The 142,077-nt window shown below is 48.8% G+C and overlaps 3 protein-coding genes across 5 annotated transcripts; 2 read left to right on the top strand and 1 right to left on the bottom strand.

Annotated features, from left to right (window-relative positions):
- Positions 1 to 12,998: 12,998 nt before the first annotated feature.
- Tmem185b (transmembrane protein 185B) lies at positions 12,999 to 15,778 on the bottom strand. Its single transcript, XM_046456867.2, has one exon. The coding sequence runs from the start codon at positions 15,328 to 15,330 to the stop codon at positions 14,278 to 14,280; it is 1,053 nt and encodes a 350-aa protein (XP_046312823.1). The 5' UTR covers positions 15,331 to 15,778; the 3' UTR covers positions 12,999 to 14,277.
- Positions 15,779 to 40,912: 25,134 nt separating this feature from the next.
- On the top strand, positions 40,913 to 83,067 carry Ralb (RAS like proto-oncogene B). 3 transcript variants are annotated; one of them, XM_046456863.2, is made up of 6 exons: positions 40,975 to 41,045; positions 48,790 to 48,844; positions 62,527 to 62,700; positions 74,181 to 74,389; positions 78,859 to 79,036; positions 81,510 to 83,067. In XM_046456863.2, exons 3-6 carry the CDS (start codon positions 62,587 to 62,589, stop codon positions 81,627 to 81,629), a joined length of 621 nt encoding a protein of 206 aa, XP_046312819.1. In that variant the 5' UTR covers positions 40,975 to 41,045; positions 48,790 to 48,844; positions 62,527 to 62,586; the 3' UTR covers positions 81,630 to 83,067. The 3 variants fall into 3 exon arrangements, with proteins under 3 accessions (XP_046312822.1, XP_046312819.1, XP_046312820.1); XM_046456864.2 differs by having other exon boundaries at positions 40,979 to 41,045; positions 48,795 to 48,844; XM_046456866.2 differs by lacking the exon at positions 48,790 to 48,844 and having other exon boundaries at positions 40,913 to 41,045.
- Positions 83,068 to 130,240: 47,173 nt separating this feature from the next.
- Positions 130,241 to 135,826, top strand: Inhbb (inhibin subunit beta B). Its single transcript, XM_046456857.1, has 2 exons — positions 130,241 to 130,688; positions 133,114 to 135,826. Exons 1-2 carry the CDS (start codon positions 130,241 to 130,243, stop codon positions 133,887 to 133,889), a joined length of 1,224 nt encoding a protein of 407 aa, XP_046312813.1. The 3' UTR covers positions 133,890 to 135,826.
- Positions 135,827 to 142,077: the final 6,251 nt, after the last annotated feature.

Genomic DNA, 142,077 nt, shown 5'->3' with positions numbered 1-142,077 from the left:
TCATCTTTTCCTAGAGGAAGAAAAGCTTACAGTCTTTCAACTCGGAGTATTATGACGTTAGTTGTTAGTTATGGGTTTTTCATTCATAACCTTTATTGTATTGAGACACTTTCCTTCTATTCCTAGCTTGTTGAGTCTTTTTATTATAAAAGGGTATTGAATTTTGTCAAGTGCTCTTTCTCATAAGTATTACATGCCAACTGATTATGCCACTGCAGCTCCTTGTCACACGCTTTTTCTGCATCGATTGAGGTGCTCATTTTTTCTTTCTCATTCATTCTGTTAATGTGATTTATTGCATTGATTTTGGCTTGTTGAACCATCCTTGCATTCTGGGAATAAATGCCACTTGCTCTGCCATGTGCAGTGGCCCATACCTATAACCCCAGCTATTCAGGTGGCCAAGGCAGAAGGATTGCAATTCAAGGCCAGCCTGGGCAACTCAGTGAGACCCTATCTCAAAACAAATTTAAGAAGGGCTAGAGATATAGCTCTGTGGAACAGTGCCCTGGGTGCCATAAAATGAAAATAAAAATAAACACTTGGTCATGGGGTATAAGCCCCTTAATATTATCCTTAATTCTGTTTACTAGGATTTTGCTGAGATTTTTATGTCAATATATCAAAGAGATTGGTCTGTAGTTTTTTTTTTTTTTTCTTTTCTTTCCTTGTAGTGTCTTTACTGGCTTTGGCACAGGCACTTGAGCTCTTGACATTAACTTCTCAAATACCAGAGCTTTCATCATTGCATTGTTCACTACACTTACATCACAAAGATGCCAACTGCTAAGCCAGCAGCCATGTACTGTATTTTGGCGGTGGGCCCAGCCCACAGGGGATTAAGAGACATGCTAAGAAGATACGGAGAGAACATGCAGTCACTGGCTTTGAGACACTTCAAACTAAAGATTTTCAAACTTTGGCCCAGAGAACCTGGGGCTCTGGGAGGTCAAAGCTGTTTGCATAATAATATTGAAATTTATTTCCCCTTCATTTTGTTTGACATTTGCACCATGATAGGAAAACAATGGTGGGGACTGGGGACAAAGCCCAGGGGTAGAATGTCTGCCTAGCATGTGCAAGGCCCTGGGTTACTCTCCAGCACCACAGAACAGCAACAGGAAATAACACTGGGTAAAACTGGACACTTGTGGCAAGTCACAGGCAGAGAGACCAAACTATATGAGAGTCCATTGATACTTGGGATTTGGAAAACCTAAAATGGAATCTAGAAGTGAAGGATGGAAACAGCTCTGGAAGACAGAACTCATGGAAACTGAGTCCACAAGGGGTCACACAATGTGTGATTATTTTCCCTGTGGTCACATTGCTTAAAAGGCCAGAGGGACTAGACACAAAGGCACACACCTGTAATCTCAGCAACTGGGGAGGCTAAGGTAGGAGGATCACAAATTCAAGGCCAGCTCCAGCAATTTAGAAAGACCCTGTCTCAAAAAATAAAAAGGGCTGAGTATATAGCTCAGTGCATGAGGCTCTGGGTTCAATCCCCAGTATGGCAAAAATAATCAGTTAATCAGTACTTTCTTAACTGACTGAAGGTAAAAACACAAAATTTAAAAATTTGTTGGCAGCAGCTAAAGTAGGACACAGAAAAAAAATGATAGCAGTAGATGCTTATATTAGAAAGGAGGGTCTTGTGTCAGTGACTTCAGTTTATACCTTACAAAAAAACAGAAAAAAGGAGAAAGTAATTGAATCTAAGATAAACAGCAGATAGGACACAATATAAAGAACAGAAATCAATGAAAAAGGAAAGAGACATTTTATTTAGGAAATAAAAGTAACCAAAGGATGTTCTTTGAGAAGACCAGAAATTAAACAAAACAAAACAAAACAAACAAACAAAAAAAAAAAACAAAACTCATTAGTTATATCAAAAGGAAAAATAGGGAGAAGTTACAAATTACTAATATCAGGAATAATATCTATCACTACAGAATCAACAGATCTCATAAGGTTAAATATCATGAGTAACTTTATGCCAATAAATTTGATAGCTTAAAATAAATGAAAAATTCCTTGTAAGACAGCTATCAAAATCTCATTCTTTTTAAATTTTATTTTGTGGTGCTTGGGATTGAACTCAGGACCTCCTGCATTCTTCTATTTATTTTTTAAGTATAGTGATTTTATATCCCTTGGAGATATACCCATATGTTTCTCCAATTTGGTGCTAAAAAAAATACTTAAGGCTGTGTAGTTTAAAAAGAAAAGAAATTTAGGTGTCTCACGGTTCCGGAGATCTAAGAGCATGATAGTGGCATTGGCTCTATGAGGACCTCATGGCAAAGGTATGTGTAGCAAGTGTGTGTGTGTGTGTGTGTGAGAGAGAGAGAGAGAGAGAGAGGTGTCACACCATGAGAGGAAAAGGAAGAGTGGGGAGGGGCCAGAGTCTTCTATGCCAACCCAGTCTCCCAGGAGCCAATGTACTCTTGTGGGTCCTAACCCATAGACCAGCATTAATGCCTTCATGAAGTTGGCCATACCAAAACTCAGTCTAGAAAAAATAGATAATTTGAGTAGTTACGTATTTATGGATCTCCTTTGTAATTGAATTGAAATTGGACTTGTAATTAAAAATCTTCCCTAAAAGAAAACTCTAGGCTCAGAGAGTCTCACTGGAGAATTTTAACTAGCATTTAAGGAAGATACAATGCCCATTTCCATAACTCTTCCTAAAAAAATGGAGGAAAGAATATGCCCAACTCATAAATGAAGCCCATGGTTCCCTGATACCTGATACTAGACAAAGATTTTATAAGAAAACAACAAACCAATGTTGTTCACAAGCACAGAGGCAAAAATTCTTAGCAAAATTGTAGCAAACCATACCTAATGATAGTTTAAAAAGACTAGTATATAATGACTAAGTATGCTTTATCTTGAATTATGTCCTTATTCAACATTCAAAAATAAATCAATGTGCCAGGCATGGTGGTACACAACTGAAATCCCAGCACGGGAGGCTGAGGCAGGAGGATTTCGAGTTCAAAGCCCCAGCCTCACGACACGGCAAGGCACTAAGCAACTCAGTGAGACCCTGTCTCTAAATAAAATACAAAATAGGGCTGGGGATGTGGCTCAGTGGTTGAGTGTCCCTGAGTTCAATTCCTGGTACAAAAAAAAAAAAAACAATGTAATTCACCATTGTCAATAAACAAAATAAGAAAAATTATCTGATCATGTCAGCAGCAGCAAGAAAAGCCTTAGTCAAAATTCAACATCAATTCATAAGAAATATTCTCAGCTCTTCTGGGTGTGAAAAAGACTGAATGCTTTCCCCATATGATCAGAAACATCTGTTCTTGCCACTTCTATTCAATATTGTAATAGGAGCATTGATATCGGAAACAACAAAGTAAAGCTGTATTTATTCACAGACAACATAATCACCAAAATAGAAAATTTTATGGACTCTTGGAATCTTAAAAAAAAAAAGGCTATCAGAACTAATACATACATCCAACAAGTTTTCAGTATATAAAATCAATACAAAAGTCAATTGTACTTCTGTATACTGCTTACCAAAAATGGAAACTAAGGGTTGGGGGTGTTGCTCAGTGGTAGAGCACTTGTCTAGTTATGCGTAAGGCTCTCAGTTCAGTCCGTAGCACCAAAAATAAAATAAATAAATAATCCAATTTACAATTTATTCAAAAAAGATCACATAAGTAGGGATAAGTCGGAGAAAAGATATATAAAACAAGGATGCTAAAAACAAACAAACAAACAAACAAACATGGATGCTGAACTATAAAGCATTGCTGAAAGAAAACAGAAAGGAGGAGCTCTTCTTGGCTTAGAAGACTCCATCTTGTTAGATGTCAGTTCTCTCCCAAAAGGATCTCTGAGTGCTACAAAATCCCAGGCAGGCTCTTTCGGAGAAATTCGGTTCTTTTGGAAATGCAAGGGACCTAGGACAGGCAAAACAACTTGGAGAAAGAACCAAGCTGGAGGACTCGCACTGCCTAACTTCAAACTTAGGATGCAGCTCTAGTAATCGCGACAGTGTGGTGCTGCTGTAAGGATTAGTACACAGAATAGCTGAACTAAGGGTGTGTCAATAGACTCACAGATGAGGGCAATTTATGAGTCCTCAGGACAGCCAACCAGGGTGACCAGAGCCCAAGCCATTATGTCAGCCTCCAGCAGCCCCATTCATGTCCCTTGGAGTTGGGAGTAATGCTATTGGGGTCTGTAGGTATCACCTGTGAGGGGGGCCTGGAGGCACCTTTTACCCCACTTGTACCCACATCCACCTCCACTGAGGTATGCCCTGGTTTGCTCTGAGTGTGTGTTCCCTAGCACCCTCTCGTGGACAGTGCAGTCCTGGGGACCTGACCTGTCTCAGCCATGGCAGAGCGATGACAGAGTTGCTGGGGTGCTTGGACCATGTCCCAGGTCCTCTCAGGGTGCTGGTCAAGGTGGTGGGATTTCTAATATACAAGGTGGTGGTTTTGAAATAAGTAAAGCCTGTTTTATTTTATTAAAAACAAAGAATGGCCACAGTATTTATTTGCTTCTAGAAGAAACACAATTTTTTTCCCTAAGCTTAGTCAGATTGAAAATTAATTTGGAATCAATATTAATGGAAGACAGACTTAAAAACAGTATGGGAAATATAGGAGTGCTGTCAGCAAAATGGCAGAGAAGGAGGTCCAGCCCCTAAGTCACGGCAGCAGGAGGAGGAGGGCTAGGGGCCCCAGGACTTCCTGCCAGGTGCCACTTCTCCTTTCCCTTCGAGATTTTGGCCACCACTTTCCCGTGGGCTGTCTGTACCTTTGACCTGAGTCTGACCCGAGTCCAACCTGGCCACACAGAAACACATCAGAGTTACTGCTAAGCCAGAAGAGGGTGCACTGGTCCCCTTGGGGTGGCACAGGAGATGGAAAGGGGCTTTAGGTTGGGTCCATGTGCTGAGGCCTAAGCAGTCAGAGCACTGATGATGACCTCTCTGTGCTTCTGGGGTGAGAGGACCACTGGCTTGGAAGTGGAGGTACCAGCACTGCAAGAGTGACAAACTTGTGTCTGCTCTGGAGAAGGTGGGGGAGCCCGCAGCTGGAGGGCAGCCAGAACCCACTGCTGGGGCGTAGAGGGGCCTCAGGCTGCCCTGGGCCTGGACAGCCCAGGAGGAATCAGCCATGGCCAACGGGTGGAGGAGGCCTTGAGGGGGAATGGCTTCCAAAAGCTCCCACTGTCCAGAGGTCTAGCCCAGGCCTTAGCCCCAGCTGCAGCACCTTCTGGCTGCCCAGGGTGACAGAGGCCCAGGCCATGCTGAGAAGGTACTGCCACTGGGGCCTGGGACTTCCAGTTCTGGTTGGATTCCAGGCTCCAGCTCTGCCCCCTCTGACCTCAGTGGTACACACTTGAGGTCCCTTATTGTGTCCTCCAAGTAGGTGGCACTGCTGGCCTGTGACCATCTGGGCCTTGGACCCTTTGCCCTCCCACAGCCAGAAGTAGAGCCCAGCTCCTCTGCCAAGGGCCTTCTGGGTGCTGGTTACCACCCTGGCTCCCCGACCTCCCTTCTCTCTGTTCCTGCTTCTCACTCCTTGTCCCCTTTGGACAGTCCAGGAGTGGCTCAGGACTGCATGGGTACAACATGCCAGGCCACCAGAGACCCAAGGTGGCGGCTCCTCTGTCTAGCAGATGTCCCCTCCTCCTCAGCCAGCTGTAAGCAGACGCTGTCCTGAGGGATCTTTGGTATGGAGGACCCTGGTCACTGTAGAGTGAGCAGGACAGCCCTGCCTCTCACCTTGCCCTGCTGTGCAGGGACACCAGTCCCAAAAGGGGTGCAGCCAGCTCCCATGGGTCAAGGGTCATGGGTCAAGCCTGCTCCAATTATTGAGAAAGTCCCCCAGACTCAGGAATTCTGCTGTTTGTCATTTAGGGTATCTCACCTGTGCTGAGGGGACTGAAGGTGGCAATAGCCCTGTGAACCTTAGTGTTGGGGCTAAATTTTGTCTCCCCAAAAGATATGTCCAAGTCCTAACCCCTGGAACCATGATTATTGGAAAAATGGGGTCTTTGCAGATGTAATCAAGTTAAGATGAGGTCCCACAGGATTAGGATAGAGAAAGGAGAGGGTTAGGCACAGATGTCATCCTGCAGGGATAAAGGGCACCTGACTATGGAGCCGTAAGAAGCTGAGAGGAGCACAAAGCATCCTTCCCTGGAAGGGAAGGACGCCTTGGTCTTGGACTCTCCAGCCTCTGTCCTGATCCTGTCCTAGTAGAATGAAGGAAGTCTCTGGGGAGTCTCTGCAGGATTTTCCTCTCAGATAAGATGACACAGGGTCTGGGGTGTAGCTTAGCAGTAGAGAGCTTGCCTACCATGCACAGGGCCCTGGGTTCTAGCCCCAGCACTGGAGAGAGAGAGGGAGGGAGGGAGGGGGAGATCTAACAGGAAGTACTTCCATCTCCACCTTTGTCTTGTGCCTCTGCCCCTTGTCTTGACAACCAATGTTTGGGGTGTGTCTATTAATGAGTCACTGAAGAAGCAAGGTGAGGGACCACACCCCAAACTTCCTTCTCCCTCTCAATAGTATATGTTAGTCACCTACTGAAGACAGGAACAGTGGGATTATAGACGTGAACAAGCAAGGCCAGGTGACACTTCAGTCTGGGGGATCCCATGAAGGTCGTGACCCAGGCTATGTCCAGCCACTCGGAGTTCCTGTGAGATGGATGTTCTGACCTAGAAGACAGGGAACTGCCAGAACAGTGACTGGCAGAGGGTGGCATGGCTGTAGGGGGATGCCCACAGTGCTGGCAGGGGCAGAGGATGTAGCAGAAGCCCCCTGGCATTCAGCCCTGCTCAGGAACACAGGCTGGCTTCTCTCTGTCCCAGGCAGTCACAGATTACAGTGTTGACCACTGTGGTGATTTGACAAAGTTGACCCTCCAAAGCGCAGAGGGGTCAGTGGCCTGCCCCTAGTCACATGATTCACTTGGCACATGGTCTCAGCCCTATGACCACAGCTCTTTTTCCCCAAACCCTTTGCTGCGAAGGCATGTTTTGTATTTTGGCTCCAGGATGGTGCAGATGCGTTCTGATCGCTGCACCTGTGTGATTTCAAAGTGCCAAAGTGAATAGGCGGGAACAAGCCAGTCTGCCCAAGGGAACTGTCCCACCCCTGGATTCTCTCTCAGCACTTCCTCCAGAGCCTAGATAAACCTGGCACCCAGGGAGTTCTCTTTTTAATGCCAGTAAGCTTGTGAGGATCTGGGGCTGCTCAGAGTCACAGTGGGCTCTGGGTGACCCCACACAGGACCTGATAGAGCAGAGGGGTAGACCCTCTTTCCGCTACTGAGTGCGAATCACTGCCAGGGCACTTGCTGTGTTAGGGGCAGGTGCCATCCTTCTGTCAGAGGAGAGGAAAACCAAGCCAGGAGCAGGAGAGAAGCCTGGACAGAGACCAAAGGGTCTGGAGCTGTCCTGGCTGAAGCCCCCTTTCCTTCCTCACCAGGAAGTGCTCTTGAATTGTCCTCTCACCTTAGCACCTAGGTCCCATCTCAGATCCAGCATGCTCTAAATCCCTCCTTCTTCCATCCACACCTCTCCCCAAGATCTCATCAGATCTGTCTGCCCCCAGCTTAGGCTCAACATCCCTAGAACAGGCTATCAGAATTCAAAAGTACTCCCCTTTCTGAATAGAAAAGTTAGGTGTGCTTGTTGTAGAAAAATGGCTAAAGACATAAAAGGAAGAAAGGTAAAGCGTTCGTACTGTGTGCTTTGTTTCCTGGAAATCTTCTCCTGCATATTTTAATATAGTGCTTTTATCTCACAACCCCTTCAACTGCCAATTTACGTCATACAATTATTGAATTTTCTTGGACTGTGTTTTTTCTTTTGTTTGTTTTATCCTTTAGTATAGGAATTGAACTCAGAGCCCTGCACATGCTAGGCAAGCACACTGCCATTGAGCTCCATCCTCAGCTCTTTTGAGTCAGAGTCTCACGACATTGCCCAAGCTGGCCTTGAACTTGGAATCCTCCTGCCTCAGCCATCTGAGTAGTTGGAACTAGAGGTCTGCACCACTACACCTGGTGGGTTTTATTGAACTCTGAAAGTTCAATAAAACTTTTTTCCCAAAGTTTGCATAATATTCCAGCATATATGTGTATAATGTTTTAAACTTAGTCTCCAATTCTTGAGCATTTAGTTTTTTCTTTCCAACTTTTTGAAATCGTGTTTGGAATGGTCTTTCAAAACATAGATCTACTAAAATCCTTTGGTTTCCATGGCCTTTTGAACATTAAAATTCTCCTGCTGAGGCCAGTCATGACCAGATGCCTGCTACCCCGTCTTCTCAACCCCTCTCCCCACATCCTGGATCCCTCTCCATGGTCCCCTGCTGGCAGCCCTGGGCTCAGGGAGCCATCCTCCACCTGTGTCAGGTTGGAAGTCATGGCAGGTGCCCTCCTGGTGGCTGCCCTGATCCCAGCCAGGGAGAATAAAGATAAATAAAGAGACCAGAGAAGTGACCGCTCCTCTCCTCTGGCCATCCTTGACCGTAGGCAACACCTGCAGCTGTGTCTGAACAAGGGACCCTGTTTGTGGGTCAGTCTCCTCTGGATTTCTTGTAATGTTCCTGTTTGTTTAAGTCACTATTAACGATCACCAAAGGCGTCCGACAGCTACTTCACCCCTCTCTCCCCACAGCCCCAGGCCTGCTTGTGCTGTGACACCCCATCTTTACACCAGGCTCACCCTGCCCACTCTCAGGTGCTCCCAGGACAGCTTTCACCTGCTTGGTAGGAGGTAGCCCTTTCTTCCAGCCCATGTCACTGTACTTGGAACACCAGAGAGTGAGTGAGTACAGGGCCTGGTCCCCGCCTTTGGGATTTTTATACTCAATATGTGCTGTGGACTGTGTTCCCCTGTACATCACATGTGGAGGCCGTAACCCACTATGTGACAATGTTAGGAGATGAGGCCTTCAGGAGGGAATCGGGGTTAGTGGAGGGATGAGTGTCCTCTGAGGAGATACCAGAGTGCCTTCTCTCCTTCTCCTGCCCTGGGGGGGACAGGTGAGATCTGACAGCAGAACATCCCCCACCCCATACTAGGACCAGGTCTTGGACTTCCAACCTCCAAAACTGAGAGGGAAGGCCTGCTCAGCACACAGCAGACTGTTGCTTGACAGGGTGGGGTGGGGTGGGCTCCTGCTGAGGAGTGGAGGGGAGGTGGTGGGCCCCCCTGGCTGGACACCACTGTGGCCTGAGGCAAACAGCTGGACCCTGCTGTGTTCTCCTTGGCTTCTGGTTATTGAGTGTGTGGGGTGGCCCTGGAAAGGTCCCTGGCTGGTGGGTAAGCCTGAATTTCCTATAGATTCCCTTCCCTTGATTAAAGCCTGGTAGTTTTCCCTTCCTGCAAGGGGTGTGGTGGGACTTCTGCCTTGAATGGCCAGCCATTTTTCACCTCTAGAGTTGCTCAGGCCAAGAGCAAGTCAGACGAGGAAAGAGGGCAGGTTCCTGTGACAGCTATGAAGGAACTCAAGGGGCCCCAGCCGGGGGCGGGCTGAGCCTTGACGGAATCTGTGGCCCCAGAGCCTGCACTAGAGTGTTGCTGGTGCTCCCTGTTGGAAGCATGTATGTAGTGCTGGCTTCGAGGCTCAGCCATCCACACTGAGGGGCACCTGGGCTCCAGAGTCAGAGGTGGGAGTGAAGGGGAGGTGCACAGAAAGGAGAATCAGAGGAGAGCGAGCTCTGAGCTGTGGTGGAGAAAGATTTCAAAACCCACTTCCTCTCTCCCTGCCCTCAGAGGAACTGCTTGACAAACAGGACATCCTGGAAGACAGGAGTGGCCGTGAGCTTTGGGTGATGCTACCACCCGTGGCTTTCCCCTTGGGGAAAAATGATGCCACCTTTCTGATGAACTACCGAATCAAGGGGAAATCACGTTGCTGCCAGTGCAGAGCCAGGCTTGTGGCCAGCACCAGGGGGATGATCCCCCTGGCTGCTTCCAGTACCTCCATATCTAGTAGTAAGATGAAGTCAAAAACGCCAGCAAGACCAGCAAAGGGATCAGGCTCCCTTGGGACAAAGTTGTAGAATTACCTGGCTGGGTTAAATAACCTACCAACCAGGGGCTGGTGGAGGACAAAGGGAACCTGGAGACCAGGAGAGAGAAGCCATCCTGTGATCTGTTGCAGAAATAAGGACAGAGGCCTATATTCTCCCTTTCCTGCGGTGTCACATGGAACTTTATATTTCACCTGATTTTTATTTTATTTTCCCTAAAAGGGGAGCAATTCTCAAGTCCTGACCACAGTTCCCCCTTACACTCTTAAAAATGATTGAGGACCCAAGGTTTTTGAGTTATATCAACATTTACCATGGTAGAAATTAAAGCCAATAACTTTAAAAGTGCTTATTCACTTTAAAACAATAAATACATTTACTTTTTTAAAAAATGAAAATGACCACTTTTCAAAACCAAATCAAACCAAACCAGTGAGTGGAGTGTGACATTATTTTTCCACATTTGCAAACCTTCAATGTTTGGCTTAACAGGAGACATTTATGTGCCCACATCTGCTTCTGCATTTGGTCTCTCGCAGTGCCACCTTGAAGCCTCCCCAAGATGTGTAGTTGGGCAAGGACTTCATAGACTCCCAGGGTCCTAGGGCCATATTTTGGAGGGCATCTTGTGCCATTGTTTTTAATCCATACATTCTAGAAAAAAAAGAAAAAGAAAACCAAGACAAAACTGGAGGAGGAAGAGACATCCCAAACATCCTAGCTCAGGAGTTGGAGGATGTAATCTGTAAGGTGGTTTTGGAATGCCTCTGTCCCTCGGGGAAGGGACCAGCCACTGTGTGAGGCTCAGTTGTAAGATGGGAGACTTTTTTTTTTGAGGTGAGCTTGGAAAGAAGGGTGCATGCCAGATAGCCAAGGAGGGGGAGCAGGGGCTTTTGTAACTGTGGTGTCTCAGTGTCTGCAACCCTACCTCCCCCTTCGTGGGCAAATCCTCTACTGCGTGAGTTTGGGTGAGTCCTGCCTCTTCCTCCAGAGCTACAGAAGCAAGAGCTCTTCTCACATCCTGGAGGCTACAGAATGAACATACATCTGAGGCTTACTCCACCATATTCCTGACGGTCCCTAAGGTATGACCTTGACTGCGTTTCCAGCTATACAACTTCCCAAGATCCCTGTGTGCTTGCTGAATTTGACCCCAGCCTTCCTGCCTATCTGTGAATACCTGTGTCCTCATGGATTCTTTTCTAAGTCAGAGCCCTGGAGAGGGCTGGGGGAAGGCCCGACTCCACTCCGCTCTCCTGTATCCCACCACCTGCTGCCTGGCTGCCCTCCCTGCACCTGGCCTTGACTTCCCATGGTACCCAGAATAACCCCGCAGAGAAGCACCTTCATAAAACTGTCCCGCAAGAGCTGCCAAGCCTCACCAATTCACTGAGGAGCCTGAATGCAGGGTCCTCCCCTCACACTTCAGGTCCTCAACAGATTCCTTGAAATGGCAACAACTTAAACATTACTTAAAAATTAAAGAAAATTTGTAAAACAGAAGGCAAGAAAATAATTCATGATCCACCATATGTTTTGTAATTCCTTTAGAATGACCTTGCAACCAAAGAGGTCACAGGTGTGGCTGTGTGTTTTGGCCACCAGAACGCAGACGTAACATAAGTCACATACGTGAGCAGGACATAATACGCTGCACTGTAGAGACGTAGAATAGACATGAACTATATTTGTGCTTGAAAGGTTTAGCTTAGCCTCCTTGTTTTTCTGCCATGAGAAAGAGGAACACAGCTCAGGGAATGTTGTACCTTCAGCCAGGCCCCAGGTCAGACTCTTGCCTGGAGTGTGGTTGCAGGCCACTGAGGGTCTGGGGTTGTTCAGCAGTAAAAGTTGTTTTGCAGAAGAAACTAGACTGACAGAATTGACATGCTAAGTTCCGTGGAGTCACTGTGCCCTGATCACATAATAAACCCTCAGGCACAGCTGAGGTTGCACTGACTTCAGATCAACAACAGTTCCACAACCTGTCACTTGGCTGTTTTTATCCAAGTATGGAGACAAGACAAGGGCCTGGCAGGGGACAGCTTAAGGTGGGAAGCTGTCACCACACTTCATGCACTGGCTCATCCACACCGCACACTGTGGGAGAGGAGATGATGACGGCTGGGTGGGAGTAGAGAGGGACCCACCAGGGTTAAGGGACTACGCCAGCTACCAACAAGCCCTTACCCGGAACCTGTAGCCAGGAGGGGCTGGTGATCCCCCTGTAGCCCCCAAACCCCACCCCACCCCCCAATTCCTCCAACACCTGCTCCTTCACTGCTCAATTTTAATGATCTTATCAGTTATCTTTGGGGGGCTAAGGGGAACCGAGAGGGGAGCACCTGGCTCCTAAAAACAAAGATGGGCCTCAAGTTCCAGGTAAAGGTCACTGTGAAGCTAGCGGCACCTTCCCACGGGTTTCCCACAGCTGCTCTCAGCTCTTCCCTCTAAGGCACATGGCTGTGATGAGCACCATCTACTCACTGCCATGGGAGGCGAGGCTCGCACTTTCCATATACACTCCCAGTGGGCAGGAGCCACATCCCCACTGCTCTCCATTGTATCCCCAACTGCCCAGCACAGTGACTGGATCAGTGTAGGTCCTCGTTCCCACATTCAGCTAGCAGGTGTAAACCACCGTGAGAGGGCTATGGGAAGGGGAAATGCTGTTGCAGCCAACATACCCCAGCTGTGGCGTCCTCAGGCCAGCAGGCACTCAGCTCTCTAGGACTGGCTTCTCTGTCACTAGCCATGTGGACTAAGAATATTACTTTAAGATGGGACAAAAATGGTGAATTTAGGTTTATCTTTTTCTTGAAATGGAACAGGTCTGCCTCATAGCTAGAGCAAAGGGTGTAGTTATGTACTCACAACATGGAGAATAGCTTAGAAAATTTTAAATAAGTTGCTAATAAAAGTGGGTTCCCTGTCGTCTTCTCCCAGTAATTTGAGCACTCCTTTTCAAAGTGTTTATTTGTTCTCAGTCAGAATATCACTTTTGAAGGGTCTGGCTCTACCCTTCTGATTCCCTGGTGTACCACCAGTATCTGAACAAACACTGTACTTTCCTAAAAATAAAACCTGAACTATTGTTTCTCTACGGCTGACAGACCAAAAAGTCTGGACCTTAAAATAAAAGTCATCTTTTGACTATTTTTGGTTAAGGCTACTATCTTCAGCTTTTCAATGACAAGTAATGCTTTACATCACAACAAACTAAAATTCTAACACCCTGAGAAATGGACAACCACTTGCTGACTTTGGTTGTTCCTCAAGAGTTGTTACTACTTGTGGAAAAATTTGAGGTGGTAAACATCAGTATCACTTTATGGCCTGGTACCACACTGTGTCCAAAGGGTGGTGGCTCCTCCCTCTACTAACAGGTACTAAGAGACCTTAAAATTGAATATTCAGGTCCACAGGATTTTCAACTCCTACATTTATACCTAGTACTTCGATATGATCCCACAAGAGGGTACATATGAACATCTTATGCAGTCTTTATGTACATCTGCAATAGACATTTATCTTCACATAGAAACTTAAAAAAATACTTTAACATAATACACTGTACTGCAGAGAACTAGAATATATTACACTGCTAAAATATTCATATAAATACTATATATGCAGATTCACTCCATTAGAAAAATTCGTCTATTACAATATTAAAGACCAGTATCAGCAAAGCCCAAAGAAAAACTATCTTAACAGTGGGGACACTAGAAATAACAACTATGAGGTTTATAAACCAGTGGTGGAAAGAGAATTCTATATATTTGCTATTCTGTCATAACAGGCACAATAATCTGAAATACAATTTTACAGACTAGCAATGTATAAAAATACTTTTGAAACAATACTGTTGACAGGTATACTAGCACTTAAAAACAACAACCACCATCAAACAGTTGTGTAGTTATTTCTTTTGAGGACCTACTAAAACAACTTACTGCCCTTGGCTAGCTCTTAAACACCGACCTGGAAAGCAAGTTCTATCACCCATGTGCACACCACACAGACACAACCACAGATTAAAACAATCTCCTCTATCTATGGTGCATACTGATGAGTCACTGATCCGCATCAATCTCACAAGGCATGAGCTGATGTGTTTGGAGCCTGTTTCCAGTTCCAGGTTTGGGATGGATGAACAAAGAGGCAAAAGCAAGGTGGAATTTGTGTGTGTGTATATGGTTTCTATTTCACGTAAGGGCCTTGGGTGGAAAAGCGCTTAGTCTGGCATATCAATATTTAACTTGGGGGGTGGAGGAACATATTTTCCAGGGCTCTGTGTTATAACCACCCTGGCCTTCTTTCCAAACATTGGAGCAATTTTTGGAGCTTCTGGACCGGATGTTTCCTCAGCATCTTCGCTATCTTCATGATGGAGATCATATGAAATGTTCCCATATTCTCTTAAAAATGGGAAAATTTCAAGCAGAAACTGACAGAAATCTCTGCGAATACCAAACCACCAATGATTGCCTCCTTTTCGCCTAAACGTTGTAGCCATCAAAGTTATTAACGAGAGCCAAAGGGGGACAAAGATGGAGATGTAAGAGAATGTATTGTGCCCATCCAATCTGTGAACCAGTAGGACCTCAAAAGTGAGCAGAGGCACGACAATCGTTATCCAGCTGATGGCCATGGTGACATGTGTTCTTCGCTGTTCGGCTACCACATCCAGGGATCGCAGGAACAGAAGGGACCAGACGATGTAATACAGGACGACCAGGCAAAGAAACGACATGAGGATCCACAGGGGGACGAACACCACCAGCCACGGCCAGTGGATAATCCTGTCCAGCCTCAAGGCAATAAAGATGAACTGCAGGATGTTGACTGAGCACAAGATCTCTAGCTCCAGCGACCTATCGTGTCGGAAGCCCCAGACGCAGGCGGCCACAGACACCGGGGAGACGAAGAAGAGTGGCATGAAGACCAGCAGCCAGAAGTGGGTCCCTCTCTCCACACGGTCACAGACTAGGACTTCGAACATGAGCAGCAGCAGGTGGATGCCTACTGCGATCAGCATGGCTTTGAACTCTACGCAGGCCTCCCCCTCGGTGCGGTAGCGAGGGTTGCGGGCCCAAACGCCAGCGCCCACCGAGGCGCCCGCGATGACCAGGAGCTTCCACAGCCATATGGGGGCGAAGACGGCCCAGTAGCTCCACTGGATGATGCCGTCCAGACGGAGGGGCAGCAGCACGGAGAAGAGCAGCAGGCAGGCGTAGATTAGGAACTTACTCGGGTTGAAGTCCTGGAACAGGCCCCTGGGGTTCATGGCGGAAGCCGCCGTCCACCTGCCCGAGCCTTCTGCTCACGCGGCTCGGCGCCCGCGTCCCTGCAGCTCCCAGGGCCCGCCGCCTCCTTGGCTTGGGCTGCCCCGGCTCTAGGTGGACATCGGCGGGGGCCAGCCAGGAGGAGGCTCTGAGCCGCGGCACCGAGACCGGAACACGTGCGCACGCGGTCACGTGACCTGGCCGGAAGCACGCTGGGGCACGGCGTGCGCGGGCCCGGGGCTGCGCGGCGTCTACGAGGGGGGCGCTGCCTCGGCCCCGCCGCCAGCTGGGTGGGGGCCCGCTCTGTTCGCTTTCATTCCGCACCCATCAGGGAAGGCACCTGCTGCGTGCAGCGCCCGGAGGGGCCGGGAGCGCTACCGAGTCCTCACCTGGCGCGTAGGCAGCGACCGGGCAGCGACCTCAGGCGGACGCTTCCTGGCGGCGGCCGGAACGAGGAGGCGGGATTGAGCTCATATCCTCCCAGCCGGCTCGGGGGCGGGGCGGGGGCGGAGCCCGGAGAGGGCAGGGGCGGGGCCTGGAGGCGCCGTCGTCTCCGTGCTCCTCTCTCGCCTGCAGCTCGCTGCCTCTCTCCGAGTACAAATCTGGGGTCTCTGCTTCCCGCGGCGAAGCTCCGGTGCCAGTGCGCGGAGTAGGGGACGGCATGGACACGAGCAAAGGCGGGGGCCGGCGAGTGTGAGCAAGGGAGTGGGTGCCGGTGACCGTATGACTGCCGAGGACGCATGTACACTTGTGAAGACCAGTGTGGGCCAGCGCGGGTCTGTGTGGACCTTAGCGCGAGACAGTGGATTTGACCCAGGACTCGGGAGGGAGGCCCAAGTGTGCAATCAGTTCATGGGGTAAGGTGGCTCCCAGGGTAGAGCTCCACCTGACTGGGCAACAAACATTCTCAAGCTCCATGTGAAGTGGCTGTGCCGAGTGTCTAGGCTGCGGCGATCTTTTACCCGTCCTTTACACCCCAGGAGTGGAGAGCGGGTGCAGGTGAGGGTGCTAGGATTCCACAGGACCCAAAGCAACGTCCTGAGGGAGCAGGTGAGGAAACTGGTCCTGGATAGGGATTCTTTTTGCTCTAAGTCACTGCAACAGATTAGCAGCAAAGTTGCAATTTAGATTCAAGGCTCCCAACTTCCAAGTCCCTAAACCTCATTTTGACTCCTGCCTGGGAATGATTCTTGAAGAATTGTGTTGGGGAAAGGGCACCAAACCAGAGGTCAAGAAATTTGGTTCTGGTCCAGGCCAGCTACTCACCAGTTGTAAAACCTATGCAGATTGACCCCTATTTTTCTGGGCTTAAGACTCCTTGTCTGTGAAGTTGGGGACTGATCAGTAAGGGCTACAAAGCTGCAATCGGTCTTTGATTTGGAGCACCTCTTTCTCTCTTGACCACTCATCACCCCCATCCCGGCCTCCAAGGATTTCTACCTCCTTTTGTCTTTGCCCCCCTGCTCAGCAGAACTCTGGTTGGCCTTCCTGCCTTTCAGCCCCCACTGGTCTCACCTGGTCTGGTTCCCAGAAGTGGGTGTGGGATGCCAATACAAAAGTCCTGGACTCTGAGGTGGGGGAAGTCATCAGAGGAATGCATGGGCCATCAGAGTCTCTGTGGAGTAGCAAGGAAGACCTTTCAGGGGGAAACAGGATACTTTCCTGCACCCTCACAGCCCCAGCTTCCAGCTCATCCACAGGGATGTGGGAATCAAGATCCAGACCCAGCAGATAGCTTTCTCTGGACATGGCAGGCATCTGTAGAATGCACATGAAGCACCAAGTGGAAAGACCAGTCCAAGTGCTCAAAGGTCTCCCACAATTCACCTGCTCCCACCTCCAGCAGGGGCAGTCAGGTGGCCCTGGAGGAATAACTCCTAGCTGAGTGAGCATCAGTTCTGAACACTGATTTCCAAAGAGCCTCTGGGAAGTCACTGTGGGGACATTCAGCTAAGTTGAGCCTGGCCTTTCTCCCTGAGCCCTCTCCTTAACCAGAGCCAGAGCCACTATAATCATTTTGCATAGTGGCTTTTTGGTACTCTTTCAAGAAAGATCTGTCAGCTGAAACAAATTTTTTAAAAATTGAAACCCCGACATCACTCCCAACTTCCTCTTCATCTGTAAGATGGGCTAATTAAAGCTTGTAGGGTTGTTTTGAGGATTAGATGAACCCACACATGAAACTTTGCATTTTGCATTTAGAGAAATGAGAGTGATGAATATTACCACATGGAGGAAAATAGAGCCTGTGGAGGGGAAGAACCTGCTGGCAGCACCCCCGTCCCCCCAGGAGGTGATGGCTGAGCCAGGTCCAGGTCCGATGGTGAGAACAGTTGGAAATCCTCCCCGATTTGTACAGTCAGGTGACCTCAGGGCCTCTGTGCCAACTTAATGACAAAGAGAGTTTGGAGTGTGTTTCCCCATCTTTTTTCTTTTTAACTTTATTGTTTATTTTTATGTGTGCTGAGGATCGAACCCAGGGCTTTGCACATGTGAGGCAAGCGCTCTACCACTGAGCCATAACCCCAGCCTGTTTCCCCATCTTTCATGTTCTTCATTTAGAACAAGTGCATGATTTCTTCCTTCCAAGACAGGAGTGTTGAGGTGTCCAGTCATAGTTCAGTGTGCCCCTGCTGCCTAGCTCCTGAGGGAAGTCAGAGCTGGCTTCCAGGTTTGTGACAAGGGATACTGTCTGTTGTCATCCTGTAGCTGGTGTTCCGGGACTGCAGGCTCTACTCTGTACCTCAGACTTGCCCCTGTGCTGTTTTTTTCCTGAGATAGCTGGTCTCTCAGTGACCTGCCTTGTCTTTATTTACCTTTAAAGCTAACATGGATTGTTTACCATATGCCAGGAGCTCAATGGCACAGCCACCCTCAAGGCTGGCACACACACCAAAGCTAAGTTTGTCCAGTTACAGAGAGGTTTCTGGATGTGATGCTTCAGGTTACCATTGCAGGCATGTCTTGCATGAGTTGAGATACATGGTGGTTAGGGAGTGCAGAGGGTGTGAAGGTCACTGTCCTGAGATGTGTTCCTCCTCCCCTAGCATCTCTCCCTTGCTTGGCATCCTCAGTCCCAGCCGCCCTGTGACCTCTGAGGTCCTCCTAATCTCACCCAGGTCCACTGCTGATCAATGCCCCTTTTCATGGTCTGTATCAGCTAAGCCAACCTGTCATTCCCTTGAATGTCCATGTGTGATCTCCCCATCCATTGGCCCCGTTGTTCTCTCTGGAAGGGCCTACCCCATGTAGCTACTCTTTCTTCCTGGACTGCCAAGATCCAAGACAGGCCTGCCAGTCCTTGGGAACTTTCTCTACCCCTTACAGACCAGTGACCCTGGTCTCCCACACTACCACCTCTCCTTGCAGCGGCCTCCTCCTGTCTCTCTGCCTCCCCATCACCAGCATGCACCCTCCCACACTCACTGCAGAGGAGGCTGTGGAGCCTTGGGAGATAAGGTCCAGTTACAGGCCTCATTTCACTGGGGTTGTGTTTGATTGACTCCATGAACTTTGAACTCTAGATCCCTGCTGGCACTTATGTCATATGGATGTTTGAGAAATGTTGGTTGAGTGAATGGCTGAGTGAGTTCAACCTGTCATGGCTCTCTTCTCACTACTATGTGCCTGGCCCTGTGCCCTTCCCTCCCTGTCCAGGGAGAGCTTTCTGTAGTAGCTCATGTATGAGTTATTATTACTGCTGAAACAAATTGCCACACCCTTAGTGGTTTAAAGCAACATCTGTTGATTTTCTCCCAGTCTCTGAAAGTCAGAAGTCTGGGGTCCAGCTGGTGCTCTGCAGGAGTCTCGGGAGGCTGAGACATAGGTGTTGGCGCCCTGGTGATGACTCTGGTTCCCAGTTGTGTGTTGGCAGAATTCAGTACCATGGAGTTGTAGGACAGAAGCCGTTTCCTTGTTGGCTATTGGCTGGGTTCATTCTCAGGCCCTCTGTTTCCTGGCTTGGCAAGTCTTCACGTGTGAACTCTATGGACTCCGCCTCTCTTCCCTTTTTAAGGGCTCATGGGATTTAATTGGGGCCATCCCGATATTCCTGGGTCATCTCTATTTTAAGGTTAGTCTGTTGGTAACCTTTATTCCTTCTGCAAAATCCTTAGACTTTTGCTCAGTACCTTGGCTCCTCCCTCTCTAAGCAAGGAGATGGCCTAACTCCAGAGCACCACTAGTCTGGGAGAACCCCAGTCTCCAGGCAGAGGGGGCCCTGACCTTGTGCCTCTACCTCCCCAGGTTGTTCTTGGTGACCACTGAGCATGTTCTTGGTCCTGGACCCTGGGCTTCAGTCAGATTCCTTCATGGCCTACAGTCTCAAGACACAGGATGCTCTTGCTGAATGTGCTCCAAGGGACTGGCTTGGAGCCAAGGGTAGCCCAGTATAGGAAGCCCAGGGAAGTTTCCCTTTCAGACCTATATGTGGATTTGCTCTCATTAGCTTTTTCACAAGGAAGTTACAGCCCATAGGACCCCCTTCCGTCAGCCGGGGCGCCCACCATTGCCCCCTCAGGCCCTGGTCCCTAAATAAAACATGCTCCAAACTCTCTTTGCAATAACCTCCCCCTGTCTTCCTCCCCATGGCTGGAACACACCCTCCCACGCTCACTCTGAAGGCCCCTGGCTGCCCTGTGAACCTTGTTCCCTGACCTTGGCAAGTAACTTAAGTCTCTGGTCCTCCTCTGTGAAATGGAGATAAGTCCCATAAATGTGAGGGTAAAATGAAACCATGTATCAGAATCTAGAATATGTTGATTTTCCTGTCCCAGTAGTAACTATTGTTAAACATCTCTTTGGGGCCCCCCCTTCCTGAAGAATGGGAACCCGTGATCCAAAAGCCGTTCACACTACAGTGTATTGTCATCCTGTTTGCCGGTGATTCTCAGGCCCCTGTGATTTTCTCAAGGACAGAGACCAGTCTCTCATCTGTATCAGCAGTTGCCAGCACAGGCCTGCAGGTGGTAATGTATCTGATAGAGAGCAGAGGGTGGGAAGGTTGGAACTGATGTGCTCTTTTCCCAGGGTTGAGCAGCAGAGCACTTGCCATCCTCCTGTCTAAAGCTGACAGGCCTGGGGTTTGCAGGGAAGTGTTTTGGGGCTTGCAGGAGGAACTCCCCGGGCACACAACTCCTCATGCTTGTAATGAGCTCATTTTACAGATGAGGAAACTGGGGCCCAAGACCATGACTACAGTTCTCTGCTAAACCCCCAGCTACAGACTTTCTGCAGAGCCCTGCTATTGGTCTCACTGACATCCAAGCCCTATCCTCAGTAATCTTCTCCACCCCCTTCAAGAGCCAGGCCCCAATGACCATCCCCCTCCCTACTTGTAGCACACAGTTTTAATTCTCCTATTTATCAAGTGGTCACTAATGCATGCTCACTTTAGAAATATCTGGAAAATGCTGAAAAAAGGAAGGGGGATGGGACTTTTATTCTTACTTTTATTACTTCAGAAACTCATCGTGAGCACTTTGCTGTTTTTCTTTTTCTTCTTCCAGTTAGTGTACCCTGCAAAGAGATGTCATTATCCACATGCCATCTCATTCTGCTGTTTCCTTAACATGAATCCTAAGACTCACTTGGTTTCTCATGTTAGCATCTCTGGATTCTGCACCAGCCAGTCGAGGGTCCTTCATAGGCACTGTCGATTGGCCTGTGTTGAAATTCAGTTCTTCCAGAGGGCAGTTGTGTTTTCCCTGACTGTCATCTAAGTGTGCTGCCAACTTGAGACGACTTTAAACTCAAATTCGTTACAGCGTTTGCATGAGATACTTTGGGATATCTTCATGCAGATTCAGAATCAAAACTTGTTCACATTGTCAGGGCCATGCTTGAGGCAGAGATTTCCTGGCTAACTTTCTGGCTAAGAAGTGTTTATAATTTTTCTTACACCCAAGAAATAGCTCTTTGGGGTCTTACCTTCACTGAGATGTCTCTCACTAGGTAACCCACCCTAGGTTTTGTTTTCCTTCATGATATGTGAAGCAGTGTCTTACCTGGCCTTCAGCTGTGTCCTAAGTGTGATAAAGTGCACAAAAAGAATATTTCTCGACTCCCATAAATGTCTTCGTAGTGGTCACATTAATATTCCATCATGGGGTTGTGGCTCAGTGGTAGAGCACTTGCCCCGCATGTGTGAGGCACTGGGATTCGTTCCTCAGCACCACATAAAAATAAAATAGAGGTATTGTGTCCATCTACAACTAAAAATAAAAAAAAATATATTTCATCACAGGTTGGTCTAGTCCTTTACCCTTGCTGTGGCCTTTTTTTTTAAACAGTTTCTTTTGCATTTAGCTTATTTCTATAGGGTAGATTAATCTATTCAGTAAAAGACATTTTTGCTCAGTCCTGTCCTCCCCAGGAATGGTCAAGAATTCTTGAGACGGCGTGATGTGGGTCAGTGATGTGTACTGCCTCATAAACAGACATTTGAAAAATGTTATTTCTAATTTCACTCTGAGTTACATATCATTTTTCACCTGTTGATGCAAAATAACAAAAACAAAAAAAACTATAAATAAATCCAAATCCTCTATACGCCACTCAGAGCCAGGCCCTGAAGTTGCCCAATGAACAATGTGGGGTTCTTGCCATTGAGAGACTGTCTAGCAGTGTGGAAGGGCAACAGCATAAACAGGTGACATTGGGGCCACAGGATCTTGACACTGCCCTGCATCAGAACTTTGGTGGCTTCTCATTTCTCAACAGAAAATCCAAATGCTTACTGTGCTCTTCAAGACTCTGGCTGACCATCTGGGTCCATCTCTGGCCTCATCTCCTAGGGCCCCAACTTCCTTCTTTTCCTCAGACCCTCAGACCAGACCCATTGCCGCCTTGGTTGTCAATTGGTATGTTTACATAGATGGTTTTTCTAGGGAGATTTATCTGAAATAAAAATCTGGGCCCACATACAAGCTCACAATGGTTTGGGTGTGGTTTATCCTCCAAAGTGCATGTGCTGGGGGCATGGTCCTCAGTGTCAGTATTAAGCCATGGGAGAAACCTTAAGAGGTAGGGTCTAGCGGGAGGTGGTTAGATCATTGCGGGCATCACCCATCCTCAGAAGGGACTAATGTTGCTCCCTCAGAGTGAGTTAGTTCCTTTGAGAATAGATAGTTATACAAGAGCAAGCCCAATCCCTGATCATCTCTGGCTTCCTGTCCCTTCATGAGATTGCTCTTGCATATGCTTTTGACATTTTGATGCTGACTGGGTGAGTCCCTCACCAGAGTGGAGCAGAACTTTGAGCTAAGTAAGCCTCTTTCCTTTATGAATTTCCCAGATTCAGGTATTTCGGTATAGCCATGGAAAACCATCTAATATAGCACTTTAAGCTGTTCACTCATCACTCATCACTCAGATGTTATAGCTAGATCATCTGCTGGGGCCTGGTATGGATCGGGCCCTGTGAATGAAGGTAGTGCCCTGTGATCCCTGTCCCAAAGACTGAGTATACTCCTATACAGTCACAGAGCACAAAAAATCATTGGAAATAAACTTTAGGGGGACAGTCAAGCCTGCTGGGTGATCAGGGGAGAAGGTAATGCCATTGGCTGGCACAGAACTCCAAACTAGACCCATGCCAAGAGGATCTTGGGTCAAAGAAGGGACCACCTGAATTCAAATCCTTGCTCTGCCGTTTAACCAGCTGGGTTCCCTTGACCAGATGACTTAGCTTCTCTGAGTGCAGGTTTTTTCATCTGTTAAGACAGGGATAATAATATTAGCTATATACATTCATACGTCTAGTACCTGCTTAAGGCATGTATGCATGCCCCTCCCTGGGAGCCTCCTGGCTATTCCTTAGATTGCATAACTTGGGTTGTCCTTGAGTTATACCGCACCCTAGGCAAACATTGATCACCCATTTCCCTTCTTCACCCTGGGTCTGGTTCAGCTTTATAAACCAAAGAGGCCCTGGGTGGAGCAGGGGTCCTTAGATGCAGGTCCATGATTCACTGGCTGAACACGGGAGATTCCTGGGCCTCAACCCAGACTTACCGAGTCAGACTCCTTACAGGTGGGGCCCTGCATCCAATTGTGGGTAAAGCTCCCTAGATGATCCCAGTGTGCAGCCAGGTTTTAGATCCCTTAGCCAGATGGCCACTGAAAAGCTCTTTTAGCCATTGCCATCTGTGTTGCTGTGCCCATCAAGTACCCATGCAGTGTGGGAGCTCTTCCTTCAGTGCCTGGGCCAGGGCCCATCTTTTGCTTTCGTCAGGGATGTTCTTCTGGTACTCACCCTCCAGATCAACTGTAGGACCACCCGCTGAGCCTGCTGAGTCTAGAAATAAATCTCTATCGATTGTCTGGGGCTGTGTTCTGAAGGTCTTCTGCGAGGAGGGCAAACAGCTACCTTGGGACACACCAGCAGAGTCACTGACAGGGTCTCACTGAGTTGCTTAGCACCTTGCTAAGTTGCTGGGGCTGGCTTTGACTAGTGATTCCTTCCTTCTCAAATGGCAGTTCCCACCAAAGATGGAAAATGGAACTCCTGGGAGCTCCCACTTAGAGTTTTCCCTTATATGGAACTCCTGGGAGCTCCCACTTAGAGTTTTCCCTTATAAGAACATAAAAATTATTTTCTGTTGCTGACATTCTTTCTAAATTGCTCAAAACAGCCATAAACCTCCCAGTTTTATTTAGGGATGCTCTGGGGTAATGGGGGGCTGTTCAGGTAAGAAATTCCTACTGCAAATGCAGCTTTACAAAATTTTCCCCACAAGACAAGTAATTTCTTGACATCCAAGTGTCTGCACAGAGCAGGAGGGTGACGAAAGAGGTTGCTTTGCAGTTTCTAAGTGGATCATTGATCAACTAAGTAAAAATGGAAAAGATTTACAATCATTAGCTCCAGGAGAGATAGATCAGCAAAAGGAACTTCAAAGATCAGGTGGGTGGGGTGTGGTTGGGGTGTGCAGGGTGTAGAGGTACAACAAACACCTATGATATTTTTTTCTTTTAGTTAACAAGATACCAGGGACATATTAAGAAGTGAAGAGAGGGCTCAATATTCCCCTTTTGGTCTAAAAGTGACTTTGGAATCATGAGGCAATATTGACACTGCTAAATAGTGTGACAATGATGGAGATAGTCAGAAGAGCTTGTTTGTTGTATTCCTGCATCTTCAAGGACTCAGACTTGCCCATGTCACAGGGGTGGAGACGAGGCTCAGAAAGACTCCAAGCACCTGGCTCAGGCATTGGGGCATCCACCGAGCATCTTGACAGCAGTGCAGGGGATGCGACAGAATGAATGTTCATGCTAACTTTCAACCTGGACGTAAAAAGAGAAAAGCCGTGATAGTTCCATCGAATAGCTGGTTAGAAGTTGTTTTTAAAGAATGATTTACTAAATATTATAGTTGATCCAGCTGCCATAACAAAATATCATGAATTGGGTAGCTTAATCAATGACATGTTTATTTCTCATGCTTCTAGAGGCTAGAAGTTCAAGATCAAGGTGGTAGCGAGTTTTTGGTGAGGGTTGCTTCTTGTGTGTTCTCAGAGGGCAGAAGGAAAAGTGAGCTTCTGGTGTCTCTGTTAAGAGGACACTAATCCCATTGGTGAGGGTAGAGCCCTCATGACTGCTCAGAGGCCCCACCCCCCAACACCATCACATTGGGGATGAGGATGTCAGCAGGTGGCTTTTGAGGAAGACACAAACATTTAGACCATAGCATCAATTTCTAATCATTAAAAAACATATTGAGGGGCTGGGGTTGTGGCTGAGTGGTACAGTGCTTGCCTAGCACGGGCGAGGCCCTGGGTTCGATCCCCAACATCACATAAAAATGAGTAAATAAAGATATTGTGTCTAACAACAACCAAAAAATAATATTAAAAAAACATATTGACCCTGGGTGAATGGACAGGTGGGGAAGGAGAGCCCCTCTGGGATGTAGTGATTGAGGCAGTACAGGGATTAGGATTTTGAGAGGATGCTGGGAGGGGACTTCTCCCCATGTCTGAAGCACAAGGTGGCTGTGTCACCTCACTTACTGAGCACAGCCCTCAGGAGTAGCAGGTTGGGTAAGGCAAGTGGCTTAGCCAGTGGGAGGGGATGGGCTGGTTTTAGCTGAACTCCTGTTTTAGTGGCTTGAGGTCTAGACACTAAAATGCGTGTTGCTGCCACTAAAGGCTCCTCCAAACAGGAAGCTTTGCATGCTTCCCATGAGTAGGCGCCATAATGGCCACTGTATGACCACCATCTTCCAACACAGAACCTGGTTGGAACCATAGGTCTCTTCTCCTGCTTGTCCTTCCATCCGAACATGGGGACTGACGGAGAAGATGTCATGAAGAGAACAGAGAGGCATACAGCAGACCTGGGTCAAAACCAGCTTGCTACGTGCACAACTGAAGCCTGACTTCTAAAGACCATAGCAGAGGTTGGCATCACAAAAAGTGAATACCTTGAGCAGGGCTGGCCCAGGACACACTCCTAGGCTCTCCTGCCAGCTTCCTGGTCCACAGTGGGCAGCCCTAGTTTTCTTGACCTGCCCTCTGTCCCCTGCAGGGCTGCTTTTTAGCTTAGTGCCCTTGAGGGTGGGTTCTCGCTTCCATTTGCAGGACAGAGTTGTGATTTAAAGCGTGGGCTTTATGCAGGCCAGCCCTGGTCTGAATCCGAGCTACAATACTGTTAGAAAATAATTTGGGTGATACTGCTGTTGACCAGCTGCAGGGGCCTGGGTAAGCACCTTGGTCATTGCGTCTGTTTGGGTCTGTGCCAAAAACTTACCCACGCTGTGCCACCAGGGCACGATGAGACCCAGGTGCCCATGTCCCCATCCTCTAAGACTGGATTCTAGTTTTTATTTTGTCCCAACTCCTCATTTGGTCACAACTGCATTCTTCTTTGAAGATAAAAATAAATAATGTCAATCACTTCCATGGTACAAACTGTGCCCCCTGCACTATGGCAGGCTGTAAGACTGTTGTTGTTTGTATGTTCACATATGAGGTCCCTGAGGCCCAGAGTACTGGTGGGCAGAGCTGCCAAGAGAGCCCTTGACCCAAGATACACCTCAGCCCGCCCAGATTTGAACTTCCTGTGCTTGGGCTCCTCCACTCAATGAGGACAAGTAGCATTTCTTGAGTGCCTTCTATGTTCCAAGTGTGACGTAGGGAGATAAATAAAACTAAGACCCCTGATCTAATCCTCCTCAAGGGAGACTAGCTGGAGAGAAGAGGAAGGAGAGGTAATGGGCAACTTTGACCCCCTCTGATGGGACAAGGGTCTGCTAGGGCCTGGCAGGGCTGAACTTGCATGGGCCCTCGCTGGGCAGGGCAGAGGCTGTATGGACCTGGCAGCCTGCAGTGGCTCCTCGGGGGAGATGACCTAGAATGCATCCGCTCATTAGCAGCAGCCCAGGAGACTGGCCACGTGCCCGTCCCCCGGGCCTCCCTGAGCGCAGAGGCTCGCCAGCCCCAGCATACCAGGCACGGTCCCCAGGGCTGCTTTCCCAGGCTCACTGCACAGGCAGGTGCGGCCCAGGTGTCTGGCGGCTTTGGCTCCAGGGTCATGGCCTCCTCATCTAAGCCCGTGTGGGATGCCCTGGAGCTTGGGCTCCAAAGTTTGGGTTGTAGAATCCAAAAACCAATTAGTGTGGGGCTTGGGGGAAAATCTGTCTGAGCAGTGATTTGGCCAAATCTTCAATCACCTGTAAGGCAGGAGATCCAGGCTGTGTGTGACGGCTCCACTTGGGACAGGCTGCCAAGCAGAGAAGGCCCTGCCATGCCTCTGCTCCCGCCCCAGCTGTCTTCCTGCCCCAGTGCCGTGCAGGTGTATCTTGGGTCAAGGGCTCTCTTGGTAGCTCTGCTGGGCACTTCTCCGAGTGCCCAGACCCCCTTTCCTTGAACACCAAGCAACAGCCTTTCTTGAACACGCAGTCGGCTCTGAGGGGGAGAGAGCTGAGATGTCACCAAGGGTCAGAGCCAGCCACCTGGCAAAGCCTTGGTGGGCTTTCTGCCTCCTTAATGGACATAGAGTCTGGGTTACCCAGACAGCCTGGGCACTGATCTGAACCCAGTGTCCCCTCTGATCACTCTGCAACAAGTGCCATGAGCATAAGTTGAGGGTGTCCCCAAATTGAAGCTCTCTGGGGCCTTCCTTGGTGACTTATCTTTCCTTGGTTGGTTTCGCACCCAGTACGAGGCAGGTGCCCTTCTTCATCAGGTGCCTTGGGCTCATTCTTCAGAGTTCTCTAACTTCAGCCAGGACATGTGCCCTTGGGCCGACTGGTGGGGCACAGGAGCTTCTGGCTGGGCCAGGCAGAGAGCTGAGCTTACTGGAGGCCGGAGCTGCATGCAGATATTGGGTATGTCTCAGGAAAAGACACTCATGGGACCCCTTTCGCATATTCTGGCACATGCACATGGGCACACCTGCATACACACACACACACACACACACACATATCCGGCTCACCAAGAAACACGAACCCCAGTTCTGGCGAGAGAGATCAGAGCAAGGTTTGGAGGAAGCTGAGTGAAGGCGTATTTAGCCCAGAAGGTTCCTGGGAAAAGATGTCTTTGTCCCATGCAGACAGCAGGGGACACCAGACCTGGAGCGTCAACCCCTGGAAGGCTTTCTACTAGGTGGGGGTCCACAAAGGTCTTGCTTCTGGAAACACGGCCCACCCTGCTCGGAAACTTCCTGTCCCCACTCAGGTCGGCTACTCTTCCAGCCATTCCCGGTGTCTGCTCCTGCTGGAGCTTTCTGAACGTGCCCCCCATTCTCTGTGAAATGGTTGGTCCTGTTCCGCCTAGCCAGCCCCTTCTGGGCTTCCCAGGCTCTGCACCTTTGTTATCTCAGTGGCCTCTGCCTTCGTGGCCTATTTCTGCCTTACCGTCTTCAGTGCTTAGTGAAATCCTCTTCATTTTTCTTTTTTTAAAAAAAAACTGGTTGAATCTTTATTTCCTGAAGGTATTTTAAAGATACAGCTTTATAATGGCCTGTAAACATCACATATATATGTAGCTTGATACATGTTTTTGCATTTGAAAATATTGTGTATTTTAAGTGTTTTCACACAAAATACCAAGTAGTAAAAATTTTACAATTACAGTAATGTCATCAAAAGTTTTAACCAAACAAAAGTGACTGGCACAAGTTGAGCAGTCTTCTGAGATGTTTGTAATAATATATAACCCGATGATTGTGTAAATTTCTGTATAAATAATTTTCATGTTTTTTTCTTCATTAAGACAAATTTTCTGAACATCCCTCTCTTTCAATTTCTATTCCTTGTTTAAAACCAAGTATTAACGGTCTTGCTTTCCATACCTTCTCTTTATCAAGTTTTGCAAAACAGATGTTATTTCTTGTTCTCCTGAGAATTCTTGGTTTTGATTAGAAGTCATGCCAATAAAGACTAGGTTTCCATAGATCTCCAACATCACATGTTCATATAAAATTTGCTGAGAAGGGTCCAGGCATTTCCATTCCTCTTCAGAGAAATCAGTGGCCACATCCCTTCATGTTAATGGTTCCGTTTCCTGGCTTTCAGGATGCTTAGTGGTCCCCCTATAGTTTTATTTCAGCTCCTATGTAGCACAGAAACCTCAAAGCATAGAAAGGGTCCTCTTCATTTTTCAAGCCGCTCTGAGCCCCACCTCTCCCAGGAAACCCCTGTCTGCATCACTCCACGAAAGGGCTCTTTGCTCTTCTTCGGAGGCCTCTGTTTCCTTACCTGTTAAACGGGACCATATCATGTCATGGATGTGTTGTCAACATTATCTGAGGTCATCTTCATGCACCTAACCAGCACTCCATAAATGTGTCATTCCTTTCCAGACCTAGGCCAGGTGCAGGGGTACAAAGCGGAGACACAGCGGGCAGGGGTGGAGGGAGCTGGAGTGGGGACTCCTTACCTCCCCGAGGCATGGGGGTGCTGTCTGAGGAGCAGAGAAGGCGGGGCTGAGCCTGGTCCTTATTAGGAGCTGGGAGAAGCCACCCAGGGAGCTGAAGGGGCCGCCCAGATCCTGGTTCCCTGCACTGCAGTTGTGAGAGGCCAACTTACTTGGTGGCTCCAAGGCCTGTGGGCTCCTCGTCCCAGGGAGGGCTGCATGCAGGGCCCTGACTCGGCTCAGTCACAGCCCTGGGCTCTTGGCCTTGCTTTCTGGAATGAAAAGCAGAAAATACAGATTTGCTCTTTGGGCTGTCATTGAACCAGGCCTAGGTAAGGAGGATGGTGGGCCCTCCTAGGACCTCCTGCTTTCATTTTCCTGTTCCTTACTTACACCATGGTTGGAATAATTGATCTCTGCCAGAGTGCCGAGGCCTCATTCTCCCATGGGGAGTTTGATCTTCTGTTCAGTTCCCCACCATGTGGTGCTGCGGATGGAGCCCAGGGCTTTGCAGCCACAGAGGTACATCCCAGTGTCCCCAACCTGTTCCTTCAGCCCCTCCTGTGCAGAGACTTTGAACAAGGAGGGGCAGGGGTGGGAGAGGCCACACGCTCTTAGGGTCTTCTGTTTTTGCACCCCTCAAGGGTCTTTTTGGCTCACTATTGTGCCCTATGCCCGGCAGCTGCTGAGTGGTGCAGAAAGAACTGCTCAGTGAGTTCTCACTGAAGGCCAGATGCCCTGCGCCTGCAAGTTCCAGGAGCACAGTGGGTGCACAATATATGCCCCTCCCCTGTCCATCCACCACTGTGCTCTCAATGCCCAGGAGTGACAGTAGCAGAGACAAATACCCCAGCCTTCATAAAAGTCTACCTGCCCAGGCTTCTGAGTTCATGGTAGGAGTCACGTCCTAATGGCCTGTGGCCCAAGAGTGGGGGGTGCATGCAGGAGGGCTGTTGACTCCATTTCATGGCTTTGAAATGTGCTGGCCTCTTTCTGGAAATGGCTCTTTTCTTATCACTGAACTTGGCAGCTGTTGGGGAATTTCTGAAGGGAGGGCGGAGGATCCTGGAAGGAAACCAAGGTGGGACTGTTGTTTCCCCAGAAGCCCCAACACAAAGAAAGGATGGAGTGGAGGTGGTGTGACGGGGGGGGGGGCGGGGTGGGGGGGTGTTTTTTCTGCTTAAGAACAAGCCAGCTCATGTCAGAAAAAGGAAGGCTGTTATCCTTTAATCTCATGGGTGGTTTCCTCCAAAGGAGGGTCTAGATGTGCGTGGGATTTTGGCAGTGGGGGTGTGTGGGGATGGAAGGAAGAGGGTCTCTGTATTCAATAGTGGGAAAGAGTGGGATCCCCTGGTGTGGCAAGGAGGACCAGATTGCCTTGTGAATTTGCAAGTGACCCTGTGACTCAGTGTTTTTATCCTGACTTGACAGATGAAACTCAGAGATGTGAAGGGACTTGCCTATGGTCACCCAGCATGTATCGGGGGCTCCAAAGTCACGTTGAAGCATCTCCCTCAATGGGAGAAAGAGCAGGCCTCCACAGGCCTGCTATCCTGAGTCTTGTTCTAAGTCGTTCCAGACTCTCCCTGCATCAGAGCTCCCTCTTCCTCTGACCTCCCTGGTAATCCCCAGCCACACCTTCTCCTGCTGCTGAGTCAGTGGGAGGCCAGGCTCCAGGCACTGTGCAGGAGTGGGTGGGAACTCTGGGACCCGGCAGAACCTGGTGGGATTTCAGGAGGCGACCTGTTCTGCCCTTGAGTGGGGCAGAGAGAGGTGGGCTCCTAGGGAAGAAGGAAGCCTCTCCCTGGGAACTGGGAACAGCCACCAAGAGGTGCCTGCTGCTGGATAGGACGCAGTGTCCCAAAGGTCCCCAGGCTTTTAACTAGGGTGCTGTAGCAGGGGAAGCTGCCTCGGGGTGAGAACTGTGCACTCGGTGCCTGGCCCCTGCAGGGGCCTGTTGGGCCTGTCCCTGAGTCTGCCCCATGATCCCTAAAAGCTGCAAAGCTCAACCCCCAGCCTTCGCCTCAGGAAAGGGAACAGGCCCTGTTTGCTTTCCAAGGACCCAAAAGATTAGGAAGGAAGCTCAGGACAGGAGCTTGTTCATGGAAAACCATCCATGGACTGCCTGCTCCGAGCAGGCCTCTGCTGTTGTGTGGGTCCTGAAACAAAGGTAGCTGCTATAAAAAGAACAGAATAATGAACCATGGGAGGGAGGGGAGAAACTGGAACCCTCATGCATTGTTGTCGGGAATGTACAATGGAGAATTTCCTGAAGATCCAACAGTTTTACTTCTGGGCACAACCCTCAATGGAAAGCAGGGTCTCAAAGAGGTATTTGCATACTGGTGCGCAAAGCAACTTCAGTCACAATAGCCAAAAGGTAGAAGCAACCCAGGTGTTCATAAGTGGTTGACTAGATACACACACAAAAGAATAAACATAAAAGGGATGATTATTCAGCCTCAAAAAAAGGAAGGAAATTCTGACTCATGATACAGCATACATGAACCTAGGGAACATTATTCCAAGTGCCCTTTTGTGATAATAGTCAAAAAAGTACAAATGCACCAGCCATGGTGGCGCATGACTGTAATCCCAGCAGCCCGGGAGGCTCAGGCAGAAGGTTCGAGGCCAGTCTCAGTAACTTAGCAAAATTCTAAGCAACTTAGTGAGACGCTGTCTCAAAATAAAAAATAAAAAGGGCTGGGGATGTGGCTCAGTGCTTAAGCGCCTTTGGATTCAATCCCTGGTACAAAAAAAGATAATAAAAAGAACAAATGCTGTATGTGATTCCACTTCTGTGACTAGAGGAGTCAGATTTACAGAGGCAGAAAGTAGAATGGTAGATACCAGGAGCCAAGGGGTTGACCAATCCTTCAGGTCAACCTTACCAGGTCAATTCATCAGTGGCATTTCCTTCTCCTTAAGTCTCTTTAATCACCTTGCTATAGTTTAGATTTATTTTTTTCCCCAGCACTGGGTTTGAACTCAGGCCCTCATGCACGCGAGGCAAGCACCCCATCACTGAGCTACAGCCCCAGCCCTTTGCATTTTTATTTAAAGACAGGGTCTTGGCTGAGTTGCCCAAAGCAACAGGACCAAGCAACTAAAAACCATGAGCCCAAAATAAACCTTTATTCCATTTAAGTTGCTTATCTCCGGTATTTGTTCACAGTGATTTAAAGCTAACTAACACACACCCTTCCTCCAGTCTTCCCCCCCACCCACTCACCCATCCACCCATCATTCACTTATATGTATTTGTTGAGGCTCACTGTGGGCCGGGCACTCTAGAAGGCACCTGGCTGTGTAGCATCACAGTTGCTAGGAGGAACTCAGGGAATGCCTATCTAAGTGTGAATGCTGACTCCAGCCATGAGATTCAACTTCTGCTTAACCAAAGGGCCTAGTCTGCCATGCTTGAACATCAGGCGATCTTGGGAGAGATTCTGTAGACCCCGGCCACTCCTGGAAGACAGCTCATGGGGAAGGCTGTGGCCTGTGATAAGGGGGCCAGCAGTCCCGAGGGCCTCAGTGGTCAGGGAGCTCAGCTGGCTCTGCCAAGCACACGAGCGGTTCCTCCTCCTGGCTTATCCCTGGGTGGCCTCCATTTCCTTGGACACCTGGTGCCCTGTGCCCACCTGCAGAGGGAGAGCTGCAGAACCCAGGGGAGCTCTTTGGCAGCCAACAGCAGGTGCTCCATAGAGACAGACCGATTGACCGTTGCTCTACAGATGAGAAAATTGAGAGAGGGGAAGTTGTCCAAGGCCATGTAGCCTTCCCACCACCATGGAGGGGGCTTCAGTTTGGATCTGGAATGTCCCCCAAGGACCATGTGTTTGAAGACTTGATCCTCAGCTGGTAGTACTATTGAGACTTTAGGAGGCAGGCCCTCTGGGAGGAAGTAGGCCACGAGGCTGTGCCCTCGCAGAGTATATTGGGATTCTGGCCCTTTCTCGTCTCTGCTTCCTGAGGAGCACAGGTGAGCAGCTTTCCCTGGTCATGTTCTCTCACCACCATGATGTTCAGCCTCACATGCCCACAGAAATGGAGCCAGCTGATCGTGGCCTGAAACCTCTGGAACCATGAGCCAAAATAAGCCTTTCCTCCTTTTAAGTTTCTTTTCCTTGGGTATCTTGTCACAGCAACAGAAAGCTGACTAACACAGAGGGGAAGGTGGTGGGAGAAAGAGAGTGGATTTTGTTTTTAGGCACATCTGGTTGGAGGCTTGGTCTGTCCCTGGGTTGATTTTGGGCAGATTTGATTTCTCTCCACCTGACTGGCCTTAACTATAAATAAGAGGTCTCCCCTTCCTCTTAGGCTACGTGAAATGGTGCTATGATATGTCACCATCTGGACCTGGAACAGTGGGGGCCTGAATGTTGAGAGAAGCGAAGAGTAGACCTGTGTCACATGAGAGGGTCCCCACAGCTTCACCTGCTCCAAACATGTTCCTTGAGGTTTTCTGTGCAAGTCTCTCCTCCTACCTGTCCAGATAAGGGCAGGGAGGAGCCACCTAAGGGGTAGGAAGCAGGTGGCTGACCTCTGCCCAGTCGTCCCTTCCCGTCACCCTGCAGGAATGAGGCGGCCCTGCACAGTCTAGTCTGCACAGTGCCTGGGGTGCCTTCCGTGACTTATGGCCCTGGTTTTCAAGGCTGGGCTTATTGCTTGCCCAGGTTGCACGCACCTCCCACAGCCTTCACAGTGGGGGCCTGGCCTCCTTGAGGCCCTGCAGAGGCTTTCCCACCTTGGAGGCCACATAAACCTCATGCTGCTTTATTTTTATAACTGTCTGCCAAATTTCTTCTTGGCCATTATAAAGATTAAAACCCCACAGAAAAAAATGGATTCTAGGAAAGGGAATCATCCCTCAGTCCCCACCTAGAGACATGCATTGTGCTTTTTTTTTTTTTTTCTCCAGCTGCTAGGGATGGAACTCAGGCCCTTACCTGCCGTGGGCAAGCTCTCTAGCACTGAGCCACACCCCCAGCCTGAGAGGTGCACTTGAATGGCTTGGTGGTCTTGCTTCAGGAGAAGGAATGGAGGGCTGGGGATGTGACTGTCCATAATAGTTACACCTTCTTACCCAAGCAGGCTTTCCTGGTTCAGGGTTCTCCTTTACCCCTGTGGGGCCACCCTGAATTCCTCACACTTTCTACCCTTTGGCCTTGATCTGCCTGTTGGTATAGATGCAGGGAGAAAATGGGGACTGTCCATAAGGGAGAAAGAAGCCACATCTTATTTACTTATTTTTCCATATTTTTATTGGTGCATTATAGTCATGCATATTAGTGGAGTTCATTGTTACATATTCAGATACGCCCAGGGCATCACAGTATATGGTCAATATTGTTCCCTGGTATTTGCCCTTTCCCTTCCCACCTCCCTCCCACTGGTCCCTCTCCTTAATTCTACTATCTCCCTTAGATTTTCATGAGAGCCCCCCCCCACCCTCCTTCCTTTTCCTGTATCCCCTCCAGCTTCTACATAGGAGAGAAAACTTAGTGCTCTCCAATTCTATCCATTTTTCCTGAAAATGACACAATTTCATTCTTTTTTGTGGCTGAATAAAATTTTATCATATATCCATGCCATATTTTCTTCATCTATTCTTCCATTGATGGACACCTGGGCAGGTTTCTAATTTGGCTATTGTGAACGTGCTGCTATAAACATGGGTATGCATGTGTCCCTGGAGTATGCTAATTCTTCAGGATAAACTCTGAGGAGTGGTACAGCTGGGTCGTATGGTGGTTCCCTGCCTAGTCTTTTGAGGAACCTCCACACTGCTGAAAAGCACATTTTAAAGAATGGCGGGAGTAGACATTCACCAGGAATTGGGTTGGCATTTGTAGGTGGAGGGACAAAGTGATAGAGGCTGCCTGGGATTGACTGAGGGGCCAGGTGCCTGCCCTGCCCCAGCTCTGGAGAAGGGGTAGGGTGGGAGACAGACGGACTTGGAAAATGAGAAGAGAGGGAGCATCTGTAGCCAGTGGAGAAAGGCCTGGAAGAGCAGTCTCCATCTGAACTGTAGCCCTCCCTCCCCTCCTGAAAGCGAGTTAGAATCAGCCTCGCGCAGTAGGCAGGGACCAAAGGTCCTGACCACCATGGGAGGCTCTGCCTACTGGACAAGGTCAGGAGTAGAGCAAGTCAAGGTGAGCTCTGGAGTGAGGTCCTCTCTGACCTCTTCCTCCTCTGAGGCTCTGTTCTCATCTGTAGCATGGGGAACAACAGCTGCTTTAAGGGGACTCTTGTGCAGGGCACCAGGGGCACATGACAAGTGCCTGAGAGTGCCAGGCACCCGGCAGATGTTTGACTAATAGCCTTCCTTCTTCCTAACACGTTTTCATGGCTTCATTGTCTGTCTAGTCATCCAGAGCTGGCTGACCCCTGGGGAAATGTACACAGGTGGATCAAGAGTGTACCTGGGTGGGGGACCTGATCTGCTTGGTGTGGTCAGCATACACCAGATGGGCAAGAGGCAAGAGTGGGTGTGGTTCTCTGGGCAATGAGGACAGGACCTTCTGGAGTTTAAGGAGCATCAGGGGCCACGGGGCAGCCAGAGGAGGAGCCTGGCTGATTCTAGTTCCTTGTGCTTCTGTGGCCCAGGCAGCCTCCAGGGAGGCCCTTATAATGTGGGAAGGGCCACATCCTAGCTGGGGACAAGGAGAGGGAGGGAGGGAGGGACCCCACAAGGTCTTTTCCTGTTTTCGATGTGGTTGGCTTCCTGGGAGACTGCAAATAAAACTCCACTTTGCGGAGAGCTCAGCACAGAATCTCATTTTTTCCTCACAGTCTGGTGCTTTGCAGCTGTCACCCCACTCTGGCTTTTATCTGGTTACCTGGAGGTCAGAAGCAGATTTGTGGTGGCTGTTTACTGTGTGGATTTTAGGCGGCAGGCACAGACCTCAGCTGGAAGGGAGGCCAGGAGCAGGTGTCCGGTGCGGGTGGGCAGCAGTGATGAGGGTGTACTCCATACAGGGCAGACTCGACTTCATTTCTGGGAGATGAGGCTGTCAGTGACAATGCCCAAGCAGCAAGTCCAGCCAATTCAATAATTTCACATAGAAACAAACTGTTTTCTCTTCCTAACGTGTTTCCCAAGTAGAATTTGTTTTTGTTGAAAGACAAAAGCTCTTCCTGTGGCTGATTACTTGGGCCACTGACTTTCGGGCAGAGGGATTCCCGGGAACATCTGATCAGTCTCCCCTGGCTGCTCAGGGCCCTGGTTGGGGCAGCAGAGATGATGGAGAAAGACGGTGGTGAGGGAAGAAAAAGCTCTCAATAGCACTTAGAAAAACACACTTTTTAAAACCCCCAGTAACTCTGTTTTAGTGGCAATTATTAAATGAAGCAACAAAGTCAAGATGTGAATATGTTTGGGAATAAGCAAATACCCAGAGCAGGTTTGGGGAGCTGCCAGCAAGAGTCTGCAAGGTAAGGACACCCTGGGGGTGGTGACCAGACTGCCAAGGGAGGATGCCAACCCGTCAGTACCGTCAGCACCGACCTGGGGCCCTGGAGGAGAGCAGAATCCAGCTTTCCTGGAGGGAGGGGCAAATCGCTCTGTCCTGGTAGTGTGGATGAAAAGTCTCACATCCTTCTCTAAAACTGTCCCCCTGGGCTGGGACTTCAGGTTCTGGTCAACTGTATGATGTAAATGTCCAGGAAGGAGTAATGACACATGACACATTGAGCTGTCATTACTCATTTATTACAAGTGAAACCTGTCCCTGAGAAGTCGGTTGTAGAAAGTGGGGAGAAAACATTTAGGCACTGAGAGGTACAGAAACATAGAAGAACAGAAAAATGATCAAAATGCTGAAGGTTAAGTTCATCTACTATTTTTGGTCCTGGGGATTGAACCCAGGGGCACTGAGCCACTGACCCACATTCCCAACACATTTTATATTTTATTTACAGACAGGCTCTCGCTAAATTGCTCAGGGCCTCATTAAGTTGCTGAGGCTGACTCTGAACTCCTGATCCTCCTGCCTCCGCCTCCCAAGCTGCTGAGATTCCAGGCGTGCACCACCAGGACCTGGCAAGTTCATTTACTTTTGCTGCTTAGAGTCCTTACAAAACTTCTAGCAGGAATGGCTCTCTGCCCCCCTTCCCCCTCTGTAGACTGGCAACCTCCTTTCTTTTCAAATTGAGGCAGTCACCAAATCTCAAGGGACGCTGGGGCTTGTCTGGGCTCTTTCTAATAATATCATCTATTTATATAATCAGCTCATGGCAGTGAGGCTTTAACGTTTGGTGATGTTCGAGGAAATCAGTCAGCCATCCTTTCTACACCCTCCCCCGTCTCCACCCACCTCCCTAGTGTTAAAGCACCTCTGGAGACCTACGTGGTAAGCCCAATATCCCCTTCAGAGGCATGCCCTCAGTGACCTAACTTCCTCCCACTTCCTAAAGGCTCATCTTCTCCCAATAGTGCCACAGACGGGTGACAGACTTTCAATGCATGGGCCTTTGGAGAACATTCAACATTCAAATTGTAGCAAAAACCTAAATCAAAGCATGTCACCCTCCTGGCTTGAGCCTTGTTGGTAGCTTCCAACACACTAGCAAGACCCTCCTTAGCAACACCCAGAAACCTCTGTGCGATCTGCCGCCACCTCCCTCTCCAGCCGTGTGTGGCTCACTTTCCCTGCTCACAGTTCCCGTTCTCCTGGATGTTCTCAGTCCCATGCTTATTATTATTATTTTTTCCTGCCTCCAGATCAGGCTTTTTACTCTGCCTGAAATATTCCTCAGGGCTTCCTCTCAGCCCCAACTTTAGCCAAGATTGATCAATTCTTCCTCATTATTCAAGTCCTAATTTAAATGTCATTGTCCAGGAGAGACCATTTTTGGATTTTCTAGTCTAAAATATTTATAAGGACACATTTTGGAATTGTGGAGTTGCTTGTTTGTTTACTGGTTTTTCCATTCTTTGGTCTGGGTTGTTCATTACTATATCCCAGCACCAGCTAGGTACATCATTGGACCTTATATCAGTCAGAATGGGCTAAGCTATGCTGCAGTAATAAAAACTTCCAAATCTTAATGCTATGATTTTGGTGTGATTTGAGGATCATGTTTAAAGCCTTGGTTCTCAAGATGGTGCTGTTGGGGTGCTGTCCTTAGAAGGGACTGTGGGGCAGTGGTTTTTCCTCTGCTTGTTGTTAGAGATGTGCCTATTCACTCCTATGTGTACTCCTGCCATGATGTATACCATCTATATTGCCTTCACCAGAGGCCAAATCATTGCTTCCCCACCTGATTGTGGACTTCGAACCTGCCAAACTGTAAGTTTAATAAACCTTTACTCTTCACAAGTTAGCTGCCTCAGTTATTGTGTTATAGTAACACAGAACTGACAAATACACTTAGTGTCTTCAACCCATAAAGGTTTATTTCTCAGTTATGTTGAATGTCCATCACAGATTGGTAGGGGGATTGTGCTCATTGTAGGAGCCCAGGCTAAGGGAGAAGCCATCCTCTTACACATTCCCAGTACTGAGGATGAGAGAGCTCTTCAGGGATTCCCTCTGGCAATTAAATTCTCCAGCCCAGAAAAATGTATATGTTGTATCTGCTCACAAGTCATTGGTTAGTGCTAGTTATATGGCTCCAACCAACCAGAGGCAGCTAAGAAGTTCAATCCTATCCAGTGATTAGCGAAGAGAAGTAGAAATATTTCCCAAATGGCCCTAAAGATTAGCACAGTACTCTATAAATACTTTTGAAGGAGTACCTAGAATGTTCTTTTTATAGCACAGTGGGTTAGAGGGGCCTTAGAGTTTTGCTGCTCAAACTCTTGGTTTTACCAGGAGGCAGTGCTCTGGCAGGAGAAGCTCAGCAGAGAGGAGATCCCCTGAGACCTGGCAGGAGCCATCCCATAGGCAGCTGAGGCCTGGGGGGACACATTGCTGGCCTAGTATCCTGTGTGAAGCAGCCCCGTTCCCTAAAAAAAAAAAAAAAAAAAAAAAAAAAAGGTCCTATCACTCCTCTATGACTCTACCACACTCAGCTCAGGGCCCAGAACATCCAGGAGCTGAATATAGGATCCTTCAGAGTTCTAGAGGAGGAGTGTGAGACAGCCTTTCTCAGACAGCCCAGCACATCCTGCTACTCATACAGAGGAAAGCTGATATGCACCCAGGAGAGGTGGTTTTAACAGGGTCTTGAGTGTACATCATAACCTCTGGCAGTAATCACAGCCTTAGCTCACATTTGTGGAGCTCCCACCAAATTAGCACCTGGCACTGTACCTTGAGCTGTATGTGTAATTTCACAGAAATCTTTATACCTATGTGTGCTGAACTGTTCCTATTGTACAGCTGGGAAACTGAGGCCCACAGAGGTTAAGTAACTTCCTAAGTAACTGCTAGTTATACATAAAGCCTTCCTTTGAGATTAAGCTGCCAGACTCCAAACATCATTAATCCATAGGGAAAATTTGGGTGTGATTCCCCTTCTAGATCATAAATACTGGAGAGCATCCTTTTTGAGAAGCCTCCTGCCAGTTCTTCCTGAGAGTACCCAGCAAAGTTTGTCATATCATTAGCACTCAGTAGTCCACAGTGCACAGTTGGGGTAAAAACTGAATACTTCAGATACTAGACTAACAATAAAACGGTTTTCTGGTTACATTAAAAAAAAAAAAAACAACTCTGTGTCTTTTGCTACAGATATTGAAGGGGTGTGTGGACGTGCTAATACATAGCAACCTAATCAAAGCACAAAGCTGTTAATACACATGTATCCAACTTATAATGATCAACAACAGAGGAAATAATCATTCTGTGCTAGTTGCTGTGGGTAGCACATTGAACAAGTTTAAACGTAGGCCCTTCTTTAGAGAGGCCTACATTTAAACTCTTAATTGCAATACAGTGTGATGTGCCACGTCTGTGTAGAGGTCAGTGAGGCCACAGAATATGTGAAGGTGCTGGTTAGTAAACTCTACAAAGGGAAGGCTAGTTAGAAAAATCACCCTGGGTAGAAGCCTTATTTCTGATTTAAAAAAAAAACACAAATTGTGGGGCTTTTAAAGATGATGTCTAGGGTAGTTTGCTGGAGAAAACCTCTGGCCATGAGCTTGCCCACTGCACTTCCTGCTTCCAACTCTGGGTCAAGGTTCTGGCTCTTGGTTGTGACAGGGATTAGGTTACAGTGAAGCTTTGGTTAAATAACTCCATTACTGCTAATGGATGTCATCAGCTAAATTATTGGTGGCGGAACATGGAGGTGCCACTGCAGGAGCCCCTAGCTGGTGTCCCCAGAATTGGCTGGACCTTCCAAGCGCACTTGGCCACATCTTAATTTTCTGAGGTTTCGGTAGAGCAGGTTTGTCCTTCCCTTTTCCTTACTTTGGCTTCGCCCTGGCCTACAGCCCACAACCCCAGCGCCGCTTCGCCCGCCCACGCCCAGCGTCCCCAGACCAGGTCCGGGCTCCTCCACTGCAGCAGCGGTCACGTGCAGCGTGTCCCGCCCGGGAAAGAAGGGAACGGCGGTGGGCGGGCCAGAGCTGCGGGGCCCGCCCCTCCGCGTGAGTCGGCTTCTTATTGGAGAAGTCTCCTTCCCGGCCTCCCGCGGCTTGGAAGGTCCGCTTCGGATTGGCCGATAGGCGCTAAGGGGGCGTGGCCTCGAGGCGGAGGGCGAGAGCGGAAGGGAGGGCGCGCTCCTGAGAGGAGGGGTTGCCTAGGCGACGCCGGGGGCGCGCTCGGGGGTGGAGAAGCTTGCCGGAGCTGCTCAATGACAAATCGGCTGGGGACGGCTGGGGTCCGGCCCCGGGAGGGGGCGGGGCGCGCTTAAGAGCTGCGGGCTGGGCGCGGACGGCCGAGGCGGCGCGGCCAGGGTCCCAGGTGAGGGCGCGGCGCCCGGGCAGGGTCCCCTCCGGGCGGGGTGGGGCGCGGGCTGGGGAAGTGGGTGCGCCGCCCAGTGCCCTGGAGCCTCCTGTCCCCGCGCTCTCCGCGGGGCTGTGCTTGGGCAGCGGCCGGAGACGTCGCTCCCCGGGGCCCGCGAAGGGCGAAGCCCGGGCAGCTGCCCCGCTCGGCTCCGGGAGGTCCACCCTGGGGAAAGCCTTGGGCCTCTCACCTCCGCTGGGGCTGAGGAAGTGGGGGCGGTGCCCCAGCCTCTCCCTGGTCGCCTCTCCTTCCCTTTTCCCACAAATGGCCACTGCTCCCACTTCCTGCCCTTTGGGTCTCCAGCCTGAGGGAGGTTCATTTCCTCAGTTCCTTAATTGCCGCTTTGCGCAGGAAAAGAGCGAAAAGTGTCGCAAAAACTTATTACCGTAGGAACTTGGGGTGGCTCGGGCCGGTTGCTAAAGTTTTTTGGTTTGCTGTTTATTTGGGGGTCTTGTCCCCTTGAGCACAGTCCCCTCACCGTCGTTCCATTCCGATGGGGTCTTGAAGCACCGTGACTTTAACTGCCCTGACCCGGCAGGCGACTCTGTTCTTGGAGTGTCGGTGGTTGGTTCAGATCAGTCGCTGCGCCCAGACTGCTAGTTTGAACAGTGCCCTTCCTCTCTCTGCGCACTTTCGGGTGACTCCCAGGAACGTCGGAACTTTGATGTTGGGACCGAGTGAGTCTTCTGGGGAGAAGTTGTACTGTCAGGTGGACTGATTTAGAATTGTCCCAGGAAGAGACTTGGCTGATTGTTCGTTTGAGTTATCTGTGACTTGACTTCAACCCTTGCAGAGCAGAGAACTTTCTGCCCTGTCCTAGTTTCCTAACCTCGTTTCTTCTTGTTAAGTTTTGGGGATGGATAGTTGGCACTCATTGGCAGGGGTATAGCATATTTTTTAGATGTGCAGATGACTGATGTCCTAAGCAGAGCAACAAGATTCTTGGATGTCAGACCTCAGAACAAGGCAGTGTTCCTTAAACCTGGAGCAGTAGAAGCATGGTTCTCAGAAATGGGGTGACCACGAAAGGTGGTGCTACATATTGGCAAGAACAAAAGACAGTTGAGTTTGTAGACCTGGGTTGAATGCTGGTTCTGGAACTTTATTAGTGGTCTTGATCTTGAGCATTCCCCCCCCCCCCAAGCTCCAGAATCAACTGTTAAAAAGTTGATAATAGTTTTTTAATCCTCATTGTCAGGATTAAATTAAATAGTAACTGTTTAAAGTGTGTGTGTGTGTGTGTTTTTTTTTTTTTTTTTTTTGTAGTTGTGTGTGGGGTGGGGGGAGTGGTTGCTTGATGTTTCCCAAGGGCAAGTGTATTAAGGTCTTGTTTGCCATGCTGTGGTGCTGTGCTGAGGTGGTAGAACCTTTAAGGGGTGGGGCCTAGTCGGAAGATTAGGTCTCTGGAGGGTGTGCCCATGAAGGGGATATTTGGGACTCCTGTGTATTCTTCCTCTTTTTGCTTCCCAGTCACCATTAGATGAGCAATTTGTTCCACCACACTCTCCCATCATAATCGAAACAGGCCTTAAAGCAACAGATTGACCAACCATGGTTTGAAATCTCCCACAGTGTAAGCCAGAGTAAACCTCTCTTCTTTTTAACTTTTTAACTTCTCAGGAATTTGTTACAGTAACAGAAAGCTAACACTGGAAGAAGCATCAGCTACTCTACTTTATTCTGACCACATCTTCTGGTCTTTCTTTCCTTTTTTGGAAAGGGAGAAAGAGAAAGTTCCTGAAATTGAATCCAGGGCCTCATGTATGCTAAGCATGCTCCATACCACTGAGCTACATCCCCAAACCCTTTTCTTCTGTTCACATTACTTCTCATTGGAAACAGCAGACACTCAGATCCTAGCAAGACTCTCCTATGTCTGAAGAGTAGACATTTCCCCAGAATTTAGTGTGGAAAAAGTGTCGATGTAAATTTCTGGGTATCTTTTGGGAAAATGGAACCTGGACACCTAAAGACAGGAAAACAAGAAATAAAACCTTAAGTGGAATTTGAAGAGGTCTTGGTGGAAGGTGGAAGAAGTGAAAAAAGTTCTAAATTCTTGCCTTGAAATTCTTCAAGTTTCTTGTCTGTAGAAGGCTGAGACTTCATGAAAAAGGTTAAACCTGAGCATGGAGGTGATCCTGAACCACACCACTCAGTCCCACTAGGCCTGCTGCATTCAGTTACTAAAGTCTTACCTACTCATCTCATTTGTGGAAGACAGAAACATCATTCGTGACCTTTTCTGAAAGCTAAATTTGGAGACAACATAACCACCTAGAACTACAGTTTGGAGGAGATATTGGTGAACTCTTAGAAAGTTTTCAGTGTAACTGGTCTCAAGATAAAATACAGAACTTCCACTTTTCATTGGCTCTAATTACTGGTAAACAGCCCCCTACTGTAGAACATTCAGGACACTTGGGGTTTTTGTGTATTTGTGTGTGTGTGTGTGTGTGTGTGTGTGTAGGGGGGTAAATGATGCATGTTGTTGAGAATTCTGAATGTTAGGGAGCCCAGAATACCAGGAAGAAGGGGACTCTTCCCTATTAGGGTGATTGGGTGTGTAAGAAGAAGAGAAATGGTTATTGGACATCCTTTATCTATTTGGCAGAGATCCACTGATCTAACCAATACCATATAAATATGTGGCCTTGAAGATTTGACAGTGAGCTATTTCCTTTAGCACCATGGTTCTTATGGAACTTAGGAATATAAACAGTGGTGTGTATGTCCACACATTCTTAGACATTCCAGAAAAGCAATGGGGCCAGTAGGCAAGAGGGTGTGTGAACTTTTAGTTGGCAAGAGGGAAAAGAAAGATATAGAGAACAGATATAGGAATCTGAGTGTGAAAGTGGGAAGGTAGGTAGATGTGGTTATTATGACAATTAGAAAATGACAGCCAACTCTCAAATCTAAGTTTATAGCACTTAAAGAAAAAAAAACTGCTTATACTTTTCCTGTCCTCTTGAGAGTCCCCCCGCCCCCTGCAGTGCTGGGGATTGAACCTGGGGACCTGGCATGCTAGGCAAGCACTCTGCCACTGAGTTACACCACAGCCTCAGTGTTTGCTCTTTTTTTTGAAATATAGATGCAGAGCCAGATGTGATGGTGCACATCTATTATCCCAGTGATGGGGGAGGCTGAGGCAGGAGGATCCCAAGTTCAAGGCCAGCCTGGGCAACTTAGGGAGATCCTGTCTAAAAATAAAAAGGGCTGGAGGTGTAGCTAAGTGGTAGAGCTACTCAATCCTCAGTACTAAAAAAAAAAATGCAGAAAAGGGGTTATTAATAGGTTATCCAAAAAAAACTGGTAATCTGCTATATTGTTGCCTTTGCTTTTTGTCGTTGCTTTATGGGTAACTTATAGCACATTTTCAGCCTACCAGATTGGTAATTGATATAGCAAGTCAGGCCTGATCTACACTGAACTATTCCAAGCTACATAATTTTACTTAGTATATGACACGAGTTAAAGGAAATACATCCACTGTCATGTATTTAAAAAATAAAAGCAATTTTAAAAAAAAGGAAATACAGAAGCTGCCCTGTGTGATTGGCTTCCTCTAAAGTTTATTTGCCTTTTGAGTTTTCTATTGGTGTGTAAAAAAAATTTCCCCAAATTTGGCAGTACTATAAACGTTAGTAATGATCTCACACAATATTTATTTAGTATTGTTTCACACAGTTTCTGAAGTTCATCTATTCAGTTGGTCAAGGGCTTTTGACTCAGATTCTCTCCCAAGGTCACCATTACCTGAAGGCTTGATGGCTGGAGGAACAGCTTCCAAGATGCCACACTCACATGGCTGAAGTCTCAGTTTCATACCACTCGAGCCTCTCTATATAGGCTACTTCACAAGATGGTAGCTAACTTTCTCCCCAAAGCTAGTGATCTGAGAGAGAATGTGTATCATAGTGATCAAGATGGAAGCTACAGTATCTTGGTATCTAATCTTGGAAATGACAGCCCATCACTTCTACCAGTACACAGAACAAACCTGATATATTGTGGGAAGGGACTATCTGAGGGACCTTTGGCATTCTTGGTGACTAGCTACTACTTTGTTTTGGCAGTAGTGGGGATTGAACGCAGGGGTGCTTTCCCTCTGAGCTTCATCCCCAATCCTATTTCATGTTTTATTTTGTTATTTGTTATCGGGTCTCCCTAGGTGGCTGAGGCTGGCCTTGAACTTGCAGTTCTCCTGCCTCAGCCTTTTGAGTAGCTGGAACTACAGGCATGGGCCACAATACCCAGCTTACTTTTTTTTTAACATTTGGACCAGACATTATTGAAAAAAATCTTTAAGATGATTAGTAAAGTGTGTAGTACTGTAGGAGATTAAAACACAGCTGGAGTTTTTGCTATTCTAAAAACTTTTGGTAGTATACTTGAAACTTTTTGTTCTTTCTTCTGGTTCTTCATTGTCAGATGCTAGAATTAATTAGCCAAATATGCAGTTGCTTTGGAAATTAGAAATTTAAATTTTGCTTGTCCCTAAACCAAATGGAACAGCTGAGATTTTTTTAACCCTAAAACAAGTTGGTTAAAAAAAAAAAAAAACCTATTGCCAAAGTGATTTCCTTGATGAACAGCTTAAAATTAGTCATTAATGATTTGTGTATTCTTAAAAATAAAGCTCATTGGCAAAGTAGCCAAAAAGTTTTGGAGAATTTAAGCCCTCTCTCCTCGCCTGCATAATTTAAATCTTTGGACAATGTTTATTTGCCTAGCAATTCTTCAGTTCTCTCTCAGCCCTCACACATTTTAATTATCCACTTGGGTAGAAGGACTTCATTCTTCAGCATCCACATGAAATCTTCCTGAGTGACTACAGGTCAGGAACAGAGTTTAGGAAACCCATGCCTGTGGCCCGGCTAATTAATACACCTCCCTGTTTCCTTTCATCTCTGAAATTTCTACAGTTCTAATATTTTCATGTAACAGATCTGTTTGAATGAAGCATATTTATAACAGGATCTCATTAATCATGTTCAATTGCAAGAATTGCACTTGTTCTTTGTAACCCGTTTGAGTCACAATCAGGCAGAAAAGTCACACAATTTGCATTTCCTCTGCTTCCTATTTTTGGCCCCATTCCCATCCTCTGTCCTAATTTATGAGCTGGTTCCTTTCTTTTTTTTTGCCCTACCTTTCCCACAATCCCCCTTCTTCCTTCCGCAGGAAGGGATTGGTGGCCAGTCACTTATTGTTGGTTAGCCGGTCCTATTGTTAGGAATGGGTTCTATTTTATTTTTGTGGTGCTGGGGATTAAATCTAGGGCCTCACACATGCTAGGCAAGTGCTCTGCTATTGAGCTATCTCCCCAACCTTTAGGAATGAATATTAGGTAATGGAGTAGCTCTATTAATAGTTGCATATTGAGACTTTAAAAAAAATCTCAAGTTATATCTGTTCAGTAGTTGCTGCCATTTTTAAATGTCCTAACTGTTCTAAATCTAGCCACTTTCCCCATGTCCCCTGTTTTCCACTCCATAGCTAGAGTGACCTTTTCAACATGCAGGCACAGTGATGCCTGGTGGAAAAACTTCCGTGGCTTTCCAGTGCCTGTGGGGTCTTGAGTGGTGTGGCCCTTCCTTGCCTCTTGAGTCTTATTGCCTCTTTCTCTCTGCTTCAGAAAGTCACAAAGGTCTTTCTTCAGCTTCTGATCTGTATCTCTTCCCTTTTGCCTTGGGTCTTCCTGAATTCTCCAAGGGGGAGAAGAGCATGTGAATGGAACCGTAGGTAGGAAGCACTTAGCGTGTAGATGGGACTGAAGGAAGCCTGGCTGGACAAAGGCCTTTCAGGCCCCGGCCCAGGGAGGGTTTAGGTTCTAGTCACGGTGGGCCATTAGACCAGGAAGCACACTGTCACTTACATCCTTAAAAAATTGCACCACGGGCTGTGTGGAGAGCAGATTGGACTGGAGAGGGGCTAAGGTGCCAGCAAAGAGGAGTCCCCTGGGGAGCTGTGGCTGGGATCTGGCTGTGGCAGAGAAGGTGGACTGAGTGGTTGGGTTTGAAGAGTATTTTGGAGGTGAAATCAATAGAACTTGTCACAAATTGAGTTGGGGAATCAAAAATAACCTTCAAGTTTCTGGTTCTTATGACAGCTTGGGTACCCCGGGGTGGTTTGGTAGCTATTAGATGGGGAGAGGAGAGTGGAGAAGGAGCAGCCTTAAGGGGGAAGAATCAACAGTTCTATTTTGGGCCTAAGTTTGAGATTCTTGTGAAACAGCCAAGACGGGTGGCAGGAAGGCAGGGGGGTCTGGGTTGCATCTGAACAGTTTGCAAGCTGCACAGAAAGCCCTGGAAGGGATGCCCTTGCCTAGGGAGAGGGTCGAGAGACAGGAAGGGTGGGTGTCTGAGGAGGAGGACTGAAATGTAGAAGCCAGGTAAAAGAGGAAGAGGCCTGTAAACGTGGAGGAAGGCGCAGAGAAGTGAGAAGCCCTCCAGGAAATGTGAGTGTAGGTGCTGGAAGGGAAAGGCACTCTGAGGCACGCTGTGCACTGGCCTCCGAGGCCTTCCCTCTTCCAGACAAGACTTCATTGCAGCTGCTCTGTGCTCATTTTTAAACAGGGGAGAGGTTGGAGAGGAGAGGGAGACAAGTTTTCTTTGGAGTTGGTTACATGGTATTTGTTGGTGACCTTGACAAGACCAGTTTCTGTGAGGTTATGTGAGGGAGTAAGTCAGATTAGAATGAGAAGTAAGAGGAGGAAGCACAGGCCCTTGCTATTCAGAGTGGGATCTGTGGGCCCAGAGCAGCAGCTGACGTAGGTGCCTAGTGCAGAAGCTTGGAGTCCACCCAGACCTGCTCATTCCAAATACGTGTTTAATAAGATCCCCAGCTCATTTGTTGCTACATTAGAGTTTGAGAAGCTTTGGTGCAATGGTTTGGGGATATAGCTCAGTTGGTAGAGTGCTTGCCTTGCATGCACAAGGCCCTGGGTTCAATCCCAACACCACCAAAAAAAAAAAAAAAGTTGGTGTGCTGGATGCCTGGTATTCAGTGTGGAGGGCTTGGGGCTGTGGGACCTTTAAGAGGGAAGGCCTGCGGGGGATGGTTGACTCGTAGGTGAGGGACCCGTGCTGCCCTTAGAAAAGAGCACGGTTCTTGTGGGACCTTGGGTTAGAAAAAGAGTGAGAATGACCCTTCCCTGTTCTCTGACTTGTGTTCCTGCCATGATTCCCTCCTTCTTGAGGCCCTCACCAGAGGCCAAAGAGATGAGGCTGCCTGATCTTGGACTTTCAGCCTCCAAAACCATGAGCGAAATGAACCTCTTCTTTATGTATGACCCAGCCTCAGGTATTTTGTTTTAGCAATAGAAGGTAGACTAATACGATTAGTATAGTTAGCCAGACAGTTCCGAATAGTTGGTTAGCTGGAGGGACCTAGGGGATCAGGGTGTGTGTGTTTAGGATGAAGATGGAAAGTAGTTGTCTCTTTTGCTCTGGGGATGATTCTGTAGAGAGGAGAAGACTGGCCAGGGAGAAGACAACCACCTGTTTATGGGTGATGGCTTCTGTGTTCTTGGGAAAATGAGGCAAGGTCATCTGTCAAGAATGGAAAAGTGGAGGGAGTAAGGGAAAGATACAGTGAGATTTCTAGAACATGTGGAGTGATCGCCCAGGACTGGTTGTGATCATAAATGCATTGAAAGTGAATTCTGTGAGCCTGGTGACAGGATTTCATTTTTTGCCAGGTCAGGTGTGGCAAGGAGAGCAGTGATTTGGCTGAGCCTCCAGCAGGAGCAGGAGGTAAGGTGCTGGGGAGAGGGGCCTCATAGGTGAAGGAGGGCCGTGGAGCCCAGAGGGGGTTGATGGGCAGAGAGAACCTGCTGGAGGCCAATGCCTGCAGGTGTCAGGAGGCCAGAGAATTCTGGCAGGGCTATTTGTAAATAGCAGAGAGCTGGAAGGATCAGGCTGGAGGCGAGAGGAGAGAACTGTTTGGAGATGGTGAAGTTCAGGGTATGACCACGGCTGTGTTGGGGAGAATGAAGGAAAAGGGTTTTGGAGAAGAGAAGGTCCAGCCTCTGAGAGCCCTTTGCTGGGTCATCCGAGTGGGTGTAGAAGTCACTGAGGAGGATGACGGAGCTGGGGTAGGAGGAAGTCTGTGAAACAGAAGCGGATGTCCCTAATAAATGCGGGAAGTAACCAGGAGGTCTGGAGCTGATAGTAACAGAGAGGGGACTGGGTATCACCACTGGGAAGTCCAGGCCTCAGAGATGCAGCTTCTGCCACAGGAGGGGACAGGGGAGCCACTGAACTGGAATTGAAGGAAGAGAAGGAGGAAGGACACTTATCTGGTTCCCTGTGGCCTGGAGGCACATGGTGTGAGAGGTCACATGGCTGCTATTTAACACGTGGCATCCCCAGGGCACACCCAGGTATCAGGCAAAGCTAGAGTTGAGAACATTTTTAGAAGAGGTAGAGGCTCCTGAAGGCTTTGCTGGTGTCCCTGAGGGTACAGGAAATGCGGGGTTAGTCATTTCAGGGGTTGGATGCAGTTCTCTTGGGCTGAGTCCTAGTAATGAGGACCCTTTCAGTGACTTGGTCAGAGAGATGTTCAGGGGTGTGCCACCCCTTGGAAAAGGGTGGGTCTCCTCCAGAATTGTCCTTCCCAAGTCTTGGCAGGGAGGAGCCTCTGCTGCACAAGATCCCCTCATGCATCACGCACTGCTGCAGAGGGAAGGGGATGAAGGGCTTTCTGTTAGAGCAGTTCCAGAAGCTGCTGGGTGAAGTTAGGATAGGCATGTCCTACAGTGCCCGTTGAGCCGGTGTGGTGGCGTGCACCCATAGTCCCAGCCACTCAGGAGTGAGACAGGAGGATCGCTTGAACCCCTGGAATTCCAGGCCAGCCTAGGCAATATGGCAAGACCCTGTCTCAAAATCAACAAAAAATGTCCATTGGTGATACCTCTGAAGGGAATGACATTGTCTTTCTGGGTGATGGAGAATAAAGAAGGGTGTCAAGGACCAGTGCTGATGGGAATACACCTACGCTTGTTTCTGTGTTGACCGTGCATTTGGTATGGATCCCCATTTACTCCTGCCTGGTTGATCTGTGAGGTGGGCAGTGCAGATCTTGGCCTTGTTCTTCAGGTGGTGACTGAGGCCCAGGTGATGAAGTGTCTTGCCTCTGTGGCCAGTAGGGGGTGAGTGGCTGAGGCTAGAAGGCAGGCCTCTTCCTCACTAGTGTACGTGCTGGACACTGGGCGGCCTCTGAATGAAGAAACCTCCCTGCCCTGCCTCTGCATTCTTTAAGGACAAGCAGCTTATCCTGACTTAGTGTAGACTTGGCTCCAAAGCTAATGTCTTTCTTACAGCTTTCTAGAAGTTTAGAGTTGATAGAAAGCAGTGCCATACTTATTCAGAACTTATTTTGACATGCATCTCCTAATTTGATCTCCATAACAACCTGAGGAGAGAGCTATCCTATACTGAGGCCAAGAAATGTTGAATAACCAAAGTTGTTAGCTTCTTAATGGCAGACTTCAGGCTTAAGTCGAAAATTGTTTTCCTGGCTTATACTGTAGTTGATATATAACTACTTTTCAAAAAAAATATAGTAAAACATACATACATAACATTTACTATTTTAACTATTTTTAAATGTATACTTGAGTAGCATTAAGTTGTATTCACATGGTTTGCAACCATCACCACCACCATCCATCTCTAGAACTTTCTCATCATCCCATATGAAACTCTGTACCCATTAAACAACAAGTGCCCATTTCTCTCTAACTCCAGGCACTGGCAACCAGATGCTACTTCCTGTCTCTGAATTTGACTATTCTGGGTGTCTCACGAGACTGTCCAGTATATGTGCTTTTGTGTCTGGTTTATTGCACTCAGCAGAATGTCCTCAGGTTCATCCATGTCGTAATGTGTGTCAATTTCCTTTCTTTTAAGGCTGAATAATGATCTGTTGCAGCTGCAGGCCACATTTTGCTTATCTGTTGATGGACACTTGGGCTGTTTCCACCTTTGGGCTATTGTGAATAATACTGCTGTGAACATGGATGTGAAAATATCTGTCCAAGTCCTTGCATCGTTATTTTGGGTGTATAATGACTATTTTTTGTCATACATTTCCTCTCAGGTCTTTGTATTTGTCTCTTGGGGGGCAGGTAACTGGGGATTGAACTTGGGGGCACTCAACCACTGAGCCACATCCTCGATTCTATTTTGTATTTTATTTAGAGACAGGAGCTCACTGAGTTGCTTAACGCCTCACTTTTGCTGAGGCTGGCTTTGAACTCGTGATCCTTCTTCCTCAGCTCCTGAGCTGCTGGGATTACTGGCATGTGCCACAGTGCCTGGCTTGTCTCTCTCTTTAGTGAGCTTTCTGACCCCATAGCTCTGGGTCCCTGTAATAAGTTTCAGTATTTCAAGCCATATTTGAAGGGCTCCACCACCCCACCCCAATCTTGGGAGCAGCAGACAGTGTAGTGGCTCAGAGTGTGGACTCTAAACCCATGACTTCAGGCAAGTTATGCCAGCTGTGGGAGGACCCACTTACACTGGGAGGATCCACTTAGACTGGGCAGGTCAGCTGCCAGGGGTGTCTAGGAAGGTGATGGAGGAAATATTTCAGTAAAGGGTGCAATTATAGATGACCCTCTTGGTCTTTCTTAAGGAGCAAGAGCAGTTGTGGCAGAAGGACTAACATGTGCCTCGGGGCATACATGAGAAGCTTCTGATAAGAGATTCAGAGCTATTATCTTTTGTTCTAGTTAATTTTTCTAAATATTTATTTTTTAGTTGCAGTTGGACACAATGCCTTTATTTTATTTATTTATTTTTTATGTGGTGCTGAGGATCGAACCCAGGGCCTCGAACGTGCTAGGCGAGTGCTGTACTGCTGAGCCACAACCCAACCTCTTGTTCTAGATTTTTAAAATTTTTTTTGTTAACCTGGGTTTATTTTTATTTTTATTTTTTTTGGGGGGGATGGGACAGATAAAAGAGGTGTTCATTAGGGGACAGAAATACCTAAAACAAATTTCCTTAGGCACACAGCAGTGCTAATTTTAATTGTTTTATAGCTCTAATTTTAGGAAATAAAAGCCCCAAATTAACAAGGAACTTAGGTTGTTTAATTCAGCTTCCTCATTTTTGTAGACATGGAAACTGAGTCACGCCTGTAAGTGCATTAAAAGTATTTCCTGGTGCTAATGACAATAGCAGCTACTCAGGGAAGGGGAATTGGACCAGGGAGGGCACTGGCCCCAAGTGAGTTCTGGTAAGAGACTGAGAGGCCTGGCCCATCGTGGCTGTGCTTGGGCTGGGAGCCAGAGGGGTCCTGCGCATGAGTGAAGCAGGTGCAGGAAGACAGGAGTGGCCTCCTCTGCCCTGGCAGACAGTGCAAGCGCCTTCCAAAAGCACCGGCCTTCGTCAGTGCCAGCCAATTGCCTGGATTTAGGAACGTCAGACTTCTGATTTTTCAAGCGATGCCAGAAATTTGGACTTGTATGTAAAATTCCCTTTAAAAATGTTAATAATTAAATCAATTTTTAAAAGGCACTGTGTGAGCAAACAAAGCATGCCTGTAGGCCACCAAATTTTACAAATTGGCAGCTCTGTTTTTTGCCAAGTGGTGAAAGCTGATCTATAGCAAGATAGAGACAGAGCCAGCACACGGAGGGAAGCAGTGACAGTCTTGGCAGCGTGCAGGGCTCTGATTCCAGCTGCCCCCAAGTCCCAGCCGTGTCTTCAGCCTCCTTCCTGTGCTGTGGATTTTTTGTTTGTTTGTTTGTTTGTTTACTTTCTCTTCAAAAACTTTGTTTTTTTCTTTGTATCAGTAATATACACTAGTATTTTCCTGGTAAATCCTTCTGGATATATGAGTTTATTTACCTTATGTTTCTTTTTCATGGGAATTTTTAAACATATACAAAGGTTCAGAGAATGGCACAATGAATTACTTTATCCCTATCGGGTCAGTGTCAGTGATCACTTTATAGCTAATTTTATTATTTCACCTCTATCTCTATTCACTCTCTTTCTCTTGATAATTTTGAAGCAGATCCTGCACATCATTTAACCTCATTACAAATGAGGTTAAATGAGGCATTTAAAAAAATTAAAACACTAATTCCTTAATATTATTAAATCCAGCCAGAATATCTGATTTCCTCAATTTTCTTATTTTATTTAAATTAGGATCCAAAAAAGGCTCTGTTTCAACTGATTGATAGTCTCTTGGGTCTATTAATTTATAGGCTCCTTCTCTATTTCTCTTTCCCCTGAATTTGTTTACTGGAGAAATTAGGTGCTTTGTTCATGGAGCTTCCTGTAGTTTACATATGGCTGGTGTGCATCTCTGTGGTGGTGTTTAACATGTTCCTGGAACTGCTGTTAATTGGTGGCTTGATTAGAAGAAGTTTTTATTTTTCCAATACCATATCATTGATGTTCTATCTTTTTCAAGATGCTCATTTATGCTAGCTTGTCTTTTTTTTTTTTTCTTTTGAGACAGGATTTCACTATGTTGTCCCTATGCTGGTCTTGAACTCCAGGGCTCAAGTGATCTTCCTGCTTTAGCCTCCTGAGTGGCTAGGACTTCAGGCACATGCCACCACACCTGGGTTAGCTGCCATTAATGCTCTTTTTGTGGTGTTAGCTGCCTTCCATGCTCAATAGCATGAGAAAGTGTAAAAAGGTGCTGCCCAAATTCTTCCATTCCTTGGTTTGTGAGATTATTTCTAGAAGGAAAGCCTTTGCTTCAGCTGTTAGTTACCCAGTGGTATAGTTTGCATAGGAGAAGTAAGGTGCATTTTTGATTCTTTCCTTGTTATTTGCCTATTTTTAACATAATGAGTTGTTACCTCCAGAGGTGACAAATGAAGTGCTTTTTAAGTTGCACGTGAACAAATTTGATTTGTTTCAATCTGTTGCAGTTATTTTTATTGATCTTTAATTGCCTCTCTGACTAGTCTCTTCAAATTGGCTCCTGAGTACCTGTGTGTGGGCAAGTGTCTATTTTTAATTTATTGTTATTTTTGGTAGCTAATAGTGTTTATTGTTGAACTGCATTAAAAACCTCTGAGGAAGGCTGCTGCTTTAAATGCTGCCCTTCTGGACAGCATTTCCTTAATGGAACGTTGATGAGAAACATGGAGTATGTGTAAAGGAAAATTGTTTAAAACGTGTCCTCCTCCTCTTAAAACGCTTCACTCATCATTCATCCATCCCTTTATTCATTCTCCGGGCATTTGTAGGTTTCTAATGCACTGTAGGTCAAAGCTGTCCCTGGAGATTCACATGTGATCAAGATACAGCTTCTGTGCCACAAACTGGACATGACCATGTTATAGATAGCTACAGGGTTTGTGTTGTGTCAGATTAACAGTGTGTAGGGATTCAGGGAAGGAGAGGGGGACACTCATAGATGCAGTTCCTAGGTTGGTGATCTTGTCACAACTACGTAGTAATTTGGTATTAGATGCTAAGAGAAAGACTCCAGATTGATTTTCAATACTAGTGGAGAATGAGGTCTACTGGACAAACAATGCCACTGAATTTTACTTTTAAATCATGTAGCATTTCTAAACCCTGAGAGTCATCTTGTTTCCTGTGCCACTTCATATTTGAGAGAGTTATTTTTTGGGGAAAAGTCCTTCATGACCATAATTTAGGTGGAGATTTTCCTAATTTGGATTCTAACAGGAAGTGGTATAAACAATTCAAATTTGCCTTGGCACTCACCTAGCAGGGGGCTGCATAAACTTCACAGTGCAGAGGACTTCCCTGGAGACTTTGTTAAAGTTCAGAGCCTGGTTCACAGGCCTAGGGTACAGCCTGAGAGTCCGCATTTCCCATAGGCTCCTGGGTGTGACTTAAAATGCAACCCAGACCCCGAATGTAAACATCTTTGTAATAATTTCTCCACAGACTGTAGGGACTTAATAAGGAAAAAATTCCTGGTAAATTTTTGTGTTATTCAGCTGTTAAATTTTTAAAATCAAACTTTAATATTCTATTAATTTTATAAAATTCATCATATAATCACATTGATTTTAAAAATTTAAATGAAATGGAAATGTGTACAATAAAATTGAAGTTATCTCACTGGCATTATCTGACACCATTGTTGCCAGTATTAACAGTGTATATTATCATAATTATACATATATATTTTTTAACAATAACATTACATTTTGTAAAACTTTTTTTTTTTCCCACTTAATGATACATCTTCACATTTTTCTAGGTCAATACATACAGATTTTCCTCTGTAGTTGTGTATCTAAAATTTGGTTTTATTATAATATATGCAAGTATTCCTATTGGTGGATGTTTTTCAGATTATTAGAGTATTCTGTGTAATCACAAAAAATCATTCTTATAAGGATATATGTCCATTTTTATAGAATACTTTCCTACAAGTTTTAGATTTTTAAATTTTTAATTGATTTTTGTTGACTTTTCTTCCCCAAAAGGTTGTTGCAATTAATATTATGATCAACAGTATCCATTTCTCCAAATTCTTGACAGTACTTCTTAAATTTACCCAAGCTGATGTTTTATTTGCATTTCCTTGAGTAACAGAGAAATTGGATATGGCTTTATATATTTATTTATGAGCTGTGTTCACTTTCTTTCCTGTGAGTCACTTCTTAAATTTTTTATCTATTAAAAAACCTAGGTTGTTTCCAGGTGCAGCATACCCCTGTAATCCCAGCGGCTCGGGAGGCTGAGGCAGAAGGATCATGAGTTCAAATCCAGCCTCTGCAACTTATTAAGGCACTAAGCAACTCAGTGAGACCCTGTTTCTAAATAAAATACAAAATAGGGCTGGGGATGTGACTCAGTGGTCAAAGGCCCCTGCGTTCAGTCCCCAGACCCCCCCCCCAAAAAAAAAAACAAAAAAAAAACTTGGGTTGTTTGGCTTACTGGTTTGCAGGAACTTTTTATATTTTACAGATACAGTTTCGTCATATGTTGCAAATATTTTCTCCCAGTGTGTCTGTTGCTCAGTATGTATACTTCTCCCTTGCTCTTCATTTTTTTTTTCATTTTTATGGCTGTTTAATTTAAACTTTCTTGCCATGTTCAATTCCCTGCATTTTTCCATTATTACTTCCTATTGGGAACACTCTTTTGAAGAAAATACAGAAGTTGAGTGTTTGTCTTCTTCACTGAGCTTTTATAAATAAAGCTGAGTTTTCCTTGTTAGCCTAATGTCCAAGCACATAACCTACAGTTATAGTCCACCAAATATAGTATCACGTGAAATAGTATTGAACTGGAAATAACCAATAGTAATTGCTTAATGAAAGTGCCCCCCCGCCCTCCGTCATGTTCTTGTTTTACTGTGTGGGACAAAAATGGCTCCTGGAACCTTTGTAGAGCTACATGTGCAGTGTCCTTGGGGGCTGTGGACACATCTGGGGATATTTTCCAGGATACATGAATTTTTGGGGGGGCCCGGGGGAATGAGTTTCCTCTAGGCCCTTCACCTTCACATCTCTTTCTTTAACTGCTCGTGTCTGAGTGTTGTGGAAGGAGCTCAGGGATGAGATTCTTAGTACCAGAGCTTGGCCCTTCTTTGGCAAGGGAATTTTTTTTAGGTAATTGTCATCCAGTTCCTGTTAATTACCTTTAATGTGATTAACAATCACCTGGAAGAGCCAGGGACTGTGGCACATGTCTGTAATCCCAGAGGCTGAGGCAGGAGGATTGTAAATTCGAGACCAGCATCAGCAATTTAGAGAAGCCCTTAAGCAATTTAGCAAGGCCCTGTCTCAAAATAAAAGGGCTGGGGGTGTGATTCAGTGGTTAAGAAAGGGCCTCTGAGTTCAATCCCTGGTGCAAAAGAAAGAAAAATCACCTGAAAGAGTTCTTTTTGTTTGTTTTTGCTCTGAACTATTGAGAATAAGTTGTATAAATCATGACTTTATTTCTAAGAATATGGATATTCTCTTCTATGAATATAGTCCAATTATCAACATCAGCACATTTAACATTGATATACTACTCGAATCTTGAATCTATTCTTGTATTCCAAGTTTGTCAAGATCAGGGTCTGTCTGATGTGTCCTTATGGCTAAATGTCCTGGAGGTGCATGATGTCTACCTGCCCCACCTTGGCATTATTAATTTTGATCATGTGATCAAAGTATTGTCTGATTTTGCCATGCCATACTTACTGTTTTTCCCCCTTGTAACTAATAAGTAAATCTGGAGAGACATTTTAAGATCATGCAAATCTTTTCCTCGTCCAATCCTTCACGTAGGTTTAGCATCCACTGATGAGTCTTGCCTGCCAGTCTTTAAACTGTTGTGAAATACTAATTTTCCAATTCAGGTGTATCCTCTGCATTTTCCAGGTGGCCCTTGGCTTTCTGTAAGCAAGGGCCCTCCCTTTTCCTTTAATATTTATTTTAGGTCTAGATTCATGGATTCCTGATTTTTCAATAATCTGTTTCAATACTGTCTTTAATTACTTGGGTGCTAAAAGTGTCTCATATTTGTGCTTGTTATTTAAAGGAATGTTGAGTTATTTAAAGGATTTTTGATTGTTATTTAAAGGATTGAATACCTGGATAACATTGTGGGAGACTCAGATATTATGGTTGTAACCTACGAGTAGCGAGTAGCGTCCAGGTTACCTTCATTCATATTGTCTGGAGAAAAAGTGCTACATTCAGTTCCTTGGGTGTGTCGCATGGGGGAGTGTGCTGTGTGCTTTCGCATATTGTATTACCCAGCATATTGGATTTTATGAGGGGTCAGGGAGAGCTGGTGTCCCCTAGGTTTTCTCATTGTTACTTGTGTTTCATGACAGCCCTATGATACAGGCAACGTGGCAGTTGGATTCTATTACCAGCATATTTCTTCTTTGCTTAAATTAAAAGAAAGACTAATGACTATTGTCAGCCTGTCAGACTAAAATTCACTGGAAACACCCTTTCCTCTTAACACTTGGATAGTTTTATGTACTGAGATTTGCTTTCAAAATATATTTTACTTCTCAAGTGAATGTGTGTTCTGGTATTTGGCTTTATGCTATGATATTATTGTATCATAGAACATATGTAGAAAAATCATTTCTAAGCTCTTTTGCCTCTTTCCTAAGCCAACTAAGCAAAGCATTCTTAGTTTGGAATGTCTTGTTTTTCTTTTCTTTCTTTCTTTTTTTTGAGGGGGGTACTCGGAATTGAACCTGAGGTCACTTAACCACTGAGCCTCATCCCTAACCCTTTTTTTTTTTTTTTTGTATTTTATTTAGAGACAGGGTCTTGCTGAGTTGCTTAGGGCCTTGCTAAGTTGCTGAGGCTGGCTTTGAACTCATGATCCTCCTGCCTCAGCTTCTCAAGCCACTGGGATCATAGGCATGCGCCACCACACCTGGCCCCTGTAAGGTCTTTAAACTTTTCAAAATATTTGTAATTTTCCAGAATAAACTGTTAGGGAAAAGGATGCCTGTATTTTCTTTTTTAAATATTTTTCCAGTTGTCAATGGACCTTTATTTATTTATTTATATGTGGTTGCTGAGAATTGAACCCAGTTCCTCATGCATTCGAGGCAAGCACTCTACCACTGAGCTACAACTCCAGTCCCAACCTGTATTTTTTTTTTTTTAAAGAGCACATCATGGAATAGGTACATCTATTATAAACTATTAAATGTTGTACATATCTGTTAAATCATATACATGAACTGCCCAAGCTTCACTGATTCTTTTTCTTCTATTTTTCCTCCTCGCTTTAGTTAAGTCCTTCAAATCTGAGTCTATATGTTGCTTTCTCCAGGAAATTTCCCCTGAACTTACATTCTGCTTTAGATATCTCTTCCGTTTCCAGAGTGCCCTTTAACCATAGAATTTGTCACCCTGTACTGTCCTCATTTACTAATTTGTTCAAACCAGTAGACTGTCACTCAAACAACTTTGTTATGGGCAAAGACTATATTTCTGTAATGTTTTCTGGTAAAAGTAAAAACAATCAACAACAGTAAATAGACTCTGAGACTTCAGCAGTTAGAAGTTTCTTATCTCTCACACCAGGAGTCTGAAGGTCAGCATTTCCACGAGTGGTTCGGTGAGGGGCACTTGGCTGCCACCTCTGCCTTTCTTTTGTCCTTCCTGTCAGCATGCCAAGTTGACAGAAGCAGTGACGTGGATTGGAAATATCCGCCATAGTTATTTCCGGTTTTGGACTTGAGTAGAGATGTTTTAGCAAACATCTGTGGATTCCTTGAGTAGCCTTCAGTTTATTTGTGATTGTTTCTTCTAGAGAAATTGACGCTGCTTTTTTGAAAATAGTGGTTCAGAATTAGACTTATTCATGTGTTTGGAAAAGACCTCTGTTCTTAGCCTGGAAAAATATTTGTCCATTTTCATATAGTTCACAGAAGGTTGCCTTGGAGAAATGTGGGATGGAGGATTTGAGTGTTGCAACCTCATTCCGTTTTTAGGAAACTGCTGGGGGCCAGAAATGAGGCCAAAAGTAGTTTCACATTCTTAAACTGAAGCCTTTGGGGGAGGCCTGCCCCTTATCCCATTTCTTTTATTTTAGTCACAATTCAGATGTGTTTAATTATCGAGTTAATTGCTTAGCTCACTTATTATAAAAAGCACATAATTAGCAAAGGGGGAGTGGAAAGAGTGCCTGGTGTAGGCAGGTAAAAAGATGGTGAAATGTGAGGGTGGAGAAACCAGTGGATGAGCAGGGCTGCGACCTTGACTTAGGGTAGCCCAAGGCCATTCACGTGGCCCCTGTGCAGCTGAGGAACTCAATGTGAAAAGGCTGAATTTCGTTCAATTCACCTGTTTCGGAAAATAGATATAGTGCATGGAAAACTTGTGAAACTATATAAATATGATCTCAAACATGTTTTTAAATATTTTTTTTAGTTGTAGATGGACACAATACCTGTATTTATTTTTATGTGGTGCTGAGGATCCAGCCCAGTGCCTCACAGGTGCAAGGCACACGCTCTACCACTGAGCCACAACCCTAGCCCTCATATACGTTTCAAATGTAGCACTATGTAGATTAAAATACTAGCAGGAAATACTCAGTTAATAGTGAATATCTCTTGGTGGTAGATCATACGTGTTTTTTTTTCAGAGATTGTGTGTTTTGTAGGTTTGCTACAGAGCATCATAACTTTTCATTTTAAACATTCAAAAAAATTTTAGGCATTTAGAATGATTCTTGTTAAAGTCCATCTGACTTGTTGGTAATGTTGTGTTTTTTAGATGCTGCTTTTTGTTTTTATTCCAATTGATCAAATAATCCTTTGTCTGCTGCCTGTCTGAAAAGCCCCACTTGCTATGTATGCTGGCTCCCATGTGGTGGTGTTCTCGAAGTTGGGAAGGTGCTCTCCTTGCCCTCATCTCCCAGACAGCCTTTGGCCAGCATGCTGCGTGGCGCCCCGGTGTTCCTACCTGCCTGGGACCACTTTGCACGTACATTTCTTGGTTTTGGAGGACTGTTGTGGTTGTAGATTTTTAAGTAAAACTCGCATACAGCTGGGGCTTTGGCAGATAAGCCTCTTTGTCATCGTTCCTGTTGGTGAACATGTTTTTCTAGTCCACTCTCCTCCGGTGCTCCTTCAAAGGCCTTGGCCTCTCAGTTCTCAGTTGCAAAGGTGTTTCAGTTCTCGCTCCTCCCTGTGTGGGCCTTGGTCTCCTAGTTCTGTGTACATTAAATCCTGATACCTAGAGATGGCAGGATGAGCAGCTCCTACTGCTGAGTGGGGACTGCTTCTTTTCCACTGAGCTCAGCTGCGCGTTTCAGAGCAGTTCTCAGCCTTCGCTGCCCACGAGAGTCACCTGGGAATCTTTAGAAGTCCCGAGTTTCAGGCTGCATCAAAATCTCTGACCAGGATGTTGGTATAGTTCCCAGGTGCTTGAAGCCAGGGATGGAAACAACTGATTTAAAATGATGTTCTGGGGCTGGGGATGTGGCTCAAGAGGTAGCGCGCTCGCCTGGCATGCGTGCAGCCCGGGTTCGATCCTCAGCACCACATACAAACAAAGATGTTGTGTCCGCCGAAAACTAAAACAATAAATATTAAAATTCTCTCTCTCTCTCTCTCTTTAAAAAAAAAATGATGTTCTGTTTTTCCCCAGTGATTTGTGTGTTGTGTGTATTTGTTTTTTTCTAGTGGTAGTGTTTTCAACTCAACAAGAAGAGAAATAGGAGCCCATGGTGTTGTAATTAAACAAATACCCTGTTAGGGCTGGGGTTGTGGCTCAGTGGTAGAGCATTTGCCTAGCACATGTGAGGCACTGGGTTCCATCCCCAACACCACACACACACACACACACACACACAAAGAAAATCTAATTAAAACCACCCTGTTAAACAGGACGGCAGCAGACCATTATTACATCCCTACTATGTGCTAGATCCTGTGCTTAGATCTTTCACATGTTATGTCCTGTAGTCCTCAGGACCATCCTGCAAGTTTAAATGCCCATTTATATGTATTTGCAGATAAGAAAACCATGTTACCAGGGGCTGGGGCTCAGTGGCAGAGCCCTTGCTTAGTACGTGTGAGGCACTGGGTTCAATCCTCAGCACCACATTTAAAAATAAGTCAATAAATAAAGGCATGCTGTCTGTCTACAACTACAAAAAATTAAAAATTAAAAAAAAAGAAAACCCTGTAACTTAGAGAAATTAAATAACTAGTCGTAGGTCACATAGCTCACAAATGGCAGAACCAGATTTGGGTCCATTTTGCTGAGATGTATGGAAATAGAACTCCACCCCCATATAAATTATTTAAAGATTAGCTCTTGGGTCAGAACAGGGTCTAGATATCTGTTGAATTTACTTACGGGGGATATTTCATCTCCCTTAATGCCAGGATTGGTACTCATTTTCTTATTTTTGAGGAGGACAAACTGATATAAATTAATTGTTATCTTTTAAAAATTTAACTTCTTTTAGTTCATTACTTTAAACAAACCTGGAGTAAATAATTACATACTTCTTTTAACTGTGTCCTGTGTCCTGAGGGGTTGTATATTACTATAAAATAATATATCTACTTGTTCCTCTTCATCCACCTCCTTAATTCACATGGAGGGCTGTGAGTTTGTGTGTGTGTTGGGGGGTGTGTGGCTAGAGGGACAGGGACAAGGAGAGTAGTAAGGATAAAAAACTGGAGAGCCAGGTCGCCACATGGTTCCCTGGCACACTGGGTGACTCGGGGGAGTGGTGGGAATTGAGACTTGGAGCCTTTCGGTCATTCTGTCCCAGGGAAGCCCTGGGGGGTGTATGGACTCTAGTGATAGCGTCCTCTTCACCCTCCTCAGTGATACAGGCTGGGGCTGTGTGCTCCTGTGTTACTCTGGCCCTGGCTCTGTGGAGATAAATGACTTCCAGGTGGTCACAGGGCTTTTACCTTTGTCCAATTCCCAAAGCATAGGTGTGTTGAACTGACTCTAAGTCTTTGTCTTTGTCACTGGCAGCTCTCCGACTGGCTCTTCTGTCCGCGTGCCGTCACCTGTCGCCTCCGTTAAGCCAGCAGGATGGCTGCGAACAAGAACAAGGGCCAGAGCTCCCTGGCCCTTCACAAGGTGATCATGGTTGGCAGTGGCGGGGTCGGCAAGTCGGCCCTGACGCTCCAGTTCATGTACGACGAGGTAAGACGCCAGCCACACTGCCTGTGTGGACTCCTTGGCCGGGACAATGTCCCAGCCATGTTTTGGTGCCCTCCCCCATGTGCATAGGGTGCATGGGACAAAACTGTCAAGGTGGTTTGGGAATAGCCTCCTAGGGGACTTCCCGACATAAGGCCCGAGGTGCTGATTTTAGATGTGACTTCAACTCTGGCAGGGATGTGAGGAGCCTCTGCTCACATAGTTTCAACTCTTGTTCTTTGAGATTCTTTGTGACAAGAGTGAGGGAGCAGAGAGAGGCCTTTGTATAGGTGCCAGAGTTTGAATCTGGGATTTTACCCACAGGCCTCTTGTTAGATCTCGGTCCCCATCCTGGGGTGTTAGCAGCAGGTGGCGGGACCTTTAGGAGCTGGGCCCTAGTGGGAGAGAGTCAGGTCACAGGGAGGTATGCCCTTAAAGGGGATGTTGGGACCTGGCCCCATCTAGTTTCTCTCTTTGGCTTCCCAGTTGCCAGAGATGAGCACCTTCCACCTGTGATCCCACCGTGACACGCTGCCTCACCACAGGCCCCAAAGCAACAGGGCTGACTAACTGTGGACTGACACCATAAGCCAAAAATAAACCTTTCCTCTTTTAAACTGATTATCTCAGGTATTTTGTCACAGTGCTAGAAACTGACTAACAGCAAGTATTTCTCAATAGATAGTTAGCTTTGTGCCTAGTCAATTTGGGGAAAGAAGGAAAAGAGAGCTGAGTTGTCATAAGAACCTAATCTTTTCCTAAGTGATGGACATCAAGTTCTTGATTCTCTATGCAGCAAGGTAAGGCTTGTGCCATTCTTACCCAACACTTGTATTACTTACTTTATGTGATTAATATGAGTGGTGTTGAGTCCAATATGACAGCACAGTCTTGATTTCTGTGGCAACCAGAGTTTCTGCTGGATGGCCATTAGCTGGAACTTCTGGTAGAGGGCATGTTCAGAGCAAAGCCCACACCTTAGTATGGCATTCACACAAGTGTACGTTCTATGAAATTTGCCAAAGAGAGAAACTAGGCCACTATCTTTCTACTAGACTTTCCTCTGTCCCACTTCCTCTTGTGTTGGGTGCTATTGGAGTGGCCATGGACATTTCTGATTCTAGCTGAGGGAAGTTCAGTTAGGGATAGGGGTTAGTTGGGAAATATTGTGTGTGTGTGTGTGTGTGTGTGTGTTTGCGTGCACAGAGTCACTTTAGTGCATGGGGTGGGAACATTCCTGCCACCCACTGTGCTGACTCACTAGCATTGTAATGTGTATTGCAGGGCCAGGTGGGTCGCAGCATGAACACGTCCTGTGGGACCCGGCACTTCGAGTGTGGGGGTGGTGGAGGAGAAACAAGGGGCAAAATGTATGGAGCTAGCAATTGGTCTGGAAATTTCTTCCAGATCTTACACTGAAACTTCATACATATTTCGTAAATGTGTCAGTATATTTGTCCCTTTGTATCTGTGAAGGATTGGTTCCAGGACCCTCCAAAGATTCCAAAATTCATAGTCCTTTTATAAAATGGAATGGTATTTGTACATAATCTGCATACACTGTAAGTCCTCTCTAGGTTCCTTATAATACCTAACACAATGTAAGCACTATGTAGATAGTTGATATCATAGAGGGAATAATGACAAGAAAAATAAGTGTACATGTCTGTATAAACATTTTTTCTGAATATTTTTCATCTGTGATTGGTTGAATCCACAATTGGGAAACTCATGGATATGGAGGGCAGACTACAGAACTAAAATTTCCATTATGAATAATGTCATGTATTTGTGAAGCTGAAAGAACCTTTTCTAAACTGTCAGTACAAGAGAAAATTCCATCAGCCATGGCTACATTATTTGTTATTCTTTATAGAAAAACATTTCAAAGTTGTTGGCATATGACAAGATACAGTATATAGCAAATTTTTAAAAAGGTATTCTAGAGATGTCAGGCAGTTAATGAATAACAATATTAAACTATTTTCCTGGGTTTTGTGATGTCAATATTTGTCCTAGTTTTCTCTTTCCATGTAATACATGGACACAAATTTAGCAAATGTAGGTTGAAAACATACATTTCTTGTCTCAATTTCCATGGTCAAGAGTTGAAGTGTGGCTTAGGTGGAGCCTCTACTCAGGGTCTCCTAAGGCTCCAGTCAAGATGTTGGCCAGGGCTGTCATCTTGTCTGAGGCTCAGTTTTCTTCCATGTTCCATGATTATTAGCAGAGTTTAGTTCTTTGTGGATGAAGGACATTGGCCCTCAGCTTCTACAGGTTGCTCCCAGTCCCCTGTCACACTGGGTAGGCAGTTCATTCTGTGTCAGCTGTCTTCTTCAAGTGCATGGGGTGGGAACATTGTAGGTTCAGCTAAGACAGAGTCTTGTACAGTTGTTGCTTGGTATCTATAAGGGATTGGTTCTGTGATTCCTACTGATACTAAAATCCACAGATGCTCAAGTTCTTTATATAAAATGATATAGCATGTTTTAGCCAGCTTTTTTGCTACTGTGGCTAAAAGGACCCAATCAGAATAACTATAGAGGAGGAAAAGTTTATTTGAGGACTCATGGTTTCATGACAGGCAGGCTCCATTCCTTGGGGCTCGAGGCGAGGCAGGCCATCATGGCAGAAGAGTGTGGCAGAGGGAACCAGCTCACATGATGATTAGGAAACAGAGTTCTCCACCCTCCAGATACAAGTAGCCCCAAAGCCACGCTCCAGTTCCCACCTCCTCCAACCACACACTATTACTTCACTTACCACTCAATTCCTATCAGGAGATTAATTCACGGATTGGGTTCAGACTCTCACAACCCGATCATTTCTCCTCTGAACCTTCTTGCATTGTCTCACATGTGAGCTTTTGGGGGACCCCTCATATCCAAACCATAACACAGTGTTTGCATTTAACCTACGCCCATCCTCCCACATACTTTGTCTCTAGATTACTTATAATACCTAATACAACATAAATGCAATGAAAATAGTTGTTGCACTATATATTGTTAAGGGAATAATGATAAGGAGCAAAGTCTATCCATGTCCAGTACAGATGAAACCATTGTAGGCCTAACTACATTTTCGATCTGTGGTTGATTGAATCTGGATAGAGAACCCTTGCATATGTGGGGTAGGCTGTATAAGGAAAGGGCCTCTTGGGCCTAATCCCATCGTGGTTACCATATTCTGTGGCTAGAAGCAGTTCCAAGGTCTGTCTGCATTCCAGGGGAGTGCATTATCCACGGGCATGGCTCATTGGGGGTTGCCTGAAAGTGTATATGCCTAGTGTATGTCTATCTTTAAATTTTTATAATGAATTATTATTGCTTTTCTCATGGAGATAAATACTTATTTTGCATCCAATATTACTTGTGAATCCTTTTTTAAAGGAGGGGTCCCTCAAATCAGTAAGCATCAGGCTACAACCTGTATCTCCTTCTGGGTCACACCACCTGTATCTTACAGTGGGACATTTTTGTGGTCAATGCCTACTTCTTTTTATCTTAAACTAGGTGCTGAAGTGGGTAAATCTGGCAGACTCTGCTAAATATACTTCAAACATTTTTGCTTAGAAGGAGAGAAGTTGAGAACTCTGCTGTGGAAATTTTTCTTGTTTGTTTTTGCTTGATAACTTGTAAATTGCTTTTTTAAACTTACATATTCTTCTTTTGTAAGAAGAGGAAAGAGTGAGGAAGGAGTTAGGATGAGGGAGAAAGGTTAGAAATGCAGTTGTTAACAGAGGTGGGGAAGGGGCTTTTTTCTGTCAGAGGATATTCAGCAATGCCAGTTTTAGTTGCCACTACCAGAGGGAGAGTACTGCTGGAAGGTAGGGGCCTCTTGCCTCAGCCTCCCAAGCCACTGGGATTACAGGGTACGCCACCGTGCCCTCTGATAATTCTTTGTTGTGTGGCTGTCCTATGCGTGGTAGCATGATCAGCAGAATCGGGAGTTCAAAACCAGCCTCAGAAAAAGCAAGGCACTAAGCAACTCAGTGAGACCCTGTCTCTAAATAAGATACAAAAAACAGGGCTGGGGATGTGGCTCAGTGGTCGAGTGCCCTTGAGGTCAATCCCCGGTACCAAAAAAAAAAAAAAAAGAAAAAATTAATCATCATAAAATATCAGTGCTGCTGTTGAGAAACCTTTCTGGGACTGTCTTTATCCATTTTCTGTTGCTCTAACAATAGCTGTGACTGGGAAACTTATAAAGAAAAGAGGTTTATTTTGGCTATGGCTCTGGGAATCCAAGAGCATGGTCCTGCATCTCCTTGGCTTTTGGTGTGGGCCATGTGCTGCTGCATGCATGGTGGAAAGCAGAAGGGCAAGCAGGAATGTGCAAAGAGAGGAGGGTACAAAGCAGCCAGGTGTTGTATGACAACCCACTCATGGTAACTAACCCACTCTTATAGGAACCACTTTGTTTCCTTTGTGAGGGTGGATCCCTCAGGGTCTAATTGCCTTGTAAAAGTCCTGTCAACTTGCAGTACCATTACATTGGCAACCAGATTTCAGCATGAGTGTTGGTGGGGACAAACCACATCCAAATCATATTACAGCTGTGGCTGGTCAGAGAATGGAGACTCCTACGGTGCAGGTGATTGAGAGGCCTCAGGATGCCAAATCCAAGGGCAAGTTCAGATACAGAGTTCTAGTCCTCTGTGAGACTAGGACCTATTTTATAGCTCAGTACTGCTGCTGATACCTAGGAGACTAGGAAAGCCCGGTCTGGGTGTGTGTGTGTGTGTGTGTGTGTGTGTGTAGGGGAGGGGAAAGATGCAGAAAAATCAAGAGGTTTTTTTTCTGTCCTTCATAAAGACAAGGGAAACTATGCTTTGCCTTAGTCTGTTTTTCTTGTGGGCTAACATTATTTGAAGACCAGAAAGTAGTGGTTATTGAAGAAATGGCAGAAGAAAATCAGGACAGGGAAAGAACAGAAATGATGTGTATCTGGGGGAGTCTTTAATTGATTTTCTAATGCTGTTGTGTAGTACACTTGAAATGTGGCTAGTGATGACTGTATCAGCAAGCTAGCTCTGGGATCATAATTTGCTTAGTAACTCAGTAATTATAATTTGCTTACTAAAAATTTCTTATTTTTCTTCTTTAATGTAACAGAGACTAGGGAAAAGAGGATGTTGATGGGAGTTAGGATTCAGAATACCTGTGGCTATTATGCACTTGAAATGTGGTTATAGGCTACAATATTGGGCAGGATAGTTCTAGAGTCATAATTTTGGAACTTGAGGAGACCCTGGCAGTGATTTTTAACCATAGCTTGAAATAGACTCTCCTTTAAAAAAAAAAAAAAAAAAGCCCTCTGAATAATCTGGAGTTGAGAACTAGGCCTCCATTTCCAGAATGCTGTCCGGGTGCTTCTGACGTGTGGCCAGTTGTGATAACTCCTACCTGAGAGATCAGAAGCCAGCTAGATTTCACAGAGACAGACACCGAGGCTTATGCTCAGGGGCCAGCTAACTAACACAATGGAATTTTTTGTGAAACTTGGACTATGGAAGGAGCAAGTCGATTCCTTTCTAGAGTCTCACTTTGACAGTAATTAAAGGGAACTGCCAGTGGGGCTGATCGGAGATTGTAACTTTTTAAGCCCTGGCCTAACACACTTGAAGATAGATAGAGAGAGCTAGAGAGAGAGAGAGAGAGAGAGAGAGAGAGAGGGAGGGAGAGAGAGAAAGAAAAGTCCCTTTAGGGGCACTCTCCCACCAACCTGTAGGCATCCACTGGGCGCCACCTCTTAAAGGTCTACTGCCTCCCACGTGGCTCCACGGACTGGGGACAGAGCCTTCAACACATGGGCCTTGGGGGATATTCCAGGTCTAAACCATAGCAAAGATGTTTAGCTTTTTCCAAGAAAGTGAGGTTGGGGTGAGGATGCTTTGGCAGCAGCCACTTCAGACTCAGTCTCCCCAAAGTCCCCCTAGACATGGCTCAATAAGAAGGGTGTGGGGGCTGGGATTGTGGCTCGGGTGGAGCACTTGTGAGGCCCTGGGTTTCATAAATAAATAAAGGCACTGTGTCCATCTACAACTAATAACAATTAAAAAAAAAACTATAAAATGTTAAGGGGGTAGGGGGAGAAGGGGTGTGTGTGAATGTGCCTTGGACCTATGCGTCTTGGGCATCTGAAACTGAACCACATGAAGCTCTGCAGGCCAGTAGAGGACGAGTATGGTTCATATTAACAGAGTCTTTGGTGATTTTCTGATTCTACCTGAAAAATGTGTGTAAACATCAGGGTTGCGATAGAATGTTCTAATAATACCAGGCTTTACTCAGTGCAGAGCTATGCGGGTATGTCTGAAATTCAGACTTCTGGTGTCAAAGGATCAGTGAAACTGTGGCGGCTTTCTTCTTAGAAGCTCAGAAATGCCCAGTTGAGATGTTTATGGTGGTATGCAGAGATTCTGAGTGATGGAGGAGTAGTGGTTCTGTCTTTTTTGGATCATGTATTTGTCTCTTTGGAAAGTTAAAAGGACAGATACTGTTGCAAAGCATAGGCAAGTTTTCACATTATAATTACTAGTATGAAGTTAAGAGAACCCAGGATTAAAATATTTTAGGATTTTTTTTTTTTTTTTTTTTTTTTGTACTGGGGATTGAACCCAGGGTCTTGCACATGCTAGGCAAGCACTCTACCACTGAGCTATATCCCTAGCCCACTATTTTAGGATTTTTATTTTTAGATTTAAAATAATTTGAACTGGCAGCCATTAATTAATAATATAAGGTATTTTTAGGAGTGTTCTTTGAAGGAACCTTAAATTCTGTTGATATTTGCAATTCAGTTTTTAGATTATAAATTTTTCTTACAACTTTGAGTATAATTCACATAGCATGAAAAGCAGTCTGTTAAAGAGTATAATTCACTTCTTTTGTATGTATACGCAGATGTGTAACATTCACCATTGTCTAAGTTTCATCACTCAAGAAAAAAGCCCTGTGTATTAGCAGTCACACCCATTACTACTTCCTCCTCTCCTGCCCCTGGCCTCTCACAACCACTTTCTGTTTGTGTGGATTTACCTAAATGGAGTAACACAATATCGCCTTCATGACTTTCTCCTAGCATCATGTTTTGCAAGTTCATCCCTGTGGTAGCATGTAACAGTACTTATTCCTTTTTTTGAAAAAATTGTGATAAGATTCACATAAAACTTCCTCTTTTAGCTGGGCACAGTGGTGCACGCATGTAATCCCAGTGGATGGGGAGGCTGAGACAGGAGGATTGAGGTTCAAAGCCAGCCTCAGCACACCGAGGTGCTAAGCAACTCAGTGAGACCTTGTCTCTAAATAAAATACAAAAAAGGGCTGGGGATGTGGTTCAGTGGTTGAGTGCCCCTGCAATCCCCGGAACCCTCCCCACTACCCCTCAGGAAAAAAAAAAAAAACTTCCTCTTTTAAAGTGTAGAATTTAGTGATATCTAGAATATTCACAGAGTTGTACAACCATCACCAGTATCTCATTCCAGAAGATTTTCCTCACCCTACATACATTAGGAGTCATTTCCTATTCCTTATCCCTCCAGCCTGGGTACCTACTTACTATCTACTGTCTAATCTACTTTCTATCTCCAAAGAATTGTCTGTTCTGCATAGTTCACATAAACAGGCTCATACAATATGCCGTCTTCTGTGTTGGCCTTTTTTGACTTAGTAGAATTCAACAAGGTTCATCCAAGTTGTAGCATGAATTGACACTTCATTACTTTTTTTTTTTTTTTTGGTATTGGGGATTGAACTCAGGGGCACTCAACCACTGAGCCATATCCCCAGCCCTTTTTTGTGTTTTATTTAGAGACAGGGTCTCACTAAGTTGCTGAGGCTGGTTTTGAATTTGCAATCCTCCTGCCTCAGCCTCCCAAGTTACTGGGATTACAGGTACCAGTCTACTTCATTACCTTTATGACTGAATAATATTTCATTGTTTGGATAGGCCACATTTTGTTTTTCCAACAATTGAGGGACATTTGGTTGTTACTGCTTTTTGACTCCTATGAGTAAGTTGCTATGGACATGGGTGTTCAAGATGAAAACATCTTAAATTCCTTTGAGTGTATACCTGGGCAAGTAATTGCAGAGGCATGTGATTACTCTATTATAATTGTTTGATGAACTGCCAATCTGTTTTCCATAGTACCTACACCATTTTCCACTCTTACCAGCAATATTTGAGGGTTCCAGTTTCTCCATATTCTTGACAATTGTTATTGTCCCCCACCCTTCTTTTTTTTTGGTACTGGGGATTGAACGCAGGGGTACTTTACCAATGAGCTATAGCCCCAAACCTTTGTATTTTTTGAGATAGTCTTTCCAAGTTGCTTAGGGTCTCACTGAGTTCTTGAGATTGGCCTGAAACTTGTGATCCTCCTGCCTCAGCCTCCCATGTAGCTTGGATTTCAAGCATGTGCTACCACGCCCAGCTTGTTGTCTGTCTGCATATTACAGCCATCCTGTGGTTTGAAGTGGTATCTAATTGTGGTTTGACTTATGTTTCCCTGATGGTGAGTGATGCTGAGCATCTTTTCATGTGCTTATTGCTCTTTGTTTATCTTCTTTGGAAAATTGTGTATTTAGATTCTTTGCGCTCTCTTCCCCTTTTTTTCGTCCTGAAGATTGAGCCCAGGGCCTCTACCATTGTGTTCTACCATTGAACTACATCATCATATTGCCTGTTTTTTTTTTTCAGACTTTTTTTTAATTGTAGGATACCTTTATTTATTCATATGTGGTGCTGAGGATCAAACCCAGTGCCTCACATGTGCCAGGCGAGTGCTCTACCACTGAGCCACAGCCACAACCTCCCCCCTTTTCCTGTTTTTAATTGGGTTGTCTCTCTTTTTATGATTGAATTTCCAGAGTTCTTTATGTATTCTAGAAATAATCCCCTTAATAGACATGTGATTTACAAGTATCTCTCTTTCTCTGGGTTGTCTCTCACCGTCTTGACGGTGTCCTTTGAAGTCTGAAAAATTTTAATTTCAGTGAAGTCCGGTTTACCTGTCTTTTTTGTTGTTGTTGTTGTTGCTTGTTTGTTTGGTATCATATTGAAGAATACATTGCCAGATACTAGGTCATGAAGATGTACACCTGTGTTTTCTTCTAAGAGTTTATAATTTTAATTTTTTGATCTATTTTAATTTTGGTATGTGGTATGAAGTAGGGGATCCAGCTGTACCAGCATCATTTAATTTTTAAAAATACATTGTCCTTAACTTAGTTTATTTCTTGATTTTTAGAATCATTAAGATTACTTATTTTATACACACCAATATAAAGAAGATAGCTTTGGAATAATATCATTATACTAAACAATACAACTACTGAGAGGAAGTTTCATATTTCTTTGACTTTTTTGTCCTTAGTTTTTTTTAAAATATATAGATATTGATGGACCTTTATTTTATTCATCTATTTTTATGAGGTGCTGAGAATTGAACCTAGTGCCTCACACATAGAAGGCAAGCGCTCTACCTCTGAGCCACAGCCCTGGCCCTCCTTAGGTTTTTTTTTTTAATGGGATGCATTTTTTCACGATACTCTTCTAAAGTCTCATAAATTAATTAAGTTCTTTTTCTGGGTGTCTTCACTAGCAAATGAATATTCAGGTAGGCTCATTCGCTTCGGTTTTTCTGTTTAACAGCTTTCAATTCTGTCTGTCCTTTCAAGGTGCCTTTTTGGCAAATGCCTACATACATCAAGTTGCTCTCCCTGTTTCCTTGGAGCTCTGGTGCCTGGCTGCACAGTATCTCATGTGAAATCCTGTCGCTGGGCATTTGGGAAGTTCTTAATCTTCTGCAGTCACACTCAGTGCCACAGTGAATTACTTGGTATATTCTTGTGCAGGCTTTCTGGAGCTTAGATTCCTAGAAGCAGGATAGCTGGGACGGGGTAAGGAATTTTTCTTATTTTATCAGCTGTTGACAAATTTTTCCCCAGGGGAATTGTCCTGTTTCCCATTTCTGCTCGCAATGTACGAGAGTCCTTTCCCCTAGAGTATGTTGTCAGACTTTTGGAATTTTGCCAACTGGTTGGTGAAAAATGAGGTCTCAATGTAGTTTTAATTTTCACTTTTTTAAAAACTAGTGGGGATGAACATCTTTTTATGTGTTTAGCACCGGGTATCTATTTTTTAGTGAATTGTTTATGTCCATTGCCCACTTTCCCCTAATGAACTGTCGATATTCTTCCTCTGTTTCTGGGAACTCTTTATATATTAAAGACATTAGCTCTTGTACTATGGATTCAGATATTTTTTCCCTGTATGTCATTTGCCTATGTTTGTGGTATGTTGCGCTAGCTCTGCTAAAACTTTTTTTTTTAACAATTTTTTTCTTTTCTTTTTAAAATTTTTTTAGTTGTACCAGCATCATTTAATTTTTAAAAATACATTGTCCTTAACTTAGTTTATTTCTTGATTTTTAGAATCATTAAGATTACTTATTTTATACACACCAATATAAAGAAGATAGCTTTGGAATAATATCATTATACTAAACAATACAACTACTGAGAGGAAGTTTCATATTTCTTTGACTTTTTTGTCCTTAGTTTTTTTTAAATATATAGATATTGATGGACCTTTATTTTATTCATCTATTTTTATGAGGTGCTGAGAATAAAATATATATATTTATAAATAAAATATATATATTTATAAATAAAATATATATATTTAAATATATATATTTATAAATAAAATATATATATTTAAATATATAGATATTGATGGACCTTTATTTTATTCATCTATTTTTATGAGGTGCTTTATTTATTTAATATTTATTTTTATATGGTGCTGAGGATTGAACCCAGTGCCTCACATGTGCTAGGCCAATGTTCTTCCACTGACCCACAACCCCAGCCCTACTTTTTCATGTAGTCTAATTTATCAATTTTTTCTAACATCACTTCTGGATTTTGAGTCTTAGTTAAGAAGGCCTTCTCTACTTCAAGGTAATAAAAGGATTTCACCCATTTTTTTTATTCTAGTACTTGAATGGTTTTCTTGTTAACATTTAATCTCTGACCCTTTTGGAGCTTTATCGTATTGTAAGCCTCTTGCCAAATTACTTTTCAGGTGAGTTTAAAATTTCTGTTAATTGGAATAAGAACTCCCATTTCTCACATTTTTTAGTGTTCTATCATAATTTTATACTGTACTGACAGTAATAGTGCCGAGTGTTCTGCTTGTGTTTGGTTTTCTCATCTGTAAGATGGGAACATTTGCCCCTGTTGTTTCCAGTCAAAATAAAAAATGGTTGAACGTAGCTAAAAAGAAGTGAGGTTTTATATAATGCGTTATTTTATTTTATGTTGCCTTTTATGTGGTGTGATAATTACAGGCACCCACTGAGTACTTAAGCGATTATAAGCAAAGTACTTAGATATCAAATTTTATTTGGGAGCAGCTTTTCTTCTCCTTAACGTCTTGCTAATTGCTGATAATGCTGTGTGTCTCCCCAGTTTGTGGAAGACTATGAGCCCACCAAGGCTGACAGTTACAGGAAGAAGGTGGTCCTGGATGGGGAGGAGGTGCAGATCGACATCCTGGACACTGCTGGGCAGGAGGACTACGCAGCCATCCGTGACAACTACTTCCGCAGTGGGGAAGGGTTTCTGCTGGTGTTCTCCATCACCGAACGCGAGGCCTTCACGGCCACGGCTGAGTTCAGGTGGGTTTGAGATGAAACAGCCCTTCCCCTCCCGCGCCTCACACTTAGAAGCAGCCTGGGGCTTGGCCGAGGAGGAGCAGGTCGAGCTTGTTACTAGGGAGCACTCTGCCCAAAGAGTTTTCTAGGATTTTCTGAATCTCCACACACTGGAGGCCACCGTCGTGATCTCGCTAGGTTTTCCTGTTCTAGATTTCTGCAAGTGAAGTATCTGAAGGATCTTGTCTCTGACTGAGGATGAAGCTACTCCATATCCTCAAGAATGTAACTTTGTTCATATAAATTCTGAGACAGTGATAAGAGTTAGCTGTCTTTGATTTTTAAAATAATTTTACTTATAAATGACAATTTTGATCTATTTTGGTGTTTATGAGACATGGGGAGACAATGAATAGTGTGAGTCAGAGTGACCATTTGTTGCCACGTTGAGGGAAGGACCTGGCTGGCGCCAGACTGTGATTAGACCTGGTCTGAATGAATCTTCCATGCCACTTACCAGCTTTTGATCACGGGCAAATTTACTGAGCATCCAGAAATCATTTCTTTCTCTAAAAATGCAGGTGTTAGTGGAGAAATGAAATGAAACTGTGCATAAGACTGAATTCCATTCTGGTAGGAACTGCAAAATCTGTCATGTCCCTGGCCCCCTCACAGTGCATTCATATGACATGTGGCCTATATGGTGGGATATTTACTGCTGCAACTCATTTTGGAATGTTGCATTTAAAGAAGCCTTAAGTGTGTTTATTATGAAGGAATAAGCGTTTGGGCATCGTTCCTGTGTTCTATGACTTTCTCTTTACATATACCCTCTCCATTTCTTTTATACAATTGCATATTTTCACATACCATACTTGTAAACGTAACTGTATTAGTGAGCTTTCTGTTGCTGTGACATAGTGCCTGAGGTTTAAAAAAAAAAAAGGAAAGAGAAAACATTGATTTTGATGGTTTATTTCATGGTTTCAGAGGTTTCAGTCCATGGTTGCTTGGCTCTGTTGCTTTTGGGCTTCTGTAAGGCAGTACATTGTGGTGGAAATTCATGGCAAAGGGAAGCTGTTTGTCTCATCCCAGCCAGGAAGCAAAGAGAGAGAGAAGGGACTGTGGACCCAGAATGCTCCCAGTGACCTAATTTTTCCCCATGAGGCTCCTCCTCCTAAGATTCTACCACCTCCTGATGGCCCAGGCTGGGGGGACAGCCTTTTAGCATGTGGGCCTTGGGGGACAGCGAAGATGCAAACCATAATAGTATCCAGATGGTATTTGAAGAACCATAACCACAGTCTAACAGGAAAGAAGTAAAGAGATAAGAAAATAAAACCCAAGTAATTCTTTCTTTAACAAGTTCTGATTAGAAAGTAAGATAATCAACCAAAGGTGAAATGAGACCACTAAACATCAGCCTGAGATTTGAAACAAAGCATCAGTGAGCCGGGGGGCCTTGAGGGGTAATCTCAGGTGGTCCAATAGAGAGAGTGGAAGGGAATGAGGTAGGACTTCGATTGTACAGAGTCGGATGTCCCAGGGCTCTGAAACTGTGTGTGTGTGTGTGTGTGTGTGTGTGTGTGTGTGTGTGGTAGTAACTGGTTAGAAGACGGGGACTCGTTCTGAGAAGTCTTATTAATTCTTAGACTTGTCAGACATACTTAGAGGTTTCAATATTGGATCACAGCCCATGCATTCATAATTGTGTTTGCCTCTACGTAGGCCTGTTTCCGTGCTCTCTTGAGGATGAAACAGGACAGACATACACACTGCCTTATTTTCTTCCCTGTGCTGAGCCTTTGATTTCCCATTGCTTCATAGTTCACCAAGAAGGGACGTGCTGAACGGTAGCAGCATCATCTCCACAGGACAGTTTCCCTTTGTCTTGTTCCCTTTGGGTCACCACATGCAGGGAACATTCATGTGTCCTCACAGAGTTATAGCAAGCCTTGCTTCACTGTGGAGGGGGCTTTGGTGATTATGTGGGAAGAGGGGTTCTTAGAAGAAAAAGGATAGATGAATCCCTGAAACAAAAAAGAAAGGGGAAGCAGTTCTCCTGACTTGAGCTCTGGACATTGAGATACACACCTCGGAGCTCTCTGGGTTTCTCAAGCCTTCTGGAAACAGAGGAAGGGAGGTAAATCTTCCGAGCCCTGGTGCTAACTTCAGTCACTGAGGTCTGTTAGCAGTTTTAAACCATAGCATCTCTGTATTCATCTTCTAAATGGAAAGACCCCAGCATAAAATGAAACATTCTTCCCTGAAACTTCTTGGAGAGTATCCTAAAGCTGAGAGAGAGAGTGGGTCATAAGATTCCAGAACTTGATGCTCCCATTCCTGGAGCAGTAGGTTGATTAATCAGGTGTTTATGCCCCTGCAGAACCAATAAGCCAGGAGTGTATCAGTTTTTTACTCTTATAGTTTATATCTGTTGCAACTTCTAAGTGTATTATGTTCTTTTTTTATTTTTATTTTTTGTGTGTGGGGGGCAGGTAACCAGGGATTGAACCCAGGGGCGCTCCACCACTGAGCCCATCCCCAGCCCTTTTTATATTTTATTTAGAGACAGGATCTCCCTGAGTTGCTGAGAGCCTCACTAAGTTGCTGAGGCTGGCTTTGCGCTCACAGTCCTCCTGCCTCAGACCCTTGAGCCACTGGGATTACAGGTGTGCGTCACTCCCGGTGCATCAACGTCCTTGACTCCTGTTCAAATGTAGGTTATAACAAAGCGGCTTGGAGGTAATTTTCAACATCAACTTTTCCTTCTTTTCATTTATCTTAAAATATTTGATATCTGGTACTTAAATTGCCTGTTTTCAGGAATATTTTTAGTATTGTGAAATGTTGTGCTGTCATATAAATATCAGTACAGAGCTCCACAAAATTGTTTCAGAGGGGACTCCTTTTGGAATGTGGAAGTCGAAGTGTCTCTGCTGGTGCTGGGAGTGTGGCTCTGTGGTAGAGCACTTCCCCCAGCATGCATGAGGCCTTGGGTTCCATCCCCAGCACCCAGAAAGTGTCCTATTGAAACAAAATAGTGGGAGTAGAATACTTAATTTTTTAGAAATACTTGGTTTTGATTACTACTTTTAGGTAGGTGATTAATTTTAGTATAGGTAAAATTGAATGCGCTACATATTTTTTTTTTTAGAGAGGACATTTTGAAATACTTTTCCCTGAGCTTTAGAGTACTTTATTTTTGTTTTTTTACTACAGTGGAAAAATGATGTTCATTGGAATATGACTACTGCCTAATGTAACTATCTCCATTCTGTTGCCTGGAACATTTGCTGTGTCTAAGTGGAAACTGTGGGTGGGGTGAACATACAGTTGGTCCTCCATGTCTGTGGGTTCCACATTCTCGGATCAAAAATGTTAGTTAGGGGGCCGGGGTTGTGGCTCAGCGGTAGAGTACTTGTCTGGCACATGTGATGCCCTGGATTCGATTCTCAGCACCACATAAAAATAAATAAATAAAATAAAAGTATTATGTCCAACTATACCCAAAAAATAAATGTTAAAAAAAAAATGTTAGTTAGGCCTGTGATGGTTGTTCCTGTCCTGAACATGTGCAGGCTTTTTTTCCTTATTTCTCTTCCCTGAACACTAGAGTCTAATGTTTATTTTGCATAATATTTATGCTGTATTAGGTTTTAAAAGTAATCGGGACAGAATTTAAAGCATATGGGAGGATATGCGTCAGTTATATGCAAATACCGTACCATTTGATATAAGGCATTTGAGCCTCTGTAGAGTTGGGTATCCTCAGAGTGTCCTGGAATGAATGCCCCTTGGGTACTGAGGGACAGCCATGTGCACACACAGATCTAATTGAAACAGAAATTTCACAAGCCAGTACTTATTATTTAAGATTCCCTTGGATGTTTCTGTTCTGCTATCTCCTATAATCTATTGCACTAAGAAAAAAATTTCTGGTTGTTACTCCCTAAATTGATTTCAAGATCCTCTCAGAGGCTGCTGCCTCCCATATGGAAAACACTAGACCTCATAGTTCTTACAGTCACAAGTCACGTACCCTTTCTGCCCCACCATGGGAATTATTATGGATTTTGTGAGATACTTCTTTTAGCTTGCTTTTATCCCACAGATTCACAGACTTTTCTCCCCCCTCCCCTTCCTTCCCCTCCCTTCCCTTTCCTTCCTTTGTGATTACAAGTATTCACTGGGGACCCTGTAGGAATGCACGATCCTGGCCTCCTATCCAGACATCTACTTCTAGGACTATTGGGCCCCTCAACCTGCACTGTTGTAAAGAGTGCCCTGGGGGCTTCTGATGCAGACCAACTAGGAACCAGACTTGGAAACACTCCCTGGCTGGTGGCTGCCCCCCCACCGCAGAGTGCTTCCTTGGCACATGCCCTAAATGGAGCAGTTCTTCTGCCTTAGGATGGCCTCTGTTGGGATGGTTGATGAACTCGGTTCTTACTGTGGTTTTTTTGGATGCTGTACTTTTGTTGTAACAACAGGGAACAGATCCTCCGCGTTAAGGCTGAAGAAGATAAAATCCCATTGCTTGTCGTGGGAAACAAGTCTGACTTGGAGGAGCGGAGGCAAGTGCCCATTGAGGAGGCCAGGAGTAAAGCGGAGGAGTGGGGCGTGCAGTACGTGGAGACATCAGCCAAAACGCGGGCCAACGTGGACAAGGTAGGCCCGTGCCCTGGGTGTTTTCTTGGAAACAGGCTTGGGCCTTGACCAAACAGATACCTCACTTGGTTTTGAGGCAACCATTTATGGAAGCTGGACAAGGACTCTGGTTCTCCAGACATCCATGCCATGATAGTGAGAGGCACTGGGCAGGTCTGACCCTGTATCCAAAGCAGCCCATGGAGACCTTTCTCCTCGCCATGAGGATTCCTTAGAGGATGCTCATCATGGGCCGTCTCTGGAGGTCTGGTGAGATGATGTGTGGATTGTGAAGACAGCGAGGACAGACTCTGCTTCCCTGTGCTCCCCGCCCAACAGCCTGTGGCCTGGGGAACAGGGCTGGCTGTGTCAGGCTGCCGCTTAGTTAGCCTTGAAAGAAGCATGATGAGTCTTGCCTCTGCTCCTGTTGAGTTGCTGGTCTGTTCTTTTCACCTTCTGTCCGTGCACAGAGCCGAGGTTCCTCCTGTAGATGGGTCTCTCAGTAGGATCTGCCCTCAGGATCCAGCTCTAGGTCCCTTTTCTCTCTTACCCCATCCCCAGTGTTCTCTCACTTCCGCTTCCTGAGGCTCACAGAAGAGTTGCCATGGCAAGGAGGAATGCTGATTTCTACTGTTAGCTTTTTTTTCTTTTTTCCTTTTAAGTTAAGGTGGTTGCTGCACAGCGAAAATAAGCAAGCATGAAGCTGAGGCTGTCCCTGCTGCTTTGCCCTGTCCCTTGCTCTCCTTCGTGACCCCTATTCCTGTGGCACCTGAGCGCTATGTCTGTTGTGCAGCGAGCAGCAGCCAGCCCCCCACACCCCTCCTTCGGGGGTCCCCAGGGTTTCTCACCTGATGAGGGGGAGATTTTAACCAGGCTTTCCTGGCGCTTGAGGAGATGTCAGAGGGACACTGGAATTTGGATGCCAACTCCGAGGGCCTATATTCGGAGCCCCAGGTGCCGTGTGCAACAAGGGTCTGCAGTTGTCGGCTGCAATGAGAGGTGTATTCAGTTGTCGCCTGCTTTTCTTTATATTGTTATCTCAATTCTTACATTGATTCTGATGCTACTCAAAATCTCCCTCAGATGATTTCCTGACTGAGGAACATGCAGGAAGTGCACACCTGTGCTTCATTTAAAAAAAAAAATCAGGATCACTTCACAAAACTGCTGATGTGTGTTTTTTGGTGGGACAGGGAGCAGGGTGGGAGGTGGCTGTCACACTGCTGTCATTTCCCCCTACGGTTGAACCAGCTTGACCTGCCAAACAGGTACCAGCAAACACTTATAACTGGCAGCATTGTAGTCACTGGAAAACACTTTAGATAAGATCAGCAGTGAACGGCTTTGTCATCATTTTAGCTGGATGCGCTCCACGCCCCTCCTCTTGCCTTTTGCTGTTTGGATAAAAAGAAAAACCTGTGACATTGGGAGTTGTTCACTGTTGCTTTTATGGGCCGTGTGTTTCCTGAGAGGCTGTCAAAAACGGGTGCTTAGGTCAGCCTGATCCAGTTTGAGGTTCCCTCTTCTGTGCCTGGGGCTTGAGTAAATGTGCACGTGGAGTCCCACACTCCAGAGAGTGAAGAGGAAGACATGGCCATGAAAATAAGATGGGAGCCTGTTGTGTCATACACCTGTGCAAAAATAAAGCCCACGTTCCCTGTCACACTCAGTCTGTGAGGTCTCAGGGGTCTCTGTGGGAGGCATACATTGGCCACTGGCTCTGCTTGGTCCTCTGGCACAATTGCAGAGGACAGAATCCAAACTACTGTGACACATGATCATCCCCAGCCAACTAAAGGTCTAACCCTAACCCTAACCCTAACCCTAACCCTAACCCTAACCCTAACCCTAACCCTAACCCTAACCCTAACCCTAACCCTAAAGGGTCTAGTGTCTCCAGTTCTTGATGAAGTTCCTCTTAGCTAACGTCACAAGGCCCTGAGCGTTGAGTTGGGGTGTACTTGGGGAAGAATAGGGCAAGACACTGCTGGGGACCGGCTGGGAAACTGTCGCACAGATGCTCTTCCGGCCTGCGTAGGTCCCCACGGGGTGAAGAGAGACAAGTATACAGAGCAGCGCCATCTTTTCTGGTGGTTGAAATGCTAGAAAGTCTGATTCCCACTGTCGCCCTCAGGTTTATGAACTTCACACATGTAACAGATCTGTTCTCTGCAGGAACGCTTTAACCTTCATTATACTTACTGTAGAAAAGAGTTTATCCCTTGAGAGTAGCTTTCAGGTTATGGAAGTGACAGTACGATTCTGTCCTGCGCTTGGCCAGTTGTGTGGCGGAGCACAGATGTCTGCTTTACGGGATCAGGATACATTTCTGAGGTCAGGTGTCCTTATTTCCTCTAGACCCTTGTTTCTGAATGCATGTGGTTTTGAAGCTGAAGTTTGGGGACCTGGAGGCTGTAGCAGTGAACTAGGTATCCTGCTTAGTTGTTTCATTAAAATCATTAAATGACTTTTCACCCTTTCTCCCCACTCCCAGGTGTTCTTTGACTTAATGAGAGAAATCAGAGCAAAGAAGATGTCAGAAAACAAAGACAAGAATGGCAAGAAAAGCAGCAAGAACAAGAAAAGTTTTAAAGAAAGATGCTGCCTGCTGTGAAGGCCGGATGGTGGGGGAGACCCCTGCCGCCAGAGACACAGGGCTGGGGCGCACGGGAGGCTGTAGCTGGCTTCCGGTGTGCTTCCTGCTCTCCCAACCTTATTCACCTGTACTTCTTTAAATGGGGACAAATAGTCATGAATTGGTGGCTGGAAGAAGAAACAATCCCTTCTCCATGCAAAGGAGTGGCTGCCTCGCCAGGACTGTGGCGTTCTGTCCTTCCCGAGTCCTGCCCCTTCCTCCAGGGCTGAGCTAGGATATAGCTCTAGGTAGGAAACAGTCAAGTGTTCATTAAAAAGAAAGAGTATTGTCACAGCATCTTATCCCCCACCCAGGTTTTTAACATTACCCTCTTTTGTTTTGAAATAAAATGTTTTATTTTACTAGGCTTCGGAAGGAGGGTGCTGAGGTAGACCCCCCAACCCTTATCACTGTAACAATAGTACTCAGAAAATCCATTGGGCTCTCATGAAACTGAGATTCTAAGGTTTTTAAAGACAAGTTTCTAGGAGATATCCTGCGGATCTGAAGCATAGTTAGAAAAGTGAACTTGAATTGGGCTGGAGAGGTCAACATCATGTTTACAAATCCTCCTCACATATGAAAAATAAAAGTAGCAGGTTGTTTTCTTCATGTTTAAATTCTGGCCATTTATAGTCTACATTGTCTATTTTTCTCCTGCTCTGTCCCGATTGTTGTGTGGGAACTTTTCTCTTTTTTTGTAGTCTAGGTGAAGACTCAAGAGCAGTACTTTATGATGACACGCCTTTCTGATGGGATTTCTTGGACGTCTTCTCCATTTGCAGGCCCCTGTTCTGCACTATAATCACGTCCTCGTTGTCTTGATCACCTTCACTCTGCCTGCAAAGGTCGAGCAAGGCTTCTCTCTCTCTCTTGTCAGTGTCACAAAAATTCTTCTGGAAAATGTGATGAGTTAAAATCGTATTCTAAAATCATGAAGCCAGAGCCTTCGCTACCTCTCAGAGAATTGCTCTGTGATTCTAACTTGAGTTAGAACAACTGGGGAGAGAAGAGAAGCCACTGCCTGGTCACCTCTGAGAAGTGACTGCTGTTTCTAATGTAATTCTTGTCTGAAATAGTCAGGTAGGCAGTTAGAAAAAGATTTTTATTGATGAGCTGTTGTTAATCTTTCTTACTGTTTCAGTATTCTAAATTCAGCAATCAGAAGAATTCTCACCAGGAGAGGAGGACTGTGGTTAAAGCCTGGTATTTTGTGGGTTTCCCCCCATTTTTCAGAAGTGAACATTTCATGTTTTGGTTGCCAAAAGTGAATTGGAGTGGGGAGAGAGTGGGAGCCTTTGAAATTTATATTATTACAGAGATTCGGGAAATTATGATCTGACCCCTGCAAATCGGTCTTGTATCACCTCCCAAAGAATCGTGGGCTTTTTTTGAATTAAAAAAAAAAGCAAACAAACTTTTTCAAGATTTTGGTCTTTTGATTTTATTGTCCTGTCATACATGTGAAATGTAAGTAGTAAGGGAATTGATGGTAAGTTTTTCATTATTGTTCTTATCAGATGATCTGTAATAACAGACAAGCTTTATTTCAATCAGTCCTTTGAATTAGGAAATACAATTATAAACAGTGATTTTAACTTCATCCTTTCCTTTGGGAGAAATCACTGCTCTTCTTAAAATTTAAAAAGTGAGAGGTAATTATATTCTCAAATTTCTGAAACCTTTATATTTTCATCCTTGTTTGCCAACCTATTTGTCAAGAATAGGTACATTTAGAATATGTATAGATGAAGTAATGATAGTGTAAATTTTAAAAGAAGGCATGAATTATTTCATGCTAGAGAAATCATATTTGGTATGCTAGTATATTTCTACAATTATATTCAATTGGATAGCGGTCAGAAATGGATGTTCCTAACAAAATAATTTATTATACACATGAGATTCTGTGCCATAGGAAAATAAAGAAGCAATGGCGTATATAAATTTGAAACAGTTACTGAATGATTAGATACTATACCCTTAGCTTAGCAGTAAAGTGTTCATTCTAGAAATACTCAAGCATCTCCCGAGGGTCAGGCTGGGATGTGGTGATGAACAAGACAGGCCAAACTTCCAGGAGCTTGTTTGAGTGAGGAAACAAATTGAAAATCTTAGCAAAAAGGCTCTTAAAACTGGGTAATGTGATAGAGCTGTCTCTAGGAGGTAGAGCTTAGATGTGGTGTTTGACAGGTTTCCCCAAGGGAGTGACACTTAAGGTGGGACCTCATGACCTGAAGGAGAAGCCATGTTAGTGGGGTGAACAGGAGCTTTCTAGACTTGGGGACAGCTATCCAAAGGCCCTGAGGTGTTCAGGAGCAACCAAAACACCAGTGTATGGCTGGAGTGTATTGAGGGAGGAGTAGAATGATAGAAAAATACAGTTAACTGTTCATGATCCCATAAAGTAACTTGGGGAAAATACCTGTAAGTGTCCTATTTGATCAAATCTAAGGACATTAATAACTGCAGGACAACATCATAATTTATATACCACTAAAAACCCCGATGCCAATTAATGAAACCATCCTGATTTTACCCTCATAAAAGTGCAGAAGGAAATGTGTATTTTATATAAGGTGAGTAATGGCATATAGATTTAAATCAAATGGCAGTAAATGAAATATAAAATTCATCTCCATTGTCCTGGAAGCTACATTTTATTAAAGTACCGTAAAAAACTTTCACAGTCCTTTAGCAAGTCTGAGAGTGCATTACTTGTGGTCTTTATTTCACTTCCTAGTTTGGCTTGGAGTAGGATTCTGGGTTCATAGAAGCTTCACAGTGCATAAAAATTGATATTGCAAAATATTATATATTAATATTAGAATAAACTTCATTTTGATATTTTTAAAAATTTAATCAACTTGTGCTTCAACATTCTAACCGTTTCTGCCCCCAGATCATTCACTGTGCACTCCTGCATTTCTGAATAATATCCTTGTGCCACTATTCGTTGATTTTCAATCTCTGACATTTCCAGTGAGGACTGGACTCAGGAGATGAGGATTCAGCTTCCTGCATTTCTGTAACCTACTCCATCCCGCTGTCAACGGTAATATCACTGTTTTAATTCCTTTCTCAGTGGCTGCCATATCTTTTTAAACTATATATTTAAACTTCTGTTTATCATCCTTTTTTAGTGGGGTACCAGGGATTGAACCCAGGGACACTTGACCACTGAGCCACATCTCCAGCCCTATTTTGTATTTTATTTAGAGACAGGGTCTCACTGAGTTGCTTAGGGCCTCACTTTTGCTGAGGCTGTGATCCTCCTTTCTCAGCCTCCTGAGCCTCTGGGATTATAGGCATGTGCCACTGCACCCAGCTCTGAATCTCTGTTGAATTATCAATCAGCTCTCAGCGTATGTTTCCCTCCCAGCTATGGAAGGTGAGCAGTTAACGCTCCTAACTTCGCCCTTGACCTTCTCGGCAGCTCCTCCTTCTCTTACACCTTTGCTTTTCCATTATCAAGGTGACTGACAGGTGTATTCCATCCAAAATCCAGACTTTCGTGCTTCATTCTACAAGTTGAATACCAGTCCACAGTGATTTGATTATTCTGACTCAGATAAATAGGGCCATTGCCGAGGCAAGCCTATGTGGCAGTTGCATTTCCTTTACAGTTCAGGGCCACCACTCTAAGGACAGTGTTCCTAGTGTCCAGTGAAGGGGACTCTTTCATCGATTGCTGGAATCATGCCATAATTTGGCTTGCTTCATCTCTGGACTGTTTCATGTGCATTATGCCCCTGCCCCGACCCTCCACCTTGCCTGAAGTTTGAGTGATTTTCTTTTTGAGTGACTACATACTCTTTCATGCCTAATGCCAGTTTCTTTTGGTTCCTTTCCATTACTTGGAATCTGCTTCCATGCTCATTTTTCTTAGAGCTTGTTGATTGACCAATTGATGTAATTTGTTTACTGATTGTTTTCTAGGTACTGAGAGTTGCTTTTATTGAACACTTGGGTTAATTCCACACTTTCCTGGCCCTCCCATTTCTTTTATTGGTTTTCACCCTCATTTTGCTGGAATACATTCTCAGAAAGAATGTGCTGGAGGTAAACTTTCACAGTCCCCTAGCACCTCTGAGAGTGTGATTACTTTGGGCCTTTATTTGATTGCTAGTTTGGCTTAGAATAGAATTCTGGATTCAAACTCATTTACCCTCCAAACTTGAAACGCTTAGCTCCAGCGTCTTCAAACATCCGTTGCTGCCAATCAGTCTGGTGCCATCCCAACCGTTGTCTCCTTGTGTAGGTTCTCTGCCTTTCCCCTCTGTCTCAGCTTTCCACCCCCATGACAAAACAGCTGAACTAACTTAGGAGGAGGAAGGGTTTGTTCTGGGTCTTTTGCATGTGTCATTCTGTGGTTGGTTGGCTCTTGTGCTTTGGGGCCTATGGCAAAGCAGCATGCCATGCAGAAGTGTGGGTACAGGAAGCTACCTCATGGTAGCTGGAAGGCCGAGAGAAAGGAAGAGGCCAGTCAATATCTCCTTCTAAGTCCCACCCCCATTGACCTAACTTCCTCCCATGAGTCTCCACCCCTTAAAGGATCCATCACCTCCCAGTAGTGCCACAGGCTGGCAACTAAGCCTTTAGCATATGAGCCTAGTGTGCGGAGGGCACTCATTGAGACCAAAACACCCTGTCTGTCCACAGTCACTGAGACCCTCCTTGTCCATAGTGTCTGAAAGGACATGGTGGTGGAGCTTAGCGTGGGCCTTGGTGATCCATCCTGCTCAGAGATGGCTCCTATCTCTTTGGCTCTAGAAAGTGTATTTTTAACATTGAGTTGTGGGGAGGCTAACATTGGAGCTCAGTCTTCTGTTTTGTTCTGATTTCATTGTCACAAATACTAGTATTTCCTCCTTTGCCAGATCAATGTGGACTCAAAGTTAAGAGGGAATCCACTGATTTGGAGTTCTGTTTTCAGAACTCTAGTTATCAGATTTTGGAGCTCCTAGGGTCAAATGTGCCTCATCGTGTCCTGTATTTTGCATCTTTATTTTCTTTCCCGTTCATCTTCCCTCCCTGTCTCTTCCATCGCCTGGGATTTGCCAAGCGCTAGTCTAGGTTCCCAAGATACAGCAGTAAACAAAGCAGATAAACCCTTGGCCCTCCTGAGCCTGCTCTAGGGGCCTCTGCTTCATCTTCTCATCTGGACATTCATGTGGGTGAACAAAAGCTTTCTTTGCCTATAACTGTTCCTCTTTCCCATAGCCACTGTTCCTGGCCTCGTGGATTCACTGTCTTGACTTTCTAAGGACGTGAGAGCTTTTGGAAGCTGTATTCTCATAGTTGCCTTTGTTTGTTTTTTATTCAGATTTTTCTCTTTGTTCATTTTTGAAACTTTTGATCCCTGGTTGTCAGCCATATTCTTAGGAGGGAAGAGGAAGTCGTCTAAGAGCTCCATGGAGCTGAGTGGGGCCTGTGGGAGGGCAGGCTGCACTTGGAGGGGAATGCCTGGAGACCCAGTCATGGTGCTGGGGACCCCTGATGCCTACTCCCTGGGCACCTACTGCCAGGCTCTCTCCAGACACTTTATCTATAAAGCCAAAAGCTCTGGTGGCAGACACAGTTGCCTGCAGGGTGGGGCAGACTGTTTCCTAGACAGACCCCTCATTATCTCTGGGTCAGCTCTGGCCACAGCCTTGCTTTTCCACCTGCCAATTTAGCTAGACTGGCCCTGTTAGGCAGCTCAGTTTGTCTGCACAGCCCCTCCTATTGTATCTACCAGCTCTTCCAGATTTTAGCATCGTTCATCAAACTCGCCCACTAGCTGGTGGCCCTCTCCCATGCTTTTGGCCCTTTAGACTTTTCCTTGATGGTTACTCCAGCACAGGTTTTAGGGGAGGCTAACATTGGAGCTCAGTCTTCTGTTTTGTTCTGATTTCATTGTCACAAATACCAGTATTTCCTCCTTTGCCAGATCAATGTGGACTCAAAGTTAAGAGGGAATCCATTGATTTGGCCCCATGCAGGGTCATTTTGAAGCTGGGGCACATGGCAATCCCTGGTGTGCAGGAATGTGTGCCTCGCCATTTGAGGTCAGATCTGGGTCTGGCTAGTTGTTTTCTGATGTCCTCTTTTCTTTTGGTCCCAGGGATTAAACCCAGGGGTGCTTAACCACGGAGCCACATTCCCAGCCCTTTTTATTTGTTTGTTTGTTTATTTGTTTGAGATGGGCTCTCACTAAATTGCTTAGGGCCTTGGTAAGTTGCTGAGGCTGCCTTTGAACTTGAGACCCTCCTGCCTTAACCTCCCAAGGCTACTAAGATTATAGGTGTGTCTGATGTCATCTTTCAAAAGAAGGAATCCTAGGTTCTCCCTAAGCCTGAGTTAATTTCATTCATACTTTTTTCTTTCCCTGTTAGGTGATGGGTTTATTATTTGCTGTGTGAAGTAATAATTCCTTTTTTGAAATGTGGTTAATTGGGGATGTTTTCTTCTTGTCATATGGTTAAGGAATCTAAGTCAACTTACCTGTGCTGTTAGTGATTTTATAGATATTTTGTCATCAGGCCAGGAATGTCCTGCTTTCTAGTTGTCATCTTTGCTTCTTAGTAATGCTCACTGGTAGAGCCTGTGCCTAGCATGCAAGATGCCTTGGGTTCGTCCCCAGCACCAATTATAAAATAAAACATGTATTGCTAACATAGACTTCCTTATTTCACGAATTGCTGCTACAGGGGTTTCACTTTGAGGACTTTTGGAAAGTGTGTCATAAAAATTTTAAAACTGATTTGGGTCCTTGGGACTATGGCTTCCCTATTTGAGTACATGTAGATGAAGAAAGTTACTTGCTCCAGTGCCCCCTCTGTGTCTTTGTCCCGTTTAGATGCTAGTGCGTGTCCTGACATGTGGCACCCAGCCACCACCAGGCCACATATTTTCAGTTATGCTCACAGTACTATAAGAAGCATTGCCAGAATGACTCACTGCCACATGTGTCACTTATTAAGTTAGAAAAGGGGCCATTGGTCGTGTCTGAAGAACTCAGTAATATGGTGGATTAGTCTCCCACCCAGGTTGGTGGAGACTGCCCAGCCCTGTGGGCAGAGATGAATTCCCCAACCAACCGAGGGTGACATGGCTTCTGCAGCACATCCCCTGAGCGAAAGATCAGGCTTCTTGTGTGACATTGAAGAAGGACCAAGGATCTGAATGATCTTCAAGTTCCAAAATCCTTTGGAAAGTTAAGCTCTCAACTTAATATTTTAAAACAAGCTTACTTATTCTACTACTTAAATACATGCCAGGGCAAGTGTTCAAAGGAATCAAAGGGATAAATGGGTTAACTTCAGAAGGCCTACGTCACCAATTCATTCTTGTGTGTTTTCAGTAGTTAGAGCTGGAAACACTTTCTCAAAATCTGATTTTCTCGGTGAAAACAAATGTATGATATCATCATTTTAAATTCATGGTAAAAATATGTAAATATAGGCTGTGACTTACATTCATCAATCACACATTGGCTTGAGTAAGAATGCTAAGACAAGATGTCGTGTTGGCCCACGAAGCGTCACTTCTGTACAAATGGAAATGTAGCTCCAGGCCAGGGTTTCTTGGGCTTGCTGAGAGGGTTACAGGTGTGGCAGGGATTGGTGGCCAGGTAAGCATGGGAAGTGCTGGGTCCTGGATCCTGGCTGTGGAGACTCTCAGTGAGTGTCAACTCACCTGTGTGACAGTTGTCTTGACATCATCTCTCAAGATAATGGTGAAACATTAAGCTAGCACTTTCCCAAATGCAATTGGCCATCTTAGGCTATGCTAATCACTTTCTTTGTTCTGGAAAAATTGCTTTTGATGTGTATTTAGAATTTTTTTTTTTCCTTGCAGAGACACAAGGGATGGGAATGGGAATAGGATAGGCATGGGAAAATATGATGTTTTTTTTTTTCCTTTTTGTCTTTCATGGTTAAATCACACTACTTATCTTAGGCATGGGGGAGTGGGCTTCCTGTTCCAGAAACACAAAATGGTACCCATTGCAGTCTGCTCCCATTTCTGCCAGGCTGTTTGGGGCAAAGTCCCAAGTAACTTTCTCCTGCCAGATCAGAGGGCCTTTTTCAGTCTTTAGAGCATTTGCAAATGTTTCCGTGCCTCCCTGTCTCCTGCTCTCCTCTCCTCTCTGATTCCTTGACTTCATCCTCTTGACTTCATCTAGCTCCTGGCTGCACTCTGTGCTCCCACCCTCAGTAGATTCAGGTTAATTGAGGTACAATGGCAGGGTAAAGTAGCTCCATAAAGCCCGATCTGGGGGCTGTGGCTCAGTGGTAGAGCGCTTGCCTAGCATGTGTGAGGCACTGGGTTCAATCCTCAGCACCGCATATAAAGCAATAAAATAAAGGTCCATCGACAGCTGAAAACTATTTTTTAAAAAAGCCCAATCTGGTGCTCTCTTCGTCCCCCAGTACCCCGTAGCTGCAGGGCGCATGCAGACCAAGCAGCCTTCCTACCAGGCCTCCTGACTGTGCTGAGGGCTCAGCACAGTTCCTCCCAGGCCCTCACAGCTCCTGGCTGCATCCCAGCACCCTCTCAGTCCCTATTGTCATGTGAGCAGCAGTGAGTCCTATGAGTAGAGGCCAGGTACTTAATAATTTGATCAATTTCATTATTCCATGTTTGTTACCTCCTCTTCTCCCTCCCTCTGATCCGCTGATCTCTTCTTCCTCTACTTGACCATCTCCCTTCAATTTTCATGAGGTCCTTTTTTTTTTTCTCTCTAGTTCTTTCTCATAATGAGGGAAAACATTATAACCCTTGACCTTCTACGTTTGGCTTATTTTACTTAACATAATGGTCTCTAGTTCCATTCATTTTCCTGTAAAGGACACAATTTCATTTTTCTTTGTGGCTGAGTAAAAAACCCATTGTGTATAGGTACCACATTCTCTTTATCCACGTGTTGTAGTCAGTTTTTTCCCCTGCTGTGACTAAAGGACCCGACCAGCACAAGTATAGAGGAAGAAGAGTTTATTTGAGGGTTCGTGGTTTTAGAGGTCTTTGTCCATTCCTCAGGGATCATGGTGGGAGAGTGTGGCAGAGGGAAGCAGCTCACAGCCTGGTGATCAGGAAGCAGAGAGAGGGACTCCACTCTCCAGATACAAATATATACCCAAAGTCATACCCCAACCCTCACCTCGTCCAGCCACACCCCACCACTTCAGTGACCACTCAGATAATCCCTAGGAGATGATTAAATCACTGATTGGGTCGACTCTTCCAATCCAATCATTTCTCCTCGGAACCTTCTTGCATTGTCTCACACATGAGTTTTGGGGGACACTACACATCTAAACCATAACACCACAAATCCATTGGATGGTCCCATAGTTTGGCTGTTGTGGATCGTGCTGCTGTAAACATGAGTGTATACATGGATCACTGTAATAAGATGATTTTAATTCTTCAGGATAAATACCGAGGAGTGGCATAGCTGGGTCACATGGTGGTTCCATGCCTAGTCTTTTGAGGAGCCTCCATTACTGATCTCCAGAGCCAAAGTACTAATTTACAGTCCCGCCAACGGTGTAAAAGTGTTCCCCCACCCCATCCTCTCCAGCACTTGTTATTCCTGTATTCATGATGCCTGTCATTCTAACTGCTGTGAGAAGAAACCGCACTGTATAAACATGGATTTTTTTCAGCTTTTACTTTTAATCCTACTTTTCTCCTTTATTTTTCCTGACCCCTCACACTTTTGGGACACCCAGTCCTTGCTGACCTGGAGGTGGCTGTGGTCTTCCTGCTCAGGTCTCCCCTGTCTCGCAGCTGGTATGAAACACCTCTCAGATTGTACCCCTGCCGGTGTCTACAGAGTGAGTACAAATTATTTTGCCAGCATTCAGAGCCAGTGATGCTGCTGCCTCAAATAAACATTTTCCTGAGTTACAATCGTGGTGCACTAATGCTGTCAAAATGCAGCTTCTGACAGGCCCCTGCATCTCCCCTGCCCAGTGACTTCCCCATACCTCTAGGGATTCAGGAGCACCCGCCAGAGCTTCAGGGACCTTCCCCCACCTCAACATCAGCCCTCACCTCCACCTGCGCCCTTGCCAGCCTGAGCCCGTCTTCCTCCTGGGCAGCCCCCGAGCATGGTGTAGGCAGATTGCTCCAGCTCTGGGGTCACCCACTCCTCTGAATTCTGGCTTCTCCCCAGGTGAGCTTTGGAGCCAGGGCACGTCTGTAAAGTTGAGGTGAGAAAGAAGGACGCTAGGCAAGCCCTTCCATTCCCCTGGCTCTCTTTCCTCATGCAGTTCATTCTGTCTGCGGTCCCTGCCTCCCCAGCTTCTGACATGCGCAGCAGCCGGAATCCCTGGCGGCTGACCAGCAGGCTAACCCTGTCTGAGCCTGTTCAGGCACCTCTGCCCTGATGCCTCCTCCTCTCAGAATCAGGTCCTTTCTCTCTCCAGCTCCTCCTCGACTCCTGCCTTTACTGTCTGCTCTAATTCTCCTCTGACCATCCTCTCCGGCAGGGTGAGGCCATCCTTCACGTCTTTGTGGAGTCTGACTTAGCTCCTTCCACAGAACGGCCTGCCAGCCATTTGCCTTTGGAAGGGGACACCGAGACTACAGCCTCTTTCACAGGAAAATGATGACAGCTATGATGGAGAGAGCCATGCACCCCATTCCCCCCACCCCGACTGTTGGGTTGACATGTTCTTTGACGATCTTTCTGTTTTAAGGGCTGGAGAATCTTTATCTTTCGAAGACCACTCAACTGTAACTGGGAGCTTTAAAAAGTGGACTCTCTCGCCAAGTGCTCTCTTGAAATGAGTGTGAAATGTACGAGTCTATCAATAAGAAGAAACCGGCAGTGTCTGTACATACAAGGGGTGCAAGAAAGATCTGCTGAGTGTGTGAAGCTCACTTGTGTAAACCAGAAACTGGGTTATTCCTGGGCACGGCTTGCTTTCTTGCTTTCTAGATACATTGCTGCTTAGACTCTCCTAGGTCGCTGTGCCCTGCAGCTCTGCGATTGCAGTTGAAGGCTCAGAGCTCTGGCCCTAAGGTTTTACACATGGCAGGTTTGTCCATCATTTGAACTTGAACTGTGCTAGTGTAGACAAGCACAGTCCAGTGCCACCAAGTGGGTTAGTTACCTGAAAGTGAGCGCTCCTGTGAGGAAAACGTTTCAAGATATTTCAGAGGCCCGAGTTTATGAGCACCCAGCCTCACAAATGTAGACGGGAGTCTGGCTTGTGTTTGATGTCACCCTGAAGGTGGTTGTGAGCTTTAGTTTTGCACAAAATCAGGGGAAAGTCTTCTGGTGGGATTTCTGGTTAGCAAAAGAAACAAAACTTTTTTCCTACTCTATCTGTTCATCAGAGAAACAATTGCCACTCTCTTTCCTCCAAAGAAAGCAAAGACCTACTCAGAAGATCAGTATAATGCTACTGATGACTGAATTTACAATGTTACAACAGCTGTTGGAGAAAAAGGCATCATGGGATGAGCAAACACGTCTGTTAGAGAAGGTCCACGCCTCTCTGTCCACACAGAGCCTCTGGATGGCTTTTATAGAACAAGAGCCCTGTCATTCATATATATATATATATATATATATATATATATATATATATATAATCTCTTACTGAACAATAATAGTGATTTTTCCTGGTGGGCACAGGAGTGGGACTTTTTTTTGAAGATAAAAGTAATTTAAAAATATGCCTTTAGGGAAATATACGCTACGGTGTACCATTGTCTGTATTTAAGTTATTTGGGATGTTCATGAGAGCGTCTTTTTGCATTTCTTAAATTGAAAGCTTCGTAGACTTCAGAACATTTGTAGAAGATGTTTTATTCACAGCTACATCATATGGGTCTATTGCCAGTCGTCCAGAGGTCTGCTAGGTCTGCTGCAGTTCTGCGGCGGGTCCTTCTGTTGAGGGTGCTGGGATTCTCGGCTGTCCACGGGTGCTCTTTCTAGACAGCAGTGACCTAGAATCGCCGCTTCCTCCTGCACTGCAGACACTTGGCCACGCTCAGGGCTCCCTGGACCAACACAGCCGGTAAGGACCACTAGAGGTCATTCTTCGCCTCAGTCCTCTGTGCTCCAAAATCTCCCAGAGACACTCGCTGGCATGTACACTGAGACTTCTCAGCGTCCACCCGGCAGCTCAAGGTCATCAGGAAAGTGACGAAGGGTGCACAGGGCTGTCAGGGCTGCTGGCGGGATACTCCTTCCTGGGAAGTAGGACCAGGAGCCCAGCCAACCCTGGGGGAAGTAAGTAGTCAGTGAGAACAAGCACTTCCTCCACTCACAGGAACACCTGTGCCAGGTGGGTGCCCAGGTGGTGGGGAAGGGATTCAGCCATGAATGAACCACATCCTCGCCTTGCGTCAGCTCACCACTTGCTGGTGCTGATGGTCACCTGCCTGCTCCGTCCCCAGCTTTGGGTTGAGCACCAGGGATAGAAAATGGAAGAGGAAAACGGTGCTGACCCCAGGGAGCCTCTGGGCTGCCGGGAGGAGGATCAGCGTGGACACTGATAAAAGTGAAGTACTCGCTAGGGCGACTGTCTAACCTTGCACAGTGACATGTGGAGCTTCTGTGTTAGGAAGGCAGGGAATCAGCCATCCAGTGTAGAAGGGGAAGGAAGCCATGGTGAGAGGAGGACACACCCAGGGGGAGGCGACCAAAGGGAGTCTGTTCAAGCCAGAGGGAGATTTTGAGTGAATCCCCCAGCTCTCCCATTGACCAGAGGAAATGGAGAAGCCCGAAGGTGATGAGCCCCTGGAGGTCAGCCTGTGAAGGGGACTCTATTTCGTTTTCAAGTGCCTTTGGGGGAGTGGCCTGCCAGGCGGGGGCAGCACCAGGACTCTACCAGGCCTGGTCCAGGAACTTGTGGTCAGCTCCTTCCTCCCCAGCTACTTCTTGCAGAGCTCCATCCTTAAGGGCAGGATTGCAGAGTCTCAGCAGGTTTGCATTTTAAGGCGGAGCTGTGCAAAAAAGCAAGCTTTGAGTAGAGCAGCCTCAAGCCTCAGCACCAAACTGTGTGCCTTGATGAACTACTAAGTCCCTCTGAGCAGCATTGACTCATAATTTCTCTGTAATGGAAATAAGGACACTTTTCTTTCGGAGGCTTTGGAAAGCTTTCTCTTTTTGGTCAGGGATTGAACCCAGAGGCATTTTTTCACTAAGCCCTTTTTATTTTTTATTTTGAGACAGGGTCTTACTAAGCTGCCGAGGCTGGCCTTGAACTTCAATCCTCCTGCCTAAGCCTCCTGATTCACTGAGATCCCAGGCGTGCACCATCATGCCTGGCTCTTTGGAGAGGTTTAGGGAGTGTGTGTACAAATGTGTAGAGTGCTTAGCTCCTGGTAGGTGCTGAGTATGAGGGGCCATGATGTGCTCATCTCCATGAGCAGTGTTTTTAGCAGTGTTAAAAGAGTAGAGGCCAGAGAAAGTGAGCTCTTGAAGAAATATTTGAAGGAAAGGGGTTGAACTGGGTGGTGGCTGAGAAGACACAGAGAAGGATTTTAAGTTGAGAGATTATTTTAAGAGGTAAAATCAGAAAGACACAGTGATGGACAGAGGTTGCTGTGGTCTGAATATGGTTTGTCTGCTCCAGAACTCAGGTTGACATTTGATTGCTGCTCTGGTGGTGTTGGCCCACATGGTCTGTGAGAGGTGATTTGGTCTTTAAAAGGGATAGATGCCTTTCTCCTGTACGTGAGTTCTGGCTCTTTCAGGACTGGATTTGTTAGGGCAAAGTGGGTTGTTATAAGCGAGTCCACACCTTGTGTTTTGTCTCTTCCATGTCTGCCTAGCCTTTCCCTTTCCACCATGAGTTGAAACAGATGGTGCTCTGCTCCTGGACTTTCCAGCCACCAGAACTGTGAGCCATAAAACCCTCTTTTTTTTTTTTTTAATAAATCACCCAGTCTCTGGCATGCTGTTATAGCAACAAAAAACAGACCAAGGAAAGGAGTAAAGAAGAAATTGACAATGACATCCAGATTCCTGCTGTGGGTGATGGAAGCCCCAATCTGAGAGGAAGACCACGGGGAGACGAGCAGTTTCCAGGGAAAGATGGAAGTGAATCAGGGGAGAGGTGCAAGGAGAGCCAGCCCCATATAGGGATTGAATGTTGTCCAGGATGCCTCACGACTCTCGTTGGCCTCCTTAGGGACAGATCACGACTCTGGTGGGCCCCTCAGGGACAGGCGTCTGGTGCTCCCTTCCCTGCCAGCAGCCCCCGTCTGTCACCCAGTGCTCTCTCCCAATGTTTGCTACATCTGCTTTGCTGCTGTCACCGCCGACTGACTCTGTGTCTGCACAGCTCAGGTTTGGACTGACGTTGAACGTCCTCATGATGGGGGTCTTTGCTACATGGATTATCTCACATTTCCGTAGGTCAGGGGTCTGGGACCAGCTTCTCTGGGCCCTCTGCTTGAGGTCACGTGCTGCAGTTGAGTGCCAGCTGGGCTGTCCCCATCTGGAGCCTGAGCTGGGGCAGAGACCACTTCCAAGGTCCTTTGGGGTGTTGACAGAACTCCTTTCCTTGACGTGGAAGTGAGTTTCCGTTCTTTGCTGGCTGATGTGTGGAGGCTGCCCTCGTTCCTGGGGCCTTCCATGGCCTCCTGCTGGGGCAGTTTGTGACATGGCAGCCAGCCAGAGCTCAGGGGGACTCCGTAGGCTGTTTGTCCCCACAGTGGGCTAGAGGGAACCCTAGGCCAGGGTGGCTTCTTTGGGGTCTGGGCACAGTCCTGGGCCCAGGCTGCTGTGGCTGGAAGTGGACGGTGTCCTGCCGTTGAGAGCATGGCGGATTCCCCACAGCAGCTGCTCTGCGTCCTTGCTGCAGTGGGTGTCTGTCACTGCAGGCTCAGGGCGCTCTGCGACTCAGAGCAAAGCAGGAGTTTCCTCCTGCTGTGTGTGACTCCGCTTTCTGTCCCTGTGACAAAATACCTGAGTTGATCAGCTTGAGAAAAGGTTTCTTTCGTGTGGCTTGCAGTTTCAGAGGTGTCAGTCCGTGGTCGCTTGGACCGTGGCCTTGGGCCTGTGGAGCAAGATCACATCATGGCAGGATCACGTGGCTCACATCGGTGGCTAGAAGCAGAGAGAGAGAGAGACAGGAAGGGACCCGAGTCCCCATATCCCAGGTGGGCACATCCCCAGGGACCTAACTCCACTAGGCCCTACCTGTTAAAGATGTTGCCACCTCCCAGTAGCACCGCAGGTGGTGACTAAGACTTCAATGTCCCCCGCCTTGGGGGACACTTAAGATTTAGTCATAGCAGTTCATGCAGTGGTGAGAACTAAGCTACTAGTGGATCTGATGAAGTAGGGACTTTGGGTCATCCGTTTACTGACTGAAACTGACATTCTAGGTGCCCTCTCAGCTTTTCTGAGGTCCCACCTCCTCAAAATTGGTAATAGAAACTTCATGGAATTTTCTGTGACACTCGCAGGAAGATGACTCTTCATTAGCTGCCTTCTCTTCTCACCTCCTTTTAAGATACTCAGCATTCTCAGTTTTCTGAAGCTACAAAAATTTTTGGCATATAATAAACAATAGTTTGGTAAAAATAGTCAATGCCACCTATGGGAATGTCATCTCCCTAAGTTAAAGGGACAGTCACGTGACTTCCTGCGCTCCAGGGCTCTCTTCTGTAAGCCGCCTCTCAGTCTCAAAGGCTCTGAACTTCTGGGCCTCCATCTCTTGGGTTCCGTGGTGGGGCATGAAGGCAGGGGCTGCAGGCGAGGACACTGGCTGCCCAGACCCACGGCTGGTGCCGCTGCAGTGACACCTCAGGGTCCGTCCCACTGTGAGGCTGCAGCCTTTCTAAACAATGCTCCTTCCTTGAGGGTTCCACGCTGGAAGGAGGACATTTTGCCTGCAAGGAGGACATTTGTATACAGCTTTCAGAAACCTGTTCCATCGGATGAGGTTCCAATGTCATGAACTAATCAGGCCCCGTGAGGTCACTGGAGATCTTTGTGACAGTTGGGCTCTTGTTCTCCTGACTGTACACTTCTCTGGAGTCCATGCCTACTTTCCTGTCATTCATCACATCTTTGTCTTATAGTTATGATTTCAACCAAACCCGAGGGCTGGGGAGCAGCTCAGTGGTCGAGCACCTGCTTGGCATGCTCAAAATGTGATCCCCAGCAAAACAACACCTTGACCAAACTCTATCATAGGATATTTTTTTCCAAGAGCCCGGAAGTCATAGACACCACAACCTGACTTCTGGTCAATGCCATCTTGAATGATCTGTGCAGTTGGACATCTCCTCAAAAAAATATTGCACAAAACACTAGCTCTTCAAAAACGCTAATTGGCTTTTTAGGAAAGAATTCTGTGACCAAACATGCGCACGCAGCACTGCATGTCAGATGCCACCTTCTGGAACTTCAAAGTGCTCATTAGAACACGTTATTTTTAATTCAGTATTTTCTGAGCTTCTTTGAACAGGATACACTTTTTTATTAAAAAAAATTGAAAGCAAAACATTTCTTAACATCCTATAGATCAGAGTGGGGCTCCATATGTGCACAAAAAGGGTTTCTTTTGAACATTTACTTTAGTTCTGGGAGACCCTAGACCTAGATGCTGCTGCCTAAATCCCATGACCTGATTCCCTTTAATTCTCGACTGCTTTTTAAAAGTATATATGCTGCTTTGATAAATTTCTCATTCATTGCGGTTTAATGGTTCTCTTGGAACTTAGCCACGAGAGTTCCTCTTCTGGTTCACAAGGGGTCATCTGGCCTTTCCTCTTAACCCCCTGTAGGCTGACACCTCATTTCCAATTCTCTGGTGGCCTGGCCACTGCTTGCCATCTGATGGTTCACGTCCCTGCCTGGTGGGTCCATGGGCACAGCAACCTGGCAAAGCCAGATGGGAAATTCAGTCACGGAGCTCCACATTCCCAGAAGTACTCGGGCTGGGAGACGGCCAGGACATTCAGACTAACTGGCGTGGAAAGTTCTACAAGGGCTCCTCTGGGTCTGTCCCTTATCATTCCTGTCTCCTCAAATAAAGTGAGAGATAGATTCCTTCCTGATCACCTTTGGGGGATTTCCCCCATGCAAAACTTTCAGGTGATTCTCATCATATAGATCCCTTTAGTCCTTTTGATGTGGACAGGACAGTTGCTCAGAAAAATGACATTTTAGTAAGTCCTGAGACCTGCCCCCCCCCACCTTTTGCAAACACCTAGCGCCACCTAGCGGCCACAGGAGGTCCGTTTACCCAGCGAAGTGCGTGCCTGGTACGCCCCCCTTTGTAGGAGGGGAGGTGGCCTTTGATAACACCTTGTAAACTGATTCCTGGGGAGAGCGCCTACCTGAATCACTCCCTTGAAAAAGGTCCAAATGCAGTTGTTGAGTTTAATGACCTGCGTTATTATAGGCTTTGGATTTGCGTGTGTGCCAAGCCAAAAAGGTGAACAATACACAAACTCTGGAGGGAAACGCTCCCGCAGAGTGGGGCAGACAACATAAGCCCCACTGTCTGTGAGGGCTCGTGGTTTCAGTCACATTTTTATGGCATTAATCAATTTGCGTTGCAATTTACTAGGAATACGGTTCCCACACTGAGTTTTGTTTACTGAGAGAAGATTTGGAAATGAAAGGGAAGCCTTCATCCCTCTCCAGAATCTCAGCTAACTTACTCCGTGCAAAATGGAAGCATATCTCCAACCCAGTCAGACAGACGGTCCTGCCAGCCTTGGCAAAGCATTGTGCCCTGCCCCCACCCCCCCACCCCCCAAAGAGCACCCAGACCTTGATTTTAAGAAACATTCCTGCCAGGGGTCAACAGTAGCCCTGCTTCAGAAGTTGCTGCTGCGTGCCATTTGGCTGCGATCAGATGGGATGGCCTCCGCTTCAAGGACTGCTTTTTTCTAGCCCAAACAAACTGACTTCAGAGGCCCGAGGCAGCTGGGCGGGTGGACACATCACTACCGTCCACAGGCAGTCCTGAGTCTGACCGTGACCTGTGATCAGCACCAACAGGGCACTTTCTGTACATTCTGCTTGGGAGGGTGGCAGTTCATGGAAACCCTGGTGCATTTTATGCTCCAATATTTGAACCGCATCTGCACGATGTAGAGCTCTGTGTCTGTCTCCCACAGTGGCCGAGAGCGGCCCTGGGAAAAGGGCTCACCTCTCAGACCCCTGTGGCTCAGCCTTGCCTGAGATAGTTTAGGACGAAGCTGGCAGAGGAAAGCCACTCGCTTGCACATGATGAAGTTGTGACCATATGCTGTTTTAAATTTCAAAGCAGACTTTTAATAGCAGTTTCATGTTACCTAGCTAAAAGTAGATGGGCGCTTCTTGCTATATACTTTCACACCTCTTCCCCCTTGTCCTGGACCATTCCGTCTGTGCTCCCTAAATTGCATATCCTGCCTGGTTTTGAGCATCAAAAGACAACTTTGGCTTCTGCTGTTGGTGAACGCAGGTGCTTATTGACAGCGATGGCCTGCTCAGCGTCCCTCTGCCCCTCCCCGGCCATCTTCTCCAGCCCTCCATTTTCCCCCACCTGTATGCGATGTTTCCCTGGATTAGCTCCAAAGCACTTTCTTTCATCCCTTGCTTGATTGGGGTTTTATTTTTAAGAAGAAAGCCAAGCACATTTTTAACAGCCACAACCAGATGGACTGAGCTCTTCTAGCAGTGTGGAGGCAATAAAAACCTGGGCGCTGGTGCAGCTAACCTAACGAGGGATCCTAGGGCCTCCTGCCAGCTCTCCCTCACCTCGCCCGGCACCTCTGCAGTGTAGGAGGCAAATAACCCAGGGCAGTGACTTTCTGACTTTTTCTGTCCTTAAAACAGCGAACCAAAGTCTGTGTCTTCTACGCCCAAGGCCTTCCCATCTCCGTCTTGGACGCTCTTGGCTCCCTGGGCTGCGGGGTGATCTTGCCTTCTTGGTATCCCTCTTTGTGGGTAGCTGCTCCTGGCCTCTCCAGCTCCCGCTCTCCCTCTCTCTCCTCTCTCACACACGTGCACATGTTTCTCCATCATTATGTCATTTCCTTCGAGCCACAATCCTTTCCTTCCCACCCTCCAGCCAACCTTCTGGAATGGACTCTGCCTGTTGGCTGAGGGCAGCCTCCCACCCCGAGAGACACAGGGCCAGGACTGGCCATCCGGGGCGACCCTGTGAACACCCTCCCTCCCTCTTCCCCTGGCCACTGACTGGCGCTGAGTGTGATCTGTCCCACCGGCCTCTGCTGCCCCTTGGCTCAGGTGGGCACGGCCTCGTTCCATGGTGACCGTTTCTCACCTCGCTGCTCTTTGTCTCTGGGACAGTCTTTTACACTAACCGCCATCTTTGACATGACACTTCATGGCACAGGTCCGATGGTGCCACCCACCCATGGAGGATCCCCCAGGACCACATATCCCACCAATGAGAGTGGGTGTGTGGCTGGCGGAGCCCCTGGCTGCCACCGTCCCTGTTTCCTCAGGCTTGCATCCCAGAGCATCATTTCCATAGAGCTGGACAGGACACAAGCTGGGCAGCGCCCGCTCCGTGGTGTGAGACTTGTCCTTCTCTGGTTGCACCCAGCACTGTGCCCCTCCCACAGGCTTCACCCATCTGGCTCCTTCTGTTCCCCAGGCACAGCCAGAGCTGGCTTCTCCCCAGCATGGTGCAGGGTGCTCCGCCAACAGCATTCCTCCTCCCTGGGCCCTTGGTGGACCTTGCCCTTGCTCAGTGAGTGCGGGTGCAGTGAGCAGAAGGCAATTGGCAATGGCCTCTTGTCCACCCTCATGGCAACCCAGTCACCACCTAGTCCTGCCACCATTGGAGAGCTCAGTAAACTGAGGCCCTGAGGGGTTGAATAACTTGCCCAAGTTCATGCAACTGAAGTATAGCTGCAAAGCCTCTGGAACATTCTGCAGAGCGTGGAGAGGTAGGCCTGGCTGCACTGAGAGGCCAGGGAGGGACAGCCACAATGTCAAGGGTGAAGAGCCCAGTTGGGGAAAGAAATCACCAAGAGCTGTGGTTGGTTTAGCAGATGTGCACGGGGTCAGAGGGGTGTTGGAGGAGATCTGCTGTAGCTCCGAGATGTTGGACAGTCTGGACAAACCAGCAGAGAGAACTGAGACACACAGTAGGGTATACCTTCCAAAACCCCTGGAGTAACAGACTGTACTCACCCTTGTATACCAGCACTATGATACCATAATAGGCTCTCTAATAACCAAGATGGCAATGATATGAGCACTGGGCAGGTAGCATACACTGTGTGGATACTCTGCACAAAGGGTTGATTCTTATCCTGGGTGGGACACAGCAAGATGGTGCCAGATTATATCGTGCTGCTCAGAGCAGATTTAAAACTTACGAATTGCTTATTTCTACAATTTTTCATTTAATATTTTGGGGTTGCAATTGACCATGGGTAACTGAAACTGAGGAAGTGAGACCATGGACAAGGGGTGGTCATGGACAATGGTTTGGATCTGAAATGTCCCTTAAAAGCTCGTGAGTTGAGGTTTTTGTCCCTGATGCGGCAGAGTTCAGAGGTGGAGCTTTTGGGAAGTGATTGGCTCATGAGGGCTCTGACCTCATTTGGGGATTAACAGTTTAATGGCAGTATTGGAAGATAGTAGAAACTGTGGGAGGTGGGATGTAGCTGGAGCAGTGGGTCCTTAGGGTCACGCCCTTGAGGACTACATCTCGTTCCTGGCACTTTCCTCTTTCTCTGTTTCCTGCTGCCATGAGATGAGCAGCTGTCCTTTGTCACACCCATCCACCATGATGCTCCTGCCTCGCTGCGGGCCTGTGTGCAACAGAGCCAGTGGACCCTGGGCCAAAACCTCTGCGACTGTGAGCCAAAGGCAATGGCTCCTCCTTCAGGTTGTTTTTCTAGAGCATTTTGTCACAGTGAGTAAAAATACTAACACGAGGCGGGGCGGGGGGTGGGACTGCTGTATTTCAGAAGTGGACCTGGAGGGACTTGGAGTGTGATTTGATGTGAGGCGGGCAGGAGAACAGAGACATCAAGATCTGATCTGGGGGTTGGGTCCCATTGCTAGGGAGGAGGAGACACCAGAGATGAGTCCTGCCGGATGGCAGGTGAGGGGGGTGAGGGGACCACACTCACCCCGATACAGGGATTGGATGGCAGCAGCCGGAGCTGCCAGGGTGATCTGGGTCCCTGTGATAGTGTCAGTGGTGGAGGCCACAGAGGGGTTTGCTGAGCAGAATGTGCAGGGTCACAAGAGGGCCCAGAGCAGAGGCTGGGGACGCAGCAGAATGGGGGAGCGTGGGCAGCAGGGACAGGCAGCTCATGATGCGCTCACCTGGCTGCCTGTCCCTGCCAGTGAAAACTCTGTCCCTTTTTTTCTTTTTAAAAAGTCCAACAAAATGAGCTTCTCCTAAGAGGGACGCTTTCCCGCCTCACTTGTCTGCAAAGGGGCAGTCACAGAGGGCCCTTGCCGGCTGGCTTCTTCTCTTACCACCTTGGGTCCTTTATGGGACTGGTGTCCCAGCTCCCTCAAGGCCCCTTTGGCTTCTGGGGGAGGAGCTGTGGCTCTTCTTTCTATGTCTCCACCGATGGGTGGATCGGCCCTCGCTGGCTTGATTTAGGGCCGCCCTGGCTCCCCTTTCAGAAGCACTGCGCTTTACTAGCAGCGCTTCTCCACTCACCCAGGGAGGGGAGTGGGACATGCCTTCCTCTCCCTCTCTCCAGACCAGAGGTAGATAGGCCTTTTCTATAAAGGACCCGATGTTTTGGTTTCATAGGTCACAGAGTCTCCGTCATATAACTCGAAACTGCGGAAACAGCCCCAGTTGATATGTAAAGGAACAAATGTGATTATGTTTCAATAAAACTTTATTTAGAAGAACAAGTGGAGGGCCAGGTTTGTGGCCCATGGGCTGCAGTTTGCTGATCTTACTCTAGTCTACTCCAATCATTCCTCATCTTGGTGGAGGGAAAGAGGTGGTGTTGGGTGGGGCAGGGAGGAGAAGGAGACCTTCCTGGACTGCAGTCTGTTCAGTCACTCATTTTTTTCTCCTAGGAGCCAGGCACAGGGCTGACCTCTCACTAGTTTGCTGGCCATGATTCCGAGCTCTGTTAGCTCCACATCAGACCTATGTTTTCTCTTGAACTGAAAACTCCGTCTCTTGGCCGTTCTTTCTGCCCCTCTCTCTTCAATATATTTTTTTTTCCAGTGACTTCCCGAGCAGAGCATGAGATAAGATCCTGCATCCTCCTGTACGAAGAGAGTAGTCTTTACAGTTAAAGGAAGGCTGGAAACACTTGGTAAGATTCTGTAATTCAGGAAGTGTGTGGTGAGTGTCCTGTGTGCTGGGCCCTGGTGGCACCTAGGTGACCCTCACTGTCCCCATCCTCAGGTGTGGAGTGAAGGCTGAGGCCTGTGGTCCTTCCTTTCCTGGGCTTTGGCTTTGAGCCCCAAACTTGGTGAACCCATCGGCACCTTGTTTCTTCTCCTTGTCTCTATTTTAAATCAAATGCTCGTAGTACCTGTTTTCTCTTCTTCCATTGTACTACAACTGCCCCCAGCGGCCACCATAGGCCAGGCAGCCGGGCAGGTGACCACTTCCACTGCGGGAAAAGGGCCCCTCCCAGCTCCATCACCAAAGCATCTTCCACTTACCTTAACAAGGAGTCCACATCTCCTCTCCTTCCTCCGTGGGGTAAAAGCTTATCTCCAGATGGGCCCCCTGGTAAATGCAAATAAATATCCTACCATGAGAGACGTGGGACCGTTGACTACATGCCTACGTGCCAACCATTGGAGCAATTTAACTTATGTTCCTAACAGTCTCCATGCCATCAGGTGAGAAATTGGAGCTCCGTGTTAAATGCTTTGCCCGAAGGACAGGCTCAGGGATGGATTCGAACCCAGGTCTCTCGAGTGTGCTCTTTGCAGGAGCCCTGCTGGTGCCCCACCCCTGACAGCATGGCCTGCCTGAGGGGGCAGCACTGCTCTTGGGAGCAGAGAAGGGGACAGTGAGTCGGGTCACCCCATCAGGAGGGATGTAGGGGCCAAGGGGTTGAGTACATCATTCTATGCAAGAGACAGAGGTGGGGTAGGACTGGCGGATCTGCAGAAGGGGACAGAGAGCAGCAGCCCAGGGTCACTTGAGCCTCCTGGGAGTGAGCAGAAGGGTCATGACCAGAGGCAGCGTGTGTGGGAGAACAAGGAGACGCGGGGTTCCTTCTTGGGCTCTCCCCTCTGCCACCCCTCTAGCCTCTCGCCCAGTGACAGGGCTGAAAGGGATGGGCGCCCTTCCAAGCTGGTTCTTGGCTCATGCCCTCCACCCTCGCCTGGAGGGGCTGTGATCACTGAGCTTCCAGGTAGGCTGAGAAGTCAGCCCGATGGGAAACTGTTTTCAAGTATGTTGGGAGGGGCACGTGGAGAGCAAGCTGGCAGACAAAGGCCTATTGATGGTTTTGTTTGTAATGCAGGCGGAGAGGAAGGATGCGGCAGAGCAGACCTGGGGTCTGGGCCCAGGGGTGCAGGGTTTTGAGGTGGGGGAGGGAAGAGTGCCTCCAGGAGCCAATTCCAATGTGAACATCAGCCTTCTGCCCAGGCTGCTGTGAGAGGGTCCCCAGCCAGCCACCCAGGGCTCTGGGCATGTGCTTTGTGCTCCTCTGGAACCCGTGAGACCAGGCCTCGTCTGGCCCAGCTGTGTACTGGCCCTGGTGGGGGCACAGGGCCCCTGGTGGGGGCACAGGGCCGAGAGGGTGTGCAGGGTGGAATTTACAGGGTCTCAGAGAGGGAGCAGGGGGCAGGAAAAAGCAATAGTTTGGATTTCTTCTTCTTCTTCTTTGTACCAGGGATTGAACCCAAGGGGGCTTAACCACTGAGCCCCATCCTCAGCCCATTTTATATTTTATTTAGAGACAGGGGCTCAGTGAGTTGCTTAGCATCTCATTAAGTTGCTGAGGCTGGCGATCATTCCTGCCTCAGCCTCCCGAGCCACTGGGATTACAGATGTGCACCACTGCACCCGGTCTGGGCTTCTTCTCCTTCTCTGGGGATTCAGGCGTTGTTGGGCACAGGCGTACCAGCCCCACCAGCATCCCGTTGTTCCCTGGACTCCTCCAGGCAGGTCCTGCTGATCACTCTCACTTTCTGGATGAAGAAGCAGAGCCATAGGAAAGTTAAATCTCCCAGTGTCACGGAGCAGGGAATGGTGAGATGGGGCTGGGGCTGTTGGAGTTTGGTTGGGGATCACCTGGCCTGACCTGACTCTGTCTCTAGGGTGTGAGTCCCCAGGTGCTCAGAGAATGCTGGTCCCATGCGACCACAGCAGCAGCAGCAGGAGCCTTTCCTGCACCCCACAGTGAAGGAGCCATGTCCAAGTGGCAGGCCTACGGGCCTACTTCTGAGCAGGTCTACAGAGTTCAAAGCCATCGGGATGTTTTCCGTTTCCTGCACACCTCCGGCCTGCCATTTACAGCCTCATTAGCTCCCTGGGCCTGCCAAGACTCGGGCTGCCTGACTGCAGCTCTCCCAGCCTTGAACCTCCGTCTGCCAGCCTCTCTGCGTGGGCTGGGGGAATGGTGGGTGGTGGATGTTTTGGGTTGAACTTTGCACACTAAAATCAGAGGTGGCTGAAACGTGGCTCTGGGAGGTCCCTCTAAGTCTCTCATCTTCTCTGTCCCAGGACAAAACAATGTCTATGCCCAGAGAGGTCCATGCTGGAGCCCACCACACCTGGGTCTCGCTGAGCAGTAGCGAGTCTGTACACTCAAGCAACTGAAGGAGAAGGGTTAGGCTTCAAGGAAAACAGGGAATGAATGAGCGTCTGTTCTCCAACCTGACCACATGTGTTGGAGGCAAACAGACACCTCACTTTCGCCCTGTAAACACACCTTGTGCAGGTAGATGCTTGTCTGCTCCCCTCGCCTGCATGGGAGCGAGCGATGCCCTTCGCATGCCCTGGCATCGTTAGATCCCTGCTGCTCAAAGGACGTTGCAACCTCGAAGCGGCTCCCCACGTTCCTTCCAGCAGGGGTGAAATGATCCATCAGCAAGACCTGGGCCCTCACCAGAGCCTGGCACAGCCCCCCCCCCCCCAGAAGGCAGGTCACCATTGAGCAACACCGACACAGTCTAGCATTCATTTCCAGATGCCTCTGGGGCTCAATTGTTTTCTTCCCCCTCCCTCCCCAGCCCTCCCTCCCTCCCTCCCCATAGTTAGATTTTTGCAAGATCCGCACAACACATGTGTATGGATCTGCGTCTCCTAAGTCATTCAGATCCACCAGTGCCGTGTTGCTTCTGCTGTCTCGGGCGCTGATGGTTTTCATCAGCTGCGCAAGACAGAGCCGCCGGATGAAAGCTACAAGTTATTAGCAACCCTCACGTGGCCTCCCTGTGGGCTTTGTTTTCTTGGAGTGGGCTAGGATGGGCAGCGCAACCCTCTCCAACAGGCCTGGGAAACTTGTTCTGGGTTTTAAACGGAAGACAATATCCTTGTGTGTGATAAAGAGAAGGTGTGGGGAATTCTGGGTTCCTACTGAAAAGCCAGTTCCCAGAACAAGAATCGAAGGGAAAATCCTGAGATCTCCTTGGGTTGTATTGATCTTCAGAAGACCATCTTTACACAATTCCCTTTCTGAGCTAGGGCGGCTGTAATGGGCCAGCAGGGCCCCTCTCCATCCAGCTGGTGGGGTAAAGATGGTGGGATGCTCAGCAATGACTGTGGAATTCTGGGAGGATCATTTGAAAGGCCATTGTTAAGGCTTTATGTCTTGGGATGGGGGTAGGCATTTTGCTACAAATACAACTGTCCATCTTAGGTGCCAAGCAACAGCGAATAGAGTGAGGGACGTCTTCCTGTGGCAGAGATGTGTGGCCAAGGCTGTGTCCACATGTTGGAAGCATCGAATGAGCCAGGGTTTTGCGAAAGATTGGCTGAGAAGACACGAGCGTGATGAATAGTTCATTTCCCATCACCCACGTGATTACAGCCACAACTCATGAACTCAAATTACTGGAATTTTCTCTTCTTTATCGGAGACCTCATCAAAATCTGTTTTCTGTTTAGGCACCCAGGAAGACTACTTTTTCTAGCTCCCATTGGGTGGGGCTGTAGTACTGGGACCTGACCCGTAAAATGTGGGTGCAAGTGTTGTGTGCTGCTCTGTGCCTGCCCAGAAAGCTTCCCACACGATTCTCCATCTGCTTGCTTCTTGGTCCTCTCCAGGGATAGTGTGGACACCAGAGGGAAGAAACCTGGGTCCCAGACACACAGAAGACTATTGCTGTCCAGTAACATTGGAATTGGACTTTGAAGGAATGACAAAATAAGTTTTCATTGAGTGAAACTTCTGTGCTTGAGCATTGCTTGTTATAGCAGCTAGCAATGCTTATCCTTGCTAATACAGACTGGCAACACTTCCCTGGCCCCTCATCCCTTGCCTTGCCTTCTGCTCTGGCCTGTTTCTTATTTTTCTGAGCTGCTCAAAGTCCTCTGCATGAGTTCTAGCCCCTCTGCCTTAGTGTTTCTTCATTCCCAGCTCCCTTTTTGCTCATCCTTCTCTCCTATTGCAGAGGATTAAAATGTCTTTTCCTTTCAAATCTAATCTTCCCTTCTTGTGTCCTTGATTCTGACCCTGCCCATCTTAAGTTCCTCTTGAGCTTTGCCCTGTGAACACTTTTTCTCTCCTGCTGTTCAAATCCTTATCATTTCCTGGCTTTGTTCCTTCTTGTCTGTTTCTATGTTCCAGTAGCCTCTATTTTTAAAAAAAAAAAAGTCCCCCCCACCCCACTTTGTTACTCATGTATCTGTTTCCCTTCAATATCAGCCTTTTGGACAAACAGTCTCTACTTGCAGCTTCCTGGCCGTCCCTCCCCCTCGCCCCCTCTCTCGGCAGGTGCAATCTGCCTTGCCTCCCACCACCTTTGGCTCATGACCTGCGCAGAGCCAGTCCCAGTGGTTACATTTGCCAGTGTCTTTGCAGTTCCCACGCTCAGCCTCTTTCTGGCATGGGGCACCTTCTGCCAGGCCCTCCCTCGGCGGCAGGGCCGGCCCTTGTCAGTGCTTTCCTGGTTTTCTGGTAACTTCCATTTCCAGCCCTGGCTGGCTCTGAGTCCGGGAGCCTGGAAAGGTACTCCTGATTCAGGTTTGCTCCTCACATTCTGTGTTTTCCTGCTGCCATCCAAGACCATAACACCTCCCCGTCCCTTGGCTCCTAGGTCTGTTTCTTGGGCCCCATCCCCCAGCCTGCCCCTTGTGGGAGTATGGGTGATGAATGACAGGTGTGAGTGGGCAGCAGGAGCCCTGTTGATTCTCTCACAAGGTGTCCTGAGTGTGCCCACCTCAGGTTAGAGTCTCTTCCTTGTTCTCTTTTCTCTCTCTCTCTCTCTCTTTTGGGGCGGGGGGGGATACCAAGGATTGAACTCGGGAGCACTGGACCACTGAGCCACATCCCCAGCCCTATTTTGTATCTTATCTAGAGACAGGGTCTCACTGAGTTGCTTAGGGCCTCGCTGTTGCTGAGGCTGGCTTTGAACTCGGGATCCTCCTGCCTCAGCCTCCTGAGCTGCTGGAAATACAGGAGTGAGCCACTGCACCTGGCCTCGTTCTCTTAATGAAGTATCTAATCAGCCAAGCGACCACCTCCTTGTTCCTCACCTCCCTTCCATCCTCACCTCTTTTCCCCGTTACCCTCCAGGGAGGTGCTGACGGATAGGAGGGGGGAGCACGGGCAGGCAGGTGGACGTGTCGCGTGTCTAGACGCAGCGCCTAGGCGGGAAGAGCGTGGGCCATGGGCTCCGGCAGATCTGGATTCCTGTCCTGGCCTTGCCACCCAGGAACTGTTGACTTTGGCAATGACTTGATCTTTCGGAGGCTCGGGCTGTGCATGTAAAATGTGATAACACCTACTTTAACAGGGCTGTGGAAATTAAGTAAGGCAGGCACGTCCACCCCCAGGGCACAGGACAGGTGTCCAGTGGCCCACAGCTGCCTGTCTCCCTCCCTTCTGCTAGGGGGACACCTGGCCTGGGCGTCTGTATGGAGTCCAGGCATGGTGGACTTGGGAGTGTGGCCAGTGACCACGACTTTGTCAGTCCTTCAGGCTGCCTGAGGGTCTTGCTGGTCCGGTGAAGTACCCAAGATCCTAAGCCAACGGTCTTTCATGCCCCTTTTGTCTCAGGGCACTGGGGAGGGAACCCAGGGCCTCCCACAGGTTAAGCAAGCATTCTTCCACTGAGCCCTTGACCCCTCATTTTGAAACTTTTAATTCTAGGACATTTATAACCTCCTCTATCAGGAAATTAGACCACTGGTAACTCATCTCATGGACTGCGGATGAAACAGGGAGGCTGTGGGGGCCTTGGCCAGTGAAGCCTGCCTCTCCAGGAGTGCTGTTGGCACTCGGGGGGCACCTGGGAGACCAGGTGGGGCAAAGGTGCCTTAGGAAGGGGTCCTCACAACTGTGACCAGAGCAGGACACCAGAAGGGGGAAACCCCACACAGCTTCAACATCTTCTGCAAAGAAATTGAATCTCCTACTCATCCGAGGTCTCAAAGGTGGCCCTCAGGAGCTCCAGCAGGCCAGCACCTGTCAGTTGTCACTCTGCTCCCATGAGCACCGGCGTTTACAGAGAGTCCTGTGCCTGCCTGGGCTCCCGCTGACCAACACTGTCCTCTGGATAGCTGTTAAGGACAGTCTGGCCCGTGGGGTAAAGAACACTGGAGAGCCACACGGGCACTGCCCCTCGAGCACTGGGCAATCCAGGGCACTCTGACCAGTGGGCCCCCTGCAGGTCCAGTTTCCATAAGGATCTGCAAACTGGAGCTGGTGGCGTGTGGAATGGACTCTGTCCCCTGAGCCTCACAGGGGCTTGTGTGGCAGCAGGCCCATGCCAGCGAGCTCAGAGTGCCAGGGTCAGTCTGCCCGAGGCCATCTTCCCAAGGGGGTGGGGTGAAACTTGATGTAATGGACATGAGTGCCTGCGTCACTGGGCTAGGAGGACACAGCCCAGAAGCACCCCTGTTCTCTCAGCTTTGGAGTCTATGAAAATCATAGACAAAACCCAGAAAACCCCGTGCACAGAAAACTGAATGACTATTGCTAGGCGATGTTTGTTCCTGGTTGAGTTTTATACTTTTCTCACACAAATCTCATTCTTTTTCTTTCCTTTATTTTCATTTTCTACTTTTTTGGTACTAGGGATTGATCCCAGGGTGCTCTATGCTGAGCCACATCCCCAGCCCTTATTATTATTATTATTATTATTATTATTATTTTGAAAACCCAGGGCCTGGCTAAGTTGCCGAGGCTGGCTTTGAGTTTGCAATCCTCCTGCCTCAGCCTCCCAAGCTGCTGGGATTATAGGTGTGTACTGCTGCTGTACTCAGCCATTAGGGATTTTTTAAAGAAGAGAATGAGAGACCCTAGCTACCACGCTTGCTGTCCATTGTGATGCCCTCTACCGTGTTATGACACAATAAGGCCCTCACCAGGAGCTGAGCAGACACCAGTACCATGCTTTGGACTTCTCAACCTCCAGAATCATGAGCCAAATGAACTTCTATTTCTTATAAATCACCTCGTCTCAGTCGTTTTGTGATAGCCACAGAAAGTGGACTAATACACATCCCAGACGCAGAACCTGTCCCAAGTGACAAGAGATGCCCAAGAACTCGATGGCTGAGGAAACGTGAAAGGAGAAAAGCTCTCTCCCCAAATGGAAACAGGTAGGTTTCAGAAGTCCAGGCCGTAGCAGAGGGGAATTCACTTGATATGACCCAAGGTTATCGATGCCTAGCTTAAAATATTTTGAAGTCTGGGGTCACCTGTTCATGACAGTCGTTACCAGCCACCCTTCCTGCTGAGGCCAAGGGAACCACAGTTATGGGAAGAGGCTGGCACTGGCGGGTGGGGGGGGGGGCAGCAGCTTGCTGGCTGGGTGTCCTCGTAGGTTCTGGTACATTCCGAGGAAGCCTGGAGGGGAAATTGTACCTTCACATTTTGGGGGGGGGGCACATGAGCTCTTTTGTAAAACATTTTAAACCAGGTATATTGTTGTGGTGGGTGTGGCCGATCTTCTATCAGGGACAAGTCTGAACACAGACCTGGGTCGTGGTTTGGGGTCCTGCCTGTCACCTCTGTGGGAGGAAAAAGAGAGGTAAGGGACTCACGTGAAGTTACCCGGCACTGAGCTTGGCTGGGTTGGTGTCGTCGTGGAACCGCCCGAGGGTCACTTGTCCTTTTTGGAGTCCCTGAAGTGCAGATGTGGGCCTCTGCGTGGGACACTGGGGATGCTTGGGGACCCACGTGAAGGTCTCCTGAGGCTGACATGCACTGTGTCACCTGTGCCCAGGACACCTCTGGGCAACTGACCTTGGCTTGGGAATAAAGGAAAGGAGATGGGGGGTGGGGGTGGGGGGATGTGAGTGGGGGTAGAGCCGCTGGAGGTGAGTTTTGCTGTTTTTAAGGTTCTGGGGATGGAACCCAGGACCTTGAGCATGCTGAGCAGCACATGCCCGGCCCATGGAGCTACACCTGCAGCCCCCAACGGAGTTGTTCATACTTGGCCAATATGTCAGAAGCTCAGAAAATAGCTTTCTTGGAGGTGAAGACCTTCTGGTAAGGAGGGGGCTTTGTTGTTTGAGATTGGTTTGGTTGGTTATTCTAGAAAATTCACACATCTAGACCGGCACAGGCCTGCTCCCGACTTCAATAGCCACCAGCATAGACAGGAGCTTCCAGACATGGACCATGGGTCTCAGATGAGTGTGGCTGTCTGTGCAGACCCACAGTGACATCTTAATAGGGAGAATGAATGCTTCAGGAAAGAGACGTCACAGAGGTCATTGGCTTTTTTCTTTTTCAGTATTGAGGACTGAACTCAGGGGCATTGCACCACTGAGCTGCATCCCCAGCCCCCCACCTTTTAAATGGTACCATCCCCTGAGTTCAACCCTCAATACTGAAAAAAAAAAAAGCCAATCTGATTTCAGAGGTGGACAGAAAACTGACTAGAAAGTCCTAGCCCAGACGCAGACCTCTGGGTTTGGAGCAACTCTCAGGGGATCTCAGCCATCTCTCAATCTGGCTGAGATGGGGAGAGTCTGGCTGGCCCTCTGCTCCCGAGAGGAGGCACTGAGGCGCTAGAACAGGCGCAGCTCTTGGTTGGAGGCTGTGATCTGCTTTTCAGGAGCTGGAGGACAGACCTCCCAGGAGGGCCTCCCCCCACCTTTGCATAAATGCCTTCTGTGTGCATGTCCCGTGGGTGGCAGGTGTGGATGCACGTCCCGCCCACGCTCCTCAAGGTCGAGCAGTCCCATCCACCACCGCGCGCTGTTGCATGGGTAACCCTGGCAGCTGCCAGACGAGTTGCTATCTGCCACTCTACCCGTCGGTTAGCTCCAGGTGGGTTGCCCAGACTGGGCCACCCTGTTACTGCTGGCTCCAGGCCATTGGGATCTCTCAGCTACTGTCACTCCTCAGACGTTAATGTCTGCCTGACATCCCAGAGCAGGAAGGGACCCAAAGAGGTCATGTGGTTTCCCCTCCTGCCTCTAGGTGAGACCACAACCCAGCTCAGCCGACAGCTAGGAATCGAGTCTGTTGGTTAGAAGTCAGAGGTGCGCCCTGGGGGACTTGTTCCAGCATTTAACAAGCCCTCGACCTATGTGTTGCTTCGAATCTTGCTGCTGCTTGTCCCCAAAGGGATTTTGAATACTCACCTCTTGACATGGTGGGCAGTTGCCTATCTGCCATTCTTGAGGCAGGGCCCAGTGGGCCAGCAACCCAGAGAGTGTGGAGGTAAGGGACCGTTGGGCCACCCCTCTCTGAGCTGGCTGGCACCCTGGGCAGCCCCAGCTCAGACTGCCCCTCCCTCTGGTGGATGGTGAGTCTGGTCCAGAATTCTACCGAGCTCTTTTTGTTCCAGGAAAAAAAAAATGAAGATTTAGCAGGAATATGCTGAGGGCAGGGGAGGAGGACAGGCTCAGTCAAACGTGCGTCTGTGTCATCAGCCACTCAGCAAGTTCCCGTTGAGCCAGGGGGAAGTACTACTGAGTATGTCCAATTCCTTCGGCTGCTGAGGACGGTTCCAGCCCCAGCTTGCAGGACACCAGAGGGGCCGTGAAGTCTGAGCCACCCATGGGCAGATAGGATTTGAACGTAGAGAGGTTCCCCCCTCACCCATGGGGGTCCCAGGACCCCAGCAGATGCCTGCAGCCCTGGGTAGTAATGAGCACCATGGGTACCGACACATTCCTATGATAAAGTTTAATTTATTGGGCACAGAAAGGATTAACAATGACTACTAATAAAGCAGAACAATTACAGTGATATGTTGTGGTGAAAGTTATGTGAATGTGGCCTCTCTCTCTCTCTGTGTCTCAATATATCTTATTGTTCTGCGCTCCTCCTTCCTATTGACCACAGCTAATAGGAAGCACAGAGAGCAAACTCATGAATGGGGGGGGCACTGTATTTGCAAAGCCTCTCTTGCAGGCTCTTGGCATTCTGGATGATTCCAGAGACCGTTGTGAGCAGCATCTCCTTATCCTACTGTCCTCTCCCTGTCACTTTGCCCAGCGGCAAAGGGTCTTCTCACACTAGCCTTAGCCTGACCTGCTGCAACCACTCAGTGAAAATCTAGAGCCAGCTGTCCACCATCCCGCGCTGATGTGAGCAAGGCTGCCAGGGGCTACACCCTTCTCTAAGCACCTCTGCCCTTAACCCTGCCATCACCCCTGAGTTGTGTCCCCTCAAAATCCACACATTAAAGCCTGAGTTCCTGAACCTCGTCATGTGACTGTACTTAGAGAGATGATCAAGGTGGGCTTTAATCCTTATAAGGAGAGGAGATTAGGACACACGCATACACACAAGACCATGTGAGGACACAGGGAGAAGACAACCATGTGCAAACCAAAGAGGCCAGGAGGAACCAGCCTTGTGGATACCTTGACATTGGACTTCCAGCCTCCAGAACTGCGCTAAAATAAACTTCTGCTGGTTAACCTACCCCATCTGTGGTACTTTGTTGTGGCTTCCTTTATCAGTCAGCTTTGTGTTACTATAACAAAATACATGAGGAAACTAACTAATAAAGAGGAAAGGTTTATTTAGCTCACAGTTTTAGAGGTTTAAGCCCAAGATCAGGCAGCCTCATTGGTTTGGGGCTTTGGCAAGGGTGCTGTATGGCAATGACAAGGGTACATGTCAGAGCAGGTAGTCATATCTGAAGCCAGGAAGAGAGAGAGAGAGAGACATGTTAATTCAAGACAGGATGAGTAGAGTCCCACAATCCAGTCCCCTTCCATGCATGTCCCCAGTGATCTAAGGACAACCCACTAGGCCCCACCTTTAAAGTCTCTACCACCTTCCCATAGCTCCACCCCGTGGGGCCACACCCTCAACATGTGTACCTGTGGGGGGACCCTCCCCATACTGAAACCGTAGTATACTGAGGCCTGTAACTCAGCCAGACTCCACACATGAAACGCTGGGCCAGGTCCTAACCTCTCTGAGCCTGTCTCCTTATCTGCAAAAGGGCTTAATGATATTTTTGTGGTAAGAATTCAATGAGAGATGATGCAATCAATATTTGTCCCCACCCACGTCTTGGCCTGATTTGATGGAGAGTCCCAGGGGCCTGGGCAGAGGCTAGCTCTGAGTCCCCCCCCCCCCGCCCCCCGGATTTGGCGGTTGGTGTTGAAGAATGATACTAACCCCCCCACCCCACCAAATCTGCAGAACCTGGAATCAGAAGGGCTCAGGTTGGCAAATTTCCGACTGTAAACTTGAAGGAATGTCCTATAGCTCTTTATCTCGAGTTTTCTCAATGGCAGCCTCTGACCTGGAGAAGGTCAGGCAGGAGGACATGCCTTCCATGCACTCTCTGCCTGGCCTGGCCCTGGGGAAGGGCTCAAGGCTGCTAGAGCCCAAAGACCAAGGCCTCAGGCCAGGGACATGGCCGGGGTGAGTTTGGGGGTCCCGTGCAGATCTGAGCCATTGGTGCAACAGTGTCCATCAAGAGGACATTCGTCATGGACACTAGTCCTGCTAGCTCAGCTCAGCTGCCGGAGTCAGCTGGTCTGTCTGCAGGGTGCCCAGGACATGTCCTTGGGTCAGGTACGACTTCCGACTTTGATTTGGGAGTTGTCTCCCAGGTGAGCATCCTTGGGGCCGTGGGACCTCTCTTTACCCCTGCACAGCACACTTTTGGAGGGCCACTGGTGTCCTCCTATCACCCTGTGGAAAGCCAAGTGGGGGAAGGGCTTGAGGGTGGGGGTGGGCAGGGGCTGCTTGTTCTGGACCTCTGCTTTGGGTTGGTCCACGAGACCTGCTCTGTACCCCTCAATTATATTTAATACCTATCTCTACACTTTCACACCACAATGACGGAGACATTGTTAATGAGGTTACACACACACGTACACACACACCCAGCTTAATAATGATAGAAAACGCCAAATTCCAGTTGACACCACGCCAACGCCCGGCCTTTCCTCTGGCTAAACAGAGGAACCCATTATGCGGGAGTAGTATTTTCTCATGGTTTGGAACCATTACATCAGCCTGAATGTAAGAACATTGTTTAACTTCAGAGGTGTATTTATTTTGGTTTGGAGTTCAGATGGTTTAGCCGTTAGCCAGGGATTGAGCAAAACCCTGACAGAGCCACTGAAGTTTGAAATGAACCATTTTGCCTGTTCTCTTTTTCCTCCTTTAAAAAAAAAAAAAGACACTTCAGATGAAGTTTTCATCTCACAGCAAAGGTGGTGACCTTGGTGCTGATGGATTTGGGAGGCAATTTTTATATTTTCTAGGCTGGTTGGCCAATGTGTTATCCACCAGCTAGATGTCCAGCGGGTCCTCAAGCCCCCAACCCAGTAAGGATGTGGGAATCCGGACAGGACGGTGGCTTCTCTGAAGCCTTCTTGGATCTTTTCACGGAAACTCCGCAATCTCAGTTTTTCTCCTTAGAGGAGGAGTGTAGGGGAAGGGCCTGGGGTCACAGCTGCCAGGCCCACGGGAGGCTCTTGTTCATGCCTGAGCCCAGGTCTCCAGACAAGAGTTCCTGGTGTTGGAGAGCATTCCCTGGGGCTTCTGATTGTCTCTTCTGAGCCTGATCCTGGGAGGACACACGGGGACAACACTGGGTCACTGGTCCCCCTCGGTTGGAACTTGAGCATGTGTGCAAGTGGGGCCCACCCCCGAAGGTCCTTGGTGGTGCACGGAAGGGAGGCTCCTTGTGCTCTTCTTAGGTGTGCTTGGAGATTCCCACCAGCAGCTTACAATAAAGTCAACTCGTGCCCCAACTGTCGTTGGACACCCCCTTCCTCCCCTCAGGGTTAGGGAGAGGGACCCAGGCAGGCCTGAGAAGGGAAGGCAGGGCAGGAGCTGGGTGGAGAAGAGCATGTGCCACCTGCAGGCCTGCAAGATGAAGCCATTCCCAAACGGGTGTGGTGGCCAAAGAGTGTCGGGAGGTGGCCGAAGGCGGGAGGACACCCAGCTGCCCCTGTGCAGAATGGAGATGTCAGGGTGTTTTGCTCACGGGCCAGCACATGGGCCTGACTTCCCCAGGATTCAGCCTGCTATGACACTGCCACAGCCTGGGCTCTGCTGCTCAGGACACTGAAGCCACCAGGCACACTTGTCCCCATGCAGCGGCTCCAGCACACCAGCTCCGTGAGGGGGAGCTCCACCAGCCCTCTGTCACCTGGGAGATTTGATCCCCTCGCGGCACCCAGCAGCATCCCTTCCTGAGACCGTGGGAATCTTCAAGAGTGGCTGGTGGCAGTGGTTTATAAAGCCCGCTGGTGCTGCTGGTGTGCAGCTGGGCTCAGAGTCACTGGTCCCTCAGTGGCTTTGGGCTTCCACGTGGCTGTAGCCCACCCAGCAGGAGCGGTGCCCTGGCACGAAATCACCCAGTTGCATCCAACTGCATCCAAAGAAATGCAGGTCTGAGGGAACCTCAGCTGGGTGCATATGCTTCCCTGTCAATTTGTCCATCTATAATACCAGATGCCCACCTGGGCAGAACAGCCACCGCAGCCATGAGGGGTGGCCTCCTGCCCAGCTGCTCCATCAGGGCACCACACTGGGGCTGGGGAGGCAAGAGGAAGACGGAGATGGGAGGCCACCAGCTGTCACTCTCTTTTGACTGTGAACTCACCCAACAAATCCACTGGACATGGCCTCCTAGAACCCACACTCACGCACACATAAACACAGACGCAGATGTCACCCAAACACCAGTGTCCTGAAAGACCATCTATGTGTGATTATATGTTGTTTTCTATCCTGTTCCACTTTATTGCATTGAAAAATGAGCATCTTGATTCAAGACGTGTGGACCCATGAGCCAATCTTGTTTGACAATAGCAGTGTGAGAAACTGCTGTGGGCAGTTGGCAGAACTGATTCTGGGGCCAAGTGACCACCCTCCCAGTCCACCTGAGGATGGCCATGGGGGCAATTATATTCTCCCTGCTCCTGCCCGTATCAGGGGAACTTCTACAAAGAGCTTAAGGCAAAATAAAACCCCAACCATCCTAGCTTCACCCCTTTCCTCCTTGAATGTCCAGAGAGAGGAAGCCAGGCAGCCCCCAGGGGAAGGTGGACAGAGGCCCAGGGAAGTCTGTGGAGGATAAAGTGCAGCTGCCAGCACCTGTGTAGGCCCCATTCAGAGGGACAGATCCCCTTGAATTCAGATGTGGCTTCAGGTAAGTCAGGTGGACGTTCTTCACTCTCAGATGGTGAGCAAGCAGGTGAAGCAGGGAACTGTCCCCAGCACAGGGATCTGTGCTAAGTAGGGACTCAGTCCAGCTCTGCTTGTCACTGAAGTGCCCCCCAAGGTCCCCGGGTAAGGACAGACACCCTTGAGTCCCACTGTGAGGGCATGGTCCTCTGTGCCTAAACCTGTTTTGCACCCACTGGCTCAGGGGATCTGCAGAGCAGGGCTGGAGACGTGTCATTCTCTTTTGACTGTGACAAATGGGGACCCTCCCCCTGGCCTCACGTCTCCTCCGGCTCCCATTTCTCTGTTCCTCCATAACGACACACCTGGGGAGTCTCCTGGCTGGTCCGTTGTTCTCCTGCTCTGCTTCCCAAGTCTTCCTCAACTGAGAGGAAGCCCTCCACCCCTCTGTGGTCAGATCTGGGTGGATTCTTCGTTCTCCCCATACTTGATGCCTGCAGTACCTGGCCCCCGGCCCTCGTCCCTCTCGTCTAAGTCTCCTAATGGGCCTTGGAAATCAGTATACTTGGAAAGACACTTGATGGGTCCCTGCTCCTCTTTCTATCTCTCCCAGCCCCATGAATGTCCTCACATCTTGTTTGCTTAGCCCTGTCACCTGGGATTCATCCTCTTTCTACTCTCTTCCTCTCATGCCCACCCCTGGTCTATCATCAGCAGGTTCTGTCAGTACCAGCCCCAACCAGAAGCCATATCCAGACACTGCTCATCACCCGGCTCTGATGGGCTAGCCAAGGCCCCTCGTCTCTCACTGGATAATTGCTATGGTGCTCAGCTCATCTCCCGGCTTCAACTCCTGCCTGGCTACCGTTCCTTCTCCACCTGCTGCCAGAGTGACCTCACTGTCTAAATCAAATCACAGCAACCCCTGCCAAGACCCTCGCACACCTTCCTACAGCCCTGAGAACAAAGCTCAGGCTCTGTTCAAGACTTATTCAGTGGTTTTTACTTTCTGAGTGAACTCTTGTGCACCCAGCTAAATGTCTGTATGAATTTTGAAATGGGGCTTTGGGGAGTGTCCTTTTAAGGGAACTAGTTCAACTAAGAGGATGCAAAATTCTGCTCCTCTGTGTTTTTTGCCTTTCTACTGCTTGAAATGGAGATAGGACAGATGGTGCTTCCAGTGACCATTTTGCGGTCGAGAAGCAAACTTGATGATGGGAACTTCATAAGAAAGGCCGAAGGAGTAGGGATCCTGAATGACATGGAGCCACCATCTTACCCAGTGTGGACTCACTAACACTGAGCTTCTTCTCTTTAAGAAATATCTTGGGTTAGTTTCCGATTGAGGCCAAGTCTGATCCTAAGGAACAGAACTTACAAAGTGCATTGCTGATCCTTTCCCCACATCTCCTGTCTATTTCCACCACCCGGTTTTTGATTTACCACCGTGTCCCACCACACTGGCTTTTCTTATGTTCCTTGGAATCACTTAGTTCCACCTGAAGCGCTTCTTGCAGGTCTCTGTGACTATCTGTCTTTCTCCTTCCCCTCCTCCACCCCGTCTTCCCTTCCTCCTCCTCCTCCTCCTCTTCCTTCTCCTCCCTCTTATTCTTTGGTACCAGGGATTGATCCCAGGCACGTTTCATCACATTTTACCACTAGTAACCCCAGCAACTTGGGAGGCTGAGGCAGGAGGATCACGAGTTCAAGGCCAGCCTGGGCAACTTAGTGAGACCCTTTCTCAAAAAAAAAAAAAAAAAAAAAAACGGGCTGGGGGTGTAGCTCAGTGGTAGAGCACCCCTGGTTTAACCCCTAGTTGAAAAAAAAAGGAAAGAGTAGAAAATAGCTCAGCCGGCACCCAGGACCTACTCATGACCTGCCAGGTCTCTGCCAACCACAGGAATGTCATGGCAGTATTGCTCCTCGCTACTGGAAGCCCAAGGCCTCAGGACAGAGACTCCAGCTGGTCTGCAGTACCGGCGGGCTGTGCTGGAGCCCTGGGAAGGCACAGGGGGACTCGTAGGCTCTCGGGTTTTAAGGGAGGTAGGAGCTGGATAGGGTGGCAGATGCTTGAGCCAGGGTCGGACAGAGGAGAGCATGTTCCTGGCCCTCAAGGTGCAGGGGAGTGAGACCTGCCAGCGCGGGAAGCCGGGAAGCCTTAGCATGACCCATGTGTCCTGACCCTCCTGCTTTTATCACCACGGGAAATCTCCCATCCGGGGAAATCCATTGTCCCCGGGAAGCCAGGGCCAGCTGGGGGTCCCTAGAAGTGACTCTCTCAGTGGCTGGAGAAGATAGCGAGCCAGCAGGTTGTGGGGTGAGGAAGGACACTCTTTATCCAGAGCCGGAGAGGCCTCTGCGGCTGGATCATTGTTGAGGCCTCTTGGACAGCATGAAGAATGTGAACTTCCTCCTTGACAGCGGGAATCACTCGCAAAGACTGGGGGAAGTGACAGGGAATAGAGGGGCCATTGCTGATGACAGGATCCCTCCCACTGGGCCACACGAGGAGCCTCACCGTCTGGAACCCCGGGCAGGCTGGGGACAGGCAGCTACTTGAGGAAACAGCCCCAGGCTCACCTGGGTTTTGCAGAGTGGAAAGGCAAGCTGCCTGCAAGTCTGGGGACGGATGCTCACGTGTGATTCTGGGAGGGTCACCTGCCTTGGCTCAGCTGTCCCTTTGGAAGCTGTGACAGAGGAAAAGACTCCCTCCTCTGCCCTCTGCTGTCCTCCTGCAGGCCAGGTCTTCCACACTAACCTGGGGAAAGTCATCCTAGGGGATTCAGGAAGCCTTTGCTCTCTGTGGCTTCAGGGACTGCTTGAACAGCAAGTCACAGCTCTGCAGCCCAAGGGACTCATGGGTGGGGCTAGGGCCTATCTCTAAAGCCAGACAAAACACGTGCCTGTGTTTTGGTGCCCCAGTGCTATATCTATATACACATCCCAATACATACCCCAACATACATACCCTGAGACATGTACCCCAAACACACAAAACACGGCAGATGCCTTGACACACACACACTAATATATACATTGTGCAACATACACCCCCAAACACACCCCCATTACACACATCCCAACACCCCAGCTCACAACTTACCTACCCCAACACTCCCCAGCACACATCCCTAAACACACAGTGCAACGCACAGCCTCGATCCACACTCCCTAACACACACAGCAGCCCAATACACCCATACACACTCACTAAAACACAGCACAATACACCCATACACACTCCCCAGCGTGCACAGCAACACAGCCAGGTCCATAGACCTCCATTCCTAGATTCAGACTCAACACACACACACACACACACACACACACACACACACACACACCATTTAGCTCTCTGGATTCACTTCCTGCATTGACCTTCCTGGGCCTTGTTCCTCACGCAGGCAGGACAGCAAGTTAAGCCTCATGTCCACGTCTGGGTCTCAGAGGCCTTGGACAATGCTTCCCTCCTTCGTTCTCCCTGTGCGTGTCCCCTGTGACCTGCAGACCTGCCCACCCAGTCCTCTTGCCTCTACTTCTTAGTGTAAGCCTTCCCTTGGCTCCATTTCTAGAGGCTTCCCAGCTAAAGGGAGCCCATGCCTGCCCCTGCCCTCCAGCTGTGAGTGCCCCATTGACGAATCGAAGATGCCCTTGTGCAGTCCCCGGCCCCCTGTTCCTCCCCCAATGCCACCCGGCCCCCTGTTCCTCCCCCAATGCCACCCGTCAGTTTGTTGATTTAGAGACCACTCACTGCCCACAACAGCAGCCTCTCTTAGCCTCCCTGGGCCACCTGGGCACTTGGCTTCCTGGCCCTGCTCCGGATCTGACTCTCGATGAGGGACACCACCCTGCCCGGGTTCTCCCCCCGCTCCCCCCACCTGCTCCCTAACTATGGCTATGCCACCTCAGCTTGAAGTCGCCTTGAATCAGTTTGGCTGCATAGAATGTAAACCCCCAAATCACAGTGGAGCTCAAGGTTTTCTCCTCTCTGTCAGGACAGAGCTCGGGGCGGGGTGGGGGGCAGCTCAGCCTGCTGGGCCAGCCTGCCAAGTCACCACGACCCTACTCCAGGCTTTGGGAGCTGGCTGTCTGGGAGGCCCAGCCAGACACCCCTCCTGACCCTGACCGGCTGGGCCCTGCGTCCTCCAGGGTCGCTCCAACCCTCAGCATCGGCCCCAGGAGGCTCCCCCAAGCTCGCCTCTTCCCTCCACCCTCCCTGACCCCGCAGTGCCAGGGGCTCTCTGGCTCCTCAGCTTTGTGTGCATGCTCCATCAAGGTGCCTGACCCTTCCTGACACTTGGTCTTAAGGCAGGTCAGTGCCATAGCCCATCACTGCCTGGACCAGCGCAGTTCCTACCAGGCCCTCAGTGCAGGTGGATAACAAATTAAAAAGCAATTTTGGGGCAACAGGCAGAGGGGTCAGGAAGAGCCGGAACAGGCTGAGGGGCTCTGAGCCCAAACCTGCTCCCTGCAACACGTGAGCGTGCCTAGAGTTAACTACTGAAGGACTCGTGGTTCGCTGAGCACAGATGAGTGGCTGTGTGACTCCCTTATTTACAGAGACAATGTCCTGAAGGGACTGGTGTCATAGTGCCCGGGCTGCCCTCTTCCACTCCCAATAGCCAGCAGCGTCAACTGAGGAGTGGACCAGCATCTGTGTCCTGACGAGATCCAAAGCCTCAGCTGCTGATTCTTTTAAGTTTTAATTAAGTTCCTCGCTCTATGCTATTATTTCTGAATCAGGGGAAAGTTTTAGGGCTATGAGAAGCACTGACACACTAGGAAAGATGAAGGTCAAGTGGAAGCTTCACGTTTTGTACTTCTTCATCCGAAATATGCTCGTTCTCTATTTGTCTATCTGATCTCCTTCCTTCCTCCCTCCACCTGGTCTCTCCTTCTCTTTTCATTCATATATTTTTTCCCTGTCTCTAGCATCTCAACCCATAATCTTGTGTATGGGAAAGGGAAGCACTGAAAACGCGGATTGCCCAAACACTGACTCAGTGACAAAGGTCTCCTGTTTTGAATCAGCACCTGAACCAAGGGCCCTGGGATGGGAAAGAAGAGGCGGGGGGGGGGGGGAGTGTGAACCAAGGCACCTGCCCACCGTGAGCCCAGGGAAAGGGCTCAGAGCTGAGGGGTCCTGAAACTAACACAGCTGTAGGGGCCAACCAGGAGGCTGAGCTGGGAGAGACGAAGTGGGCGATGCCTCTGGTGCCATTTCTTCTGCGACCGCACGGGCTCCCCGGCAGCGTGCCTTTCAATGTCAGGACTGAGATTTACCAACTGCAAAAATTCCATCAGGGCCTTTCATCAGGAGGCGCATAAATGGTGTGAAGCCCAACAGCATGAGGGGTCCCTTTTTGAGACTCTTGAGGGTTGTGAGTTAGATCGATGGGGAGTGTCATTGTGTAGCTGCCAGTCTGGCCACGGAGGTCCTCAGCTATCATAGACATAAATGGGCTGGATTTATTGATTTTGTTTAAAAAGTGATGACCTCTCTTGTCTGTCTGTATACAAGCACAATTTCCTTGATTTCTGTGTTGGCTCTATGACCTGTAAGAACATAAGAAATGCTATTTGGAGCCAGGTGCAGTAGCACAGGCCTGAAATCCCAGTGGCTTGGGAGGCTTAGGCAGGAGGATGGAGAGTTCAAATCCAGCTTCAGCAACTTAGCAAGGCCCTAAGCTACTCAGCAAGACCCTGTCTCTCAATAAAATATAAAAAGGGCCGGGGATGTGGTTCAGTGGTTGAGCACCCTGGTGTTTAATAGCTGGTACCCCACAACAGTGCTATTTGGGATCAATTGTGCCTTTTTTTTTTTCTTTCTTAATCTCCTTCCCCTCTTTTTTTTTTGGGGGGGGGAGCAGGTTCCTCATTGGACAGTTAACGTTTTGTCCTCCAAGGAGTAGATTTCAACGGTCAGCTTTGAAGCTCAGAACAGGGATGGCTCAAGGAATGCCATTTAAGGGGAGTTTGGTAATTGGAACCCAGGGTTTCCAAAGTGGACACAGTTGGGTTTGGAGAACCAAAGCAAAAACAAAAATAAAATAAAATTAAATTAAATTAAAATTAAAATTAAAACTTAGAAATGCTCTCTCTTTCCCTTGTTCAATATAAAATAACCAGCTCATGGGGTTCTTGGCCACACATGGGCCTGTGGGTACTATCTATAGGAACATAAATTCGTATTGTGGAAATGGTGGAGTGGGGGCTCTTCAGCTCATCTGGCTCAGCCCCCCTGCATCTCAGGGCTGCCCAGTCCTGGGGTCCTGGCGCAAGGAAGGAGTCCAGTCCCTCCATGTTCTCCTTTTTGGTCCCTAGTGCTACCGCCTTTCTTCTGGCCCATGTCTCCTCCCCCATTCCAGTGTCTCAGTCACTTCAATGCTGTCAGTGCCCTCCCAGAACACTCCTGTGAGGGCACACACACTCTCTTGGCCTCACTTCCTCTTTCTGGGCCTATGAGGGCCCCCTGCCCCTCCCCTGGCCTAGCTAACTGGACTCACCCTGGATCCTTGGTGGTTCTTCACGTGGACCCCACCCATGACTACCTTCCTGCTCAAACTCTGCCTCCGCAAGACTCCCCCTGGCTGGCAGGTTAAGGTGTCCCCGGCTTCATCTCAGCCTCTCCCTGATCCACACATGTCCACGTTTTGTTCTTCCTGGCAGACAGAGAGGGTTATGGGAGAAGAAGCCTTCCATGTCTGCCATATCACATCCCCAGCCACTTACGAGAGCTCCTCGCGCTCACTGAATGAATGGGAAGGAACTCTGCACTAGGAACGGTTTGTGATTAGCAATTTGAAGTGGGCCACTAACCAACTGCTGTATTTAGCACTTATTTCTTTTTTTTTTCTAGAAAATACACTACTTGGACAGCCATGCCCAGGGGCCTGCTGTCAAATATTTCCTGAGTGTTCAAAACATGTTAAATCCTACTCTCGAGCAGCCTCCAGGAGCCCCACCCACAGCCCTGCTAGGTGATGCAGAGGAGGAGGTCCTCTCAAGTTGGTTTCTTTCAGGTTCCATGGTCTCACTGAGAATGGGGCCAGGACACAGTGATTTGTGTTTCTCGATAACAGTCAATGGTCTCCAGGGTGTCAGGAGCTGAGGAAATCCGAAAGTGACATTGTGGATGAAAAGCCTCACAAGATGCTTCTGAGTGCAAGCCTGTTGGGCCACTGAATAGAGGTGTCAAAGGAGGGATGGGCTGTGTGGCCAGATGTCCCTGTCCCTGGGGAGGGACAGGAGCACACAGGTGGTGGCCTGCTGTGGGTCTCTGATGGAGTCCCAGGCCTATGGCTGACCTTCAGGGTGTTGGCCAAACCACAGGTGGCCCTTCAGTTTTCCATGTGTCCTGTGTGATGAATCAAGGCACTAAGTCACACACTGGGCATTGGGCAGCTCGGCACAATGATGTAGGAGATCACGAGTTGCCAGACCTAAGGTGAATACAGCCACTGGGGCCCTCTGTGGCTGGTGGGTGCTGTCCAGCTGTGTTGGTGAGACACATGGAGCTGTTTCATCAAAATAACCCTCCCACTTGCTCATCAAGGACCTGGTTCTGTGACCTCAAAAGCATGAGGTATCTTGAGGTGTTCTGCAGGGCTCCATGTTGGTGTCTGAGCTTTTAAAAGGGCCATCTTGGCCCCTTATACCTTAGGGCCCGCCTCTGTGGGATCCTTCTTTGAACTTGGCTCCAGGCTCACCTTGTCCATCTCCTGTCCCCTGGGCAGGAAGCCACCATGAGCCAGGCCTACAGCTCCTGCCATGCTGACACCAAGTTGTTCTGGAGAGGCGTGATGTAGGATGGTGACGTTTGGCCGCAGCAGTGGTAGGAAAGTGAATGCCAGGTCCTTGAGTCCAACTCTGCCAAAACCTCTCTCCAGCTAAGGCCTTCTCTTCCCCCATACCCTGCAGGAGCTGTGTAGTCAAGTACTGCACCTGGGTACTTAATCCTTTTTGCAAATGAGACTTCAGTCTTGCTTTTATGGTGTGCCTTGTTACTTTGGAAATTTTCACCAGCCACAAATTGACACTTAGCGATGGGTTATGCAAACAAACAGAAACTGGTGTGAGAACAAAGTGCTCTGAGCTTGATGGAAAATACCTCTTCCATTTTCTGTATGCCTGACTCTATAGTGTCACCATATTTCCTTCCTGCCTTCTCCATTGGGCCCGAGGTCCCTGATGGCAGCAGGGAGCCAGCATCCTGCGTGGGGGCGGCCTGGTCCTGCAGCCTGCGTGCAGGGCGTTGGCTACGGCATCGTTGTGCATTATTGTATTCAAAACTGACAGGTGCAGTCACATCCCTGGCCAAGATAGAAGGCTGAGGTCACCAACACAAGAATTGAGCCCAATGCTAAATGAGACTTTGAACCAACAGGAACAGGTCCTTGCCCCTCAGGAGGGGATGAAGAGTCCCTCCCTCCAAAAAAAAAAGTACAAGGTGATCTGGAAGGACTCAATTTACACCCTTGGCTCCTGTGGGCTGGGGGATCAGCAGAGGGCGGGATAATCCCAGCTTCTCGAGCAGATGGTTTCTGACTACCGCTTGACCCAGTTCCCTCCCAGCAGATGACTGGCAGCAGGGCTGACGCTCCTCCACCAGGGGAGCAAAGTGTGGACCCCCCCTCCTCTTCCCTCCTCCCACCGGTAAGGACACAGTGGCTTTTGCCTTTCCTAGGTGCCAGGTTAACAGACAGTATGCTGCACCTTTCTGAAGGTGGGGAGCCCTTGCCCACCCTTCTTCCCTGTCCAGACCAGGTGAGGCTGGCAATAGGAAGGGTTGAAGCTGGGCAGATCAAGAATGCTTCTTCCAGGACTTGTGCTGGGGGTGGGGGTGGGGGGTTGGTGGTGTTAAATCCTTCACTGGCTTAATGACCTCCCTCATTCATTCAATCAATCGTTCTTTCAATAAGCTCCCTGATCATGTCAGGTCTAACCCTAGACAGGGCCCATGAGTCCTGGTTCCTGGGCTGGAGATAGACAGGTAAGGAGATAACAGCCAGGCACGGGCACAGGGGCCTCATCACACAAGTACCATCCAGGGCACAAGAGGGTCAGGGAGAGCTTTGCCAAGGAAGAGAGATTGGGCTGGGTCCTAAAGACTGAGAATGAGTTTGCCAAGTAGTCAGAGGCTCAGGTGATGGAGAAAGCCTGAAGTCAGAGTGCACTTGCCCATGAGAAGATGCAAGCAAATCCACCAAGAGGGGTGCTGCCTGGTTCAGCAGGATGACCTTGCAGGATGTGCTGGCCCAGGTTGCCTGGGAGGTAGAGTGCCTCCTTCCTGCCCATGGATCACAGGCTCTAGACAGGGCAAGCCACGGAGTCTGGATGGAAGCAGCAGAGAACGGGATTCTTGAGAAGGTTCTAAGCAGGCAGGAGGGCTGCCTTCTCAGTGCTCTAGCTGGGTACCTGCTTCTGACTTCAAGTTGGTAAACTCAGACCCGCCCTAGTTTTGGCTCTGGGACTTTTTCGGTAGGTTCCTCTGATTGGGAGGGAGGGGGCGCTCCACTTCCAGACTTTAGGGGCCTCAGCTGGCCTGCTGTTCTGGCCAAGCTACACAGTGCACGGCCGGCCCAAAGATTCATGATGGGGGGCTGCGGGGACCCCAGCTGGGTGCCAAGCTCTGCCCAGGTCATACCTCCATTTCGGAAGAAAGCCAGATGACCTCCCATCCTACTTCTTCCTCATAGTCCTGCCTGCTGCCAGGTGAGGCCAGCGTGGATAGGGGTCCCTGACTCCAAACTCTGTGCCCTGTGGGTATTGATGTGTAGCCCCAGACACAGGTGGGGGCTTGAGAAGGGACAAAAGAAATGGATGGCACTCGGGGATCTGGACAGGATCTGGAGTCAGATTTCCACTGACAGTGTTTCTTTGGCAGCCAGAGAACAGCTCCCTGGAACCGTCAGTTCTGCCAGGAGCTTGGCCCCGTCACCTCGTTTAGGCCTCCCAATCAGCCAGTGATAATAAGGTGTCTCTGTACCCCCTTTACAGAGGAGGACACAGAGACTGGAGAAGGTGAGGACTCTATCCAAGAGCACTGCTACAAAGCTGGCAGTGGCTGAGCCCCGACTGAAACCCGGCTTTGACTGAGAGCCATGGTTTGCCAAGGTGGGGGGGGGGGCGTTGCTGCAGACCCCACCAGTCCGGGAAGCCCCGGGGCTCAGAGGCCTCTGTGGGCCTCGAGGCTGGGTCCTCGCACAATGAGGGCACTGCAGCCCGGGAGCGGAATCCACCCGCAGAGCCCAGGCGCGTTGTTGCCCCGCCTCACCCGGTCGGTCGGCAAGAGAAGGAGCACCCCCGGACCGCCGGGGTGGGCGCGCGGCGAGAGCCGTCCGCCTGGGTCCGGGAGGACAGCAACTGGGACAGGGGCAGGTCCTGGGCGTCCGCGGGTGAGGGGCGGTGGGAGGGAGAGTGGCGAGCGCCCGGAGCCCATCGGTGCCTCGATCGCCCAGCTGGGCGAGGGTCCGGGGCACCCACGTGGGGGGAAAGTTTCGAAGCAGCAGAAGTGGCCCGGCCTTGCGGGGGGTGCGGGGGAATAGAGGGCAGAGTCGCCCCTCCTTAAGGCAGAAAGGGAAAAAGCGGAGGGAAGCGGAGGTGGGCGGGGGAGCGGGCAGCACCGACCTGAACAGATTCCGCCTCCCCCTCCGCCCCCGGGAAGCCCGAGCGGGGAGGCGCGGACCGTCTCCTCCTGCACGGCCAGGACGACGCTCCCCCCCCCCCCCCGCCAACGTCTATCTCAAAGCTCGCGCACACACGGAGAGTGTGCAGCATTTTTACCCCTCTGGAGAAAAAACGGGGAGTGTAAAAGAAGAGAGGGCAAAGCCAAGAACTCCTCCTCGGTGTGCTCTCCACTCCGTGCCGCGGTTGGGCGCGGGGACGCCGCTGCCACCCGCCCGCTCTCTCCCGGCCCTGCAGCGTGTGCCAGTGGGAGCGCGAGCTAGGGCAGCGGCTCTCGGGGACGCCGGGAGACTTTTAGGTGCTCGAGCAGACCTCGCCACCGCCGCGGCAGGCAGAAGAGGCAGGGGCGACAAGAGCCCGGCCTCCGCCTCGCCTTCCTCGGCCGGCGCCCCGCGCCCGGCCGGCCCGCGCAGGCAGGCGGAGGGAGAGGGAGGCGGCGAGGAGGCGGGCAGAGCAGAGGCCCCGGAGAAGCTCGCAGCGTCCGGCCCGCCCGCTGCCCGCCCGTGGATGCGGCGCCCCGGGAGCCTGGAGACAACTTTGCCGTGTGACGCGCCGAGAGGACTGCAGGGCCCGCGGCCGAGAGCTCAGCAGCGCCCGTGAGCTGGCCCGCGCGGCCGGTGCTCCCCAACACCGCGCTCGCTCCGCGCCGCCTCCCGCCGGCCCGCGGCGGGGACGACCTGCCCGTCGCCGGCGGCGGCGGCTCTTCCTCGGCGCCAGGCAGCGAGGGCGAGGCGCTCAGGTGCGAGCGCGGGGCCCCGCCGCAGCGCCCGCCGCAGCGCCGCGCCAAGCCGCGCCCGGCTTCGCTCCGGGGGCTCCGGCACCTTCTTCTCGGTCTCGACCAAGTTGCGTCGACCGGCTCCTTCGCCACCTTCCCATCCCCGCGGCTGAGTCGCCGCCGCTGCTGCTTTCGCTTCACCGGAGCGGGGGCTGCGGGGCCCCGACTCGAAGAGGATGGGCAGAAGGCTGCAGATGCTGAGGCTCCTCGAGACGCCCGTGCGGCAGTGACCCGCCCGCGCCCGGCGCGTCCCTCCAGCCCCCGCGGCCCTCCGCGCCCCTTCGCCGCCGCGCGGGAACCCCCGCGGCCCGGCCGGCCCCCTCCCCCTGCGAGCCGGCGGCAGCCCTCCCGGCAGGCGGGCGGGCGGGCGGAGGCCCGGGCGGGCGCGGGCTCGGGCGGGGGCGGGGCGGGGCGGTGCGCCCGGAGCCCGGAGCCCGGAGCCCGGCCCTGCGCTCGGCTCGCCTCGCCTCGCGGCGGGCGCCCTTGTCGCCAGCGGCGCACCATGGACGGGCTGCCCGGTCGGGTGTTGGGGGCCGCCTGCCTTCTGCTCCTGGTGGCGGGCTGGCTGGGGCCCGAGGCCTGGGGCTCCCCCACGCCCCCGCCGTCGCCCGCTGCGCCGCCGCCGCCCCCGCCGCCCGGAGCTCCGGGCTCCTCGCAGGACACCTGTACGTCGTGCGGCGGCTTCCGGCGGCCTGAGGAGCTGGGCCGGGTGGACGGCGACTTCCTGGAGGCGGTGAAGCGGCACATCTTGAACCGCCTGCAGTTGCGGGGCCGGCCCAACATCACGCACGCTGTGCCCAAGGCCGCCATGGTCACGGCCCTGCGCAAGCTGCACGCGGGCAAGGTACGCGAGGATGGCCGCGTGGAGATCCCACACCTCGACGGCCACGCAAGCCCCGGCGCCGACGGCCAGGAGCGCGTCTCCGAAATCATCAGCTTTGCTGAGACAGGTGGGTATGGCCTTCGGGCGGCCAGTAGCGGCCCGCGCTCCCTCCCTCCCTCTCTGCCAGCTCCTGCGGCCACCACAGCCGGCGCGCCCCAGGGGCAACCTGGACTCACGGCCCAGCAGCTTGCCCGCGGCCCCGCGCGCTCAGCCCTTCTCTTCCCCCAGGTTGTAGACCCCTTCTTGGTTCCCCCACTCACGCAGCTGAGAGCCCGGCCCTTCACCCCTGCTCTTGGGAATCGGGCCTCAGCGCCTTTGGGCGCGCGTCCCCCTCCCGGCAGATGCGCGCGGCCCTGGCTCTGTGGGCACTTGCTTGGAGATTGCTTAATGTTTTTGTTTCCCACGATCGGAGTGTAGGCTTAGCAGTGTGGATGGAGATGTGTGTGCTTGTTGATATACGTGGGCCGGAGGAGAGTGTGTGTGTGTGTGTGTGTGTGAGTGCATGTGTGTGTGTGTGTGTGTGTGTGCCTGCGTGAGAGGCCCCCGGGGCTGCTTCCATCGCTGGGCGGCGTGGGCTTGCCAGGATTGCTGAAGCCTCGCTGGGGAGAGCTAGGCAACCTCTCTTCCGATTGTGTGGGCACCAGGATGGGGCGGAAGGCAGGCTTCTCAACAGGTCCATCATTTACACAGAAAGATGCGGGGACAGCCCCGTGCCTTTGGCTTGCCTGGCAGCAGCGACAGCTCTCTGGTCCGAGCTGCAGAGTTTCTAGTTAACAAAGGGTAGGACTCCTTTCTGGAATTCCCCCTCCCCCAGCACCTGATTGTAGAGCTCTACCTCTGTCTAAATTTAAAAATCAGGAAGAGAAAAATCTTTGGGAAGTTTAAAAGAAGGAGGAAAACGTGCCTGCGCTGAAATGCTGCAAGTGCTTTCGGCTCCGCTGTCCTTTTCAGGACTTGAATGAGCCAGGCTGGCTTTTGTGCCTGGAGCTCGGCCCCATTTGTGTAGAGAGGACTGCAGAGAAGGTCTCAGGGGGGAAACACCGGTGTAGGCAGGGACAGGGGACAAGCAGGGAGCCTGGGAGGTGGGGGGTCGGTGGTGCCCATGGCTGCAAATGCCCCCCCCCCACGCTCCCCCAGGCAGCAGTCAGACCATGCTGATGCCGCCTGGGGATGAAAAGGGATGAAAAGTTTTGCATGGCCGGGTGTGGAGAAAAGCAGAGACAATCAGGGCTGGTTTGCCGTTTTAGCTGTCCGCCCGAGTCAGGGGAAGCTCGACATGCAATTAGAGGGTTTGGATTAAAAGGTGCTTTGGGGCCCAGGGTAGAAATGTGACTCTGGAAGGTCGAGGAGGCCTTTTGGTCCCGGTGGCACAAAATGACAGCGGGGGCTGTTATATTTCTGGTTTCACGGAGCCAGCTCTTTGACTTATAAATAACAGATTCAGGTCACAGGCAGCTTTTAAGGCTGTAGCCTCCCCCATTTCAAAGTCAGATGTCAGTGTTATTAGAAGAGCTGGGCAAGGCCGGAGAAGGGGGTCTGGGGGGGGCATGGTGGGAGGTTTCATAAAACTAACTGTGTCCACGGAGTTGCCTGGTTCCTGGAAAAAAGAAAGAAAGAGCGAAAGAAAAAAGAAATAAAGAAAGAGAAAAAGTAGAGATTGTCAAAGGGAAGGGTCACCCAAATGTAGGATGAGAGGAGAGTCATCTCCTGGCTGGCATGGCCACTCTTCTTGTTGAGCTGAATTACTGAGACATTAACCAGCCAGCCTCTGCTTTCCCTGGAGGTTTTGAACGTTCATGAACAGGGCACCAGGGTCTTGTTAGAGGATTGGACTTCCAAGTTTCAAGGCTGAATGTCCTGTCTCTTGGAACTACTTGGAATCAAGGGCTGCACTTTGCAGCTTGCAAAGCCACATGTTCCTGTGTCGGATCTGAGCAGAGCTTGCTTGTTTGCTGTGGAAGTTTCACTGGGGGTTGGATCAGATCACACTTAGGTAAACACTGGAAAGAGGCGGTAGGTGGCTCAGCTTTGATTTTGCAATGCCCTCAGTTAACCAGAAAAAAAAAAAAAAAAACCTACTTAGAATAACCCACCCCCAAATCCTCCCTGCGATCCTGGTTTTGTTTTTCAGATTTCACAGATACCCATAACAACTTGTTAAGATCTTGGCCTCCTGACAAGCTCCTCTGTTGAGCTTTGAGGCCTGACAGGCCGTCTCCAGGGAGTCCTGGCCTGGGAGAGGTGAGGCCGGATCTTAGAAGCCCGGACCCTCCAGCTCCAACCTGGCCCAGGTTTCTCAATGGGAAATGATTCTTTCTGCCTCTCCCAGGTTACAGGCAGAGGCCCGGGCTCTGGGATCGGTATTTCTGGTCAGTAACGTTTTCCAGCTGTGTGGCAAGTGTGCATTCCAGCATGAGGCAGCGGAGTCCATTTCCCCTGATGCCTCCTGTTCTCCTTGAGCTCACTTGGCCTGTTCTCCCCTTTCTCTGCAGATGGCCTCGCCTCCTCCCGGGTTCGCTTGTACTTCTTCGTTTCCAACGAAGGCAACCAGAACCTGTTCGTGGTGCAGGCCAGCCTGTGGCTTTACCTGAAACTTCTGCCTTACGTGCTGGAGAAGGGCAGTCGGCGGAAGGTGCGGGTCAAGGTGTACTTCCAGGAGCAGGGCCACGGCGACAGGTGGAATGTGGTGGAGAAGAAGGTGGACCTCAAGCGCAGTGGCTGGCACACCTTCCCGCTCACGGAGGCCATCCAAGCCCTGTTCGAGCGCGGTGAGCGACGACTCAACCTGGATGTGCAGTGTGACAGCTGCCAGGAGCTGGCCGTAGTGCCAGTGTTCGTGGACCCCGGTGAGGAGTCACACCGGCCCTTCGTAGTGGTGCAGGCTCGGCTGGGTGACAACAGGCATCGCATCCGGAAGCGGGGCCTGGAGTGCGATGGCCGGACCAACCTCTGTTGCAGGCAACAGTTCTTCATCGACTTCCGGCTCATCGGCTGGAATGACTGGATCATCGCGCCCACTGGCTACTACGGGAACTACTGCGAGGGCAGCTGCCCGGCCTACCTGGCCGGGGTCCCCGGCTCCGCCTCCTCCTTCCACACGGCCGTGGTGAACCAGTACCGCATGCGGGGCCTGAACCCCGGCCCTGTGAACTCCTGCTGCATCCCCACCAAGCTGAGCTCCATGTCCATGCTCTACTTCGATGACGAGTACAACATCGTCAAGCGGGACGTGCCCAACATGATCGTGGAGGAGTGTGGCTGCGCCTGATGGCGGAGGGCAGGGGCACAGCGGCAGTGGGGTGTGGACGACAGTCCCGGGTGGGCTTCTTCCAGCCCCTGCGGGAACAGGAGGTGCCCGGTGGGCTGAGCGCGGTCATTCCGTGGGCTGCAGGGAGAGGGCCAGGGTGAAGCCTGAGGGAATTGCCTACGACTCCATACAGCAACTGGTCAAAGCCAGAGGGAGAGCCCCAGCTGACAGGAGAGACTTTCCAATGCACACGTAGACACGCACAGCCAGACGCATCCTGCCACCCACACAGCAGCCTCCAGGATACCAGCAAATGGATGCGGTGACAAATGGCAGCTTAGCTACCAATGCCTGTCAATCGAAGAGAATGGGGTGAGCAGCCACCATTCCCACCAGCTGGCCGGGCCACTCTGAATCGCGCCTTCTGAGCACACATAAAAGCACAAAGACAGAGACAGAGAGAGAGAGAGAGAGAGGAAGAGAGAGAGTGCCATGGAGAAGAAAAGCAGGGTGGGGAGTTGTGCGGCAGGCTGTGTGTCCCCCTGGGCTGTACCAGGCCTGATCTGCTGCAGCAGCCCCTTTCTCCCCACCTGGCATCCTCCATGCTGCGAGACCTGGGGAAACTGTCCCTCCACGCCCTGGTAGAGGGCACGAGGCCCAGGAAGCCCACCGCCTGTCAGAGACTGAGGAGCAGGGGCGATGACCATTCGACTCTTTGTCACTCGGGTCCTTGACATGACATGTGTGTGTGTGTGTGTGTGTGTGTGTGATGGGGAGGGTGGGAGAGGATGGGGTCTTAATTCGATGCTTTAACTGATCTCCAACAGTTGACAGGTCCTTTGTGCCAGTTGTAGAACTGTAAAGACTTTTCTATCAGGTATGACCTTTGATGCGAAAAACGGAATTGTTCAAAATGAGAAGAAGAAAAGTTGCAATCGGTGCCCTTCCCTGGGGACATTCCTCTAGGACTGGTTGGGGGGGGGGCTGGGAATGACCACTAGGCAAGGGATGAGCCCAGAGGAGGCAATGGGAGGTGGAAGAGGCATTCTGGAAATGCTGGTGGGGGTCCCTCAGCACAGGGTGGGGGAAGGGAGCCACTCTGCTAGCCTTGGAGAGATGGGGAAGGCTTTCACTGCTTTGCAGAAGTTGCCCGTGTGGGTGGGCCCTGGCCACCGGGGCCAGCCATGGACATGGCACCTGCCCACTCACCCGCCTGCCCACCTGCCCCGCATAGCACTTGCTGACCTGCCTGACGCACATGATATAGCACTTGCCGATCTGCGCGTGTCCAGAAGTGGCCCCCGGGGGAGAGAGCGCTGAAGTCGCTCTCCCTCTAGATGTCCAAGTGCCACGTGAACTATGCAATTTAAAGGGTTGACCCACACTAGACGAAACTGGACTCGTATGACTCTTTTTATATTTTTTATACTTGAAATGAAATCCTTTGCTTCTTTTTTAAGCGAATGATTGCTTTTAATGTTTGCACTGATTTAGTTGCATGGGTTAGTCAGAAACTGCCATTTGAAAAAAAGAAGTTATTTTTATAGCAGCAAAAAAAAAATGAATACAGTTAAATGTATTATACATAATTTTGGAACCAAAGAGGCCAACAGATCAGTTTTAATTTTTATTAGACGGTGAGGCCATCTTCTGTGAGATGGACGTTCTGAACAATCGCTTGAGTGGCCTGCCAACGTTTCAGGGTATAAACGGATTTTGTTTATTCAGTTCGATGTGTCTTTTCTATCCTCACACACCCAGAAGCTAGAGTAAAAAAATGACTGGTAGAATGCAGGTGTGTACCCTTAAATCCTCATCTTTATGTTTATTTAATAAAAGCTCCCCTTAGGTTCTGTTTCATAATAATTTAAAACCAAACAATCTCCCCCATAGACTGGCTGTTAAAGTATTTTACGTTTGTGTACAGTTTCAGAAAATAAACAATTGAGTGCCACGGGCTTCCTGCCTTGTGTGATGTCTGAGGCGGTGGGCAGCTGGAGGAGGGTCAGGCCAGGTGTCCAGCTCCCATGCCAACAGCCTCCGCGGCTCGCTCCCGGCACTCTCTGAGTCCTTGCCATGAGATGTATGTCACTCAAGCTAGCAGAGATGGCAGAAGATCAAAATGAAGGACAATTAGCAAATTCATGAATTACGCATTTGTTTACCCTTCTAGTCCCAAGACTAATTATGTTTCACCACGGCCGCATCTATTACCATTTGAAAGTGGGGGGACCCATCCCTGGAAGGCAGGGTACAGTGGGGAAGGCAAAGCCCCCGTGACCTCTCTGCTCACCCCCAGGTACTAATCTAGGCAATGATCCCCCAGAAAGGCCTTCCCATCTTGGGATAGGAGGGGAAATTGAGACAAGGTCAGGAAGAGCCCAGTGTCCTGCCCTACAGGGGTTTGAACTGGTAGAAAGGGGCGGAGTTAGTAGTGACAGCTACTAACTGTAGTAGTGACCACCACGGGGTGACTGAGAGACCCGTTCACTCCTGTTCCCGTGGCCCCCACATCATACATATTCACTTTCCAAAGGTTAGGATCTGGACCTCAGAGAGTTCAGGCCCTGCCTGAGGGTGACCCAACTGGGACAGGGGCCCTGGGAGTTTGAGCCAGGTGCTGCCTATCTGCTCCCCTGGGGTGGGGGTGGGGGTGGTAGTCCTGTGGCCTTGCCTTCCTCTGAGAAGGCCCAGAGGGGCTCTGTCCTGGGGTCTGTGTCATCTGGGGTCTTCCCCAGAAAATCTCAGGACACTTGAATGTGTGGGAATTGTTACCCTTTAAGGTAACAATGGGGAAACTGAGGGAGGCCAGACAGCTAAATTCATGCGGCCACTAGGTAGCAGGGGACATTCTTAAGGCCCCTGTCTCCTAGTCTCTGCCCTACAAAGAGAGCTGCTGCTTTGTTGGGCTCTTGTCCTGAGAGGTGAATCTGCAAGGTCGAGAGATGTTCTAATAGTTCATTGGGCAAAAAACAAAAAAGTCATCATGATGGGTGTGGCTTGGTCACTTTGGGGAGTAATTCACCTCCTAGTTACGCCCCTGCTCTGTGGGGCAACCCCAGGCCCTCAGTCCAGCCCTGCCTTGCGCTGCCCTAGGATTTCATGAATGTAGGGACAGGGGCCTTGGCTAATGGCTGTTGAACCCCTGTGGGAGCCCAGGATGGTTCTGTGGGCCCAGCGGTTGCCCCAGGAAGCGTTGGGACTCCAGAGTCACGAGGGCAGTGGGCTGGCAGGCCTGGTCCCTGTGTGACTGCTGCTCCACATGGGCATGTGTACCTGTGGGGTGTGGCCCATCTGGGGCACTGTGGCTGAGAGGAGCAGGCAGGGGGACAGCAGGCCTATCCCAGGTTAGGTGTCCCTCCAGTGGGGCTATACAACTTCTGGTGCCTCCTGGGGCCACCTTCCCTTGTCCTTTTCTCCCTCTCCTGTCTTCCTGGTTCCCAGTCTTTCCCTTCCTCTCTGCAGTGGGCCTGCACCAGGGGTGCCGTGTCTCCTGGGAGTTGGCCCCGGCAGCCTGCCCTGCCAGACCCAGCACACAGGCAGCCCACTGCCCCAGGCCTGGGTCTCTGGCTGGAGTCCCTCTGCTGGGCTTCAAGTCATCTTTCCCACCCTCCCAGCGATGTGGCTTCTAGGCCATTAGCCCTTATTCTCATGCAGCCCCACTTGGAACCAGTGACATGGGCAGAACCAGAGGCTGCTTGCTCTCCCCACCCCAAGTGTCCCTTCCCTCCCTGCTGGGCAATGCCTGACCATCCATCACGCCAGTTTTATCCCAGACTGACCCTCACGCATACCCTGACCCTTAGAGACTTGATGGTGCCCAAGGTCTGAGTTGATGGGGCCCTGGGGCTGGGGGAGCGAGTGGGGGCGGACAACACCCACACTACCTCCCCTCACTTCATGTCCCAGTTAGGCAGATGAAGGGACCAGCCTCAGAGGACCCAAGGTGTTCTTGGTTTGCATTTCCTCTCCTGGCCTCTTGGCCTGGCTCCGAGTGGGACACATAGGGGGCTCCCTGCGGCCCATCCCAGGTTGGGGGACAGCATTAGGAGGGGCTATTGTTTGTCAGAGCTTAATGCCTGCCACCTGTGACAGGATTCCACTGCCAGGATCTGCACCGCCACCCCAGGAGGGGGCCTGGAATCCAGAGGATTTGGGCAGCTCTGGCACGGTGACCGGGCCCTGGATCCGCCTGCCAGGCCCTCTGCCAGGCCCTGTGGGAGCCCCTGCTGGGATCCCCCAAGGGGACTTGCAGGTCATCTTGCCTTGAGAATCACGCAGTGCCTAGCCCTCCTGGGAAGGAGAGTGGGCGGGGTGCGTGTCGGAGAGGTCACAGTTGCCCCACGCCACAGGCACTTCCGCGGGCCGGAGAGAGCAGGCCTTCGTAGGTCATCTAGCAGAATCAGAGCGCTGTTCTGTGGGCAGAGGCCCTGGGAGCTCCCCAGCCCAGTTGTGGGGCTTTCAATGGGGTGCAGGAGCAGAAGACGAGTTCCCTGCTGGGGCTGGGCATGTTGCTGGGGTCTGCCAGGGGAGGCTGGGGTGTGAGTGGGGTGGGGTCATTAGTGTATGAGTGTATGCTGCTTGCAGAGCAGGGGGTGGCTCAGGGCCAGGGTGTGGACAGGGACCTGTGGGGAGCTGGAGGGAGGCACGGGGTGCGCGGCTGGCTGTGTGTGACTCTGGAGCGTGCTGGCTGTCTCTGAGGTCGGCAGTTGCGTGGGTGAATGTGAGACTGTGTGGGGCTGGGGACCAGCTGATCGTGGGGTGTGGTGGCATGGGTGCCTTTGATCTCCTTTTCATTTTCTTCCTCTTCTGGTCAGTTTGTGTGCTGGGATTGGGCTAGCTCTATCTTCAGAGGTACTCAATTTGCTGGGAATCCCCTTTGGAATCAGAATCCTTGGTCTCCCTGGTGCCTGCAGGTGCTGGGCTGCAGGGGCACAGGCAACCTTTGTGTCCATTGCAGATGTCCTCAGAGTAGTTTCACAGTCATTCAGGGCCAGGACATCACCGTGGTGTCCCTGCAGACTCAAAGCCAGAGCACTTTAAAAGTGGAAAGGGACCATCTCATCATTCACTCACTGAAGGGACATTTCATGGGTGCCTGTTGGTATGTGACATTCACCCATCATTTCAATTTAGTCCTCACAAGGACCAGGGGGCGGAGGGGAGCCGGTGTCACTAAACCCATTGTATAGATGAGAAAACTGAGGCTGACACAAGAAGCCATTCATTGGAGGTTGCACAGCTCTGTGGAGCAACATGGATTTTTCCCCAGGTACCTGTTTCCAGAGTCACAAACAGCCCCTGGGCTGCCCAGGAGGAGATCCAGGGAGAGGACAGCCGCTCTGGGGCCTACCTGGGAGAGAGGGTGAGGCCAGGGCTCGGGGTTTCCTCGGTGTTCATTCCTGCCTCTGACCCTGGCTCCACCCCAGGGCATCGCTGTGAGCTGCTTTATTGAGCCGACCTTTCTCTGGTTGTGGGGACAGCTGTCCATGCACCATCTCCACTCTCTCCGTGGCCAGGTGGGTGGGATGGCTGCCAGGTTTGGAAATGAGGGAGGGGGTGAGGGGACAGGCGGGCCATGGATTGAGGGTAGCTGGGCAAGTTCAGGACGTTAGTGACCTGGCCTCTGGGCGCTGTGATGGAGGAATAGAGACCTGGACAATCATCCTCATGACAAGGTGTCTATCAGCCTCCTTTCCACTCCAGCCTGGTGTCCCCTCTTAGAGTCCTCATCTGCAGAAGGGACAATGACAGGCCTACCTCAGAGGGCTGTGGTAAACGTGCTAAGAGCAGGGCCAGGCTCGGGGGCAGTTTCTTCGTTATGTTTTCCAGCTTCTGCTCTGTGTCAGGAAGGGTGCTGGGCGCCCAGCCAGAGCCACGCCCTTCCTGGGGGGGGGCTACCTCGCAGCACCCCTTCATCCTCAGTTACTCATTCGATAAATATTCACAGAGGCCTTCCGATGATATCAGCAAACATTTATTGAGAACTTACTGCATATCTGATGCACTCTGTTGGGGTTCAGATTTACCACCTCCCGAGGCATGCCCATTTTACTGATGAGGAAGTTGAGGCTCAGAGAAGCTGAGCATCTTGTCTGAGTCTTTTTTTTTTTTTGGTACTGATTGAACTCAAGGGCACGCAACCCTGGAGCCATATCTCCAGCCCTTTTTTGTACCTTATTTAGAGACAGGGTCTCACTGAGTTGCTTAGGGCCTCGCTATGGCTGAGGCTGGCTTTGAACTTGTGATCCTCCTGCCTCAGCCTCCAGAGCTGCTGGGATTAAAGGCATGAGCTGCTGTGCCCAGCTGTGTGAGTCTTAATGGCTGTTCACAGGGAAGAGCGGGCCTGTGGTCCAGATGCTGCCTTTTTTCCCTTCACTGTTGCAAGAGGCCCTCGGGATCTTGAGCCCAGGGGGCTGGGGAGATAGGAAGTCACAGGGGCGCTGCTGTGAGGTCAGAGGGGGCCTGGGACCTGCTGGGGATGCCCCTGAGAGGTCCATCCGATGTCTGAAGCTGCCCCACCCCTCGTCCCTTCTCCATAAAGGGCACCCAGGGGTCTGGCTACCCCAGATACAGCCCACCTGCAGGTCCTATCCAGAGAGAATGACCCCTCTTATGACCAGGACCAGGGACTGGCCTGAGGTCATGGCAGATCCTCAGGGAATCTGCTGGGGTGAAGACCCACGGAGATGCCGAGGACACAGGTGCTGAGCCCAGTGTCAGGTGCCATTTCAGGGAAGAGTTTTGTACTCCTGGGTGGAGTCACCTAGGAGTGGAGGAGGGGCGGGGGACAGGGCGGTGGTGGCAGAGGAAGGCGCAGAAGGAACCTGCCACCCCTCATGGGGGAGCTTCTAGCACCCTGTCTCTGTGGAGGGCTTGCAGGGTGGGAGCCGCGGTCTGTGGCTGCAGAAGCAGATGGGGGTGCTGGCGGGAAGGGCCCTGGGTCAGCTCGCACACTGCTATTTTTGTGGCTGTCCCTGACAGGTTGTGGGTGGCTCACTGGCTTGTGCGCTCTCAGCACCTGGTCTTCCCTGGCCTCTGCTCTGGAGCCTGCCCCACCCAGACCGAGGAACTGGGGTGAGGGTGGGTCTCCGGGTGCTGTTTGCAGACTTTGTGTGGAGTGAGGGGTGTGGGAGGCTGTGCTGGCTGTGCTTAGAATCGGCCACCATTACACTGGCTGTGGGGCGGAGGGTGGAGCACAGACAGGGCCCAGGATCCCCAGGTGGCCAGGGTCAGGCAGGGGAGAGGACTCCTCCCAGCCTGTGTTGGGCACCTGTGTGTGTGAAAGAGGAGACACTGGAAGACATTCCCTTCCCCCAGGGCTGGAGAAAACAGCCCTCAGCCTCCCTGAGCCCCAGCCTCCTTTCCAGGCCACCCCGGGGTGGGGGTGGGGGGTGGAGGGCGAGTCTTACACAGACCAGCCGGTAGGGGAACGCCCCTGCCCCAGAGGACCACTCTGTGAGGTTGCCTGGCTTTGCGCTGTGCTTCCTGGGTGTCACCTCTCTCCTGGGGTGTCACCTCTCTCCTCCCAGGAAGTCTCAGAGGGAGGTAAGTTAGGACAGTTGTCCCCTAGACAGGGGAGGCTGCCAGGGTGGCAGGGTGAGGCGGGCAGGTGAGTCCTCACAGTGCCCTGAAAGTAGCTCCCTAATTCTCCTGCTTGGTGTGGTGTCTGCTAAGATTTGTCCTTCAAAGAGGGGGCTTGGGGGCCCTCTGAGTGCCATCAGCCCACCCCAGCCCTCCAGTTGCTTGCTGATGACCTGAGAGTCTAGAAAGATGGTCCAATGGGACCTTCACTCCTGGACCTCAGGTCCCTCGTAGGCATCCACGCGATTCAGGAGCAACTGGCCTTGGGAGCTTGGAAGAGCCCGGTGCAGCTGACATCCTGCCCACACCTGCACTGCAGGCGACCCCAGAGAAGGGTGAAAGGCTTTTCCAAAGCACGCCACTCCTAGTGACCATCTAAGTGACCCTGTCACTACTACAGCCCCGGGCATGAGGTCTGATGGCTTCAGGGCTCCCTGGGGCCCCAGGCTGCTCACCTCCCCACCTAGAGACCTCCCTGAGTGAGTGCCACGCTTGGGCTTAAAGTCCCATCCACAGCTTCCCTCCCTTGCCTTTGTACCAAATGTCCTCCCCTCCTGGGACACTTTTTTTTTTTTTGGTTCCAGAGATTGAACCCAGGGGTGCTTAACCACTGAGCTGCATCCCC

Source organism: Marmota monax, unplaced genomic scaffold (genome assembly GCF_021218885.2).
Source record: "Marmota monax isolate L192 unplaced genomic scaffold, Marmota_monax_Labrador192_F-V1.1 WCK01_AAM20220418_F8-fsc00121, whole genome shotgun sequence".
NCBI classification, from domain to species: domain Eukaryota; kingdom Metazoa; phylum Chordata; class Mammalia; order Rodentia; family Sciuridae; genus Marmota; species Marmota monax.
This window is presented reverse-complemented; position numbering and strand designations above follow the sequence as displayed.

Coding starts and splice junctions, on each gene's coding strand:
- Inhbb (XM_046456857.1), top strand. CDS start 130,241: ATGGACGGGCTGCCCGGTCGGGTGTTGGGGGCCGCCTGCCTTCTGCTC. Junction 130,689..133,113: donor CATCAGCTTTGCTGAGACAG/GTGGGTATGGCC, acceptor CTTTCTCTGCAG/ATGGCCTCGCCTCCTCCCGG.
- Tmem185b (XM_046456867.2), bottom strand. CDS start 15,330: ATGAACCCCAGGGGCCTGTTCCAGGACTTCAACCCGAGTAAGTTCCTA.
- Ralb (XM_046456866.2), top strand. CDS start 62,587: ATGGCTGCGAACAAGAACAAGGGCCAGAGCTCCCTGGCCCTTCACAAG. Junction 62,701..74,180: donor TCCAGTTCATGTACGACGAG/GTAAGACGCCAG, acceptor GTGTCTCCCCAG/TTTGTGGAAGACTATGAGCC. Junction 74,390..78,858: donor ACGGCCACGGCTGAGTTCAG/GTGGGTTTGAGA, acceptor TTGTAACAACAG/GGAACAGATCCTCCGCGTTA.